Source organism: Coenobita brevimanus, chromosome 50, assembly GCF_032717465.1.
Source record: "Coenobita brevimanus isolate Jiangsu-jjx chromosome 50, ASM3271746v2, whole genome shotgun sequence".
NCBI lineage: Eukaryota > Metazoa > Arthropoda > Malacostraca > Decapoda > Coenobitidae > Coenobita > Coenobita brevimanus.
The window spans coordinates 54617881-54719463 of NC_137003.1; the positions used below are offsets into that span (position 1 = coordinate 54617881).

The 101583-nt window shown below is 42.1% G+C and overlaps 1 protein-coding gene across 1 annotated transcript; it reads right to left on the minus strand.

Moving 5' to 3' along the window:
* Positions 1-39220: 39220 nt before the first annotated feature.
* LOC145399671 (interleukin-1 receptor-associated kinase 4-like) lies at positions 39221-96400 on the minus strand. Its single transcript, XM_080272213.1, has 9 exons — positions 96169-96400; positions 86797-86966; positions 82749-83349; positions 80653-80767; positions 75038-75193; positions 67839-67994; positions 61445-61507; positions 56488-56670; positions 39221-39425 (listed from the first exon to the last, which is right to left on the minus strand). Exons 1-8 carry the CDS (start codon positions 96381-96383, stop codon positions 56488-56490), a joined length of 1659 nt encoding a protein of 552 aa, XP_080128339.1. The 5' UTR covers positions 96384-96400; the 3' UTR covers positions 39221-39425.
* Between the last annotated feature and the right edge of the window lie 5183 nt (positions 96401-101583).

Genomic DNA, 101583 nt, shown 5'->3' on the forward strand with positions numbered 1-101583 from the left:
GAAGGGAACTGGTGCGGTGCAGCATCCTTGCCGGGACGAAATATGGGGACGTAACCTGAAAAGCAGTCACCAATTTTACACCATAAAACAATACAATTTCCTGACCATTCTAACCTCTAAACAATATTAACTTGTCTAAATTTAACAAGTGCAATAATGTAGCTAACTTGGTTGAAAACGGTTGTTTGGAATCAAAGCCAAGTACGTGGGGCGCCGGCCTCTTGGGCGTCTGTTCCCTCCATCACCATTTACCATCTCAAAACACCAATAACCCTTATGATACCTAATTCAAAGGTATCTCTATTACCTTTACTAAAACTAGTAACAAGAATAAAGGGGGGAAAAACATGTGTAAGTAGTCAAAAACTTGAATTAGGACGGATACTTACGAAGCCAACTCTTCGGCGTCCCCAGCTCCAATCTCATCAATCATCTAAAAGCATCACCATTTCCCTACCATACCCACCTCCAAGTGATCACCAATAGCCTACCTAAAATCAGTAAATAAAGTAATGCTTGCAAATTAACTGTGACTAATAAAAGAAGATAAATTAAAGTCGGATGCTTACCACGCTGTCCTGTCCTCTCAAAATGGCGTCGGGATACAACTTCCTGTCCGAGATTGCTTGGCATTCATAAAACGTCCATTAGCAACTTACTATTAACCGAAAAAGACTTGTTTGGTCAAATTTTTTCCAGTTTAATATTTCCCTTCCTTGGTTGCAGTGAAAGATAAAACATAAAAAAATAAAACATTCTGAAAAACGTGTACAATTTTGGCGCCAACCCGCCGATTTCAAAAGCTCAAAGTTTGCTTTACTCATTTCACTTTAAACAGCCCAAAACTGCCATCTGTATATCTTGACCGATGAGTCTCAGTTTTCTGGTGAAGACCCTCTGTATTTGTTCCACTTGCTGAATTTCACCAATTTTGTGTGGAGACCACAGCTGAGACGGGTACTCCAGTTTAGGGAGGACCAGGGACTTCCAAATTGGTAATAGATGATCATTCTTACATTTTTTTTCTTTTCTTTAATCTAACGTAATTCTCAGGATGATAATTCTTGCATTTTTCTTATCTAATGTAACAATCTACGCTAATCTACCATTAACAACCCACACTAATCTAACGTAACTGAACCTACACTAATCTGACATAACCCTTTCGCTGCGCTTTATGACTATAGTCCTATGAATTATTCCCTTTCACTTCGGAATACGAGTGTAGTCGACGGGCATCAGGAAACGATTTGAACTGACCGCGGTTTACTGCAACGGCGTCCTGTACGTGCGCCCTCTGACGGGTGGTGTTTAGTACTACTGGCGATGATGGGGTTGCAAAGCAATGCTCGTGGCTATACTTGTATTTTCAGTGCCGACTCAAGCTGCATGCAAGAAGATAATGAGTAATCGAGGAAAAAGAGACACAGGACCAAATAGGACGGAGGAAGGAAATGAAGAAAATATGGAACCCACACAATGTAGGAGGGACAACGCGGATCAGATGACTCCGAGAAAGACGTGGATGTGTGTGGAAAGCTGCAACAAAAAGGTGAGAGGTGGCCAGTATGGCTTAAAATGTGATAATTGCAGGACATGGATCCATAATGGAAGTCAAGGTGTCTGTTGACGAATATAGGATGCTGGACCGGCTTGGTGACAAAGCCATATGGTATTGCATGAGATGTAATACCAAGGTAAAAGACATGACAAAAGAAAAAGGAGACTCGGGGAGGAAAATCAAGCATTAAAGGAGGAAATGGAAGTTTTGAAGGAGAGGTTTAGTGCATTAGAACATATAGTGGATGAAATATATGGAAATGCAAAAGAAAGTCTAAAACAGGTTACAGAAACAGTACTCGAGATTGTTAGAGAGGAAGAACACAGAAAAAACTAGGATAAATAACCTGGTACTGTATGGATTAATAGAATCAGACAAGGAACAGGGGCATGAAAGAAGAGACGATGACATAGAGAGGTTGTTGTTGTTGTTGGCGCCTACTCCCATCCGGGAGTTCTTGTCTTTAAACAAGATGGCTTATTTATTTATTTATTTATTTATTTATTTTTTTATTTATTTTTTTTCTGTCTCTATTGTTCATTTCTATGTTGCTCCTTATATTCATAATTACTTCTCTTCGTTTCATTATTCTGCCCACTGTATTTGCTACAACCTGTAATTCATTTTGTTTTAGTATTTCTGTTATTGATTCTTTTCCTTTAATGTCGCTTGTTAAATCTTCGTATGCTTCACATATGAATAAATGATGCTGATTTTCATTCTCTTCTTGGCACATGTCACATATAAGGTTAGGCTCATACTTTTTCTTATAATTTTCCTTCATTTCTAGCATTCTGGTTCGAATAAAAAATATAATCTTTGCGCTTTCAAACTCTATTTCCTCTAGGTATCTCTGTTGGCCTATTTCTTGTTCCACTGATTCCTTTGTCTTACTCCCTTTTCTCATGTCTTCACAAATTTCTTCTTTATTTTTTGTCATTATTTTTTCTTTTATTACCCTCTTTGCCACTCTTTCTTCTAATGTTTCTAAGTCTTCAGGTATGCTGTACTTTTCTTTAATGTCTTTTATTTCTCTCACGTACTCTCTTTCAAAATCTTCGCAATGTTTTCTCATCTTTACTTCAACAACGTCTTCTTCCCTATTCTTGAGTTCAATGTAATATTCAAGTTTTCTTTGATTAATTTTGTGTTCTATTTTTACTTCCTGTGTTTCATATAATAAAGCACATTTCGGTGTTGTCCTTGGTACCATGATTAATTTTGTTAAGTACTGAGTCTGAACATTATTTAGAGCTTTCTTTTCTTTTTCTCTTAATGTTTTCCCACTTTCCCCTCCAAACAACATTATCGGTAATACACAAGTATTAAATAATTTTAGCCCTATTTTAATTCTACTTTTTTTCAGTTCTTTTCTATTTATGATGTTAATACATTCATTTGCAGCTACCCTTGCTTTATTTATCATATTTTCCACTTTAATATTCTGTTTCCCTTTTTCTTGTATAATTATTCCCAGGTACTTATGACTTTGTGTTCTTACAATTTCTTTACCATTTATTTTTACTCTTTTTCCCTTGCCTACTAATGCTGATTGCTTTGTTTTATGTTCATTAATTTCTAGTCTTTTTAATTTTAGAAATACTTCAATTGTGTTTATTGTATCCTGTATTTTGTAATTTTCCTCTATTGCCATGATATCATCTTGAAATATTAATGGGCTTATCCTTACATTTCCTATTTTCCAATTACTTTCTTTTTCCCTCATCATTCTGCTTAGTGAATCCATAGTTATTGAACTTATTTTGGCCCCTAGCACTGATCCCTGTCTTATTATCTCCTGTACATACACTCCTTTACATTCCCCAATTTCTGTCATAGGTACCAATTCATTTTTCATATTAATTTCATATATCATTCTCCAGTTTTTACCCTTTATTCCCTTTAGCCATAACTCCTTCATTACTTCCTTTAATACCATTTTGTCAAAACACTTTGATACATCAAAATATACTGCTGTTATTTCTTTCTTTTTCTGTTGTGCTTCTTCAATAATATTTCTTATAAAAAAATGATGTTCCCTTACTGATTTTCCTTTCCTTGCCCCACACTGGTAATCACTCATATTCTCCAGCTTTTCTGTCTCCTTCATTTCTATTATTTTCTCCATCATTTTCATCAGGTGTGAGTTCAGTATCAGTCCTCTATAATTGTTTAAATCTTTCTTGTTACCTTTTCCCTTATATATATCTTTTATGTATGCCTTGTGCCACTCATTTGGTATTATTTCTCTATCATATATTTTCATCATCATTCTTATTATTGAATCCTTCATACTTTTCCCACATCTTTTAATCATTTCATTGCTAATTTTATCTGGGCCAGTTGCTTTACCAGTCTTTAACTTTGTTATTACCATTTTCACCTCTTCCTCACTTAATTTTTCCTCTTCCTTGTTTTCATACATCCAACATTCTCTGATCATACTCTCTAAGCAGTCTGTGTATTCCTCATATCCTTTTGTTAAGTCATTTGTTTTGTATATCTCTTTATAGTATTCTGTAACTCTTTCTTTTATCTTTTCTGGGTTTCTTATATCACTTCCATCTTTATCTCCTACTGCATACTGCCACTGGGGTTTCTTGTTAAGTCTTCTCCTTAACTTCCACAGCGTATCACTATTATTTCTTTTATCATTAAGCTGATTACTAATTTCTTCTATTCTTCTTTCCTCATTTTCATTTATATATTTTGCTATATTTTGCTCAATCTCTTTTCTTTCTGTTATAAAGTTTGCTTTTCTGGTTTTATCATTCTCTTTTCTTATTTGTTTCCTTATCTTCCTTTTTCTTTCCATTAATATCTTCACCCTTTTATCTATTCCTGGTTTAACCCTTTTTGACATTCTTATTTTCCCAAATGCTTTATCCAGTATATTATACACTACTTTCTTCCACTTATTCCACTCAATTTCAATACTTTGTTCTTGGTAGTTTACTTTTTTCCACATCCTCTCAAAAATTTCATTTTTCTCTGTCATTTCTTTAAACTTTTCCCATCCTCCTTCTTTTTTAAAGTACCACTGTTTTACATAGTCATTCCTTACTTCTTTCATTTTATCATCCATTGCTATTAATATTGTATTATGATCTGTTTCCTTAACTTCTTTGTTTTTGTATTTCGTTAGCTTATACATTCCTTCCTCATCTATATTCATATCTATTATGTCCTCGTATACACTCCTATTCGTTATCACATAATCTAATATAGATTTTTCCTCATTATTTCTTGTGTTTACTCTTGTCCATTTACCTTTACATTTTTCTGTTCCATTTACAATTACACGTGTTCATAACAGGGACTGGTGTGACAGATATAGGGATAGAAGCAGCAGTAAGAATAGGGTATTTTCGATTGACGTCACAAACATTTGTGACGTCATCATCCTGGTGCATTGTGGGTTAGCGTGCGGAAGTGTGAGACCACCTGGCTCCTGTGTATTTGTTTTGGTTTGGTACGGGGGTGAATATTTTCAGATTCTGGAGACTTATACGTGGTGTGTGTACTTGTCTCGTAACGAATAACAATGCCACACTTTTGCTACATTGTCGGCTGTGGAAATAAGTCCAATAAACACCCCAGTCTCTCCTTTTATGGTATACCGAAGATCCCAAGTCAGGGAGAAGCACGAAAGAAATTAACTGCAGAAAGGAGAAAATTATGGTTAGCAAGGATTTGCTCGTGCCAAGACCTCAAACCCTGACATCTGGAAGGTCTGCAGGAAGCACTTTATAACAGGTAATTAAATCTTTATACATAGTATGATCCATCAGTGAAGAAAGTAACACGGACGTCAAAGTTTTCCTTGTCTGCTTTGCCACAGGCCCTGATAATACAGTCCAGTATTAGTATCTCTGTGCAAGATAGATTTTGACTGTAGTCAAAAAAGTGGGAGTTAAGGGGAGGGAGCTTCTGGGGTTGGTGATAATTGAGGAAAAAAAAAAAAGTATAGAGCAGGGTAACGTGTTAATAAGTAGTAGTGTGAGTGTGAAGGTGGGGAAGTAAGAAAAGGTGGTGTAAAGTTAATTTTTGGGAGTAGTGAGGGAGGACAAGTGCCATCAGACTGCTGTTTCAGGTTTGTCAAAAGACTAAAGTTGTAATGGAGTGAAGAGGAGGCATCTGTGAATTAATGTGGGTGGATGGGGGTGAGGTGGTGTGGTATAATGTGTAACCAATAAGGTGGGAGTTTGGGAGAAAAAACTTGTGGGGGAAGTGAGAATTGAAATGGAGTGTGGGGGTGGTACGTTAGAAATGCACTTTTGGCTGACTGTGAGCTGATGACATGGGTGCATGTAGTGAGAGGGAATTGTGTTAAAAAGTGATAAATAGGGATAAAAAGAGGATATGAATAGGTGGATGTAAGAAGACAGGTGAGAAAGTGAGGTGGTTGGATGAGTGCCATGTGAGAACTCCAGGTTTGGGTCTATCAAGAAAAGTAAAGTTGTGATGGGGTGAAGCGAAGGCATCTGTAGATTGAAGTAGGTGGATTGGGGTGGAATGGTGGAAGGTACACTCAATAAAGTGGAAGTTGTGGAGAGAAAGCTTGTGGGAATAATGGGTGCCTATAGTGAGAGAGGAATGTGTTAAAAAATGATGAATGGGGGTAAAAGGAGGAACTGAATGGGTGAATGCAGTAGGATAAGTGAAATAGTGGGAGCTATGTGTGGATATTCGGGTTCGGGTTTCCTATTAAACTGGAGTGTTGGTGGGGGAAAGTACAGACACCTGTAAGTTAAAGGAGGTGGGTATTGGGGTAGAGTGGACATGTGAAAAGTGATAACAGGGATGAAAAAGAGGAAATAAGTGGGTGGTAGGTGTAAAATGTGAAAAAAAGTGAGATGGCAGGTGGATGCTGTTTAAGGTAATTTGGTTTGGATTTGCAAGAACTAAAATTGTATTTGGAGGAAGTGGAAGCATCTATGAATTAATGTGGGTGGATAGGAGGGTAGTGGGGTAAAAGGTGTAGTCAATAAGGTGGAAGTTTAGGGGAGCGAGCTTGTGGAAGTAGTGGAAATTGAGCTGGGAAGTAGGGTGGTGAGTTGGAAATGCATTTTTTGGCTGGCTGTGAGCTGGAGAAATGGGTGCATGTAGAGGTAGGGAAATGTGCTAAAAGGTGATGAATGGGAATAAAAGGGAGAAATGAATGGGTGGATAAGGTAATTGGAAAAGTGAGGTGGCTGGCTTGGTGTTATGTGTGGTGATTTTGGGTTCGGGTTTTTCAAGATCTGGATTTATGGTGGGTGGAAGGTGCTGTAGGATTAATGAATAGGAGTGTAGTGCAGAAAAAAGTGTACCAGGAAAGGAAAAGAATGGTAGATGAAGAGAAGGTTATGTTGCGGTTACAGGGGATTGTGTGTGTGTTGTGGGAGTGGTGAGCTTGAAAAAGCATTTTTTATTTTTTAGACCTGTGGCAGGGTGTTGGCTGCTTGTAGTGGTGGGAGAATAGGTAGAATGGGTACTAATAAAGGTAAAAAAGATTAGAAAAGGTGGAAGAGTGCAGTAGGATGAGTATTTGGCTGAAATGGGGTAGAATGGGTACTGTCGATTCATGGGTTCGGGTTATTGGCAGGAAACTAAAGTTGTTGTGGTGGGGGACAGAAGCATTTGTAAATATTGTTGAATGAATGGAGGGGTGGGACAGGTGGTGGTGCACCCAAAAAGGTGATAGTTGAGGGGAAGGATGTGTAACTGTTATGGAGAACTGGATTTTGTGTTCAGAAATGCCAACTACTGTAAGATATGAATCATGAATATAAAAACAAATACTGAACTACTATCTAATAACTGTAGAAACCACATAATACAGTAGAAGTCCTATTTTTCGGCATCTATGGGACCAGGCTAGTGCCGAAAAATCAAAATTGCCGAATTATCAAAAACCTTACCCACTCAATACCTTATATGTTTCGGTGAACACTATCATCACTACTCATATCATTACAAATGTGCTTGGAGAGAGTACTGTATACTGTTTGATACTGTACAATACTGAAATGAATACAGTACTATACATGAATATGAAAAATAAAGAAATTAGTGAACATACTGTATATAAATGTAATGGTACAGTAGGCCTACAAGTTCACATGCACTTACCTAAACTTATAGTAGGTTCCTTATTTACATATGTACAATAGAAGGGGTTGATTGGACTCTGCTACTGCTGGAAGAAGTCCCCAGCAGTAGAGGGTCCTCAGGGAGAATTTCAAGACTGACGAAAAAAATCGGAAAATCTGCCGAACGATGGAGGGTGAAAGACTGACGAAGAGAGTGTATGTGAGTGAGGTGGAGGGGGGAAGAGGGAGGGGGAGGCCGAGGATGAGATGGAGGGATGGGGTGGAGAGGTATATGAGAGAGGGGGGTGTGAGTTGGGAGCAGGGCAGTGAAATGGCAGGGGACAGGGCGACTTGGAGGCGATTTGTTTGTGGCCACCCCAAACGGGATTGAGGCGTCTGGCAATAGATAGATAGATTAATTAAACCTTACTGGTATGGACAATGTAAGCATGACAGAGAAATATAATGGTAAGAAGATGATAGGGAGTCTCGTAAACCTTTGTGTGACCCTTCTCATTTTTGTATCATCTCACTTCATTGTGGCATCTTTTTATTTTGTGAAATCTCTTTATATTGTGACATCTCCCTCCCCAGTCTGACTGCACCTTTTCCCTCCACTCCCATTACACCTCCTCTCACCTCATCTCCTCCCCAGTTTAACCCCACCCAGTCTCGCTTCTTTCACCTCCTGCTGTCTTCCAGAAAAAAAAAAAAAAAAAAAAAAAGCAATTAAGGAAGCTTTTCCTATGGTGAAGTCATCTGGACTTCAACTCATTATCTCTAGATGATGATGTTCTTGCTGCCATCAGATATTTTTATTCAGCTAAATCAAGGGTCTATAACTGAAATGATTTTTTCAGGAGCTGTTTTGACTGTCATTCATGGACTTTGTCATAGAGGAGAAGAGGAGGTGAGAAAAAAAGTGGAACAAAACTCCACCTTCCGCCTTCATTCTCTAGTAAGTGTCCAAATGTGTCTGCATTGTTATGTTTTGGCTCTAGGCCCATCTGGACATGAATTTGGTGGTCCAGTTTTTTTTTTTTTTTTTTTTTTTATTAGCCAGAAAGATTGTTGGGAAGGACTGTTGCTATAAGTTGTTTTGGCAAGGGGGGACAGACGGATATGGAGGTGTTGGTGTGATGGTTGCGGAGAAATGGGTGGAATATGTTATGAATGTTATGAGAGTAAGCGATAGGATATTGGTAGTGAAAATTCTGTTCGGTAGAAGGATAGGTGTGATTATATCGGCATATGCTCAAAGCCAGGATTGGATGAAGCAGAGAAAGATAGATTTTGGGATGATTTAATACGTGTAGTGGGTGGTATGCAGGATGATGAGATAGTGGTTCTGGGAGGGGACTTTAATGGTCATGTAGGTGAAGCAGCACAAGGTTATGAAGGAGTGCATGGGGGATGTGCGTATGGTATAAGGAATGCAGAAGGGGAAAGGATACTCGAGTTTGGGGAGGCAACGGACATGATTGTGTGCAACACATATTTTAGGAAAAGAGACAGTAGGTTAATTACGTATGAGTCTGGGGGAAATAGCAGTCAGATAGATTATTTTCTGGTTAGGAGGGCCGATAGGAGGTTAGTGAGGGATGTTAAAGTTATAGGAAGTGAGGAGTGTATGCAGCAGCACAAACTACTGATTTGTGATATGGTGCTTAAGGAATGATTGATGAAAAAGGGGACTTATGTACCTAGGAGGAAAATATGGAAGCTGAAAAACCAAGTAGTAAGGGATGCCTTCTATAGCAAGTTGAGGAGAGTGGTGGCTGAACAGGGAGCTGTAAACAGTGGCGTTAATGAACAGTACAGAGCCCTCAAGAACAATCTCTTGAGAGTTACTGATGTAACATGCGGTTGGGCAAGAGGACCACCAAGACATAAAGTAACTTGGTGGTGGGACGAGGGTGTAGAAGCTTCAGTTAAGGAGAAAAGAAGGCTTTTCCGGGAATGGAAGAAGGGTGGTAGCAAAGAGGAATTTTTGGCTGCCAAGCAAAGGGCTAGAAGAGAGGTATACCGGGTACAGGGCAAAGTCTGAGTCACAGAGACTTTTAATTGATAACCTAAATCATGAGGAAAGGAAAAATATGATATTTAGGGTGGCAGGTCAGGTGAAGAGGGATAATCGGGATATTATAGGTGAGCAGTGTGTGAAGAATGATGAAGTAAGGGTACTGCTGAACAGTGAGGATATTAAAGATGCATGGAGAGAGCATTATAACCGATTGTTGAATGAGGAGTTTGACTGGGACAGAGAAGGTTTGGAGCCAGCAGATCCAGTGTCTGGCCCTTGGCCTTTGATTGATGCTGCTACTGTGAGTGAGGCAATAGGCAGGATGAAGGTGGGGAAGGCAGCAGGTGTGTCTGGGTTGACTGCCGAAATGTTGAAGGCCTCAGGCGATATAGGGGTGAGTTTAGTCCCTGACCTGATAAATAGGATTATTTATGAGTGTGTTGTCCCAGATGATTGGCTGAAGAGTGTAATTGTAAATGTGTATAAAGGGAAGGGTGATGCCCTGGAATGAGGAAATTATAGAGGTATAAAGCTTTTAGATCAGATAATGAAGGTAATGGAGAGAGTTTTAGAAGGTATGATTAGAGAGAGAGTGAATATTGATGAGATGCAGTTTGGGTTTATGCCAGTTAGGGGGACCACTGATGCCATATTCATTGTTTGACAGCTTCAGGAAAAATATATTGGTAGGAGAAGGGATCTGTATTTTGTTTTTGTTGATTTGGAAAAGGCCTTTGACAGCGTTCCTAGAGAGGTGGTGAAGTGGGCAATGAGAAAGCTTGGCTTGGAGGAGTGGCTGGTTAGGGTGGTTATGGCTATGTATGTGGATGCATACAACCAGGTAAGAGTGAGTGGAGATTTGAGTGATGGGTTTTCCGTGAATGTTGGTGTGCATCAGGGGTCAGTTTTGAGTCCCATGTTGTTTATCATGGTACTTGAAGCCCTCTCACGTGACTTTAGAAACGGACTCCCATGGGAGATGTTGTATGCCGATGATTTGGTGTTGATTGCAGAGAACGTGAGGGAGGCGGAGGAAAGGTTTAGGAGGTGGAGAGATGATATGGGGCACAAGGGCTTAAGGGTAAATGCAGATAAAACAAAAGTGATGATATCTAGGGTTGGTGGCGGTACTGTCTGAGACGAGGGAGAGTGGCCATGTGCAGTTTGCCACAAGGGCGTGGGAAGTAATTCCACCTTGTGTGGTGTTTGTGATAAATGGGTGCATAAGAGATGTAGTGGTATCAGAGGTAGACTGCGAGATAATGCTGATTTTATGTGTACGGCGTGTCGGGGAGAGCAGGTGGAGATTGTCAGACGTGAAAGAATTGAACTTGCTGGTGAATCTCTTGAGTGTGTGGAAGAGTTTTGTTATTTGGGAGACATGTTGTGTGCTGGAGGTGGGGCTGGAGCTAGCTCTGTGGCTAGGGTGAGAAGTGGTTGGAAGAAGTTCAGGGAGCTCTTGCCTCTCTTGACATTGAGAGGACTCTCCCTACATGCTAAGAGGTCTTTGTATGCAGCATGTGTTAGGAGTGTAATGCTGTATGGTAGTGAGACCTGGGCAGTGAAGGAAGAGGATATTCGCCGTCTCAGACGTACAGAAATGACAATGATCAGGTGGATGTGTAGTGCGTCCCTGCGTCCAAGGTCTTGGGGGGCCTGGGTTTACGATGGAACAGTTGAGAGGTAGGATGGGACTGGAGTGTATTGGTGTTGTGATGAGGAGAGGTAGATTGAGATGGTTTGGACATGTGGAGAGGATGGGGGGTGATAATTGGGTGAGGAAGGTGAGAAGTGTTAATATTGGGGGTGGGGTTACGAGGAGTAGACTGAGAAAGACATGGGACGAGGTCATTAAGTGTGACCTCAGGGTGAAGGGACTGAACAGGGAGGCTGCAATGGATCGTGCAGCATGGAGAACCGCCATGAGGTGACCAAGGCCGATGCATGCAAGCATGTTGGAGCCTTTAAAAACAAAACGAAACGAAACGATCATCATCATCAGCCGGACCTTCTTTCCCACCCAAGGGCAGGGTGAGGAGTAGCAATGTCCAGACAGCCCAAATTTGCCCAGTCCAATGGGCCATGCTTCCATTCACTCATCATTCATGCCTCTGGAATCTTGGCTCTATTGGATATGCCAAAAACCTTCACCACGTTCTGTAGCTTCATATAAACGCATCCGATTGAGTCAATACGGATGCTGCCACGTTAGAAAGGGGTGCCAGATTTCCTGATCATGCACTTCTCCTCACAACATTCATCCAGCCAGCTCGATCTCTCATCAGTTCCCTAGCCTCACTGACTTCCAAACCTCTCTTCCTCACACACTCATCCACCATATCTCTCCACCTTCTCCTTTGCCTACCTCGCCTCCTCCCTCCTTCAAATTCACTCAGATTTACCTTTTTCACCACTCTGTTGTTATCCATTCTCTCCACATGACCATACCTTCTCAGTACACTCTCTTCGATTCTGGTGTCCATCAGCTTCATCACTCCATGCCTTTCACGAATCACATTATTTCGTATCCTGTCCACCCTCTGTACTCCACATACATTCCTCAGCAGTCCCATCTCCTCTGCTCCTACTCTTGACTTTTCATTTCCATGCCACACCATAGTCTCACATCCGTATGTTAAAGTTGACACTAACAGTCCCTCATGTAAGCCTCGTGCAGCACCAACACTCAAGCCTCTGTTTCTTATCAAGGACTTCGTTGCACCAGCTACTTTTCTTCCTTATGTCACACTACTTTCAACTTCTTTTGCACATTTTCCTCTCTTTTCTATCACTGTACCCAGGTATTTGAACTCTCTCACCAATTCCAGTCTCCCCCCAACTCAACCCCCCCCTCCCTCATATACCTCTCAACTCCATCCCTCCACCTCATCCTCGATCTACCCCTCCCTTTCCCTCCCTCCACCTCACCTACATACACCCTCTTAGTCAGTCGTTCATTCTCCATTCTCTCCACATGTCCAAACTACCTCAGTGTATTTCTCCTAATCTTCTCAACCACATCCACATCCATCCCACAATGTTCCTTCACTTCTTCATTCGTCAACCTGTTCCTCCACGTCACTCCACATGCTCCTCTCAAGTAACTCATTTCCAATGCTCTCACTCTTGACTTGTTCCCCTCTTGCAAGGTCCACGCCTCGCTTCCATACGTTAGGGTAGGGATCACAATACTGTACTATCATGCAGTGACTTCTTAACTTCCATACTCACCTCCCTATTTCTCATCACTGCTTTCAGTGAACCAACAACCTTCCTTCCCTGCTGTACCCTTTCATGCACTTCATCTCCCAAAGTTCCATCCTTACTCATCACACTACCCAAGTACTTGAATGCACTCACATTCTCCATATCCTCACCATCCAACCTCACTGTACATTCTGTGACTTCATTCCTCTCAAACACCATAACTTTACATTTGTTTACATCAACTTTCAGCTTCCTCCTCCTACACACTGTCCCAAATTCATTCACCAAACCTTGCAACTGCCATTCATCTTCACTCAATACTGTATCATCAGCAAACAGCAACACCGGAATCTTCCAAATCTCACCCTCATTCATTAGAGCCACCCCCACATCCACTGCCCTACCTTGCACCTCCTTTACAACCCCATCCATGTATATATTAAACAGCCATGGAGACATCACACAACCCTGTTTCAGTCCCATATTGAGATCAAAGAACTCACTCAGCTCATCATCCACTCTCACCGTAGCCCTAGCTCCTTCGTACATACTCTTCACAGCACTCAACAATTTCCCCTCCACTCCATATATTCTTAATACCTTCCACATACCTTGCCTATCTATATATATATATATATATATATACTGTATATAATTATACAGGTATACCTCGATACACGATACCCTTAGATGCCATACGCCAGCTTAGTGATGGGGTAGAAATACCACCATATCCCGCCTAATGATGGCCAAACCCTGGTTTAGCGATAGGTTTTGATTATCTTTACTGATTTTGATGATATCTTAGACTAAAGTTGTGTGTTTAGGTTGATTTATAAACTGTTTTTAGACTTAGATTAATGTGTTTTACCCATAGGTGGGGTGAACATTGTCATTTTGGGGTACAGTTTACTAAGCTTGATTTTTTCCAGACTTATTATTTATGATTTTCATACTTCATTTTTTGTTTTTAGTGAGTTGTTACAGATTTTAAGCTTGGGTTAGCTTCTTTTACAGCTGTTAGGCCATTTAGATTGGCCTTAAACTTGTTTTTGGACTCATTTGTGTTGGTTTAGGACTTGGTTAGGGGGGAAACCGAAGACTCAAAAATGCATCCCAATACTTTGCATGTCAAACCTACCCCAAGATACAATACCTCGCCTAACGATGGGTTTTTACTTTACCAATTGCATCGTTAAACTGGGTATACCTGTACCCTTTTCATATGGTATGTAAAATAAAGAAGAATGTTAATGTAAGGTAGGTTCATGTTAAATATAAACTGTACCATAAAAAAGCTACAGGAACACATTCTCAGGTGCTGCTTAGTCTTGTAGGATGGAAGTTAAAACTGAATAAAATTAATAGGGATTTATTAACAGGACAAGTAACTTATCAGGAAAAGATTTATAATCCAATCTGCAAGGTATGTCAGCTATGTATGTGCTAAGATACACTTGCACTATGCATGAGAAAGGTCTGATGCAAGCATTTTTGGCAAGCCTGTTAGTCAACATGAGTTAAATACTGTATGTATGAAAGCTTTACCTAATTCTGATAGGAGGAGGCTTGATGCAGAGGCAATTGAGGAGCATGCAGAGGATGGAGCAGCACACAGCAATGGAACATATGTTGGAGTGATGGGTGAGGCTGTAGCAGAAGAGGGGAATGGTGTGGTAGAGGATGGTGAGCTGGCGGAGAGGGATTTAATGGCTGGTGGCAATGGGGTTGCGGATGATGTGACGTCACCGAATGGGGCGACTGCTCACCTTGAGTTTCTCAGTGACGTCCTAGGTAGGGAGTAGCAACATCATTGTATAGGCCATTGATCTAGTGTACTGTTGCAAACATTAAAATTGCTCCACTTTTTAGTCAGACACATATGGAACCTGTACAGATATTTTGAAAAGTTTACTGGGCTCCAGAATTCACATCGCTGGGTTGTGAAAGTTATCACTTACACTTTTGTTACAAAGTGTATCAGTATTTATGTTCACAGCTGTACATGTACAGCTTTATGGGTACTGAATCTGTATTTTACATAATTTTGAAAACTGTAAGGAAAGCAGAATTCTCAAATGTTATTAGTTCTATAACAGTGTCCAGATTTAAATATGATTATGATACTTTGGTATGGTGTGATTTTTAAAAATTGATTGGGAGTAGTAGAAAGTAACTATCCAGGAATGTATGTGGGTTACGTAGGTGGGCGAGATAGTAGGAATAGATTCTTGAAGGGTGTAGCATAACAGTCTGTTGATCAGAAGAGAGAAGAAAGTGTATTTAGATGGTATAGTCATTCAGAGAGAATGGATGTGTTCTTATTAGTGAAAAGGCACAGTATATCTCAGTGAGTTTTAAGGTGGAATGGGATGTGGAAAGCCAAGAGGATGGCATGACATGATAATAAATGAATGTGTTGAGTAAATGAGGTATGGAAATTGAAACAAAAAAACTAACAAAGGCTAGAAGAGTGTACCATACTGTATAAGAATGCAGACAAAGGTTTCATTTATATACAGTGTACCATATTTAACTTGATGTTTGATAGAATGACTTATCCATAGGTTTTATGCAATGCATTCATCCATCCATCCATCCATCAGCCAATCCTACGTTGCCCCATGAGGAGTGTAGGAGCCCGGGCTAGGCAGTTGGTCCTGAGATTCAAAAAAAGGGGAAAAAAGCACACATACTCTGTAAAAAAAATGTTTGCATTGCCTTTTTCATGAGACAGAACCAAGTTTTCTGAAGCTTTATCGATGACTTGATTGTTGTGTTGCATGACTCTAATGATAGTTCTCCTACTGTTGCCTTTTATATTAGCTGCAATGGTATCTAGAGCTTACACACCTCATTTTCATTTTGTTGGAAAATAGGGTTGAGATGATAATGAGAATGTGATTACTTCCAATCCATAGGTATAAAAAAAAAAGTAAGATGATGGTGATGATGATGACAACTAAATTTTTGTGTATCTTTTAAATACTGTAGGTAATGATGATGAAGGAACCACAGAAAGCATTTAGGCGAGGACTCCACATAATAAAAGCACCAACAACACTCCAAGTAGAAGTCTGGAATCCTCGGTAGTCATGGAGAACCCCCCCTGGGAGTGAGTCAACTCCAGAGTCCCTCGGAGAGCCACCCTCAGCCCCTATCACCATCACCATCACCCCCAGAGAGCACCTGATCCTAAACCCACAGGCTGTCAGTGACACAAGCTTTAAGGACACCCAGGATTCAGTTACGGAATCTTCACTCAGGTAGATGGTGATCAGAATTAGTAGTGGGTATCTTTTTGTATGTTACAGTTTTAATCCCTTCAATCTTGGTGACTTTCCTTTTATTTTAGTCTTGCTGCTCCCAGATGATTTGATTCAACTTAGGAAAGGCTTCTGTTATTGAAGGGGTTTATTAAAGCTACTTCTAAACCCTCCAGTTCAAAACATCTCTCCTTAACTGAATGGAATCATCAAGAATTGACAATAATAAATTGAAATTTGACATCTCAGACTCAGTGGGTTAGGATACTCATTGTGCAGTTACAGAATTTTCTCATAGGTAGACAGTGATAAAGTATAGTAGTGATCACACAGTATATTCATCTGTTGCCAAATGCTGTATTGTGTCATATATCCGGGCTAGACCTCCTTACAGTTCTGCTCAGTAAATGACCCTGTCATTCAGTTGCTGTCATTCATCAGTTGATGTGCCTGCTTTGACAGTATCAAGATATATCTGTAAAGCATAATATTTATTCACAGAAGTAAGACTTCACGTACAGTTCCCTCTCCCATGTTATGTAAGGATTCCCTTCCTGAGAGCTTTGCAAAAGTCAGAATTTTACAACTCTTGTTTCAGCACAGTATGTACACATACCATAACCAGTGATCACATGTACTATAAACTATCTATCTGTCTATCTATTGCCAGACGCCTCAATCCCGTTTGGGGTGGCCACAAACAAATCGCCTCCAAGTCGCCCTGTCCCCCGCCATTTCACTGCCCTGCTGCCAACTCACACCCCCCTCTCTCATATACCTCTCCACCCCATCCCTCCATCTCATCCTCGGCCTCCCCCTCCCTCTTCCCCCCTCCACCTCACTCACATACACTCTCTTCGTCAGTCTTTCACCCTCCATCCTCTCCACATGGCCAAACCACCTCAGTGTGTTCCTCATAACGCTCCCTATCACATCCACATCAACACCACAACGTTCCTTTATATCCTCATTCGTCAGCCTATCTCTCCATGTGACTCCACAGGCTCCTCTTAAATAACTCATTTCCACTGCTCTCACTCTTGACTTGTGTCCTTCCAACAACGTCCAAGCTTCACTTCCGTACGTTAGAGTTGGTATCACAATACTGTCATGTAGTAACTTTTTCACTTCCATGCTCACTTCCCTGTTTCTTATCACTGCTTTCAAAGAACCAGCAACCTTTCTTCCCTGCTTTACCCTTTCAAGCACTTCACCCTCCAAACCTCCATCCTTACTCATCACACTACCCAAGTACTTAAACGTACTCACATTTTCCAATTCCTCACCATCCAACCTCGCTGTACATTCACTGACTTCACCTCTCTCAAAGACCATCACTTTACTCTTCCCTACATTCACCTTCAGATTCCGTTTCTTACACACTCTCCCAAACTCATCCACCAAGCCTTGCAGCTCCCCTTCGTCTTCACTCAGCAACACAGTATCATCTGCAACAACAGTACAGGGAGTTTCCAAACACTATCCTCTCTCACCAGGGCCACTCCAACATCCACTACCCTACCTTGTACCTCTTTTATTACCCCATCCATGTACAGATTGAACAACCATGGAGACATGACACATCCCTGTTTCAACCCAACCTTCAAAGCGTGGACTCATTAGACTGCTCAGATTCTGCTGGGAATGGCACACAGTTAGGGAATTATATCACCAATATTTTATCCAAATTTCCCATACAGGGTGTTGCATGAAATGTTTGACAAACTTCAGAAAGTTGTTCTCGGGGCAATTTTGAGTTAAGAGTTGCTGCATCAACTTGGGCTAGTTTCTCGTCTATTATGCTCAGGTTCTGTAGGGAATGGCAGCAGATTAGAGACTGGTATCTGCAAAATTTTATCCCCTGCCACCACCACCGGGCCGTTTATTTTTAAATCCCCTTGTAAAACTGTAGAGATATATCGGCAGGACAGTAAATAGTGATCCTACTCTGGTACTCTGTATGGAATTTTAGAGAGAGAGATGATGATGCTACTGATTCATGGGGTTACCTTTAATTTAACAAGAAACACTTTACTTACCTCTGTATTCAGTTTGCACGAAAATTAATGTTTAAAAGCCTGATAATATATTCACGAAATTCTCTTCTTAAAATTTAATAAGTAAATGTTTAATTTGAAGTGTGACGTCACTGGTGCATTGTGGGAGCAACGTTGAGAGATGCTGGAGGTGAGTGAAGAATTTATTCTTTACGGTGTTAGTCTACTTCTATAATATTATGGTAATTCTTATGCCCATGTGTTTATCAGTGTTTGCTGTCATTATCGAGAGGTGTAGTCGGCTGATGTAAGTTGTAATTATTAGCTATAAGGATGATATATGGCGGTGTGTATCTCCAGGTGACCAAGATGTCCCTTTAAACTCGAGTAAGCAGTGCTACTTAAATCCCCCGATATTCACACCATCTGTTTAGGTTTTAAGGTCGAATGTGACCCTGTACATGGGCAGGCATAGTAGGTTAATTAGCTGGAAAAAATGAGGGGATGTGTGTAAAAACTAATGGGTAGTTTGTTTACATCGGGGATGTTGGTGTGCATCAGGGGTCAGTCTTGAGTCCCGTGTTGTTTATCATGGTACTTGAAGCCCTTTCACGTGACTTTAGAAACGGACTCCCGTGGGAGTTGTTGTATGCTGATGATTTGGTGTTGATTGCAGAGAATGAAAGGGAGGCGGAGGAAAGGTTTAGGAAGTGGAGAGATGGTATGGGGCAAAAGGGTTTAAGGGTAAATGCAGATAAAACAAAATTGATGATATCTAGGGTTGGTGGCGGTACTGTCAAAGACGAGGGAGAGTGGCCATGTGCAGTTTGCCACAAGGGCGTGGGAAGTAATTCCATCTTGTGCAGTGTGTGTGATAAATGGGTGCATAAGAGATGTAGTGGTATCAGAGGTAGACTGCGAGATAATGCTGATTTTATGTGTACGGCGTGCCGGGGTGAGCAGGTGGAGATCGTCAGACGTGAAAGGATTGAACTTGCTGGTGAATCTCTTGAGTGTGTGGAAGAGCTTTGTTATTTGGGAGACATGTTGTGTGCTGGAGGTGGGGCTGGAGCTAGCTCTGTGGCTAGGGTGAGAAGTGGTTGGAAGAAGTTCAGGGAGCTCTTGCCTCTCCTGACATTGAGAGGGCTCTTCCTACGTGCTAAGGGGTCTTTGTATGCAGCATGTGTTAGGAGTGTAATGCTGTATGGTAGTGAGACCTGGGCAGTGAAGGAGGAAGACATTAGCCGGCTCAGACGTACTGAAATGACAATGATTAGGTGGATGTGCAGTGCGTCCCTGCGTCCAAGGCCTGGAGGTGTTGGGTTTACAATGGAAGAGTTGAGAGGTAGGATGGAACTGGAGTGTATTGGTGTTGTGATGAGGAGAGGTAGATTGAGGTGGTTTGGACATGTGGAGAGGATGGGGGATGATAATTGGGTGAGGAAGGTGAGAAGTGTTAATATTGGGGGTGGGGTTGTGAGGGGTAGACCGAGAAAGACATGGGACGAGGTCATTAAGTGTGACCTTAGGGTTAAGGGACAGAACAGGGAGGCTGCAATGGATCGTGCAGCGTGGAGAGCCGCCATTAGGTGACCAAGGCCGACACATGCAAGCATGTTGGAGCCTTTAAAAACGAAACGAAACGAAACGATATAAACTCCGTGAGTCCCTTTAACTCTTGCAATCCCGGTGATGCCCTTTTCAGTTTATTCATAGTGCCAGAAGGCAATTTTATTCAACTAATGCAAAGTCTCTGCTATTGCAGGAGTTCTGTGAGGCTGTCCCTAACCTCTACACTTCCAGAAGTCTATACAAAGCTGAATATAATCATGAGATGGCATGAAAAAAAAAAAAAATCCCTGCTCTGTGAGTTAGACTAGTGAAGACTGAAGGTATTAAAAAGAAAATATTCATTCCAATGCCTGATAGCAGAGGAGACGGTGACATGGAGGTGAATTGCATGTGGTCACCCTGGTGGGATCATGATATCTAGCTGTTGAGGGGTACGTTTCCAGGTCAGCAGCTGCCCCAGTCCGAACAGTAAATATGAGTATTTAGCAGAAACCACGTCTGGAATTCAAGCACTGTATTTTGAGGTATTTGCTGTTTATATCTCGCCATTTGTTGATTTTTTTTCTACTATGAGATTTCAGTTGCAATTAACTCCTTCCTTCCTTGGATTATTTAATCCTCAAGGGGAGTCATTGATGCCCCCAGGGGGATTCATCGATGTCCCCAGGGGGCATTTGTGACAGAAATGGCTTATACTGTAAGAAAAATGTCAGCAAATGATGAGACAAACAGTGCTTCAGAATACAGAGTACTGTAATTGCAGTTGTGGTTTCAGCTATATACTATACTGTATTAACCCTTGCCTGCTGGTAGGTAGGTAGATAGAAATTAACAAATCTAGTGAGGAAATACACTCCATTTGCATATACAGCGAGCACTCACATAATGCGGATATACAGTACTGTACCCTGAAACTCCCGCTTTATGAGAATTCCACCTTATTGGGCCATATGCTTACATGTTAAAGGGTTTCATGTTACCTAAGCCAGCCCCAAGTTCTCCATTTGGGGCGATTTTCATTCTTTTTTTTTTTCCCAAGACATTTACATACCTAATAAAGACATCACTACAGTAATCCCTCGATTATCTGATGTAATAGAGCCAACGGCATGTCTGGATAATGGACTTCTCCCCTGGCCCCCCTTCATACATACCCTAACTTTGAGAGCTATTGGAAAAGGCCACAACAGTACCCTCCTGTTGTTCTCAAGAACTGTGCTTCTGTGCTTACACCCTGCCTAGGCAAACTCTTTCGCCTTTGTCTGTCAACTTGTTCCTTTCCTTCTTGCTGGAAGGTTGCTCTCATTCAGCCAGTCCCAAAGAAGGGTGACCACTCCCAACCCTCCAACTATCGTCCAATTGTTTTAACGTCCTGTATTTCAAAAGTTTTCGAGTCAATTCTCAATAGAAAAATTTTAAGGCATCTTTCCTATCACAACCTTCTTTCCGATCGTCAGTACGGGTTCCGTCAGGGACGCTCCACTGGCGATCTTCTCACCTACCTTTCAGACCCCTGGTCATCCTCCTTTCGGGACTTTGGCGAAAGCTTTGCCATTGCACTTGACATCTCAAAGGCTTTCGATCGAGTCTGGCATAAATCTTTAATTTCCAAACTGCCCTCGTACGGTTTCTATCCTTCTATCTGTTTCTTCATCGCTAGCTTCCTTTCTGGTCGTTCTATAGCCGCTGTTGTAGACGGCCATCGTTCTTCTCCTAGATCTATCAACAGTGGTGTTCCTCAGGGCTCTGTCCTATCACCAACTCTCTTCCTTTTATTCATCAATGATCTTCTAAGCTGTACATCTAACCCTATCCACTCATACGCTGATGACTCCACCCTTCACCTTTCCATTCAGTTCCTGCAACGCCCATCTCAACAGTTACTTCAACAAACAAGGGATGAGGCTATGGCACACCTAATGTCAGACTTGGCTCGTATCTCTGACTGGGGTAAAAATAATATGGTTGTTTTTAATGAATCTAAGACTCAGTTCTTACACCTATCAACCCGACAAAATCTTCCACAGGTATACCCACTAATGTTTAATAATATTCAGCTTAATCCTGCATCATCCTTGAACATGCTTGGGGTTTCATTTACTCGGGACTTATCTTGGAAAGATCATATTACATCTCTTGTAAAATCTGCTTCCAAGAGATTAGGTGTGCTAAGTCGACTCCGCTCTTTCTTTACCCCTGCACAATTGTTGACTCTATACAGGGGTTTTATCCGCCCCTGTGTGGAGTACAACTCTCATGTGTGGGGAGGCTTCCCACATACAGCTCTTCTCAATAGGGTGGAGTCAAAGACTTTTCGTCTCATTAACTCTCCTCCTCTTACTGACTCCCTTCAACCTCTGTCTCTTCGCCGCACTGTTGCATCTTTATCTCTTTTCTATCGCTACTTTAATGGTCACTGCTCCTCTGAACTGTCTGCTTGCATTCCTCCACTTCTATGACGGGCGCGTAGCACCCGTCTGGCAGCAAACTCTCATCCCTTTTCTGTCCAACTCTCTAATGCAAAAGTTAACCGTTACTCCCAGTCTTTCATTTATGCAACAGGTCAACTCTGGAACTGTCTCCCTCTGTCTGTATTTCCTGCTGCCTATGATCTCCAGTCTTTCAAACGCAGTGTGTCCAGGCATCTCAAAATTATCAGATCTTGAATTTGGCTCTCTATTGTATTTTGTTTTTCTCTTGGAGGGAACTGTTACTGCGGGCTCATGGCCTTTGGTTCCTTGTTCCTCGCATTAAAAAAAAAAAAAAAAAAAAAAAAAAAAAAAAAAAAAAAATTGTACAGCACTAATTTCTGTTTTTTTACATTACTTTGTCTGGTAAAGGAGACCTATAAACCACAGTCAAGCAGTTACCGTGGTCAAACAGACTCATCAAGCAGACAAGCAATCACCACTGCAGGGACATACCTTGCAGTTACATGAAAAAGAAATGGCTCTGCCAGGGGAAAATGTTTGCTCAGCCATAATTTCCACCTGGATGCAAGCATTTTGTCCGAATAAAATGGAAAATGTACGATTATTGGTTTTGAATAGCCAGATCACAGGGTCTGGATAATGGACATCAAGCTAATTGAGGGATTACTGAACATATAAACACTGGAGGATTCCTTACCTTGAATGGAAGAGGTTGTGGGCTTGCTAGAGGGGTCCTGAGGCAGGGCAGGACTCTTACTGGTCATAATGATCACACAGAGCATGAGTGCAGCCAGAGTGCGGGGAGAGGGTAGGCTCAACTGGGGTAGGAATGCTCAGTCGGCTGTGACGACACCCCACGCAGACACATGACAGCTATACGTCGTAGGCTGATGCAACCTGTGCTGTGACGATCACTGGCCGCGTTGTATCTGTTCCCACCATGTCATGACCCAAGTTTTCCGTGTTATGACCATATGAACGATAATTTGGGGCCTCTTGCCGCAACATGTCAGTCCTCACCACATAGTAAGGTGTTAGAATAAATGGGCAGCTTCCTCTGCCTGCATAATGTCTATCATTTTCATGTTGTGACTAAATTTGGAAATAAAATTTTGCCTCCTGTGTTATGTGAGTTTCATGCTAGAGGATTGGGTATTATGTAGGCACTGACTGTACTGTAATGCATGAATTTCATCCCTAACACCTGCCACATTTTGTTTTTCATGTAATATGGTATAAAAGAAAAACTTGAGGAAGTAATGTATTTAATTTCTTTCAGCCTGCAGAGTACCAACTGGTCAATTAAACACCTCTATGAGTGAGGCCTCGTAGCCACCTTGCTGCTGCGGGTCTAAAAGGTGGGTTTCCTTTTGGATTACCACACCCTGATCAATTGCAGTGGGTATGACAGTGAATTTAAGTTAATATAGCCATAATGTTTGACAAATATATGCAGAATGGCAGTTCACAATATACCATCTGGTCGATTAAACAAAACTCTTCAATCTTAAACCTAGTCCCCCCATGCCTCATATTCAGTGATGCATTACACATCCATCTAATCATTGCCCTCTTCCTTTACTGCTCGGGGAGCGCGGTAGCTCGGTGGTAGGGTGTTGGTCTCGTAATCGTGAGGCTGCGAGTTGCGCCCCGCCTAGTGGCTGCTGTGCTGGGAGGGGTAGCGCTCTCCTGTAACCCTAGCAGGGCTATATGATCTGATGAGGTCTAGCTTGGGGATTAATCCCCTTTTTTCCTTTACTGCTTAGGTCTTGCTCCCATATAGCATTATGTTTCTAATTCATGCTGCATGCAGAGATCCATTAGTGTGGAGGGAGAACCCTCTCAATGGCAGGAGAGGTAACAACTCCCTGAACTTCCTCCAGCCACTCCTTGCCTTAGCTCTCCAGCCCCATGTTCAGCACATGACATGTCCCCCAAATGACAAAACTCTTCCACACACTCAAAAATCCTCAGCAAGATCAATCGTTTCATACCTGACAATTTACATGCTCTCCCTTACACACCAAACACACAAAATCAGCATTATCTCGCAGTCGACCTCAAATACGACCACATCTATTCATCCACTTATTACAAATACTGCACAAGATGAAGTTACTTCCCATACCCTTGTGGTGAGCCGAACCTGGCCACTCTCTCTCCGATTTGACGGTGCCACCAGTAGCCCTAGACATCATCACTTTTGTTTCATCCGTATTTACTCTCAAACCCTTGTATCCCATTCGATCTCAACTTTTCATAAATCTTTCCCCTGATTATTTTCCTTATAGTTGTGATCTTCAGAGGCAAAGCCTGAGGATTAGAGAGCTTGAGAAGTATGTCAAGGTGCTATTGAGTGATGGTATTATTGGAAGGTTATAATACTCATTCAAGCAGAGTATATCATTTTGAATTAATCAGTGTGGTGGAGTAGAATGTGTTAAGTTTTATTGCTTTACTACTGGTCTGATCTTAGGAGGTAATGCCTTGAGGAATTAGAGGTAAAAAGACTTAACCAGTGTTCTGTGAGAGACTGTAGGCTATTGTCGAAGGTTATATCAGTCTCTCACATTGAATAAAGTAATCTTGAATTAAAAGATGTAATGGAGTTGATAGGGTTAAATTTGAATGATTTTTCTACGTTTGTGAAGCTTCAGAGGTAAAGTCTTAGGATTAGAGGGTTAGAGGATTGAATAAGAAGCTGTTCAGAGACTGCATTGTTGATGGGTATACGAATCAAGCTGAATAAAAAATTTCTGAATCAAAAGATGTGTTGGAGCTGATAGGGTTAGGTTTGATTTGCTGTCTTTTGTTTACTGATCTGAGGGTAAATGTAAAAGCTTGAGAAGAGGGTTAGAGGATTGTATTAGTGCCCTGTGGGAGACTATTGTGCAGGGTTGTACCAGTCTCTCAAGACAAATTTAAATATTTGGTAGAACAGAAAGAGTTAAAGTTTGTTACCTTTCCATGTTGACATCATATCAGAAGCTAACACCTGAGGATTACAGGACTATGCTGAGGTGGTATGAGGGACTGTATTGATGAAGGCTATATTAATCGTGCTGAAAAAAATAATCTCAAATTGAAATATGTCATAGAGGTGAAAGGGTTTAAGTACCATATGGTATTTTTCCTTACAGATCTGTACTTGGATGTTAAAGCTTGAGGATAAGAGGGTTAGAGGACTGTACCAGTGTGCTGTGCGAGACTAGTGTTGGTTTCCAAAGTGCAACCCAGTAAATTGGAGAGGTCCATCCCTTCACTGGAATACAAAGACATGCACATTATTCATCTTCTCTTCAAGCATCAGATCAGGAAGGTATTGTGGTCTTTATAAATTGCCTTTCAAAATGTATTGACCTGTATTAAAGGCAGTCCTTTTACCATAGCTTGGCCCAGATTTTTGTCCTTTTGCAGCTTACTTCACGTAACATACTGCCACAGTAAGACAATGTTACAGCTTTGCATCCTTTCCATAGCACTTTGTGACTAGCATCATCGTTTAGTATTGATATCTTGTTACAGGTCAGTGCTTAAGATGGAATGATGGAAATTTTAGACTGAGTTAGAGTAAAAGGGTATAGTATAATTAACCCATGGATTGCGAGCCACAGCTCAGGCTGTGCTAACCTTCCAGTGGCCGTGCATCAATGCTAACCACTCCACCCCCATGCAGACTTGCGCATGGCGCTATGCAAAGACGAAGAGAGAGAGAGTTTTTCTTTTTCACCGGATGATGGCGTGGATGTTTCTCTTCAAGTTTATAATAAACAAAAACTAACAATTTTTTTTTTAATTTTTTCACTGCACTCCCCCTATGCAGACTTATGCATGGTGCTATGCAGAAATGGAAAGAGAGAGAGAGAGATTTTTTTTTCACCAGGTGATGCCCTGGATGTTCATCTCCAAGTTTATAATAAACAATTTTTTTTTTTGTTTTCTTCCACACCATGGGTGGGATAAAGAAAGGTAAATGCGTAATCAACGGGTTAAGCATGGTTTATTTGTAGTTATGGTATGTGGTGGGTTAGAGGTTAGAATGCCCCATATGGAGTGACAGAATTGCATAAGTTCTATCCCCAAGTGGTGACTGGAGGCTTTTCAATCATGTAATGCCACCAAGGGAAGCTAGCTGGTTATCTACCCTTAAATGTACTGGACTACAGTAGCCTAGCCCTGGGCCTGTTTTGTAAAGCTAAGTGGCAAAGTAGGACATTGCTACAGCTCCACACACTCTCTCACAGCATTTCTTCATGACTAGTGTAATTTTGTAGTTTCCTCTTATTGTTAAAACAACATTGAGAGTGGGGAGAGGGCAATTTTGGGTCAAGTTAAAGTGAGCATAGTGCAGTGCTAGAGAAATCATCAGTAGGCTGTGGGATGGGTGGGGGAGAGGGCACCAAATGTACATAGTTTAGGTGAGGTAAGCAAGACTATGAATCTGTATGCCTGTCAGTCTGTCTCTCTGTTTATTTATCAGTCTAGCTGTTTATCTATTTGTCTGTCTGGAGATATCTTAATACTGTAAATGATCACCACAAATGGATCACCTCTGTGTTACCATGTCCTCTGCCATTTTGTTGCCCTTCATCCAGTTTACACCTTTTCTGAAATCTCTCTCCATTCCCTCCTTCCATCTCATCATCAGTCTCCCCTTTCCTCTCCCACACATGCACATTTCCAGCCAGTCTCTTACTTTCTGCTCCTCCAAATGGCCAGACCATCTCAAGAGTATTCCTCCTAATGCTTTCATGCACATCATCATTAGCACCACAACTTCCTTTTGCTTTATCATTTGTTGTTGCTTATGAATTTGCTTGTAATTTTAGCAAACCTTATTACAAGGATGTCAATACCTCATAGTTATTATTATTGTTGCTGTGGCACATTAGGTGTACCTGTTATTCCAAAACCTTAAGCAGATGAATCCCAATTGGTGATGATGGTATTAATGATATTTTTTTTCACAGGTTGAGTGAAATGGCACATTGGAGCAGGTGGTGTACCAGAGCCATGTGCCAGTGGATCCCAGATGACGATGTAGGGAATTGTAGCTTTGGCCAGGCAACTGAGTTGGTAGGGTGTGCTTTGGGTAACCCTGGGATTCAGGTTCAGACAGGCCCAAAATGGGCAAAAAACAGGAGGGTTTGGCTCTTCTGTCAGTGTTCAGGTTTGGAATTTTCATCATTTTGTTCCCTCTCCAAATAATTGCAGCCAAACCTAGATCTAGGTATAGCATGGTTAAGGATAGCATAAAATTTCTGAGTGCTAGTGATATCCATGCTGCTAGATCTTTGGCAACTTCCCTATGCAGACCCCTATCCCTGAGGTCACACTATTTGACCTCATCCCAGCTATTCTTTGGTCTGCCTCTCGCAACCCTACCCCCAACGTTTACACATCCCTTTCTGCGCCGTTGTCAGCTCCTATCCTTTCCACATGTCCAGACAATCTCAGTCAGCACCTCCTCATCACAACAACACACTCCAGTCCCATCTTTGCTCTCAACTCTTCAGTCATAAACCTAGCCCCCCAAGGCCTCGCGTTCAAGGACGCACTGCACATCCACCCACTCATTGTCATTTCTGTATGTTTAAGCCTGCAAATATCCTTTTCCTTTGCTGCCAAAGTGTCACTGCCATACAGTATTGCACTCCTAGCACATGACACATATAGAGGTCTTTAGCACAGAGGGAAAGCTCTCTCAGTGTCAGGAGAGGCAGCAGCTCACTGAATTTCTTCCAACAACTCCTCACTCTAGCCACAGAGCTAGCTTCAGCCCCACCTCCAGCACACGACATGTCTTCCAAATAACAAAACTCTTCCACATACGCGAGAGACTCGCCAACAAGGTCAGTCCTTCCATGCCTGACAATCTTCACCTGCTCTCCCCGACACACGGCACACATGAAATCAGCATTGTCTTGCAGTCTACCTCTAGTACCGCTACATATCTTATGCACTCACTTATCACAGACTGCACAAGATGGAATTACTTTCCACGCCCTTGTGGCAGATCTCACATGGCCACTCTCCCTCTTCTGTGACAGTACTGCCACCATCCCTATACACCATCACTTTAGTAATATCTGCATTTACTTTGAGCCCTTGTGTTTCATACCATCTCTGCACTTCCCAAATCTTTCCTCCGCCTTCCTTTCATTCTCTGTAATCAACATAAGATCATTAGCATACATCATCTCCCACGGGAGTTCATTTCTGAAGTCACATGAGAGGGTTTCAAGTACCACGATAAACAACAAGGGGCTCAAAATTGACCTCTGGTGCCCATCAGCATTCTTGGAAAACTTGTCACTCAAATTTCCATTCACACTTACCTGGGTGTGAGCACCCACATAAATGGCTATAACCACCCTAACCAGCCACTCCTTGATCCCAAACTTTCTTATTGCCCACTTCACCACCTCTCTAGGGACTCTGTCAAAGGTCCTCTCCAAATCAACAAAAACAGAGTACAATTCCCTTTTCTTTCCTATATATTTTTTCCTGAAACTGTCGAACAATGAATATGGCATCTGTGGTCCCTTTGCCTGACATAAACCCAAACTGTATCTCATCAATATTCACATTTTCTCTAAACATACCTTCTAGAACTCTTTCCATTACCTTCATTTTCTGGTCTAAAACTTTATGCCTCTATAATTTCTTCTTTCCAGGGCATCACCCTTCCCCTTGTAGACATTTACAATTACTGTACACTCTTCAGCTAATAATCTGGGACAACACACTCAGTTATAATCGTATATATCAGGTCAGTTCCTAACCTTGCTTCTGTATCTCCTGAGGCTTTCAGTGTTTCAACAGTCAACCCAGACACACCTGGTGCCTTCCCCACCTGCATTATTATTATTATTATTAGTATTATTATTATAATTACTGTATTATTATTAAATAATTGTTATCGGGAGCAGGCTGTAGTATGGTACCAGCCTGTGAGAGCAGTACTGTACTCTCAAGGAAGGTGGAAAAGCTGGTGATAGGGAGAGCTGGAGATCCCCCTTGACATTTTTCAGTGTCACTAACATAGAGGGTAGGCCAGCATACCCTGCCAAACATTTTTATAACTACCTGCTCTTCACTGCTATACATGCACTTTAAGCATCATACCCCATACCCTACAATGACACAGGTTGGTGCCAGTAAGGGCATGCGGCCGGAAAAGGACATCTAGGGGTTAGAACGCCCAGTCAGAATGACATCCATGCATGGCTTTGTCCCCGAGAAGCAATTGGATTTTTTTTTTTTTTTTTTTTTTTAAACATCAAGGGATGTAGACAGGTCATCTACCCTTACATGTATTGGACTAGGTTAGCCTAGCCACAGGATCCTACATTGTGAAAGAAGTATGATGAGATTGTATTTTTTATGATAATGATAATAGATATGTAAACTATTGTATCCATCTAAGAAGAACAGTAGTAGTAGGTGTACAGTACAACCTTTCAGATCCAAAATGCCTAGGTCCAAAGGCTTTATGCAAAATGGAACATTTTGGAAAGTGGAATCATAATGGCAGCTGTGAGAAATGACTTGTGAAACAAATAATGTAGTCAAGGCAATTGAGAACAATAAGTAATCTGAAGCACTTGCATTAGTAACTTATCATCTGCTCTTAAACATGTCCACAAAAGAACTCAGTCTTCAGTTATACCCTGAATGTGTGAGGACATGATATCAACACCCCTCTATATCATGAAAAAATATTTTGGAAATTGGATGTTCGGATTTGCCAGGTTGTACTGAACCAGCAGTAGTAACCGTAGGCTCATCTGAATGTGAATTTGGTGGACTGCTGGCGCCAAAACTGGTCTGGGGGAAAAAGAGGGTGGTGAGGGACATAATTTTGTATTACCTTGTACTGTAGTTAAGCCACATGATTATATCAGTCCCACCACACGAAGGAGTCCCTCTTAGCATCATGTGTACAGTACGAAAGACTCCTTAGGCAGACTTGTGTTAAAGCGAACAAGTAATGATCAGAATACATTTGCAGAGTTACTAAACAGTGGACACCAAACATAGCCCAAAGTCCTTTCATCCATCCATCTATCATCCAATCCTACATTGCCCAATAAGGAGCATAGGAGCCCGGGGCTAGGCAGTTGGTCCCGACATTTAAGATGAGAGTGACCAGCCTCACTCATCCCTGAGTGGCATTACATGAGCAATCAACCCCAACCACCCCTAGGATATAAACCTTAACTGGCTCAATCCGACTGGAGCACAATAATTACCCACTAAACCACCAGGCGCCTGGTCCTTTCATATCATATATTAAGGCTACAACATGCTTGCATGCATTGTCCTTGGCCAATTAATGGTGGCTCTCCACACTTCTCAATGTCTGGAAGCCTCCCTATTCAGTCTCTTATCCCTGGAAGGAAACCATTTGGCTTGTCACTCAATGTAAAGCCACCTGTAAAGGAAAGAAAAGCAATAAGAAGTGACAGGAAAGATGGGAGAAATAGGAAGAGAGGAGGGGAGGCACAGAAAAAGAATGATAAAGGCTAAGGAAGAAGTAGGCAGCACTACATCAAGTGAGTGGATGATGGTACAGTACATATAAACATTCTTATGTATATTTTATATTTTTTTTTCCACATAAAATTTATCAACTAATTTAAGAGGGTGTTAAGGTGTATAGAATAAATTGCTAAAGAAGAGGTGTTAGGAAATCTCCACAACCTTTATACTGTACTTGAAAGGTATATTCATTTGTAAAATTTACTATTTTATTTTTTCTTACTGCTTCCAAACTATTTAATTCAGCTTAGAAGAATAGCCTGATGGTGAAGGGGTTAGGTTGAGTTATAGGTTTTTGCATTGTATGGTGAAGTTAGGAGTTTGGATGCTTGAATGATTGTCCCATTGTACTGGGCATGATGTTGATAGTTAATAAGTGTTGTTCAGTTAGGTCTTAGTTATAGGTTTTTGTACTGTAAGGTGACGCTAAGATTTTGAATGCTTGAATAATAGTTCCATTCCACTAGACATCCACTTGGTAGTTCGTTAGGTGGTATATGGTTGGAAACATTATCCCTGGTAGGTGCTACCATGTGAGTGGTGTGGGAACAGAATCCTGGTACCTGGCCTTGCACAACAATCCCAGATGGAGACCTCAGCCACAGTTACGCAGTTGTCAGAGTACTTGATAAGACTGCTATACATGTATATCTCTTGTAGAAAACTAAAATCTTTTCATTAGGGATAGGCTGGATTTGTTAATTGAACACGACACTCAGGCAGGAAACTCCACCAAATGTACGCAGTTGTCGTAGTTTAGGCAGAGACAACAGTTAGGCATCAACTGAGCTGAAAAGGTTGAGAGATCTTTGTTAGGCTAGAGTAAACACACTATAGGAACTCAACCAAATTTATGCAGTTGTCATAGTTTGGGGAGAGACAACATTCAAGCATCAACTGAGCTGAAAAGGTTTAGGGATCTTTGTTAGGTTAAACACATTACAGTACATGTATACTGTAGATGCCATCAACAGGTTATTAAAGGCTTGCATGTGGATGCATAGCCAAGTCCCTCAAAATGATAAAAGCAAATGTAATACTGTTGATAGTTCTAGTTTTGTACTTTTATGATTATTTTTATTATTAATGCAGCCCACCTTATCTATTAGGTGGAAATTATAGTGAGGATGAATATGGTGATGATGATGATGATGATGATGACAACAGCTCACATACTTGTGTGATAGTTTCAATTTCCTTGGTTCTAGATCCTACCTTGCTTCTGTGTGGGAATTAGGGTTGGGATGATGATTATGAATATTTTGTGCTGGTCTTTTGCCAAATCTTTTTTAATGCCATAGGGAAAATGGCCTAAGGTTCACATTAATCATCAGGAGTTAACTAGAAAGCAGTACTAGGTTCAGCCATTGAAATATAAGAATTACAGTATTCACTAATTGTTAACCTTATGTACATTTTCTGCACAGATGTCAGATATTTATTGGGAACCATATATGCTGTGAGGGGTTGGGGGTCAGGAAGAGTGAGCCTAGATGTGGTTTTATTAAAATTTTACACCACATGACATATGTACTAATGTTTAAGTAATATCAAAGCAATGTTGATGCAGTCAGAGCCATATTATTAAAACTGAAAGTACAGAAGCATCAGAAAACCCAAAATTTGTATGAGTGATGGGGTATCTGCTGGAGAAAGGGCAGCCTGATGGCAGAGGACAGGGTGATATGAAGGCAGTTCATTTGTGGCCACCCCTTCTGGGATTAAGGTATCTGGCCATAAATAGACATGTACAGTATAGAACACCTGTACTTGTTAGATTAATCAACTTGCAGCCCACATTACAGAGTGTAGTCAGCATTAGTACAGAAGGATCGGATATGTTATGTCACCATGACATGGCTTGGAAATTATCATTTGATGATCCTTATCCATAACATTGCACTCTTAGTTTTAATAATATGGCCATAAATCCTCTTTATAAGTCTGGGATGCATGCAGGCAAATTTCTGCTTTAAGTGAAGTACCTTAGAGATGTGTTAGATTCATGAGGAGGGCTAAAAAGCCAAAGGCAAATCTAAAACAACAGAACAAAGCAACTTTATGAAGAATGACAAGCAATTTTAACAGGAAAAAAGGTGTTATTTATCAGCAGTGTATTTTGAAAGTTTTCAAGGAAACAAAATTGGTACATCAGTCTGTTTCATGACAGTAAAAAAAAAAAAAAAATCTTATGCAGTCCTTTAGTACCCCTTGAGAAGCGTAGGAGTACGAGGCTAGTGTTTTCAGTCCAGACATTTAATGGCCGAGTGACCATTGGTTCATGTATATCTGATCTGATCTTGTTTCTCCTGATTTACATTATGAGTTGAATGGAAAAGTTTGTAATATTTTCAAACATTGCTGCCTGATATGGGAAAAGTTCTGATAATTTAGCGTGATCCCTGACTTATGAGAGGACTGGCTAAATGTATGATACAGTATAAAAAAATTGTACGGTATACACTTTCAGATGGATTTATGATCAGTTTTCTGCCATAGCTGTGATTTCTTTTTTTCAAGTTGGACGAGGAGAAGAGAGAACTGAATTTAACCTGTCTCTTAGTTATGAGATGAAATTGATCCTAAGGCTGTTGTGAATCCCTCATAAGATTTATAGCCCTTAACCCCATGTACCCCATAAGAATTAAAGTAAGTTGGAATTGGTTAAACTGAGGTAATATTGAGCTGGTTAAATTAAATGTTATTTGTAGTAAGTTAAGTCTAGTAGGTTAAACTAAGTACAGTAAGTTGAGTGTTGTAGGTTAAAGCAAATAAGTTAGAATGAGTATATTAATTCTATTATGTTAAATCAAGTAGAGTTCATTAAACCACTGTGATTCAGAAGATCAGATCTGCCAGGCATTGGCTTTGAGACTTGACCCATCAGAGTGAGGGTCCCATCATACTGAAGGAGTTAAATAAATAAAAAAATCATGGACCCTGTTCCCTGTGGCCACAAGAGACTTTTCTCATAAGCCCTTCAGAATTACTGTATTATGTAGCTATATCAATTTTCAGAAGTTTTGACATTTTTGAGGCAATCATTCTACCTCCTGACTGTATTTCACTTAGTGTTCAATTTTAAGGTCTTTTAGTAATGTCTTTTATATAACATTTCTTCATGCTGCTGTTTCCTTTTTACTGCCATTTCTTCTTGATGCCATTTCATTATATAATTCAGTGTCATGGCCTGTATTACTTGGCGATTGGAGTTTGTTATGTAGTTCATTTTGGGGGGGCCGTGGCATAATTTAATAATGGTAGATTAAATATGATATTGGCCATCATTTTTCCTGAAAATCTTGCACCTCAAAATTTGCCAATGAACCCCTGCATAAAACTTCCAGCATTTAATAAGATAATCATAGTACTGTCTGAGTTACTAATATTCATGAAATTCACCCTGTTTTACCTCAAAGCGTATGTGTGGTTGATATGACCCTTCTGCCTCAATAGTCGAGATGGAGAGAAGACAGTTTTATTGTCCCTCTCCAGCATCAACCAGAACCTAATTCTCAATACAAAGAAGTGTGAGGTATGATTCAGCAACAGGTAAGAAAAAATAAATAAATGAAAATGAAAAAATATAAAGGACTATCAACAGTACATCATGGTTAGTGAAATGGCCCACACATATACATTCAGACGGTTGTAATTACATAACTTGTTTTAATATGAGGGACCTGGGTCACTCATACAATTCAAATACCAGTTTGTGGTTGCTTAGAATGAGTCATAGTTGTAAGGAAGGAGTAAGTGTTCTGGGTTACCATTCATACTGACACCCAGTCTAACAACAATTGGCCATCAGCTCAGTTACAAGAGATTAGGAATTTATGTTAGGATAGAATTAATGCTCTGTAGGCAATTTTGATCACCTTAGGAGTTCCCTTCACACTGTCTCTCTTCATTTGATATCTCCTTGGTTACTAGTCTTATCATCTGTGCAGTCTTGCCACACTTGCCATCAACTAATCTGAAAGGGTTGGAGATCTCTCAGGCTAGAAAAATAACTTGTAGACAGTTTTAATAATCTTCAGAGACCCCATTAGCCATTGTTTCATCTGGTAGAACTAGGCCAGTAAGCAAGTTTAATCTCCTTTGGAAGAGTCTCCAAGTAGTAAAGAAGTTGATCAAGGCTTTAGCAACACCAGTTCATGTACTCTTTCCTAAGCGGAATGATATTACTTAGAATTAACGGGATTAAAATACAATACCAGATGCAAAGACCCATGGATTAAGTATTTTATTTCAGTTTTTTCCCCTTCATTCTTTCCTCGTCTTTCTGCCTACGGGTGACTTTACACTCCCAATTATGTCTTGCATTCCTTCATTCTTTCCTCATCCTTCTGCCTGTGGGTGACTTTACACTGAGTGACAAGCCAAGTGGTTTCCTGTACACCAGGAAACCATAAGCCGGTGAAGGTTCATATCCAAGGGATGATTGGGGTTTATTGCTCACTTAATGCCTCTCGGGGATGAGTGAGGTTGGTCTCTCTCATCTTAATTGTCAGGACCAACTGCCTAGCCCCGGGCTCCTACGCGCCTCATGGGGCAACGTAGGATTGGGTGATGGATGGATGGATGGATTTCAGTTTTAACCACACACTTGAAAGATGAACTGATTTTATTCATGCTTCCTTCAGATGATAATTCAGCATGGGAAAGACTTTGAACTGGAGGGGTTATATCGTATCATTTATGAAGGTTCCAACATGCTTGCACGCATTGGCTTTGGTCACCTAATGGCGACTTTCCATGCTGCTCGATTGCAGTAGCTCAGTAGTAGCGCTTGCTCTTCACAACCATAAAGTTGACAGTTCGAGCCCCCACCAGGGTAGCGTATACGAGGTCTCTCCTTGCCCTTCAGAGCTATGTGGTCCATTGGTCCTAGCTGGTTGGGATTAGTCCTTTGGCAACCTCTGTGATCAGCCTCCTATCCCTGATGTCACACTCTATGACCTTGTTCCAAGCCATTTTCTGTGTCCAGTTGCCATCCTCCATCCTTTCAACATGCCCCGTCATTCAATCTACCCCTTCTTATTACAGAACCGATACAATACTCTTCAGTCCTGTTCTTCCTCCATTAGTCCCTTTAATACAGTACTATATGTCTGTCTCAAGTTAGATATGATGGTCTGGTGGTAGAAATAGATAGTAAAATGAGAATATAACTACATTCTGGATTACAGGGCACAAACTGCTCCAATGATTAGCCTTTATTCTTGCTAATTTAAGACTGTTATTCAGCTTGGGTAAGACTTTTCAAACTGGAAGGGTCACATTACAACCTTCAGGAACCTGTTCAGTAGGAATGTAATTAAAGGTTGATAGGAGAGCTTTTGGACTGAAGGGGTTAGGGACAGGCTTCATTAAGCCATTCTTGTTACCTTTAAACTATGTTAATCAGCATAGGAGAGACTTTTCAAACTTAGAGTCCCATATGACATTCTTTAACATGTGTAGGAGAGACACTGGATAAAGCCTGATTGGAGATATATTGAACTGGAAGGACTGCATACCTTACATCCTTCATTAACCATTACTGCTACCTTTAAATAAGAATTATCATGCTGAAGGTAATTACTAGCAGCCTTCATTAACATATTACTGTACTGTAATTAGGAGAGAGGTTTCATAAGTTGATTGGAAGTCAGGAGACAGCAGGAATATACCATTACTGTTGAGGGGGATGAATTTGTGTGTAGGCTATGATGGAGAAAGCATATCTCAGAATATGGATGTACAAGGTTAATCATATCTTGTATAGTACTTACACTTTCAGATTTGATAGCTTTTCCTTTTGTAATCTTTACTGAATGATGCAATCAGTTCATGATTACACATTATATAATCTCAGACTTCATCTGTGTCATTGTAGTTGGCTCACCTTGACAAATTTTAGTCCTGCTGCTTAGTTTCTGTATCTAAGTGGCAGAATAAGACAGTATTATGGTTTTGCATCCTCCCCATAGATCTTCATTGTGATTTGCATGATAATGTAGTCTTTATCTCTAGAAACAACTCAGCATTCAAGGTGGAGAGATGCCAGGTTTTTGTCAGTTTAGGGTGGACATGTAGTCTGTATGGTTTGTCTTTATTGTTTTATGTATTCATTATTATTATTATTATTATTTTTTACTGTGGATCAAATTTAGCGATTCATCTCTTCCGTTTATAAATCGGTACAACAGGTAGGCTTTCATTCTCCGAGTTCTAACAGAAGGTATAACCACTGAGTACTGTACTGTCTTCCTGTGCAGTGTATATTTTGTCATTTGTACTCTCATTATAAGTTTCATTAAAGAATTTGTATCATATATTTAGTTTCTGTGTCACTCAGTGTGTTAAGTTTATGTAATATATGGTTAATTGTTTAAGTCCTGCCGTTCGATAGCAGACTAAGTTGCAGTTTTTACTTTCTCCCTTTATATAAGTAGCAACTGCTCTATATTCTTTCCATAGCACTTGTTCATGATTAGCATTAAACTGCAGGCTTAGGTATTCCAAGTAGCTCAGGAAATTTCGAGATATCTCTTCCTAAAGCGACATTAATAGGTACATGAAAATTTAGTTTAGTCTATGCATGTTGTTCAATTTCCCATTTTTTGTAACATGTAAAGAAATAAAATTCAGTAGAAGTTTTAGCCGCTACCCTTATGGGGGCGCGGTAGCATGGTCAGCATAGTGCTGGCTTGCTAATCAGGAGGACCCGGGTTCAAGTCCCGGTGTGATAGAGGTTTCTTTAAAATGTGGCTGAGGGAAGTTTGCGTAGCAGGCTTTCCTTAAAACCACAAGGCCCCACACTTCAGCTCACACACACCAAGACACTTAAACACACTACCACACACACACTACTACATACATACACACATCAAGATGCACACACACACTACTACATACATACACACATCAAGATGCACACACACACTACTACTACACACATCACACACACACACGACACGTACACAGCCACCTTCACACAGTAGACACACCACACACACAAGACACGTACATAGCCACAGCCACCTTCACACAGTAGACACACCACATACACAAGACACGTACATAGCCACAGCCACCTTCACACAGTAGGCATACCACACACACACAGAGAGGGTGGGACAGACACACCCCAGGCAGACAGAGAGGGATATATACAAAACACAGGGAGTGAGAGAGGAGGGGGTTTTATTAAAAAGTCCAATTTTGGTATAGCTCCTGTGGCACACTTGATATAGCCCTCCCTTTAATATTTTTTGGATATTTTCATTTAGTGCCCCCCAGGCCCCAGACCCACTCGGCTGAACCAAATTGTCTGGCGTCAGCTGGAACATGATATACCAGAGTTATGCTGGTCATGCGGGGGTTAATGGTGACAGTGTAGTAACTGCCAGGCTCCTATGACTCACTCAGCCGAATAAAATCGTCTGTCAGCTGGAATGGAATACTAGAGTTGTCCCAAGCACCAAAGGGTTAAGAATCTTAACCCCCTGAGTGATGCTCGGGACAACTCTAGTACCCCATTTCAGCTGACTCAGACGATTTTATTCGACTGAGTGAGTCATAGGAGCCTGACAGTGTCAATACCGTCACCATTAACCCCCTCACGACCGACATAACTCTAGCATCATGTTCCAGCTGACGCCAGACAATTTGGTTCAGCCGAGAGAGGATCCTAGGATCCTGAGAGACACTATAACATCACAAACAAAATACAAAATGCCTTCCCTCCATCTTGAACGTACTATAATTCATTTACATTAAGTAAGCTCGTATTTTCGTATTTTTGCAGCTTATTTCATGTACCTCAGTTAAAAGAAAAAAATACTACGAGCCGGTGAATAAAACCAACACTTGTAGACGAAGAATATAATTACCAAACAGTTTCGGTGGACACTGCCACCATCTTCAGTGGTCAAGATAGTGAGAGGGAGTGACATACTGACCATGCAAAGGTTCCTTTTTATGCGTGTGTGTGTGTGAAAGGGTGGGGTAAAGGTGAGGTGGGGTGGGGTAGATTGTAAGCGGGGATTAACCCAAGGGGGATTTTGGGGGGGACATTACCGGACAGGTCAGGTGTAATTCCTATCTGACCTTACCTGTGTCGTAGCAGGAAGGGACATGTCTCTTCCTGCTACAACACAGGTAAGGTCAGATAGGAATTACACCTGACCTGTCCGGTAATGTCCCCCCCAAAATCCCCCTTGGGTTAATCCCCGCTTACAATCTACCCCACCCCACCTCACCTTTACCCCACCCTTTCACACACACACACGCATAAAGAGGAACCCTTGTATAGTCAGTAAGTCACTCCCTCTCACTATCTTGACCACTGAAGATGGTGGCAGTGTCCACCGAAACGGTTTGGTAATTATATTCTTCGTCTACAAGTGTGGGTTTTATTCACCGTCTTTGATTATCACGAAAGAGTGATTCATCCAGCCAATACTACGAGCTCTGTATCTTTTCATAGCCCTTCTTCGTGACTAGCATCGTATTCTAGTTATCTATAGTTACAACTGAGCATTGAAGTTGGAGGGATCACAACTTTAAGCAATTACAGTAAACAAACAAACAAAAAGCAAGTGTCGTCCTCTTGACCTCTCGTCTTCGCAGGAATGCAGCGGTGGCGCCATCTTGTGCGTGGAATGCGTGAAGTGCAGGCTCTTGAGTGGAAGGAGCACGGAGCCACGGGAGACTTAATAATATTCGCTAGTCAGCCAGTCTAGAAGCCTGGGACATTTGCCTGAAATAATAATAATAATAGAAATAACAACAAAACCAGTCATATACATAATTCAATATCTTAGTCACTCGATCTGTCCATTCCGCCTCTTCAGTACGAGACGCATTTCTGTAAGCTATTTTTTCTAACATGGGAGGTTCGATACGTTTGATTAAGCCTATCCATAAGACTTCTAAAGCAGAGTAAATGCCTCTGAAAGTTGCAAAATATAAAATATAAAACGTCTATATGATATAAAAACCTTTGTTCACCTCCGGGACTCGATCTGTGGCGCCTAGACCAAGTGCTGACGTCATGTTTACACTTCGCTACCTTTAGACGATTTCCTGGAGCTTAAAGAAACCCTCTCGGGATAATGGGACAGACACAATAACCCCTTCAGACAGAGAATGACTTAGTTACTTTGTTCTAGGTAACCGGACGATTTTATTCAGCTTAGGAGATCCCCTCGTAGTGATGGGGTTGATGGTGACTGTATCTAACCCCTCCAGTACGAAATTTCTCTCCAGAGTTGAAGAAAATCGTCTGGAGGAAGAAAGATGAATATGGAAAAAAGTGTTAATGTGGACAATGAGTTAGATAAGACTGGTTTGGTTAAGGTAGGGTAGGGATGGGACGGTTGTGGCAGGGTGGGGTAGCATTGGGTCGGTTATGGCCGGGTGGGGTAAGGTTGGGTTAGTTTTGGCAGGGCGGCGTAGGATTGGGCCGGTTTTGGCAGGGTGGGGTTGGACTGGGTCGGTTATGGCAGGGTGTGGTAGGAATGGTTCGGTTTTGGCAGGGTGGGGTAGCGTTGGGTCTGTTTTGGCCGGGTGGGGTAGGACTGAGTTTTTTTGGGCAGGGTGAGGTAAGGTTGGGTCGGTTTTGGCAGGGTGGGGTAGGGTTGGATCGGCTTTGGCAGGGTGGGGGTAGGGTTGGGTCGGTTTTGGCAGGGTGGGGTAGGGTTGGGTCGGTTTTGGCAGGGTGAGGTAGGATTGTGTCGGTTATGTTTTGGTTTGGCAGCGTGGGTTAGGATTTGGTCGGTTTTGGCAGAGTGGGATTTGACTGGGTCGGTTTTTGCAGGGTGGGGTAGGATTGGGTCGGTTTTTGCAGGGTGAGGTAGGATTGGGTCGGTTTGGACAGGGTGTTGGGACTCCATATTATAATTACAAATCATAATAGTTCCGTCATATCCAACGCCTATTTCACTCAGTTATACTACAGTGTCTCATCAGATTTGGGGGTTCTTCTCTACGATTTTTGTTCTTCCCCGCTTAGTTCAGTCCTTCAGTTCATTCATGACCCTTGGCTTTCCTTTTTATTTTTATTTTTTTTTATGTGGTGGAGCGCAGGTGCACGAGGCTTGACCACCATTAGTGCGGAATATTTAAGGGTAGGCCACCAAACTACGCCCTGGTAACGTCTACACGTCAAAACATGTCCACCTCTGGGACTTACAACTGCGGAGCGCTGGACGCAGAGCTCCCGGTCTGCGGATGTCACTTTTACACTTTGCTAGCTTCTGACGATATCCTACAGCTTCAGAAAACCCTCTTAAGATGACGGGACAGAATCATTTAATGCTTCTGACCAAGAACGATTTATTTACTTTGTCCTAGCTGACCGCACGATTTTATTCAACTTAGGAGATCCCCTGACAGAGAAGGGGTTGATGCTGGCTGTATCTAACCCCTCAAATTCAAAATTCCTCTCCAGAGCTGAAGAAAATCGTCTGGAGAAAGAATGAAGAAAACAGAAGAAAGTGTTAGAGTGAAAAATGAGTTAGATAAGATTGGTTTGGTTAGGGCACGGTAGGGTTGGGTCGGTTATGCCAGGGTGGGGTAGGGTTGGGTCGGTTTTGGCAGGGTGAGGTAGGACTGGGATAGTTTTGGCAGGGTGGGGTAGGACTTGGATGGTTTTTGCGGGGTGGGGTAGGATTGGGTCGGTTATGGCAGGGTGGGGGAAGGGACGGGTCGGTCTTGGCAGGGTGGGGAAGGGACGGGTCGGTCTTGGCAGGGTGGGGTAGGGACGGGTCGGTCTTGGCAGGGTGGGGTAGGATTGGGTCGGATATGGCAGGGTGGGGTAAGATCGGGTCGGTTTTGGCAGGGTGGGGTAGGATTGGGTCGGTTATGGCAGGGTGGGGTAGGATTGGGTCGGTTATGGCAGGGTAGGGTAGGATTGGGTCGGTTTTGGCAGGGTGGGGTAGGGTTGGGTCGGTCTTGGCAGGGTGGGGTAGGATTGGGTCAGAGTTGGCAGGGTGGGATAGGAATGGCTCAGTTTTGGCTGGGTGGGATATGTATGGGTCGGTTTTGGCAGAGTATAGGTTAGGTTTCGGTTGGTTTTGGCAGGGTGGGGCAGGATTGGGTCGGTTTTGGCAGGGTGGGGCAGGATTGGGTCGGTTTTGGCAGGGTGGGGCAGGATTGGGTCGGTTTTGGCAGGGTGGGGCAGGATTGGGTCGGTTTTGGCAGGGTGGGGCAGGATTGGGTCGGTTTTGGCAGGGTGGGGTAGGATTGGGTCGGTTTTGAAAGGGTGAGGTAGGATTGGGTCGGTTTGGACAGGGTAGGGTCGGTGTGGGACGGTTTTGGCAGGGTGGGCAAAGATTGGGTCACATTTGGCAAGGTGGGGTAGAATTGGGTTGGTTTTGGCAAAGTAGGGTAGGGATGGGTCGGTTATGGCAGGGTAGGGTAGGATTGGGTCGGTTTTGGCCGGGTGAAGTAGGATGGGGTCGGTTTTGGCAGGGTGGGGTAAGATTGGGTCGGTTTTTGGCAGGGTGGGAAAGGATTGGTCGGGTTTGGCAGGGTGGAGTAGGACTGGGTTGGTTTTGGCAGGGTGGGGTAGGATTGTGTCGGTCTTGACAGGGTGGGGTAAGGTTGGGTTGGTTTTGGCAGTATGGGGTAGGGATGGGTCGAGTTGCGTTTGGGAGGGTAGGATAGGTTATGGCAGGGTAAGATAGGGCTGGGTGGTGGTGGACTGGGTAGGGTAGGGCTGGGTAGGGTAGGGTAGGCTGAATCAGGGTAGTGTAGGGTACAGAAGAGAGGTGGGTATAACTGCCGTTTAGTTCCGTCATATCCAACGCCTATTTCACTCAGTTATACTACACCGTCTCATCAAACCTGGGGCGATCTTCTCTACGATTTTTGTTCTTCTCCGCTTAGTTCAGTCCTTTAGTTCATTCATGACCCTTGGCTTTCCTTTTTTTTTTTTTTTTTTTATGAGGTGTAGCGCAGGGGCACGAGGCTAGACCACCATTAGTCCAGAATATTAAAAGGTAGGCCACCAAGCTACGCCCTGGTAACGTCTACACGTCAAAACATCTGTCCACCTCTGGGACTTGAACCGCGGAGAGCTGGACGCAGAGCTCTTGGTTTGCGGATGTCACTTTTACTCTTTGCTAGCTTCTGACGATATCCTACAGCTTCAGAAAACCTTCTTAGGATGACGGGACAGAATCATTTAATCTTTCAAGCCGAGAACAACTTATTTACATTGTCCTAGCTGACCGCATGATTTTATTCAGCTTAGGAGATCCCTGATAGAGATGGGGTTGATGATGGCAGTATTTAACCCTTCCAGTTCGAAATTTCTCTCTACTGCAGAGGTGAAGAAAATCATCCGAAGGTAGAGAGAAGAAAACAGGAAAAGTAATGTAATGGTGAAAAGGCTGTACAGGGGAGGGTAGGTTAAAGTAGGGTAGAATTGGGTCGGCAATGGCAGGGTAGGGTAGGGTAGGCTGAGGTAGGCTAGTGTAGGGTTGAGAAGAGTAGGGTAGGGTAAACTGAACTGAATAAGTATATACAATAAAATCTGGCGATACAACAACCTGGGTCATATGCCGCCGGACGACAACGAGAATAAAAGCACTCGAAAAGATGAAATACACACACACACACACACACAATACAATTCATAATTAAAACAAGAAAAACACTAAAACACTAAAACCACTATATACTAAATTTTACACGGTAGTGCAGCTGCCTACACCAAGCAAAGGTTTCCCCCTCCACCACAACAAGCATCCTCTCCAAGTACCAACAGAAGACTACAATCCCTCTCCTGCCCGGTGCTCAGAGAGGTAACGATGGCGCAATTCCCCAACAGTGGACACCATCAACAAAAGCCGAAGAGTCAGGGAAACGAAGCATTCCACACAGAAAGTAGGGAGAAGAGTCCTCCATTAAAAATCAATGAGAGAACCAGGAATGGCCCATTCGAGCCAGCATAAAGCCGTCTCCCACCTGCATTCAGACCTCGGCAAATGAAGGGGCCCGTTTACCCACAAATATCACACATTTTGTTGGCCCCCACCGCATCCTACCTACTCTGCCAGTGGGAGCAAACAGTGAGTGGTTAGATGAATATCACTGAACGAGGCAGGGGAGAGGTGAGGATGGGCGAGAGGCAGCAGCCTTTGCCAGAGCGTCAGCCTGCTCATTGCCCACAATGGTACAAAACCACAAAGCAGTCCCTAGCAAGCACAGCCATTCTAAAACACTGTAGACAACAAAAGAGGATTGGACGGGAAAACACAAAATGGAGATCGGCAGAGTCGCTAAAAACTGTATAACAAACAGGAGGGAAGCTAAATATCAATTTGACTGTGAGTAAAATAGCAGTAAGTTCTGCGATAAAAGTAGATACGATGGGGGGAAGACTCCTACCACGAATGAAATCGGGAAACATAACACCCAAGCCTGTCCCCTCACGGGATTTCAATCCATCAGTACATACGAGAATCAAGACACTGTGAGAGGAAGTATGTTCTAAAAAAAATAGCAAAGAGCCGCCTGTGTGGAAAGAAAGGCCCCTCTCTCAGGAAAGTAAACACACGGTTGCACCCCTGAGAGGAGCCAGGGAGCCATCCTTGGTACACACACAGGACAAACAAGAAAGGTTGGAACATCCACATCCCCCATGGCAGCCTTCACCCTGTACCCAAACGGATGTGGATAGCGAGGATACGGCGAGGCAGACACTCCCTCCGGAACAGAGCCAACAAAATCTTCCTGAACTTTAGCAAAGACGGTGACACTAAGGACACTATTCTGAGGCACTCCCTCCTCTTGAGGATATGAGGGAAACAAGGTGGCACCAATACGGAAAAATTCCATAATCAGTAAAGACAACCTACCACGCAAACCAAGATGGTGACCTGCAATACCTGGCTTGTGAAACGGTAGGACAACAGCCCCCCGCCAAGAAGCAGGAGTGGACGAATCTCTCCAAATTCTATTTAGAAGACTCAGGAGGAAGGACACTGCTTCATCATCCAGGTACCTCAGCACTGCATGGGGAATATTATCGACTCCGGAGAAGTGACATGACAGGGAAAGGGTAGACCAAAGTTTACAACAAGACAAAGGGATGTTGTAAGTCTCTCCGCCCCCAGAAAGGATGTCCAACACCTTAATCTCCTCCACCTCCCTAAGCCTGGCAAAAACCGAAGAACGAGTATCCCTACAGGAGACCTCAGCGGTAGGATAGGGTAGGGAACGCTAGGGCAGGGTAGGCTGGGGTAGGGTAGTGTAGGGCAGAGAAAAGTAGGTTAGGATGGGTTGGTTTAGGCTAAAGTAGGGCAGAATAGGAGAGGGGTAAAATATGCCTAGTCCAGGAACGAAAAATATATCAGTTATCCATGTAACTAGCGTTTTCTATTTCAGTAGATTATTTTCTTCTCTGCCTAAAGTATCGTGATGTACGAACAATGAGATTAGATATCGAAACTGTAAGATGCGAATTAGTTACAAAGACGGTATTTTGTTTTGGCTAACGTTACATCGATACGTTCAGCTAAGAGCAACTCGGCAGAACTGAACAGTATATGACGTGCTAGATGAACGCTGTGACCGGAAAATAAATATATATGTATATATACTTCAGCATACAGTAAGCAATTTTATGTTAACTGAAGAGAAGCCACCACAGCTAATGGGTTAAGTTTACACACACACACACACACACACACACACACACACACACACACGTTGCGAAAAGTTTCACTGATGAAGGGAAAGGCACTAGGGAAGGAGTAGGAAGAGGAAGGTGCTGGGGAAGGAAAAGGAAGAAGGTGCTGGGGAAGGAATTGAAAGGGGAAAGTGCTGGGGAAGGAGTAGGAAGGGGAAGGTACTGCGGAAGGAGAAGGAAGGGGAAGGCACTAGGGAAGGAGTAGGAAGGGGAAGGTGATGATACAGAGTAGGAAGGGGATCGTGCTGGGGAAGGAGTAGGAAGGGGAAGGTGCTGGGGAAGGAGTAGGAAGGGGAAGGTGCTGGAGAAGGAGTAGGAAGGGGAAGGTGCTGGGGAAGGAGTAGGAAGGGGAAGGTGCTGGGGAAGGAATTGAAAGAGGAAAATGCTGGGGAAGGAGTAGGAAGGGGAAGGCACTGCGGAAGGAATAGGAAGGAGAAGATATTGCGGGAAGGAGTAGGAAGGGAAAGGGACTGGGGAAGGAGTAGGAAAGGGAAGGCACTTGGGAAGAGTAGGAAGGGGAAGGCACTGGGGAAGAGTCGGAAGGGGAAGGTGCTGGGGAAGGAGTAGGAAGGGGAAGGTGCTGGGGAAGGAGTAGGAAGGGGAAGGTGCTGGGGAAGGAGTAGGAAGGGGAAGGTGCTGGGGAAGGAGTAGGAAGGGGAAGGCACTGGGGAAGGAGTAGGAAGGGGAAGGTGCTGGGGAAGGAGTAGGAAGGGGAAGGCACTGGGGAAGGAGTAGGAAGGGGAAGGTGCTGGGGAAGGAGTAGGAAGGGGAAGGCACTGGGGAAGGCGTAGGAAGGGGAAGATGCTGGGGAAGGAGTAGGAAGGGGAAGGCACTGGGGAAGGTGTAGGAAGGGGAAGGCACTGGGGAAGAGTCGGAAGGGGAAGGTGCTGGGGAAGGAGTAACGGGAAGGTGCTGGAGAAGGAGTAGGAAGGGGAAGGCACTGGGGAAGGTGTAGGAAGGGAAAGGTGCTGGGGATGGAGTAGGAAGGGGAAGAAGCTGGGGAAGGAGTAGGAAGGGGAAGGCACTGGGGAAGGATTTGGAATGGGAAAGGGGAAGATTAGGAAACGGGAAGGAACTGGGGAAGAGTAGGAAGGGGAAGGTGCTGGGGAAGGAGTAGGAAGGGGAAGGCACTGGGGATCATTAGGAAGGGGAAGGTGCTCGGGAAGGAGTGGGAAGGGGAAGGTGCTGGGGAAGGAGTAGGAAGGGGAAGGTACTGGGGAAATATTAGGAAGGGAAAGGCACTGGGGAAGGATTAGGAAAGGGAAAGCACTAGAGAAGGAGTAGGAAGGGGAAGGTGCTGGGGATGGAGTAGGAAGGGGAAGGTGCTGGGGAAGGAGTAGGATCGGGAAGGTGCTGGGGAAGGAGTAGGATCGGGAAGGTGCTGGGGAAGGAGTAGGATCGGGAAGGTGCTGGGGATGGAGTAGGAAGGGGAGGGTCCTGGGCAAGTAGGATAGGGAAGGTGCTGGGGAAAGACCAGGATGGGGAAGGTGCAGGAAGGGAAAGGCACTGAGTAGGGATTAGGATGGGGAAGATGCTGGGAAAGAAGCAGGAAAAGGAAAGTGCTGGGAAGGTGTAGGAATGGGAAGGCACTGGGGAAGGAGTAGGAAGGGAAGGCACTGGGGAATAAGTAGGAAGGGAAGGCACTGGGGAAGGAGTAGGAATGGGAAGGCACTGGGGAAGGAGTAGGAAGGGAAGGCACTGGGGAATGAGTAGGAAGGGGAAGGCACTGGGGATGGAGTAGGAAGGGGAAGGCACTGGGGATGGAGTAGGAAGGGGAAGGCACTGGGGATGGAGTAGGAAGGGGAAGGCACTGGGGAAGGAGTAGGAAGGGGAAGGCACTGGGGATGGAGTAGGAAGGGGATGATGCTGGGGAAGGAGTGGGAAGGGGAAGATGCTGGGGAAGGAGCAGGAAGGGGAAGATGCTCAGGAAGGAGCAGGAAGGGGAAAGTGCTGGGGAAAAGTAGGAAGGGGAAGGTGCTGGGGAAGGAGTAGGAAGGGGAAAGTGCTGGGGAAGGAGTAGGAAGGGAAAGGTGCTGGGGAAGGAGTAGGAAGGGGAAAGTGCTGGGGAAGGAGTAGGAAGGGGAAGGCACTGGGGAAGGAGTAGGAAGGGGAAGGTGCTGGGGAAGGAGTAGGAAGGGGAAGGTGCTGGGAAAGGAGTAGGAAGGGGAAGGTGCTGGGGAAGGAGTAGGAAGGGGAAAGTGCTGGGAAAGGAGTAGGAAGGGAAAGGTGCTGGGGAAGGAGTAGGAAGGGGAAAGTGCTGGGGAAGGAGTAGGAAGGGAAAGGTGCTGGGGAAGGAGTAGGAAGGGGAAGGTGCTGGGGAAGGAACCAGAAAGGGAAGGTGCTGTGGAAGAGTAGGAAGGGGAAGGTGTTGGGGAAGGATTAGGATAGGGAAGGTGCTGGGGATGAGTAGGAAGGGGAAGGTGTTGGGGAAGGAGTAGGAGGAGGAAAGCACTGGGGAAGGAGTAGGAAGGGGAAGGCACTGGGGAAGGAGTAGGAAGGGGAAGGCACTGGGGAAGGAGTAGGAGGGGGAAAGCACTGGGGAAGGAGTAGGAGGGGGAAGGCACTGGGGAAGGAGTAGGAAGGGGAAGGCACTGGGGAAGGAGTAGGTAATGGTAGACACTGGGGAAGAAGTAGGAAGGGGAAGGCACTGGGGAAGGAAGAGGAAGGGGAAGGCACTGGGGAAGGTGTAGGAAAGGGAAGGTGCTGGGGAAGGTGTAGTAAGGGGAAGGCACTGGGGAAGGAGTATGAAGGGGAAGGCACTGCGGAAGGAGCGGGAGGGGGAAGACACTGGAAAGGGAGTTGGAAGAGGAAGACACTGGAAAGGGAGTTGGAAGAGGAAGGCACTGGGGAAGGTGTAGGAAGGGAAAGGCACTGGGGAAGGTGTGGGAAAGGGAATCCACTGGGGAAGGTGTGGGAAGGGGAATGCACTAGGGAAGGTGTAGGAAGGGAAAGGTGCTGGAGAAAGAGCAGGAAGAACCTGGCAATGAGGACCAAGGAGGAGGAAGAGGAAGACACTGTGGAAGGAGGAAGAGGAACAGAGAAAGGAAGAGGAACAGAGAAAGGAAGAAGAAGGAGAAAGGAAAAGTATACATCTTAATTTCAAAAAAAAGTTTTTATAATACCAAGATAATAATATTAAAAATAAATTACACACACTGAAAAACTTATCGTGATGAGGGCACATTTATAATCTTGTTATGTATAAATTCCTTGCATACTGCTATAAAACATTTTACAATTGTATTAACATATGTTAAAATATGAAAAATATTATTTGTTGTATAATCTTGTTTTAATTCATGATGCTACTAAAAACTTTAGTTAATGAGCTTTAGTTTAAAAAATGTAAAACCAAAGAATTCTTGATGTTAATTAGGCCAACTGTTACTTATAATCCTGCCGACTTGGTAAGATCCTTTGTAAATAATACCAAAATTTAAATAATTAAAATGCATAATGATGTGCTTAGTATGCACAATAAGAATGACTCAACAGCTCATCTATTAAAGATGCTGCATAAACCCTCTCGTAACACCCATATATGTACTGTATTTATGACAATATATGGATATTTAAAAGATTATGCACAAAAGAATATTAAGGTAAAATGGACAAAATCAATAGTTTAACCCTAGAACACAAACCCCGGGTGAATTCCACCTGACCAACATGACGTCATTGCCATTGTGTATGGTTCCCCTGCTCCCAGGGTTACCAGTCCTCCAGTAGCTTCATTTGGCAGCCAGTTATGGTAGAGGAAGGATACATCATCACTGTCTGCACGTGGGTCTCTTCTGTTGGCCTTGTTTCGTATGTGCAAAGGCTGAAAACCAAAGTGAACATCGGGTTTCTACCACAGCAGTAGGCGTATGGCAACCCCTTCAGTGGTGTCCGTAAGAACCTGGGAGGACGTGGGAGGTTTTCCAAAGGCATATGCTGAATTTTTGGAGGGTGTGATTTTTTCCAAGAAACAAGCCAAAATATCCCAACTTTTAGTGGCTATTTTTATTACTCAGTTTCCATAACAAAGTGATGTGATTTTCAATCCTTTCTAATGTTAACTTAAAGTAAAATGCCTAAAGTTCCTTGCACATTTATTTTATCAAAGGTCTGTATTAGGTATTTTTTTCCAATTTTAAAATTTAGGGTGAAAAACAACCGTTTTGTGATAGTGTTAACAGAAAGAAGAGTTTGTGTTTAGGGTTAAAAAGATATGGAAGCACATTTCCTCAACATAAATGATCAAAATTCTACAAATGCAGCCAAGAATAACAACAACGCAGTATCAAGTAATCAAGTTAAAATAATAATAATACATATACGTAATCAAGTTAAAATAATAATAATACATATTATGGTCAATCATAAAATATATATGTTCCATAGTTCGGACCTCTTCTCCCACCCCTCACAATTATCGTGTTGCTTAATTTTTGAAATACGGATCCAGTGCTGATACATATAACTACTCCTGTGATGAGAGTGACTTTTCTTGCAATGTGTACTCTTACAATATATAACACAGCACAATAAAGTTATCAATCAGCACAGTCTGGGTTATCTACGTAACAGATCCACCTGTGTATAAGGAATTAGCTCCTTCCTTGACCATCTAACCCCGTGGCTAAATACTGTACTTGTTCTGAAGGGTGTACAACCATGACCAAATGTACACCAACAATCTGCCTGTAAAGGTGTTACACAAACTTGTTTTAGGTGACGAGAGAGAGAGAGAGAGAGAGATTAAAAAACAATATAGACAGACAGCACAGATATCTATCTATCTATATATATAAGATATATGGTATAAGAAGAATTAAAAGGTGTTTATGGCATTCATCGATCTGAAAAAAGTATACAACAAACTAGACAGAGAAGGAGTGTGGAAGGTTTTGTGCATGGACGGTGTACATGGTAAGCTGCTAGGTGCCGTCAAGAGTTTTTACGCTGGTAGTGATGCCAGTGTAAGGGTAAATGGGCATCTAAAGGAATGATTCATGATCAGTGTGGGCATGTGACAAGGTCGTGTGATGTCCCCATGGTTGTTAAATATATATATGGATGGGGTGATGAGTAAAATACAAGTAATGGAGAGAGGGATAGCATTGGTAATGAATGGTGAAGGATGAAGTATCTCAAATTTGTTGTATGCTGATGATGCAGTACTACTTTCAAATACCGGACAAGAACTTGATAGACTAGCGCAGAGTTTTGCTGATGTCTGTAAGCATTGTGCCTTGAGAGTAAATGTAGAAGAGTAAAGTGATGGTTACTGAGAGAGGAGGTGACTCCCAGCGTGATGTTACAGTGAATGGGGAGAGACTGGCATTGGTGGGAGTTCAAATACCTGAGTACAGTGATACAGAAGAGGGGAATATGTGCAGAAGAAGTGGTAAGTCGAGTGACACAAGGAAGGAAAGCAGCTGGTACTATGAAGGCCGTGATAAGAAACAGGGGCTTGAGTGATGCAGCTGCATGAGGCTTACATGAAGAAGTGTTAGTGCCAACTTTAACATATGGATGTTAGACTACGGTGTGGCATGAAACTGACATGTCAAGAGTGAGAGCAGTGGAGATGGGACTGCTGAGGAATGTATGTGTAGTACAGAGAGTGGATAGGATATGAAATAATGTGATTTGTGAAAGATGTGGAGTGAGGAAGTCTGTGGATAGCAGAATCAAAGAGAGTGTACTGAGATAGTATGGCCATGTGGAGAGAATGGATAACAATACTGTGGTGGAAATGGTATATCTGAGCAAATTTGAAGGAGGGGGGAGGTGAGTTGGGCCAAGGAGAAGGTAGAGGGATTGGTTGGATGAGTGTGTGAGGAAGAGAGGTACAGAAGTTGGTGAGGCTAGGGGACTGACAAGAGATGGAGCTGGCTGGATGAATGTTGTGAGAAGATATGCATAATCAAGGATTCGGCACCCCTTTTTAAAATGACAGCGTCCGGACTAACTTTATCGGATACATTTATGTGATGCTACAGAATGTGGATAATGTTCTTGGCATTTCAGATAAAGCCAGGATTCCAGGGGCTTGAATGATGAGTGAAAGGAAGCATGGCCCATTGGACTAGGCAAACTTGGGCTGTCTGGAAGATGCTACTCCTTACCCTGCCCCAAGCTGGGAAAGGAGGTCCGACAGTCAATCTGACCGCTGTCACGTTAAAAAGGGGTGCTAAATCCCACATCATACACTTCATCTCACAACAACCAGCCAGCCAGCTCGATCTCTTGTCAGTCCCCTAGCCTCAAATCACTCACATACCTCTCTTCCTCACACACTCATCCACCATATCCCTCCACCTTCACCTTGGCATACCTCCCCTCCTCCCTCCTTCAAATTTGCTCAGATATACCTATTTCAACACTATTTTTATCCATTCTCTCCACATGACCATACCATCTCAGTACATTCTTCAATTCTGGTGTCCACAGCCTTCCTCACTCCATATCTTTCACAAATCACATTACTGTATTTCATATCCTATCCACTCTCTGTACTCCACATACATTCCATGGCAGTCCCATCTCTACTGCTCTCACTCCTGACTTGTCATTTCCATGCCACACCATAGTCTCACATCCATATGTTAAAGTTGGCACTAACACTCCTTCATGTAAGCCTCATGCAGCTGTATCACTCAAGCCTCTATTTCTTATCACAGCCCTCATAACACCAAGTACTTTCCTTCCTTGTGTCACTCTACTTTCCACTTCTTTTGCACACTGCTTGTCCTTTCTATCACTTTACTCAGGTATTTGAACTCTCTCTCCAATTCCAGTCTCTCACCATTCACTGTAACAATACATAGGAAGCCATCTTCTCTCTCAATTACCATTACTTTACTCTTTTCTACATTTACTCTGAAGGCATGATGCTCACTGACATCAGCAAAACTCTGAATTAGTCTCCCAAGTTCTGGTTTGGTATTTGCAACTGGCACTGCATCATCAGCATACTACAAATTTGAGATATTCTATCCATCAGCATTCATTACCAATGCCATCACTTTCTCCATTACTCATGTTTTTACTTCTCTCATCACCCCTTAAATATATTTACTGAATAACCATGGGGACATCACACAACCCTGTCACATACTCACATGATCGTAAATCGTTCACTCTGATGCCCATTTACCCTTACACATGCCTCACTACCATCATAAAAACTACTGACAGCACCTAGCAGCTTACCATCTACACCATACATGTGCAAACCTTCCACATTCCTTCTTTGTCTACTTTGTCAAATGCTTTTCCAGATCCACAAATGTCATAAACACCTTACAGTCCTTCTCATAAGCCTTCTCCACTATCTATCTCACTGCAAATATTTGTTAATATAAAATAACAATAAACAGGTAAAATATAATTAACATTCATTAAAACATTATCAAATACACATAAAATTATATCTTAAATAATCAAAATAACATCAATTCAATGTAACTGATAATGCTGTCATATTTAGAACTACAACACCTGAAAATCCAAATAAAGAGGACACTCCATGAAGGAGTGGGTGGATGGGGCTGACCCAGTACAGAATACTGTATACAAATTTATTCATTTGGACTGTACTGTATTAATGTGTTATATGCTGTGCAGTAGATGTCTTTGTTCAGTATCTAAGGGAAAAAAAAAAAAAAAAAGTAGTGTGACAATGTTACTGGTTTAATTACAGGTATACCCCCATTTAACAATGTACTCGGTTAGGTAAAAGCCCATCATTATGCGGGGTATCGTATATTGGGGAAGACTTAACATGTAATGGGATGTGTTTTTCAGCCTTGGGTTTACCCCCCAACCAAGTCCAAAACCCACCCAAATGGGCCCAAAAACAAGTTTAAAGCCAATCTAAATGACCTAACAGCTGTAAAAGAAGCTAACCTAAGCCTAACACCTGTCAATAACTCACTAAAACTAATAAATAAAATCTGAAAATCGTCAAATATAAGCCTGGAAAAAATCAAGCTTAGTAAAACTATACCCCAAAATGGCAGTGTTCACCCCACCTATGGCTAAAGCACATTAATCTATGTCTAAAAACAGTTTGTAAATCAACCTAAACACACAATTTTAGTCTTAAATATCAAAATCGTTAAAATTAAAACCCACTGTTAAACCAGGGTTTGACCATCGTTAGGTGGGGCATGGTGGTATTTCTACCCCCATCGTTAAGCTGGGGTATCGCATATAGAGGTTTTACTGTACTTGAATATTACTCTGATGGCAGCAGGGAAGTAGCTACACAAAAGTACTAGTCCCCAGACTAAAACTGAACTGTACAGGTGGAAGCAGGGAAGTGGCAAGAGAAAAGTACTAACCTCAGACTAAAATTGAAATGCACATGATCCACTGTCCATGATTAGACCCCTGCAAACCTGAAATATATATTATATATATATATATATATATATATATATATATATATATATATATATATATATAATATATATATATATATATATATATATATATATATATATATATATATATATATATATATATATATATATATATATATATATATATATATATATATCTACAGAAGCAATCATCATCATCATCATCATCATCCAGACCTCCTTTCCCATGCTAAGGCAGGGTTAGGAGTAGCAATGTCCAGACAGCCTAAGTCTGCCCAGTCCAATGGGCCACACTTCCATTCACTCATCATTCAAGCCCCCAGAATCCTAGCTCTATCTGATACACCCAAAACTTTCACCACATTCTGTAGCTTCACATAAACACATCCGACAGAGCCAAACCGGATGCTGTCACATTAAAAAAAGGTGCCAAATCCCTGATCATGCACTTCTTATCACAACATCCACCCATCGAGCTCAATCTATTGTCAGTCTCCTAGCCTCACCAACTTCCATACCTCTCTTCCTCACACACACACTCATCTACCATATCCCTCCACCTTCTTGACCTACCTCGCCTCATCCCTCCTTCAAATTCGCTCAGAAATACCTTTTTCACCACTCTATTGTTATCCAATGTCTCCAAATGACCATACCATAGAAGTACACTTTTCAGCTCTTGTGTCCACAGACTTCCTCACTCCACATCTTTCACAAATCGCATTATTATGTATCCTATCCACTCTCTGTACTTCACATACACTCCTCAGCAGTCCCATCTCCACTGTTCTCACTCTTGACTTGTCATTTTCATGCCACACCATAGTCTCACATCCATAAGCAAAAGTTGGTACTAACACTCCTTCATGTAAACCTCGTGCAGCTGCAACATTCAAGCCTCTGTTTCTTATCAAGGCCTTCGTAGCGCCAGCTACTTTCCTTCCTTGTGTCATTCTACTTTCCACTTCTTCTGCACATTTGCAATGCATATCATATTTTTAACTGATTTCATCCTCCAGTGTTACCAATATCACATGGAAATCTGTGGAAATGTAACAAGTGCAAAATTTTGCACATTTCAAATGGCTGAGATCAAGAGGCTTTTGGAACACCGACTTTTTTTTTTTTTTTTTTTTTTTTTTTTTTTTTTTTTTACTGGAACCCACCTAATTTCATTTATTGTACCTGTATTATCTACTGTATCCATACTCAAATTTATTTTCCCACAAGCATATTTTTGATAGTTCATGTGTGAAAAATCAGCAGTAAACATGGATGACTTTTTTGTTCAAGGTGGAGAATGAGAGAACAGAAAATTATGAAACCATTCTCATGGTCTAAGTCTAGCTTGAGATATGTTGGATGACTGTAAACTACTATAACACTTTTTCAATAAAACAGCAATCTTGGAAACCAGGAGTGCTTTGGTAGTAAACATATTTATTTGGTTTTTATTTCTTCCAGTAAAATGAATCTTTCAAAATTCTTTTGGAAAACTGGTCAGTAATCCCTGTACTGTCCGGACGCCCACTATCCGGACTCCCCACTTACCAGACATTGTGGGCCTGGACCTTCAGAATCCAAAAATGGCCAAAAAAATAAAAAATTCCCCCCCCCCCAATATCCAAATTTTTTCCCACCCGCAAATTGAAATTGGTGCGCAGCGCCGGACAGCTGTGTTTATGCAGGGCCCCTTCACCCCTTCCTTCCTCCCATCTCACCAGTTACAGCCTAACCACCGTCGTGAGTAGATGTTCATCACAATGGATGCTGCACGTGCTCGTTTTTGTGAATAAACAGTGAATAAACTGCAATACCTCGCCACTAGACCACATGGGAATTTACATTGTTGTACAACATTAAGAAATCAGAATTTAGAGTGCAAAGGATTAAGTGTAGAGTGCAAAGTGGCAGTTGAAACTGGCGTGGCACAATTAAGAACAGAATGTGTAATGTTAAACAATTATAACTCACAGTGCAAAGGATTAAGTGTAGCACAACAGTGGATTACTGTATGTGCTTCAAGAGCATTTTCACCACTGCCAGAGCCTTAGAGCAGGCGCCCACAGACGTGCCGTAAGTACCCTGTACACTGCTAAATATTTTCCATACTCACTTCTAATTCCTAATTCTCTGGTTCCTTTTCATTTATTTCATGCTTTATGTCCATTATTGGTATGAACAGGGTCTTAAACAGGTGCTATGCATGTCCGGTAGGGAGTTATTTAGGTGGCTTTCAAAGTTAGGCTGGGCTAGGGTCCATAAGTACCAGTCCAGGAGGCAGGGGCCCACTAACCAGACAAACCCACTTCCTGGACATGCTTTTGGCTCTATTACATCGGATAGTGGAGGGATTCCTGTACTTGGAGATCTGAAATTTAGATTTTGGGGACTACAATGTAATTTACTTTGGTCCTCTTGAATTTATGGAATAAGTAAATAATGTGTCAGTATGGATCAAGAAAAATTAAAAGAATACGGTACAATTCAGTATATGGAAAAATATGGCTATCTTCCAATCATTCTAAGTCATTACCTCATTTCAAGAAAGGATCTGTTAGGTTTGCAATGCTTGCAAAGCAAGTATTGTGTACTTCTATAAGATTCTGATACCTAAGCAGTTCCAAGAGTGGGGTACTTAGCCATCATCTGCATCATGGTAGGACGATTCTTCTTGGCCAAGGATTTGTTAGGTTTGAATGCTTGCAAAGCAAGTACTGTGTACGTCTACAAGATTTTGATACCTAAGCAGTTCCAAGAGCAGGGTACTCAGCCATCACTTGCACCATGGTGGGACGATTCTTCTTGGCCAGGGTGCAGCGATCTGCCAGAGTGAAGAGTGCCTCAGCAATGTCCTTGTCCCATGTACCTGCACTCCCATCAAGCAGTTCATCCACCGATGCTTCACTTTCCTGAACGTGAGACAGCTGTAATAACCAGGGCTTGGGTCAATTATGAATCGAATTTGAACTGATTTTTAAAAAATTGTGAACTGGAATTGAATTGGAATTGAGAAAAGTATAAAAATAAAATTAACTGAACTGAACTGGAATTGATATCAAAGAACTGATATGAATTGATGACTGAAATGATAAAAAAATATTTTATACAGTACTATGTGAATTCATTATTGTACAATAGCTAATTAACTTACAGTATACTTAGATAAACGGTAATATATACAGTTTGCTATCACAAAAAAAAGTTTAAAATACTTTGAAACCTCAATTTCATTTCTTTCCATTAGATTAATGGTACTGGGTAGATTAAAACTGATTTTAAAATGAAAACATTTCAACTGAATGAAATATCAACCATAATGAACTGACCTGAATTGGAACTGACGATTTCTTTTTTTACGAATGAACTGAATTGAACTGGAATTGAACTGAAATGACAAAGCACTGACACTTCTGTGTTTATATAATACCACTGCATCACATCTATCACTAATCCTGTACTGTACTGTATTTAATTAAATATGATCCCGAAAACCGACTTTAAATAATGTTGTAGGCAGTGGAAAGAACACTGGGCTATGTGTGTCAAGTCAGAAGGGGTCTACTTTGAGGAGGATTAGTGTCCTGGCTCAACAGCCTAGCAAGTTACTTTTTTAAGAGCTAATGTCGGATATTTCCTGCACAGACCTCGTATACTGAGTGGATGATGGTTGCCACCACCTAACACCATCACTAAATTTGTATTTACAAATATATCACTAAACCCACTTCTGTTTTAATACTCATCTCTGCACCCTATACATAAGTACCTAAACTATAAATGATTGCATCACGCTTGTCCTCATACTCATCACCTAAATGTTTCTACACCACGTTCACCACTATATATGTCACTGAAAACAATTTCCTACTATTTATTACATATTGTTTCATTCCTTCGTTTCATTTTTAAAGGCTCCAACATGCTTGCATGCGTCGGCCTTGGTCACCTAATGGCGGCTCTCCAGGCTGCACAATCCATTGCAGCCTCCCTGTTCAGTCCCTTAACCCTGAGGTCACACTTAATGACCTCGTCCCATGTCTTTCTCGGTCTACCCCTCACAACCCCACCCCCAATATTAACACTTCTCACCTTCCTCACCCAATTATCATCCCCCATCCTCTCCACATGTCCAAACCATCTCAATCTACCTCTCATCACAACAACAATACACTCCAGTCCCATCCTACCTCTCAACTCTTCCATCGTAAACCCAGCCCCCCCAGACTTTGCACACAGGGACGCACTACACATCCACCTAATCATTGTCATTTCTGTATGTCTGAACCGGCGAATATCCTCCTCCTTTACTGCCCAGGTCTCACTACCATTCAGTATTACACTCCTAACACATGCTGCATACAAAGACCCCCTTAGCATGTAGGGAGAGCCTTCTCAATGTCAGAAGAGGCAACAGCTCCCTGAACTTCTTCCAACCACTTCTCACCCTAGCCACAGAGCTAGCTCCAGCCCCACCTCCAGCACACAACATGTCTCTCAAATAACAAAACTATTCCACACACTCAAGAGATTCACCAGAAAGTTCAATCCTTTCACGCCCGACAATCTCCACCTGCTCTCCCCGACATGCTGTACACATAAAATCAGCATTATCTCGAAGTCTACCTCTGATACCACTACATCTCTTGTGCACCCATTTATCACAAACACCGCACAAAATGGAATTACTTCCCACGCCCTTGTGGCAACCTGCACATGGCCAATCTCCCTTGTCTTTGACAGTATCGCCACCAACCCTAGATATCATCACTTTTGTTTTATCTGCATTTACCCATAAGCCCTTGTGCCCCATACCATCTCTCCACTTCCTGAACCTTTCCTCCGCCTCTCTTTCGTTCTCTGCAATCAACACCAAATCATCAGCATACATCTCCCATGGGTGTCCGTTTCTAAAGTCACGTGAGAGAGCTTCAAGTACCATGATAAACAACGTGGGACTCAAAACTGACCCCTGATGCACACCAACATTCACGGAAAACTCATCACTCAAATCTCCATTCACTCTTACCTGGGTGCGAGCACCCACATACATAGCCATAACCACCCTAACCAGCCACTCCTCCAAGCCAAGCTTTCTCATTGCCCACTTCACCACCTCTCTAGGGACTCTGTCAAAGGCCTTTTCCAGATCAACAAAAACAAAATACAGATCCTTTCTCCTACCAATATATTTTTCCTGAAGCTGTCGAACAATGAATATGGCATCAGTGGTCCCCCTAACTGGCATAAACCCAAACTGCATCTCATCAATATTCATTCTTTCTCTAATCATACCTTCTAAAACTCTCTCCATTACCTTCATTATCTGATCTAAAAGCTTTATATCTCTATAATTTCCTCTTTCCAGGGCATCACCCTTCCCTTTATACACATTTACAATAACACTCTTCAGCCGATCATCTGGGATAACACACTCATAAATAATCATATTTATCAGATCAGTGACTAACCTCACCCCTATGTCTCCTGAGGCCTTCAACATTTCGGCAGCCAACCCAGACACACCTGCTGCCTTCCCCACCTTCATCCTGCCTATTGCCTCACTCACAGTAGCAGCATCAATAACTCTAAAGAGTTAGGGAATTTTGAGAAAAATGCATCTGAAGCTTTAGTTATGCATCACATTAAAATTAAGCAAAAACCGGCACAAAACTTCTTCCATCCTGGCTTACCTTACTATAAAAGAAAACCATCATCTGTATGCCCTTCAGCATTCATTATTCACCCCACCTCACAACCTTGAAATACTGTAGTTGAAGTTTTGATCCAAATTTTACAAATATTTTCATAGATGAATTAATGATATATGGTGGATGTGACAGAAAGTGCTGAGAGAAATACACTGAGGTGGTTCAGCCATGTGGAGAGGATGGAGAGCGAGAGACAAACAAGGAGTGCATGTGAATGTGGTGGAGGGGGGGGGGGAGCAGGAGGGGAGGCTGAGGATGAGACAGAGAGATGGAGAAGAGAGATAAAAAGAGGTGTGTGTGAGCTGGGAGGAGGGCGGTGAAATGGTGGGAGACAGGGAGGCAATTTGTGGCCACCCCTCATGGGATTAAGGAGTCTGGCAATACATAGATAGACAGGTAGGTGGGGGCGCTCACCATCCACTCACTCGATGTAGTGCTACTCTTGAGTGTCTGCCCTATCCTTTCCCCCACCCTTCTTTCCTTCCATCCTCTTCTGTCTTTCTTTACTTCATTCTTTTCTTGTCCTTCTGCCTACGGGTGACTTTACACTCCCTCTTCTGTCTTTCTTTCCATCATTCTTTCCTTCCTTCTGCCTGTGGGTGACTCTACTCTGAGTGAAAAGCCAAATGGTTGCCTGTATACCAGGAAACTATTTACTATGCTGGGTGGTAACCATATAACCAAATTTTGGCACCTGGTGGTTTAGTGGGTAATTATTGTACTCCAATCAGATTAAGCTGGTGAAAGTTTATATCCAAGGGGTGGTTGGGGTTGATTGTTCATGTGATGCCACTCAGGGATGAGTGAGGTTGATCACTCTCATCTTAAATGTCGGGACCAATTGCCTAACCCCAGGCTCCTATGCTCCTCATGGAGCAATGTAGGATTGGATGATGAATGAATGAATGATGATAGATACAGTACTGCATGGCCGACTGGCTGTGCAAAATCTCACTGAAACCAGCCAGTACTAAAGGATAGTACCGCAGGTCAAGGGTGGTAGGTGGCGGCGAACATCATCCACTCACCTGATGTAATGTTGCCTACTTCTCCCTTCATCTTTATCATTCTGTCCCTGTGTCTGCCCTTTCTTTCTGTTCTCTTATTCCTTCCTGTTATCTTTTATTATTCTTCTTTCCACTTCTGAGCCAGAAGTGAGAAGCATGGGACTGCAGGAGATGGAAAATACATGAGCACTACCTGAACTGCAGGGTAGCAGAAATGTGGTGATGAGTCTTTTTAATTAAAAAAAAAAAAATAGTAGTAGCCATTAATGATTACTGGTACATTCTTCCAATACAAGAGGATTCATAGCAGCCTCCTGGAGCATTGGTCCAAGTTTGGATCCCTCATTAACAAACAAATGCGACAGCCTGAGAACAGCAGTGTTCTGTGGCCTGTAGCACAGATCTGAGTCCCATCCCCATCCCAGACCAAAGCTGTGCCAACAGAACCTGCCTTACATAAATGTGCCACAAGGTAGTGGGAGTAGCTTTCCCATCCCATGCACTTGGTGGCACCAACCACTGTGATGTAGCAGGATGCAATGTGTGGTGTAAAATGTGGAATTAGTGTAGTGAACTGTTGAGAGTTACAAAGTTATACAGCGATCAAATTACAATAACTGTTTATTTAAAGTCAGAAGTGAGAGTGAAGGAGTCAGAGTATGGGGCCCCAAAGAAGGGTCCAAGTAAAAGGCAGGAGAAGAGTCAGAAAAGGGAGGTATAAAAGTAAATGGCAAGAATGAGAGGTCCAACTGTACAGAACACCAAGAAAGGAGTTAGTGGTTTACGGGTAGGAGAGAAGTGGTTTATACATTTAGAGGAGAAAGAAGGGAAGGTTACTGACAAGTGTAAAGACACAAATCATGAGTACATGAAGAGGATCAAGGCTTAAGTAAATGGGAACGGTGGTAGTCAAGGAATAACTAAGCCTTGGAGGAATGAGGGCAAGTAAGGGCTCAGTGAGTGAATAACAAAGGCTTACTCACCAGATCACAACCCTCCCGGTTTTCATCATATGAGGGGAGTCCTGTAAGAAGCTCCAGCAGTACCTAATGTGTAAAGAAGAAAAGCAAGTATGAGTGCATTTCTGGATCAGTGAGTAGGAGTGTGATGATAATTTGATAAAGAATGAAAACTGGCTGAAAATGACAGGTGAACTGAATAAAAAAGTGGGGAGCATGCATGGTTGTTATGATTTAAATAAAATGATTTAAACTGACTTAAATCAGAGTGAAAAAATGACGATTTATATCAAAAATGATTTTTTTATATAAATACAGTAAAAATGAAGAAGACAGAGAATGTGATGGATGTGTATTGTACAGATGCATCAAGTCTGCCTGGCCTGTACTCTTCCTGTACTGATCCTGATCAAGTTAAGCACCAGTGACTGCCTTTTGTTACAAGGCAAATATTAAAAAACAGAGGAAAAAAGGCTCTTCGATAATAACAATAAATGCTCCGGTTAGGAATGCCTTTAATGCATCAGGTCTTTTCAAGCTGTATAGCAACTTTTGGGTAATAAATGTATGATACCAAAATATGATTTCATTTAACATTGATAAAGACCTTAGGGGGGTTCAAGAATACTCCCCCAGTATCCCTGCTTGTCGTACGAGGCGACTAAAAGGGTTGGTGGTGGGTTAGTGCCCCACCCCGTTAAAAGAACTAACTAAAAAAGCGAACAAAGCGCCTCGGACCCGGACGGACCATACGTTGACGACTAAGGAACGGACGAAGGACATTCTTAGGGTGGGAACGTGGAATGTGAGAGGAGCGAGTGATGAAGTGAAAGAGAGAGAGATTGTTCAGGTGCTTGAGGATGCAAAAGTGGATATATGTGGATTGACTGAAACTAAATGGAAAGGTGAAAGGGTGAGAGAATGGGAATATGGTTCAGGTATACAGTATGTGCGGGAGTCAGTGAGAATGAGAGGGCAAGAGAGGGAGTATGTCTGATGATAAGCAAGAAGTGGAAGGAGAATATAAGAGAGTATGGAACAGTGGGTGCAAGGATTGAATGGGTGAGGATGAAAGTAGGTATACAAGCGTGGGCGATTCTATGTGTGTATGCCCCGACAGAGGATCGAGTGGCAAGAGTGAAAGATGAGTTTTGGGCGAGTGTAGAAGCGTGTATGGAAAAGTTTGAGAGGAGCGAGAGAGTGCTGTTGATTGGAGACATGAATGGCAAAGTTGGGAATGTACAAGTGGATGGAGTGGTTGGTCAGTGGGGTGTGCCAGCTGATGTAGATGGGAATGGAAGTGCTTTGGTGGACATCTGTGCTTGTAAGGGATTGGCAATAGCCAACACCTACTTTCGGCATAAGATGATCCACCGGTATACATGGAGAGTAATGAGGAGGATGGATGGTGAACTTGTTGAACGAAAGGCAATGATAGACTACGTGTGTGTGGATGAGCGAATGAGAAGACAAGTGTTGGATGCGAGAGTGTGGAGAGGGTGGGGGAATGGAGTCTCGGACCATCACTTAGTGATGGCCAAGGTAGAGCTGCAAAGAAAGTGGCTGAGGAGACGAAGGGGAAGACAGGAGGAAGCAACTCCTGTGAGAAGAGTGAAGAAATTGCAAGATAGTGAGAAAATGACAGAGTATAAGAGCATAGTGGAAGAAAGACTGGGAAGGTATGAGCTAGAGCAGATGGAAGGGGTGGAAAACATATGTAAGATATTCACGGAGGAGATAGGCGCAGCGTGGGAGGCGGTTTGTGGAGTGAGGAGGAGATGCAAGGGTGTGCAAGGGACAGCATGGTGGAATGATGAGGTGAAACGAGCTGTGGAACAAAAGAAGAAGGCATATTGTGAATGGTTAGCGAGTAGAGGTAGGGGAGAAGATGAGAGAGAGAAGAGAGAGGTATATGTGAGCAGGAGAAGGGAGATTAAGAGACTGGTGAAGGAGAGTAAGAAGAAAGTGGATGAAGAGTTTGGGAGGAATCTGAGTGTGAAATGGAGGGAAAGTAAGAAATTGTTTTGGAAGGAGGTAAAGAAAGTAAGGCAGTGTGAAAGGGGAAATAGTAGGGGAGTGAAAGATAGGAATAATAGATTGTTGGCGGAGAAGAGAGAGAAACTGAAGAGATGGAAGGAGCACTTTGAGGATTTGTTGAATGTGGGGAGTGAGAACAGTGCGAGTATAAGTGGTTGGGGAATGGCTGGGAGAAGAAGAGATGAGAGGAGGGAGGAAGAGATCAGTAGGGCGGAGGTCGTGGAAGCGATGAAGAATATTAAGTTGGGAAAGGCCCCAGGTATTGATGGAGTGTGTGGTGAAATGCTTAGGTATGGGGGTGAGATTGTTGTGGAGTGGATATGGAAGTTGTGTAGATTGGCTTGGGAAGAGGGAAGGGTTCCAGAGGACTGGAAATCAGGTATAACTGTTCCTTTATACAAAGGAAAAGGAGAGAGAGAAGTATGTGGTAACCATAGGGGTATTTGCCTACTTAGTGTGACTGGTAAAATATATGGTAGAATACTCATTGATAGGGTTAGGCATATGACAGAGGAGCTAGTTGGAGAAGAACAAGGGGGATTTAGGAAGGGAAAAGGGTGTGTAGATCAGATATTTGTTCTAAGATGTTTAGTGGAGAAATATCTAGAGAAGGGAAGGAAAGTGTATGCTGCCTTCATGGACTTGGAGAAAGCTTATGACAGAATAGATAGGCAAGGTATGTGGAAGGTATTAAGAATATATGGAGTGGGGGGGAAATTGTTGAGTGCTGTGAAGAGTATGTATGAGGGAGCTAGGGCTACGGTGCGAATGGATGGTGAGCTGAGTGAGTTCTTTGATCTCAAGGTGGGACTGAAACAGGGTTGTGTGATGTCTCCATGGCTGTTTAATATATACATGGATGGGGTTGTAAAGGAGGTGCAGGGTAGGGCAGTGGATGTGGGGGTGGCTCTAATTAATGAGGGTGAGATTTGGAAGATTCCGGTGTTGCTGTTTGCTGATGATACAGTGCTGTTCAGTGAAGATGAATGGGAGTTGCAAGGTTTGGTGAATGAATTTGGGACAGTGTGTAGGAGGAGGAATCTAAAAGTTAATGTAAACAAAAGTAAAGTTATGGTGTTTGAGAGGAATGAAGTCACAGAGTGTGCAGTGAGGGTGGATGGTGAGGATATGGAGAATGTGAGTGCATTCAAGTACTTGGGTAGTGTGATGAGTAAGGATGGAACTTTGGGGGATGAAGTGCATGAAAGGGTACAGCAGGGAAGGAAGGTTGTTGGTACACTGAGAGCAGTGATGAGAAATAGGGAGGTGAGTATGGAAGTTAAGAAGTCACTGCATGATAGTATTGTGATCCCTACCCTGACGTATGGAAGCGAGGCATGGACCTTACAAGAGGGGAACAAGTCAAGAGTGAGAGCAGTGGAAATGAGTTACTTGAGAGGAGCATGTGGAGTGACGTGGAGGGACAGGTTGACGAATGAAGAAGTGAAGGAACGCTGTGGGGTGGATGTGGATGTGCTTGAGAAGATTAGGAGAAATACACTGAGGTGGTTTGGACATGTGGAGAGAAAGGAGAATGAAAGACTGACTGTATGTGGGTGAGGTGGGAGGAGGGAGAGGGAGAGGTAGACCAAGGATGAGGTGGAGGGATGGAGTTGAGAGGTATATGAGGGAGGGGGGGGTGAGTTGGGGGGAGGGTAGTCAAATGGTGGGTGACAGAGCGACTTGGAGGCGTTTTGTCTGCGGCCACCCTTTGCGGGATTAGGGCGTCAGGCTATAGATAGATAGATAGAAATATATATATATATATACTTGGTGGTAGGTGGGGGAGCCCATCACGCACTCATTCAATGTAGAGTGATGCCATATGAGCGCTACACTTAGTGACAAGCCAAATGGTTTCCTGTACCCAGGAAACCACTTACTACGTTGGGTGGTAACCATATAACCGGGGTTTCTAGCAGGGTTAAGTGTCCCCCAGATTCCCCTACCTAAAATCACTTAATCATGGCAGTCGTTTCAGAGTGCCTTGGAGGGCCCAATACCTGCCCAGGGCCCCAACCAAATAGGCAGACTCGTGTGGCCATGTGGAAGGTGAGAGGTGTGAATGAGGAGAGCAAGAGGGTGGAAGTGGTGAATGTGTTCAAGAGTGCGAGATATGCTGTGATGGCACTGTGTGAAACAAAGATGAAAGGGTGCGAAGTGGAGGAGTGGGAGGATGTGAAATGTGTAATACTGGGAATGAATGGAAGAGGAAGATGTAAGGAAGGAGTTGCCTTGTTGATGAATGAGGTGTGGCAGAGTGGAATGAGAGACTACAAATGCGTCAGCTCGAGGTGTAGGTATGTCAAGTTCAAGTTTGAGAAGGTGAACATGGCAGTGAATGTAGCTTATGCACTGTGTGAGGACAGGAGTGCGAGACAGAAAGACAGGTTTTGGGATGAGCTGGGTGAAGTAGTGGGAGAAATGCCCAAGAGCTATAAAGTGATTGTGATGGGGGATATGTGGGGTGATAGAGTGAGAGATAGTGTGGGGTGAGATAGTGGGTGATGGTGTGGAGTGATAGAGTGAGAGATAGTGTGGGGTGAGAGAGTGGGTGATGGTGTGGAGTGATAGAGTGAGAGATAGTGTGGGGTGAGAGAGTGGGTGATGGTGTGGAGTGATAGAGTGAGAGATAGTGTGGGGTGATGGTGTGGGGTGAGAGAGTGGATGATGGTGTGGGGTGAGAGAGTGGGTGATGGTATGGGGTGATGGACTGGGTGATGGTATGGGATGATAGAGTGAGAGATGGTGTGGGGTGAGAGAGTGGGTGATGGTGTGGAGTGACGATGTGGGATGATGGCAAGGTATGGGTGATGATGTGGTTTGGGATGGCAAGAGTTGGTGATGGTGTGGGTGATAGTGTGGGATGGTGATGTGAAGTGACAGTGTGGGGTGATGGTGTGGGTGACAGTCCTGGGTGATGATGTGGGTGAGAGTGGGGTGACAGTGGTGTGATTGGTGGTTGTCTGGGTGATGGTGTGGGTTGATGGTGTAAGGTCACACAGTGACCACATTGAGAGGTTGATTTGGAAATAAAAAAATGATGATGGCATAGATGGTATTTTATTGAAATGGGTGAGTTACCTCACCAGCAGACAGATGCGGGCTATGATTAGAAACAAGCTTTCAACATACAAGGAAGTGATAAGTGCAGGGTTCCAAAGAGCAGTTTTAGCCCCTATTATATTCCAGGTATATGTAAATGATATGCCCAATGAAGCTCGATCATATAAAAATATGTTTGCTGATGATGGAAAAATAATGAAGAAACTGTAGATGAAAATAGCTGTTGACTGTTGCAGGATTATTTAGATCAGCTACATAAACAGAGTCAGAGTGATACTCCTGAGGGGGATGGGAATGTTGGTGATATGGAAAGCTGGAACTCCTGGTACGTATATAAACCCACACAGACATCATTTACCAGTACACACTGCCAATAAAGTAGGCCCAGTATATCTCACTCTCAACTCACTGCTTTTGGCCTTGAGTTTCTCTCTCTCTCTCTCTTACTTCTCCTTTCCCACTTACCCAATTATTATTCTGAACCCGCAACAGTTTTCAGTACGACTATTCTTCATTGGGCTGCAAAATAATGTCAAGGTAACAACACTCACACAGAATCAGGCTACACAATGAACAAAACCTTGAAAAAATGGCAGAGTAATGTTTCGTCTTCTCATATCTGATGTGCCAATATCAACATGAAAAACCGGTATCAGTTCGGCATAGAAAAAAAGGCAAAAATCGGCAAAATATTGGTTTGCCAAGTCATACTGGTTACAGTACAGTCACAACTTCCTATGGGATGGGGTTACATCAAGTGAAAACCCATCGCATAATGAACTATCATTAAGGTTGACATAACATGGGTTCAATGGAGATATGGAAGGGGGCCCTTGATCACAAAACCTAAAATCTTAAAAAACCTTGCCCATTTAAGCTGCATTTCACACACACCAAGTTATCATTCACTTAAAATTGCACACTGCACTATCTGTTAAGCACCTGCACTGTTATTTCAAAATAGCAATGGTGTATCAACGGTCTTTCATGAACAAAATGGAACAAATGGCAGATGATCAGAGCTTTTAATATAAACACTGGGCCTAATCATCTGATTGGGAGATATCATTCTAGCAAATCCATGATCGTTTCGTCACTGTTATTCCAAAAATACGTCTAACTTTTTGTTCATCGTTATTGTGATTGATCAAACAGCAAACACTCGTATAAGGAGACCTGACTGTAGTGTGCTAGTCTTCCCAATTTACAATGCCCACTGTACAGGAAAGCTGTAAATTTTTGGAATGTCCCTGAACTATCATGAAGACAACCTGTACCAGAAATAACATAAAATACTGTATTACTACTGACTTACTATGCCATAACTAAATGTGTCCATCTTGACGGATATATCCCCTCGGAAAGCCTCAGGAGCCATGTACGCAGATGTACCAAAGACGGTGGTTGTCCGTATCAAGGTCCGGGTATGTGTCCCACCACCACCCAGTCGAACCAACCCAAAGTCACCAACCTTGTAAATACATACACAATAACCTGTCAGAATGATAAATGCTTGGAAATATGTCTTTAATACAATATTACAATACAAGCTGGCCTCAGGGTATTTACCAATATTATATCATAATTAATGCTACTTTTTGCACGGTGGACTTCATACAACTACAAGAAAAATCTGTTCGTTCTTTTCAATGCCACAAAATGAAATTCATGAACACAAATTTATTAGTTAGTGAAAATTATCAGTCAAAAATTCTGCATTAATATTTCAGCCATGAGACCACAGGTACAATGCTGAGCAAGAGACTGAGTAACAGCAGTAATATGATCTATTTACTTACTCAAACATGACACCAGCAATTACCCTTATACTGTACATGATGCACAAGATGTTTCAAAAAGTACTTTTGCTGTAAATCTACTCAGTCAGCAAATCAAATTATAAAATGGTTCAAACTTTTGTCATGAGCATCTCATCATGAAAGTCATCTATTAATTATCTCAGTTTTTAAAGTCTTTTCTTTCCTTGAATTCCATTCCTCCATCCATCGTCCAATCCTACATTGCCCCATGAGGAGCGTAGCAGCCTGGGGCTAGGCAAGTTGGTCCCGACATTTAAGATAAGAGTGAATTTATTTTTAAAATATTTATGACTGTGTCATTTCATTTCTCATCCAGCTAAGTTTTTCCTACCATAACATCCACACAATATTTGTTTAACACTGACTGTGGGACAATGATCATTAACCCATACCCACTGGCTGTTGGCCGGGACCGACGCAAAATAGGTTGAGAGAGCCCACTGAATGTCAGTGAGAACCGCAAACGTATTCCTGCAACAGCTTGATGTGGCCTCCACTTGATCTCGTCACCAAAGGGTAGGGAGAGACTTCCACCACCTCATGCAAGCATATCATAGTCTTCTTTGTGACTTAGCCAGATGCTGAATGATGTTTTCTGAAACTTCTTGTCCAATTCCATTCTCCCCTCACACAGACCTCTTTGCCTCATCCACCCCTGCCGAACCTCTTTCCAAGGATACTACAAAAGGGCTCAGCAATAGTGCCATAAGGCATGCCTTGGATGCCAATGTTTCCAGTTTATCTAGTAGTGGAGAAGTCATCACACTGATAGCAAAGCCAAAGTCTGGGCCACACGCAGACGCATGAAGACATCCTGCTTCGAGCACCAAAAGTTACTCATCTTCTTCACCTCCTTAATCATTGACGTGACCACCTGCAGACCTGGGGATGCTTTCACTTGGAAGAAGAGTGGTGGGTAATGTGGTCTTTAATTTGTTTCCCTAACTGCTATACTTTCCCAGATATCAAAGTTTGAAATAGGGCTATTTTGAGAAATAATGCCGTACTGAGGAGGCAGCCACGCCAAAAAGAATGCTGGCACATAGGGGTTCAACTAACGAAAACATACCATTATCTGATGGGGTTACATTACAGAATGTGGAATGGACAACAATTTGTCAGATGCAGGGATGATTATAACATGAGTTCAATGGGGTTATGTTTGAGGCTTTGGACCCCCCCAAAAAAAAATCCCTATCCTCAGACTGGCTTCTAAAACTCCTATCATGTCTTATTTGACTGCTGTACTTTCCTTCACTGTATCACTGGTGGGGTATGAGAGAAAGTAAAAAGAAAGCTGGAGTATAAGTAAGACAAAACTGTCCCCATACGAGTGTAAAGCTGGTTCTAGTTGCAGCCGTTTTTTTTGCCGATTTCCTGCCAATCATTTCATAGCATATAAATTAGCAGCTGTCACCATGCTGTCATTGTCAACCCTTCACTGCCCCTAGGCCACAGCATTCAGTTTACTGCCGTCTTTCAACGTGAAACCACGTCGGATTCGCGCCTGTCCAATTCCGCCACTTTTTAGCCCCATGCAAAGGGCCCTGTGACCTCTACCTCTATAAAAACTTGTGTGGGAAGGGGTAAAGGACTAAGTGACTCTGCTGTGGAATGTGAACTGGCTAATTTATCAATGATAATGATGGACAGTGACTACGATCTTTCTGGTGACTCTAAAACAGTGCAAGTGGAAATGTAAATAATGTGTAAACAGCAAGTGAAAGCAATGAATGTAAATATAACAGAACAGTGGAAAACAGTTTTATAAGTTACTGCAAGTGACAGTGCATAACATAGTGTAAATAAAATAGAAATGTAAATAATGTAAATAAAAGAGAATGTAAACAGAAATGTAAATAAGTAGTAAAATAAGAATACAAGTATAAATACTAGGAGTAATGAATGTGAAAGTGAAAGTTTCGCTCTAGCATGTATAAATACTGGAAGTAATGAAAGTGAAAGTGACAGCTTCGCTCTCTACGCTAGTTTACAGAATGAGAAAGTGAATGCCTGGAGTGAAAATAAACTACAGTACTAGTACTGAAAGAAACTTATAGATAAATATTGTATATATAAGTGTAATAAGGTACTAGGAATATAAAGTGTGAGTGTGTTTATAAATAATAAATGACAGCTCCGCCTCAAAATACCATCAGGGAATGAGCACGGGAGGAAAGCTCATATGCGCTCATAATTTACATTGCTTTCACAGTAGTTTTTTTTTTTTTTTTTTTTTTTTTTTTTTTTTTGAATATGGATTCCAAACTACTTGAAATTCATAGAATAGTGTTTGTAGTTATAATATCAGGCAGTGGTAACCATATTACAGGGTACTGGGAAGTGTAAAGAGGAGACTTCGTTACCCAACTTCAGAAGTCTCCACAAGTCCTACGGTAGAAGACGAAGGCTCAACAAACATCCCAGAAGAAAGTTGATGGTATGTGCCAAAGGGTTATAAAATTATAATAATCTAGGACTAATAACTGATTTTTGGCAAATATTTTTAAAAAGTTAGTTGGAGCGTGAATATCCCTGCGGAACACGCCTGGCACACTCCCAACAACCTCGCAGTTAAGGGGTTAAAGTATAATAAATATGTATCAGTATACAGAGATGAGTATTATTCTTCATGAAATGAACTTAACAAAACTTAATAAAACCCGTTCTTTCGTTCATTTTTGAAAATATATAGGCCATTAAAAGTAGGAATACACTTTATCTCCAAATCAAATGACTGCACGTACTGTATATTACAATCACAGACAACACAAACAGATTTTCAAAAATCAATTACAAGGAACGTTTACAGCATTTTATTTACCCTAAAAGTACCCCGTACTAGTCAGATTCGTGCCCCATACCTCCAGTATTAAGGTATATTCCCACATTCGATCTAGACTCAGACTGATGTGAGACTACTGTAACTTGCCCCTGATGTCTCATTACCTACAGACAACACATTCACTTCCTCCATCCATCTATCCATCATCCAATCCTACATTGCCCCTTAGGAGCTTAGGAGCCTCACTCATCCCTGTGGTAATACGTGACCAAGAAACCCCAACCACCCCTTGGATATCAACCTTCACCGGCTTAATCCAACTGGAGAGCCGTAATACCCACTAAACCACCAAGTGCCATAATTTGGTAATGTGGTTACCAATCAGCGTAGTCAACAGTTTCCTGGTGTACAGGAAACCATATGGCTTGTCATTCAGTGTAGAGTCACCCACAGGCAGAAGGAAGAGGAAAGAATGAAGGAAAGAAAGACAGAAGAGGGAGTGTAAAGCCACTTGTAGGCAGAAGGATTCACTTCCTAACCTGAAAAAATATCCTTAAACAAACCAAATGAAATACGAAACGAGTCTTTTCTGCTCAGCAAACATGCTCCTGAACACTACTTCAATCCCATCACTAATTATGTAAACTCACTAACATCTGAATACCTCCACAATAATAATAATAATAATAATAAATGTAGCACTTGTATATACACACTAAACAAAAACCATTTCAAAATGTTTTACGACTGTAGTTCAGTATGGCGAGGTTGTTGGGAACAAGGCGTACAACAGTACAGTTGTCTCTACCCTCTCCTCTCAATAACAATAACACTCCCTCACTGACAGTGCCGTTTGCCTTGTAACATCAAAAATTAATGAAGCATTCTTAAATGTTCACAATTTACTAAAAAGTCATTCACCTCAAAACATATCGAATATACTGAAAACATTTAAACATCCATTCTTACGCCTCTGCTATACCTGCTCCAAGGATAGTGCAAGAGAAAAGCAGCCCCATTTTCAAATATCAGAACATAATTCTGCACTGGAAATGCTAAGGTGAATATCAGATAAATGAAATTATAGACAGACAGTTAGATAGATAAATAAATAAAATCACAGATAGACAGGTACCAAGTGGTGGCACAGCAGGGGGGAGGGGGACAATGCCATTCCCCTCCCTTGACTCCAAGGTCGAAACTCCGAAAAGCAACCACCATCATGGGCAACCATCACTGTTTCTGCCCATTTGTGGAAATAACATGGAAATATCAGTGATATTATTTCATACAGTTCTATGTTTCAATGGTGAATTAAGCTTGTATTTGGGCATTATCAATTACATTTACATTCATTACATTATCCTGCTCAGTGATGAACAGAGTGAGTTTAGGAGTGGCTGAGGATGTGTGGATTTAATATCTGCAGTGAAACAGAGAGTGGAAAAGGCTTGTGAGATGGACTACGAGGTGTTCATGGAATTCATGGATCTGGAAAAAGTATAAGACAAAGTAGACGAGAAGGATTGTGGAAGGTTATGTGCAAGGATGGTGTAGATGGTAAGCTGCTAGGTGCCGTCAAGAGTTTTTATGATGGTAGTGAAGCATGTGTAAGGGTAACTGGGCATCAAAGTGAATGGTTGACGAACGGTGTGGGTGTGCGACAATGTTGTGATGTTCTCATTGTTCAATACATATATGGATGGGATGATGAAAGAAGTAAAAATACGAGTAATGGAGAGAGGGATGGCATTGGTACTGAATGATGATGAATGGAATACAGTATCTCAGATCTGCTGTATGCTGATGATGCAGTATTACTGTACTTGCAAATACTGAACAAGAAACTGGTAGACCAGTACAGAGTTTTGCTGATGTCTGTGAGCATCATGCCTTGACAGTAACTGTGGAAAGGGTTGAGTGATGGTTACTGATAGAGATGGTGACTCCCAGTGTGATGTTACAGTGAATGGAGAGAGACTGGAATGGGTGAGAGAGTTCAAATACCTGGGTACAGTGATAGGAAAGAGAGGAAAATGTGCAAAAGAAATGGAAAGTAGAGTGACACAAGGAAAGAAAGTACCTGGTGCAATGAAGGCCTTGATAAGAAACAGATGCTTGAGTGTTGCAGCTGCATGAGGCTTACATGATGGAGTGTTAGTGCCATCTCTAACATATGAATGTGAGACTATGGTGTGGAATGAAAATGAAAAGTCAGGAGTGACAGCTGTGGAGATGGGACTGCTGAGGAATCTACAGGTATGTCGAGTACAGAGAGTGGATAGGATACAAAATAATGTGATTTGTGAAAGATGTGGAATGAGGAAGTCTGTGGACACCAGAAAAGAAGAGGGTGTACTGAGATGGTATGGTCATGTGGAGAGAGTGGATAACAATGGAGTGGTGAAAAAGGTAAATCTGGGCAAATCTGAAGGAAGGAGAAGGCAAGGTAGGCCAAGGAGAAAATGGACAGATACGGTGGATTAGTGTGTGAGGAAAAGAGGTTTGGAAGTCGACGAGGCTAGGGGACTACAAGAGATCAAATTGGCTGGATGAATATTGTGAGGAGAAGCACATGATCAGGCATTTGACATCCCTTTCTAATGTGACAGCATCCGGATTGACTCTATCGGATATGTGTATGTGAAGCTACAGAATGTGGTGAATGTTTTTGGCATATCAGATGGAGCCAGGATTACAGAGACTTGCATGGTGAGTGAATGGCAGCATGGCTCATTGGACTGGGCAAATTTGGGCTGTCTGGACGTTGCTACTCCTCGCCTTGCCCTAGGGTGGGAAAGGAGGTCCAGATGATGATAACAATGATGATAAAGAATGTAAGAACTAATGGTTGCAGGCAGTTCGTGCTTATGTCGACAGCGTGTGTACACAATTTACATACATAAAACCACAGTCACCACACTTACACACCACCAGTACAAGGTAGGCCTCACTCAACTCACTGGCTTCAGCCTTTTTTTTTTCTCTCTCTCTTTCCCCACTCACCCACTTATTACTCTGAACCTTTAACGGTTTTCAGTAAGACTCTTCTTTATTAGGCTACAAAACTGGGTCAAGGTAAACAACACTCTTTTGCACAGAATCTGGCAAACCAACGAACTAAATCTTTCATAAATGGCATTATAATATTCTTCCTTCCATATCCGATATCCTGATATTGAGAGTAAATACTGGAATTGGTTCAGTATCAGAAAAAATGCACATATTAGCAACATATCGATTCGGCAAATTATATCAGGTTATTTAGGTGGACGAACTCCAGGTTGCTGTTGCCTCTCCTGGCACTGAGAGAGCTCTCCCTCCATGCTAAGGGATCCTTGAATGCAGCATGTGTTAAGAGTGATATGCTGTACAGCAGTGAGACCTGAGAAGCAAAGGAGGATATTTGTAGGCTCACACATATAGAGATGACAATGATTGGTTGGATGTGCAGTGTATCTTTGAATGCGAGGTCTGGGGGGACTTGGATTGTGGCTGAAGAGTTGAGAGGAAGGATGACATTTGAATGTACTGGTGTTGTGATATGGAGGGGTAGACTGAGATGGTTCGCGCATGTTGAGAAAACGGAAGACGGCAACTGGGTGCAGAAGGTAAGAGGTGGGCAGGGCAGCGAAAGGTAGGCCAAAAGGCCTGAGAAGAGGCCACAGATTGAGACCTTAGGAATAAGGACTTAATAAGGATGCTGCCAGAGATTGAGCAATGTGGACAGCTGTCATTAGGTAGCCAGGGCTAAAACATACATGTATGTTGGAGCATTTATATGCAAAACAATGTGATACAATAAGCATCCCTGTTATGTAAAAGTAATTATACATAATTAATATGCAAACACACTGATAAATCTAACATAAATATTAGCAAGCCTGTCAAGACAGCCACATGTGGTACCTTTGGTGTGAGATCATGGTCAAGAAGGATGTTTGCACTCTTGATATCCCTATGGACCAGAGGGGTGTCCTGATGGGTGTGGAGGTAAGCAATACCCCGAGCTGCTCCTTCCCCTATTTTTAATCTCGTCTCCCATAACAGTGGTCGGCTTCCGCCCTGAGAATTGTCTTGGAATTACCACATCATTCTGTAATACACTTAGATAAATATGAATACACCACAGCACACAACCTCTAAAACACCAAGTGATATCATCACTATTAGTTTTCAGCGGCATCTCTGCCACAACACACACAGTATAGCACAACCTGAAATATCTATTAAAAAAAAAAAAAAAAAAAAAAAAAAATCGTGATTACCTAAATTTCCTAAGCTCTGAGTTCAGCAAATGTATGAGGTCTGTCCAAAGAGAAACCAAACTTTATTAATACCACATCAAGTAGTGTTGCATGATTGCGACAGGAGTTATGTGTACTGGCAACTTTGATCTTAATCTAACACTAGCCACACCATGCCACGTCACTTAGTCACAGAGATACATGCACCTGAGTGAACGTGTATTTAGTGCACTTAGCAAATTTTCTTCTATCTCTTTTATCACCTGAAATTAGTGACCTTTCAGAGTGGATTTCAACTCTGGGAACGAAAAAAAGTCCACAGGGGCCAAATCTGGTGAGTACGGTTGCTGGGGGATGAAGGTCATTTCATGCTTTACCAAAAAGTCAGGGACAAAAAGTGATACGTGAGCAAGTGCATTGTCATGGTGCAGCATCCAGGTATTGTTTGTCCATGCCTCAGGCCTCTGCCTTCATAATGCCTTGCTCAATCGCTTCAGGACATCCAAGTTAACTCTTTACTGACTTTCTGACCATGTGGAACAAACTCATGATGAAAAACATCCTTCCAAATAAAAAAAGACAGTCAACATCATCTTCACATTTGAGTGACTCTGACATGCTTTTTTCAGTCATGGTGGTGATGTTTCAACCCACTGCGACAACTGCCACTTTGTCTGACATAATAGCCGTTACACTCATGTTTCATCAACTGTCATGACATTTCCAATTTGAAACAGAGTTTCATGCAAACATGTTGCTCTTCAAGATCTTTCAATATTCAACCTGAAACAAATTGCCAAATGCACTAAACACATGTTCACTCAAGCATATGTATCTCAATAAGTAAGTGATGTGGTGTGACGCAGCTAGTGTTTGACCAATGTTCAAAGTCGCTGCTACACAGTACTCCCATCGTGATGACTAAGTGACATGGTGTGGTGCAGCTAATGTTAGACTAAAGCTCAGAGTTGTCACAACACAGCGCTCCTATCACAATCACACTTTGTCAGCAAGTTCATGGGCTATATAAAAAGTTTGGTTTCTTTTTGCACAGACCTCACAATATTCAACAAAGTACAGTCGCACCTCAGTATGCAACAGGGTTACACCAAGTGAATACTCGTCACATAACAATGTACGGTATACAGTGCAGCCTCATTATACAATGCCCTGCTATGTGATAAATCATTACAATGATAATTTAAAAAGTTTTACCCCGTCTTGGTCTATCTATCTATCTATCTATTGCCAGACGCCTTAATCCTGTACGGGGTGGCCCCAAACAAATCGCCTCCACGTCGCCCTGTCCCCCGCCATTTCACTGCCCCACTCCCGACTCACACCCCCCTCTCTCATATACCTCTCCACTCCATCCCTCCCTCTCATCCTCAGCCTCCCCCTCCCCCCCTCCACCTCACTCACATACACTCTCAACATCAGTCTATCACCCTCCATCCTCTCCACATGGCCAAACCACCTCAGTGTGTTCCTCATAACGCTTCCTATCACATCCACATCCACACCACAACGCTCCTTTATAACATCATTTGTCAGCCTGTCTCTCCATGTGACTCCACAGGCTCCCCTTAAATAACTCATTTCCACTGCCCTCACTCTTGACTTGTTAAGCTTCACTTCCATACGTTAGAGTTGGTATCACAATACTTGTACCATCATGTAGTAACTTTTTCACTTCCATGCTCACTTCCCTGTTTCGTATCACTGCTTTCAAGGAACCAGCAACCTTTCTTCCTTGTTGTACCCTTTCATATACTTCACCCCCCAAACTTCTGTCCTTACTCATCACACTCCCCAAATACTTAAACTTACTCACATTTTCCATTTCCTCACCATCCAACCTCACTGTACATTCACTGACTTCACCTCTCTCAAGGACCATCACTTTACTCTACCCTACATTCACCTTTAGATTCTGTTTCTTACACACTCTCCCAAACTCATCCACCAAGCCTTGCAACTCCCTTTCGTCTTCACTTAACAACACCGTATCATCTGCAAACAACAGTAAAGGGAGTTTCCAAACACTACCCTCTCTCACTATGGCCACTCCAACATCCACTGCCCTACTTTGTACCTCTTTTATTACCCCATCCATGTACAGATTGAACAACCATGGACACATGACACATCCCTGTTTCAACCCAACCTGTAATGAGAAAAATTCACTCAGTTCACCATCCACACGCACTGCAGCTTTAGCACCATCATACATACTCTTCACAGCATTCAACAACTTCCCATCTACTCTATATATTCTTAATACTTTCGACAATCCTTGGCTATTCACCCTGTCACATGCATTCTCCAAATCCATGAAGGCCGCATACAACTTCTTTCCATTCTCTAGAAACTTTTCCACTAAAGATCTAAGAATGAATATCTGATCTACACAACCTCTTCCCTTCCTAAAGCCTCCCTGTTCTTCTCCAACTGATTCCTCTGTTACTTCCCTAACTCTGTCAATAAGTATCCTACCATACACTTTTCCTATTATACTAAGAAGACAAATGTCTCGATGATTACCACACACTACTTTTTCCCCTTCTCCTTTGTACAAGGGAATAATTATACCTGACTTCCAATCCTCCGGGACTCTACCTTCCTCCCAGGCCAATTTGCACATCTTCCACATCCATGCTACTACTATCTCTCACCCATGCTTCAGCATTTCACCACACACTCCATCAATTCCTGGGGCTTTCCCCAATTTGACTTTCTTCATTGCTTCCACAACTTCTATCCTACTGATTTCTTCCTGTCTTCTCACCTCCCTCCTTCTTCCAGCCATTCCCCAGCCACTTATACTCGCATTACTTCCATCCTCCACGTTCAACAATTCCTTAAAGTGTTTTCTCCATCTGCTCACTTTTTCTCCCTTCTCCACTAGTAATCTACCATTTTTTTCTTTCACTCCCCTGCTAACTTCACTTCCACCCTGTCTTACTCTTTTCACCTCTTTCCAGAACATTTTCTTACAGTCCCTCCACTTTACACTCAAATTCCTTCCAAATTCCTCATCCACTCTCTTCTTACTCTCTCTTACTAATCTTTTCACCTCTCTCTTTCTTTCTACATATAACTCTCTCTTCCGCCTCTCAACTTCTTCCACGCCCCTATTTCTCATCCATTCATTGTATGCTTTCTTCTTTTGTGCCACAGCCCGTTTCACCTCTTCAGTCCACCACGCTGTTCCTTGCACCCCCTCCGTCTTCTCTTCCTTCCACACACCACATCACATGCTGCACATATTTCTTCTGTAAATATTCTACACACACCTTCCACATCCCCCATCTGCTCCAACTCATATTTGCCCAATCGTTCCTCCACTTCTCTCTTATACTCTGCCTTTTTCTCATCCTCTTGTAACCTTTCCACTCTCCTTGCAACTACTCCTTCCTCTCGTCTTTCCCTTCTTCTATTCTTCCATCTTACTTGAACTTTAACTCTGGCCACCACCAAGTAGTGGTCAGAAAGTCCACTCCCCCAACCTCTATAAACTCTTGCATCCAATATACATCTTCGCATCCTTTCATCCACACACACATAATCAATCATTGCCTTCCTTTCACTCAATTCACCACCCACCCTTCTCATCACTCGCCATGTATACCTGTGGATCATTTTATGCCTGAAGAGGGTATTGGCTATCACCAACCCCCTCCCAGCATAAATGTCCACTAACGCACTCCCATTCTCATCTATCTCAGCAGGCACACCCCACTCACCAACTATTCCATCCACCTTCACATTCCCAACTTTACCATTCATATCACCAATCAAAAACACTCTATCATTCCTTCCAAACTTTTCCATGCACAGTTCTACATTTGTCCAGAACTCTTCTCTCACTCTTCTAGCACGATCTTGCGTTGGCGCATACACACACACAATCGCCCACATTTGTATTCCAACTTTCAACTTTACCCACACAATCCTTGATCCAACTGATCCATACTGTCTTATGCTCCTCTTCCATCTTTTACTCACAACTATACATACTCCTTCCTTTGCCCTCTCATTCTCACCTACTCCTGCACATATACCCCATCCATACTCCCATTCTCTCACACTTTCTCCTCTCCATTTTGTTTCAGTTATTCCGCATACATCCACTTTCGCATCCTCAAGCACCTGGACAATCTCTCTCTCTTTCACCTCATCATTTGCTCCCCTTACATTCCACGTTCCAATTGCAATGTCCTTTGTCTGGTCCTTGGTCGTCAACGTTTGGTCAGTCCTTGTCCGAGGCTTATTGTTTGTTTTTTTAGTTAGTTGTTTTCCGGGGAGGGGCACTAACCCTCCGCCAACCCTTTTAGTTGCCTTTTACGACAAGCAGGGATGTGTGTGTGTCTTTACACACACACACACATACACAAACACACACACACACAAAAGTGGGTGAAGTCATGTCAGGCCAGGTGGCGAGATGTGAGCGGCGAGCTCTAACGGTGTCAGGTCAGCCACTAGCCAATTAGAGTATAGGAAACAAGGCAACGCTGTACGCTGGGAAATCCCCGGTTGGACTCCACCCAAACCTTGGTTTTAGATTGGTGAGACTATAGGGCCCGTGTCTCTGGGTCTGACACCTCTGGCTTTCACATTTACACATTCTGAAATTGCTGACTTAATCCATCCATGCATCATCTGATATTATTTCGTGGAACATGGATACAAAATAATTATTACGGTGTTGGTGCCGATACTACTTCTAAAATGGAATTACAGTAATTACAGAAATATAACACTGGACCTTTACAGGCATCAACTACTAAACAACAAATAATGCTTAACCTGTGGATTGCGCAATTAACTTTTTTTATCCCACCCCATGGTGTGCAAAAAATGTAGGATTTTTTTTTTTAAGTTTTTGTTTTTTATAAACTTGAGGATAAACATCCAGGGCATAAAAAAAAAAAAAAAATCCATCTTTGTGTAGGGCCATGCGTAAGTTTATGTAGGGGAGCAGTGAAAAAAAAAAAAAAAAAAAAGTTTTCATTACAAACTTGAAGATAAACATCCAGGGCATCATCTGGTGAAAAGAAAAAAAATCCCTTCCTCTCTGTCTTTGCGCAGCGCCATGCGTAAGTTTGCATAGGGGTGGAGTAGTCAGAGGTGATGCACGGCCAGCACAGGCAGAGCTGTGGCTCACAACGCGATGCTACCCAGCCTGAGCTGTGGCTCACAATTCACAGGTTAACTATAAAGGTGATAAAATGACTGCGCATTACTGGTGTCAGAACCCAGCAGGTACAGTACCGTGCATGCGAGGCGGTCCTGCAGACTACCATTGGCCATATAGTCATAAATGAGGCACCAGGCAGGTCCATCACAGGAGTACCCAACCAAACTCAACAGATTTTCATGCACACATCTGCAAACAAAATCATTATCATCATCATCATTCCCTGATTTTTTGCATTCCTATGACTCACATGGAGCACAAGTTCAAAGCACAGCTCTTTGGTCATAACATTGGCACAATTAGGCGGAAGAGCATTTCACTTAAATTACGGTACCTCCCCAACTACTGCTACTGAGATAAGAACTTTTTTTGCAACACAGATACTAACTAGCAAGCAAAACAAAAATCATCATCATCATCCAGACCTCTTTTCCCATCCTAGGGCACAGTGAGGAGTAGCAATGTCCAGACAGCCCAAATGTGCCCAATCCAATGGGCCATGCTTCCATTCACTCATCATTCAAGCCCCCGGAATCCTGGCTCAATCAGATATGCCAAAAACATTCACCACGTTTTGTAGCTTCACGTAAATGTATCCTATACAGTCACTCCAGACGCTGCCACGTTAAAAAGGCGTGCCAAATCCCTAACCATGCACTTCTTATCACAACATTCATCCATTTAGCTCGATCCCTTGTCAGTCCCCAAGCCTCACTAACTTCCATACCTCTCTTCCTCACACACTTATCCACCATATCCCTCCACCTTCTTGGCCTATCTTGCCTCCTCCCTCAGACAGTGACCTGTTAATATTGGAGTCCCTTCTGTCATACATAAACAAACCTACTATCTGCAGTAATGAGGTATCTACAGAATTACTGTGTTTTTAATTCTATGCCTTGGACTCCATATTTATTTATTTATTTTTTTTTAACGAAACAGTTTTGCTAACTAGTGTGTCGTCTAATGCATTCATTTTTTGTTTTAACTTTTAGTATTTTTATAGTAGTATTTCTATAAGTTTTTGATACATTACTAAATTCTTGCCACACTTTGTAAGGGCCTGTGATTTTATTTATTTACTCTGTTATAATAGTAATTTTACTTACCAAACCCGACTTCAGATTATTTTTTTTATTATTTGACCTGGAATGATTTTTTAAATTCATTATTTTCATGCATGTTAGTTTCACCATATACATTATTACAGTACCTTGTAAATTCATTAATTTCACGTAGGTTAATTTCACCTAAAAGTATTCATATTGCACTTCTCACCTTAAGGCTTTCATGCATAAATTAATGCAATTTTATTTTATTATTTATGACTAAAATACTGTAAGGAAGAATATTACATGTACAGTCCTTTATTTCTTTTTAAGGTTCTGATGATGGTAAAAGTACTGTACCAAAACGTTACCCAATAAAGATGAAGATGTATATACAAGCCCTGGTGATTCTCTTCCAATTAAGTCTGCACTTTCCATGCAACAAGCCTGTGGCTGATTTCTATATCTATACCTATCTATCTATCTATATGTGTGTGTGTATAAATATATATATATATATATATATATATATATATATATATATATATATATATATATATATATATATATATTATACATACACATATCCTTCTGCCTATGGGTGACTTTACACTCCCTCTTCTGTCTTTCTTTCCTTCTTTCTTTCCACTTCCTTCAGCCTGTGGGTGACTCTGCACTGAGTGACAAGCCAAATGGTTTCCTGTGCACCAGGAAACCATTTACTATGCTGGGTGGTAACCATATAACCAAATTTTAGCACCTGGTGGTATAGTGTGTAATTATTATGCTCCAATCGGATTGAGCCTGTGAAGGTTTATATCCAAAGGATGGTTGGGGTTTATTGCTCACGTAATGCCACTCAGGGATGAGTGAGACTGGTCACTCTCATCTTAAATGTCAGGACCAACTGCCTAGCCCCGGGCTCCTACGCTTCTCATGAGGCAATGTAGGACTGGATGATGGATGGATGGATGGATGGATGGAGATATATATATATATATATGTGTATATATATATATATACTGTATATATACATATAATACACACACACACACACACCTCTATCTTGCTGTCATAAATAGTTTTATAAATCATGCCAAAACTAAGAATACTGTACTTGCCTTGACAGAACTTCAATCTCAGTCTTGAACTGTTCCTCCACCTTAAGTTCCCCAGCATTGAGTTTCTTGATAGCAACCTTCCTCTCCCTGCCACCCTGGATAACCTTGGCCAAGAAGACCACTCCAAATGCACCCTCTCCTAGTTTGTTACCCCCCATATCAACAGGGAAACCACTGAAGTTGTCAGTGATATCCCGCATAATGGAGAACGGGAAGTGTGTGAAACCTGAGGCATCCAGGTTCTCTAGCACTGTAGTATCCATTGTGGCTTGAGGTATATCCTGAGATGAGTGATCAAGGCTTGGAGAAATTACTTCAGGGTCAGGAGGCAACTGGCCAAGGATCATGTTGGTACTCTGCGACACAGATGAACACTGCTGTGCACTGTTTGAACCCAAAATTGCATGATATTGGTTCCAGGATGAGCTAGGAGTGTTTGAGAGGACATTACTGTCAGTGTGAGAGCTGGGGTGGTGCTGCACTAAACCAGCTGTTGGTTGTTCATACACCAGCTGCTGGTGAGACCGGCAGTCCTCCTCCAGGGCACGATTCAGCTGACTCTCAGGGTCATCCTTACTCTCACCTCGTGTCACTGCCTCTCCTGGATGTAAATGAGAAAGTGTCAGCCACTGCTAAAGCAATATATCAGAATTGTGGTGTGCTGGGATAACAAACTGTAACTTCTAGAGAAAACAATTCCTCACCTAAACAATCATGATAGCATGGCCTACTCCTACTGCAACCCCAGGTTCAAATAAGTATGAATCCAGTGGACTGCAGGCTGAATATACCCTTCTGCAGTCCACCATTCTCCTTTGGTGGGATAGATAGGGAACTGAGAGATGTTTGTATGAGCAAGCAGTGGACCCACCTGGTCATATAGGTGACACCATTTGAAAGCATCCCTCTCCAAACCTAAATCTAAACTATATACTATATATTAAAACTAGAAGGGTAATGCTCACCAGTGAGCACACCTCTACAGTGCTCAGCAGTCACATGTGCTGTTGCAAATAGATCCTATACGGAACTTAATAAAAGCCAATATCCATATTCCTCAGGTTGACCTGAACACTCTGCATGCACTTTCATCACCATCATCATTATCATATTCCCTGACACCTTGCTCCTTCAACCCCACAAAAGGGGATGGTAGTGATGGAACCACCTCCATGTTACTTTATTCTTAAATGTGTAATGTTTTTTTTTTTCTCTCTCTCTCAAATACTAATCCACTCTTTTCATCCCCACCACAAACAGCTTCTCTCTTCCAAATACAGTATCCTGTCTCACTTTAGTAAATTTTTCATGGCACTCTATCTCTATTGTATATCCACTCTTCTAAACATGTCTATATCAGTCCAGTGTTTACTATTTCTCTTTATTCATTCAGTGATGCCACACTTCATTCCTGTATCCCTCTCTTTCATCCCAAATTCATCATAAAGTCCCCTACTACATACTGGTAACCCATCATGCTTAGGTCTACACTTATTCTGACAAAACTTAGGTCTACAGCCTGAAGTCTACAAAATTCTTATTATTCACTGCCTGGGATTCATTCCCATAAATGTGTGTCAGAAGTAACTGTGGTACTGCACTCAGTTACTCAAAGATCTTTTCACCTCCAGACCAATCATCCTTTCCTTCAAAATACTGCCAAGCTCACCAACTACTCTTCTGCCCTGAAGTACACTGATTCCTTGGTTATTGTGCATAACTGGCACTGAGCTTAATGCGTGATAACAAAAACACAGAGCCTACAAGATTTATCGTAATTGGTACTGGGCACCCCATTTGTAAACCCAAATTTTCTCTTTTACAACAATTTATACCAGCTAAACTAGGGTAGGTGGGGGCACTCACCATCCACTCACTTGATGTAGTGCCACTCTCGGGTGTCTGCCCTTTTTCTCTCCTCCTTCCTTATTTACTTCCTTCCTCTTCTGTCGTTCTTCACTTCATTCTTTCCTCATCCTTCTGCCTACAGGTGACTTTACACTCCCTCTTCCGCCTTTCTTTCCTTCATTCTTTCCTCTTCCTTCTGCCTATGGGTGACTCTACACTGAATGATAAGCCAAATGGTTTCCTGTACACCAGGAAAACCATTTACTACGCTTTGTGGTAATAATATAACCAAACTATGGTGCCTGGTGGTTTTGTGGGTAATTACAGTGCTCCAGTTGGATTGAGCCAGTGCAGGTTTATATCCAAAGGAAGGTTGAGGTTTATTGCCACTCTAAGATGAGTGAGGCTGGTCACCCTCATCTTAAATGTCAGGACCAACTTGCCTAGCCCCAGGCTCCTACACTCCTCATGGGGCAACATAGGATTGGATGATGGATGGATGGATGGATCTACTGTATCTGTCTATCTATATCTATTGCCAGACACCTTAATCCCAGAAGGCATGGCCAAAAAATATATCATCTCCATGTCGCTCCCCGTCATTTCATTGCCCTGCTCCCAGCTCACACCCCCCTCTCTCATATAACTCTCCACTCCATCCCTCCATTTCATCCTTGGCCTCCCCCTCCCTCTCTCCCCCTCCACCTCACTCACATACACTCTCCTCATCAGTCTCTCACTCTCCATCCTCTCCACATGGCCAAACCACCTCAATGGACATACCTGCCAAATACATACATACATATTGGTTTGGCAGTTATCAGAAACATACATTGGCATGCTTGGGTTAACAGAATGAGATGAAATGCTCATGATAAGGAGGAAACGTTCCACAGGGACCTGAAATGGGCTTGAGGTAAGTGGTTTTGAGGATAGGGGGGGAAGAGTTTGTGGTCACCACAACCTGGGATTAACTCCTCAAGTAGGGCCTCATTTCTGAATCCCTCAGAGCCATCAAAAACCACAAATGCTGATCATCACTGTCAGCAAAAGCCAGCTCAGGTGCAGAATAACAATGTTTTTCATCCAAAAAATGTGTGATAAAGGCAGGAGCGCAGATTTTCATCTTGCAATGCCGATGAAAACGACTGTATCCAACAGTTCGATAACAAAAGGATCACTGTAATCTCTCATATACATCACACTCCATTTTACTAGCAAACCTGAAAATCAACTGACTGTCTTTTCCATAGGCATATTGTTTAAACGTTGCACAACCAGGTGTGGTTTGATTGCCGAGAAATGGCAACTTCAAGCTATAACGTGCAGCCCCAGAACCTTGAAAGAGGGTATTCGCAAGCTGTGATGTGTGAGTAGCATATGTGGGGTGGGAAGTGGGGGGGTTTGCTGGTGGGGAGGAACAGATTTATAACCTTGAAAATCAACTGACTTGGCCTTTACCATACAACAACTATATGTGTGAAGATGCACAACCAAAGGTGGCTCAGTTCCGGAGAAACAATATCCAAACAAGCTGTGAAGCACCAGGGGGTGCCAGAGAGGAGCAAATTTAAAACCCTGAATATCAATAGGCTTAACCTTTACCATACCACACGCCTCATGTGTGTCCGTAATGTACAATGCTGCACACCCAAAGAACCAAGTTACTGAGATGGTATCCACAAACTGACAGAAAACAAAATGAAACAACTGGGCAAACATCTCCAGCCTCACATGACACTCCATGACAATGACTAATTTTTACTTCCTGATTTATTTAGAGTAAAATTGTAGATGCCTGGTGGCCTAGTAGTTGAACACTTAGTTAGATGTAAGTCAAGAGTAAAATACATGTTTACACTAGAATGGTTCAAACCCCCTAGGGGTGTTCTTTACCACGAACTGTAAATGCTGCCTCGGAAGTACTACTTCTCAACAATCCAGACTATGAAAGCCTAGTTTTGGAGTCCCATGAAACTGGCTGTTACTGTTTACTGTAGTTACAACATGACTTCACAAAGTGTTTGACCCATGCTGTAGACCAACAATTCATCAGATTCATGTCTTGATCTTGAATATGAGGTTAAAGCACCAATACATATTATCTCATTATCTAAAATATCTAAAGTAGCTCACGTTACAGTGCTATTGTAGCTATGTGCTATGCTGCACACTTCAATGCAAAACTGCTGTTTCATACCATGCAAGACATTAACTGTAAGGTAGTCCATGGCACGGTATAGCTTGGCTAGTTGAAGGAGAGCTAGTAAATCTGCTACAGTAGGACGTTTGCGCCCACTGGTGCCCCATTCCTCCACAAGTACCTGGAATCCTTCACGGCGGTCACGAGCACACTCCTCTTTTACCAGTCTGTTCCCTCATGCAAAGAACAGTGCAGTATATTCAATAATGTTAATGAAAGGATTCATTTTTTTAATACTCTGACAATTCATATATATTGATATAAGTTCAAATAGTACACAACAGATGTAGCTGTACAACAGTAACAGAAAACCAAGATACCATTAAGTACCTCACTTAACCTTAAGCTACTGTAATGAATGGCTTATACTGTAGGTGGAGGGAAAAAATCCAAACAGATCAGTTACTACTTGGTATAAAAAATTAAAAACAAAATGAACAGCTACTGACAGAGGGAATCAATCAGCTGTCTAATCTTCTTCTTCTACTGTTTAGCTACCGAACTTTTATTTTTACTAACAAAGCATACCCGAAACATATTGTTTTATTTCAGTGAGGAGGATTAACTTACTGAAATGAGGTCCAATGTACTGAGATAAAGGATGCTGTCATCTAACACGAATTATGTACCATGGAGAATGGATTGCATTCAAGTACTTAGGTAATGTGATGAGTAAGGATGAAAGTTTAGAGGATGGAGTGCTTGAAAGGGAGTAGTAGGGAAGAAAGGATGCTGGTTAACTGAAAGTAGTGATAAGGAACAGGGAAGTGGGCAGAGAAGGTGGGACAGGAAGTCACTGCATGACAATTACTGTGATCACAGTTCTTACTTATGGAAGTGAAGCTTGGACTCTGTTGGAAGAACAAGTCAAGAGAGGGAACAGTGGAAATGAGTTATCTGAGAGGGGCACACGGTTACAGGAGAAACAGCCAGACAAATATGAATTACGGAAGCGGTACAGATATGAATGTGATTTAAAGTTAGGAGAGAGACTCTGCAAGACTGTTTGGCCATGTGGAAAGGGTGGAAGATGAGAGACTCACTAGGACAATGTATGTGAGTGAGGTTGAGGAGGAGAGGAAAGTAAAAACATGGATGAAATGGAAGGATGAAGTGGGGAGAGATAATTATGAAAGATGGGGAGTATGAGATGGATGGAGGTTAAGCCAAATGGCTGAGAACAAGCTGATATGGATGCATTTTTGTCTGTGACCACCCATTACATGATTAAGGCATCTGGCTACAGACACATATAGATAATATACCACTAAATTCTGTGTTCACATCTGGCTTCCTTTATATTTTTGAACCAGTACATTCATAACATACACAATACTGTATTATGGTGATATTTTTCAGTGGATGATTGTAAAAGTACACAACAACTCTAAAAACTAAAATTTGGTTGACTGTGATGATCTACACGACCAACATCAGTTAAGAACTTTAAAAAGCTATGGAACCGGAACTGTTAGAGAACAAATGAGTTTGTACACAGTCAGTCTACGTATCTATCTATTTATAGCCAGACAACATAATCCTGGCCATTTGTCTTTGAGTTAGTCCATGGCCTTCTATAATTCAGTTTGGTATGCGATAAATTGTTGGAACGCTGAACTAGAAGATATTATACAGTACTTTGCTTTACAAAAAGGGACTTTCAGAGTGCTGGGTCATTTCGAACTTGGTCCTACACCAGTCTTTTGCTGGTTGCTGTGCTTGTAATAGCTGTGGATTATTTTTACTCGTGTTGAATTGTGAGATACAGTAATGGCATGTGCCGCTGAAATAACTAATATATTACTTTGAAAAATCATAACCAATAGGAATGATCACTTTTATTTTCATAATTTTACAACTTACTGAAGTGTCAGGCCTTCACACCTACTCCTTGCATAAATTCTATTGGGTTTATTGGACACTGTAGCCGGTCTCTTATGTGCATTCAGGGATGCCTGTTATTTATTATTAGCATCAACTTTCGTACTGACAGTCCTCACATTATCTGCAATTTAATATTTTGTAATTTGAGCATTTAACATATCACCAAGAGACTCATACATGCACAGTAAAGGGGCAGTCCTGAATAGGAGAACAGCTCATGCTTGTTTACCAAAGACCAGTGCTTGTTTCGTCCATCCTGTGTTAATGTTTGAGAATGAACAATACTGAATTAAAGGGATTAAATGGGATAACTCAAATTCAAAGGCTGCCAAATTTATTTAAGAACTGCTTATAAGCCTTCTTTATTATCACTATCCTATCCTAATAACATCAACAGATTTAAATCTCTCTCTCTCTCTCTCTAAAGCTTTACCTTTTCTAACAGTTGATGACAAAAGGGTATTGATGGCTTGCACTGGTGTGCCAGAAAGAAAAGTAAAATGCCTAGTTACTTTTATTGCTGCTGTCATAACCCTGTCACCACCCTTTGGTTTGTATTTATGACGAAATTACATTACCTGGCCAAGTTCTGCAAATAGCTGCCACCTTAATGTTTATTTAAAATATGAAAACTGAAGAAACAAAATGTACTGTATGTACATTTTAATATTGACAGTTAGCATCAATTAACATACAAGAGGATATTAATGCGTAATATAGACAGAAATTGTACCACATCTCCAGTGCCACTTAGAATCATGTATGTTTCTTCAGTTTTTGGAAGGGATAGTAAAATGAATTATAAAACATGTACCAAATGATGATCAGGTAAGCCTCTATTTGAGCCTCTGAACGAGAAAGTGATGTTAGAAGCCTAACTTTTTCTGTTCAATGATATAACTAGTTTTATTCTTGCTACCAGGTGATTTTACCATTTAGAACACTCATACTGAAGGAGGTTAATGAAGACTATCATCATACAGTTCAGTCTCCCCTGAGCAGAACAAAATTGTCAGAATAAAGAATCAAACAATTAACGTCCTCAGAGTGAGGGAAATAGTTTAATCAAGCTCATCATACAGCACAAGCTCTAGGCTACTGTACCCTATAATTGTCTTTTTTTTATCTCACTGTATAAATCAAGGTACATCATACAAATCAAACAAATACTGGACTTCAAAACCTTGGTTAATTGCCACAACGGTCCTGTAAATGAACAGTAATCACATCCACCTACACCAAGAGCTAGCGAAAAGTGAGCTACGTTTTATCCCGAGATAGGGACGGTCGTCTTTTGTCTGTGACATATGGAATCAAATGTCATGTGGCCGTATTTGGCAAATATTAAATTTCAGAAAATGATGGCAATGACAAGCTTCAAGAAAGCACTATTCTTACTCAAAAAGGCAATACAAATGTATATATGAAAGCCAATTCCACTAAACTCATTAGTAACATAACAAAATGACTGTGTGTAAGGGACTGCCAGATGGAAGCCCAATGTACACATATGCAAAAAAGCCAAACAAAAGTATCCATTCATGGATGTGATATTTTTTATCAACAAGTATTTTAGTGACTTTACTGGTCTATAGTTTTGCTAACTCTCGTAAGTTTATCCAGACATATACAATAGTCACAGTAGTTATTTTATTTTTCCGATCTAGAACAGAGTTAGGGCTCACCAGCTAGGTAGCAGACGACACCTGAAAGTCCCTCATAACGATGGTGAAATTTGCGGTGTGATGATATACCGACTCAACGGTCACTTACCAAATCAGTTTATTAAACAAGAAATTGTTATCATTTTTATCACCATATACTGTAGGTTCATACACACCTAATTATGGTAACTGAAATCAGACCAAGAAAATTATGCTTAATTTAAGTGTTCATAAAAAAATCAGGATTCAGAACAAAAACATGCTAAAGTTAGCAGGTATTTCCCCTTCAGAGTCCCATCAAGCTTGACAGTTTTCCATTTTGCGGAAATATTGATTTACAGTGCAAATAAAATGTATTTGCATGTTAAATCAATATTTACACAAACTAGAATTCTGTGAAGGCAAGTTGTCAAGCTAAAGGCCAAACACTTTTGCTGCAGTAGGTCTGTAGCAAAAAGTGCACAAGCACTGAAGTGCAGCTACTGCAGTGAGTGGGTTCATAAAGCTTGTGAATATTTGGAAGCAGGCAACTATCCATTTATGAAGAAGAGCCACCAGCTGGACTTTCGCTGGCTGTGTAGCCAATGTGTTGCAACGGCAAACGAGGTCTTGGCTGGTGGAGGAAGTAGTACCAAGAAGGAGTTTGAAGATAAAGTTACTGGGCCAATCTTTCAGGCAATCAGAGACATTTCAAATAGACTGGAGGCACTAGAGACCAAGGTCTCATCACCCATGGCAGTCACGCAAGATCAGGCCAAGTCATTTACAGATGCTGTTCACGGGACTCTCGTAGGGGGGGGGGGGAAGGATTTGCCTGGGGGCGTGATTGAGATCAGTGTTCATGGCCAGAAAAAAGCCATTCATAGGCAGCATGTACTGATTGTGAAACCAAAGAGTGGTACTGATGCCCTGACAAATCAGATGGGACCAGAAGACATCAGAGGTGTACTTAACACGGTACCGGTTGATAGCTGCCTTAAGACCAAGGCTGGTGGGTTGGTAATGAAGTTTCCGTCAGCTGAGGCCAAAGGTGAGGCAACTGGGGTGCTGAGTGATCATTTTGGCTCTGAGGGCACTTTTTGCATATCAGAGCCAAAGAAAATGTTGCCTAACATGACCATGACAGGCCTTTCCTCTTCCTTGGGTGACTCTGACATCATCCCAAACATTCTGAGAAAAAACAATAAAATTAAGATGCTCGTTGATCGGGGTTGTACCCTCAACCTTCTCTTCACAAGAACAAGGAATGACACCAAAACTGCTGTCTCGAAGATGTCGCCAGAGGTGAGATCCTCCATTGCAGAACAGGGTAATTACATCTATGTGGATCTTACAAGATGCCGTGCATTCGATAGATTCTGGGTTACAGTGTCATCACTGTCAAGGCTTTGGTCATACACTTGAGAGATGTTCTAGGAAAAATGATGAACCTAAATGCGTCTTTTGTACTGGAATCCATAAATCTAAGGATAGTAGCAACGAAATTCTCCCAAATGCATCAATTGCACTTCTTTAAGACATCAAGATGCTAATTCAAATTCACAGTCGGTTGCCCATTTTGCATCAAGTAGAGATTGTCCAATTATGATTTCTCACAGGAACAGATTGAAAACACCAATTTTGACCATTCAAAAAACTGTCTACATCCCTCTTGAACCAGTTAAGGATGGGTCTTTTAAATATTCGTTCTATCTGTAATAAGACAGACTATATTAATGAAACTAAATTAGCACGAGCTTGACATTTTGTGCTTGACTGAAACCTGGTTGTATGAGTCTGATATCGATATTATTCGTAATGCTTTGCCCAAGACACATTCTATTATTAGCACTCCCAAGCCTGCTGCTGACTATCCGGAAGGAGGCGTAGCACTCATCTACTCGGCAGCACTTGCAAACGTTTCTCTCATTGACTCAGACCTGACCCCATCTTCATTTGAATTTATGGAAGTATTAATAAATTTCCATCAGAATACCATTAGAATTGCAATTGTCTATCGACCAGGTCATCCGGGCAGAGATTGAGGTTTTATGGGGGAGTTTGGGCAGTTTCTTGAAGGGTTTTCTCTTAAACCTGGAGGATTTCTTGTTTGTGGTGATTTCAATTATTGGGTTGACAGTCCAGAGTCAAAACCATTTTCTTCAGAATTCCTAGAGTTGATCACCCAGAACAATTTTTTCAATCATGTGAGTAATCCAACTCATGTCTCAGGACATGTCCTTGACTTAATCTTGTCCCCTGTTGGTTGCAGGTGCATATCAGATGTGGAGGTTGACTCATTTGACCCCCTCATCTCTGATCACTCTTAGTTTTGATGTCCCGAAATCCCCTTCATATAAAAAGGTCATCAGGTTCAGAAATTACAGGAATGTTGACCACCAGTTGACATGTCTTGAAACTGATCAACGTTTAAACTCCAATGATTCTTCCAGTCTTTCTTCCGATGAGTTGGTTGATATTTACAACAACGAGCTTAGGTCAATTTTTGACCATTATAGTCCTGAGGTAGTAAAAACAATCACTGTACGTGATGATTCTCCGTGGTATGGTCCATCCATTAATTCATTGCGTAGACAACGTAGAAGGGCAGAACATGAGTGGCACTTGCGGTGGAGTAACTCGTTTCCGTTATGTTTTTGCAAGAGCAGTCGCTCACACTGTAAAAGCCCAAAAGGCTAAGTATTATCAAAATAAAGTTGATTCATGTGGTGGTGGTAAAAAAAAAAAAAAAAAACTGTCTGCAGTTGTGAACAATTTGGTTGGTCAGAGGAATGTAATTGTTAAACCAACTTCTGCATCTGATACCCAATTGGCTTCTGATTTTGCTTTAAGATATCTCGCATAAGAAGTGATTTAGACAGCAGTTCTCCTATTGAAGCGTACTCAGTTGACTTCCAGTCACAGTGCACCGGAGATCATTTGCTTTCAACATTTCATCTGCTAGATGTGAACAAAGTCAAGTGTTACATCAGAGAACTTAATAATACATTTTGCTCACTCGATCCATGTAACATGTCACAACTACCTGATGTGTATGAGCATGCTGCAGACTTTATCTGCAACATAATAAATAGATGCTTCTTAGAAAGTAATTTTGTGCAGTCTGAGAAACGTGCCTTGCTTAGGCCCCTAATTAAGAAACCTGGCCTTGATGTCGAGAGCATAACAAATTATCGTCCCATCTCTAACCTTTATTTTTTATCCAAGATTATTGAGCGGGCCATAATCGATCAACTCGTACCACTACTGGAACACAACAGAGTTGTTCCTGTTGTTTATCAGCATACAGAAAATACCATTCAACTGAAACTGCACTAACAAGGATTCAGAGTGACTTGGTGGCAAACACCTGTAGTGGGATGTCCTCTCTCCTAGTTCTGTTGGATCTGTATGCAGCTTTTGATACAGTAGATCATAAACTGTTCTTGGAGTAACTGTATTTTTATGGCGTTTGTGATATTGCCCATTTGCTCCTTAAGTCGTACCTGTCGGACAGATCTCTGAGAGTGGTTGTTGATTACGCTAGCTCTGATCATGCTCCCCTTCTATTTGGAGTCCCTCAAGGATGTTTTGGGTCCAATTCTATTTACACTCTACACAAGTAGTTTACTGTCTCTACTTGATGCTCATGAAGCTATATCGGAAAAAGTTCGATAAAGCCAGAAGCAGTCCGGACTGCCTGACCACTTCAACTATGTTCACCACAATAAGGTAAATAAAAGACATGTTTATCAGTGAACAGTACAGTATTATTACACCATTTGATTAACGTAGTGAAGTTATAACACAGTACAGTACTGCAGTGGCAGCCATACAGTTTAAAAACTGTTCATGCAAACCAAACTAATGTCTGATATTTCGGAAAAAGTCCGGATTAGCAGAGGGAACTCCAGATGTCACTTTTATCGGAATTTCACATTTTTCGGAATGGTTTGGGCCCCAAATAGTCCGTTATAGTGAGGTCTTACTGTACATACAATAGTACACTAGGCTATGTACAGTGCTGCATTACTGTTTCATTTTTATGAGCTTAGTTTTCATCTTTTACTCATGATCAAGTTTTTAGGATAGAGGGTCGAGACAGATAGAATCACAATATCCGGCTCAAAGCCGAATGTTGAGCCTGATATGCACTAACCAGCATTTCACTTTATTCGGCGTAGGGCTTGGCTAAATTACAACAGATAGTTGAAAGTTTACCACTGTATCATGTGAAAGACCATTTCAAGAGATCTGGAAAGTGCACACTCCCTGTAGAAAAATACCCAGTAATAAATTATTTGTGGCCAACCCTTCCAGGGTTAAGCCATCAGTTCTATTATCGTTTCAACCCCTAACGTAATTCATTATTTTTCTGTTCACCAATGGACAGTTCTCTCAATGGCAAGAGCTTTGAGTAGCAACACTTACCACCGCAACTCAGTAATAATGGCAATTTCTTTTTTTTGTTTTCTGAAATTTTGGTCGGAAGCTGGTCTTGTCACGGCCAGATCTGGTGAGTTATGAGTGCGTGTGTATGTTGGTTTCCGTTGCAGTTTACCGGCCTTGAGCAGCGGCCAATAAGCAACCTGATGTCATGGGTGGTCATTTTGAACGAATCATGAACTACGGTCAATAAGTGGCCTCCTTACATTTCCTTTGTTTTAGGCCAATCGTTTCAAGCCTAATTTCCCTAAACAGGAAAGGGAGGCCCTTCAAATGAGTTTGAATTTAGTCTTGCTATGGCGACTGTCCAGTGCAGCCGAGTTGTGACTATGCGTTTTACAAATTCATTGTAAATTTTATAAAAAACCACCAAGCTTCTATTAAATTCCTGGATGAAGCATCCAGGAATGAAAATGGAATACTCCTGTCAGTATTTGTCAAGATACTTATTCCTAAAGGAACATATACTGCTACACTCCTCCACTTAGTCACTGAAGTGTCTCTACCAGCTACAAGGGCAAGCCAACAGCCAGTGACTTAAGGCTGGTTCAGTTAATACAGCACGGCCTTATACAAGGTTAGGTTTGATTGGTTAGGTTATGTTTAGAAAAAAATAATAATCATAAAAACTTGGTTACTACAGTATAGCCTTATAAGTTTACGTTAATGAAAAAAGTTAATAATTCTTTTTTAACCTATCTTAAGTAATATTTGTACAATTTTTACTGCCGTGTATATTGTAAAATGCCTGTTTCGGGGGGCTGAAGCGGGGAGGGGGGGGGAACTTGAAAAAGGGTACCGATAATTTGCAATAAAATCGACAATCACAATCCTACAGAAAACACTAAAATCAATAGGTTTCTGAAAAAATGAAATTAAAGGGGGACTGGGGGCTTAAACAATAATTTTACCCAGGCATCTGGCTACAAGATAAATTGAGTAATCTTGACGGTATTTATTTCCTTTATTGTCATTTCTTTAGCCTGCAATCTTCCCATACACAGTGGATTTGTGCTAACATACAGTGTATGCCTGTATGTGTTTTTTTGTGTGCAAATGAATATTACCGAATCTTACTCAACATACTGAAAGGTGGATTTCGTTTCCCATTTTCCCAACTGGATGCTGGTTTAGGTTAGGTTAGGCTGGCTTGGGTTGGGTTAGGTTAGATTAAATTATTAGGTACAGTTAAGCTAGGTTAGGTTAGGGTTAATTAAACACTTAGATTAGGCCCAAGATTATCATACTCACAGTATGGTTATTATTCATTTGCACGACAAATTAGGCCTCAAAACACTCAAATGAACTAAAAAAAACTGTCAAATGGAAGAAAGAACACACACACACAAAAAAATAAGAAACAACAATAAAGGAAATATTTACCATCTTGACTTACATGATATCATCAGATGAATACTTCCTAGGATAGTGTTCACTTTCTGGCAGGGGTTGTCCTGGGATCCATGGTGGTGCAGGAACCCGTCCCATCACCTCCTCCCAGCCAGGTGTCACTTCAAGGATATGTGCCAGTTGTGACTTTGCCCAGGAGGGTAAAAACCTTATCTCATCCTCTGCAGTGATCCTGGAATAACTGCTCTCCATAGCCTGCATGTTTCCCTTGAGGAAAGCACACAACTGCCACCAAAAGTAATATAATAAAAAAGTGATTTACTTCCAGCACTTAATTTCCTGAATGTGGCCTTTCTTTGTTCTTCTTGTATGGCTGAATACTGACACGCAATTCAACAGGCAGGAAATAACGATGATCCTACGAATACCGCTCTTCTTCTTCTTGCTCTTGGAGTTGGTCATTCCTTTGCACTCTTTCGGTGTGACCCACGTGGCACCTCCGATTGTTTGTTGTTGTTGCTGGCGTTGGTGTTAATTGCAAAGAATCAGGCAGAGTGAAGATTTAGGAGGTAGAGAGATGGTATGGGGCACAAGGGCTTGAGAGTAAATGCAGATGACACAAAGGTGATGGAATCTAGGTTGGTTGTGATACTGTCAGAGAAGAGAGGGGGTGGCCAAGTGAAATTTTCCACAAGGGCATGGGAAGTAATTTCATCTTGTTCAGTTTGTGAGAGTGGGTGCATAAGAGATGTAGTGGTATTAAAGTTAGACGTCAAAATAATGCTCTTTTCATGCGTGCGGCGTGTCAAGGAGAGTATGGAGATCGTCAGGTGAGAAAGGATTGATTTTGCTGGTTAGTCTTTGGAGTGCGCAGAAGAGTTATGTTACTTGGGAGACATATGTGCTGGTGGAGATTGTGGTCATTCCTTTGCACTCTTTCGGTGTGACCCACGTGGCACCTCCGATTGTTTGTTGTTGTTGCTGGCGTTGGTGTTAATTGCAAAGAATCAGGCAGAGTGAAGATTTAGGAGGTAGAGAGATGGTATGGGGCACAAGGGCTTGAGAGTAAATGCAGATGACACAAAGGTGATGGAATCTAGGTTGGTTGTGATACTGTCAGAGAAGAGAGGGGGTGGCCAAGTGAAATTTTCCACAAGGGCATGGGAAGTAATTTCATCTTGTTCAGTTTGTGAGAGTGGGTGCATAAGAGATGTAGTGGTATTAAAGTTAGACGTCAAAATAATGCTCTTTTCATGCGTGCGGCGTGTCAAGGAGAGTATGGAGATCGTCAGGTGAGAAAGGATTGATTTTGCTGGTTAGTCTTTGGAGTGCGCAGAAGAGTTATGTTACTTGGGAGACATATGTGCTGGTGGAGATTGTGCTACACCTAGCACTGTGACTGGAGTGAGGAGTGGCTGGAAGAAGTTCAGGGAGCTTTTGCCTCTCCTGACATATGAGGGCTCTCCCTCTGTGCTATGGGATCTTTGTATGCGGCATGTTAGGAATGTAATGCTGTATTGTAGTGAGACCTTGGCAGTTAAGGAAGAGGATATTCGCGAGCTTAAACGTACAGAAATGACAATGATTATGCGGATGTGCTGTGTCCCTGAATGCGAGGCGAGGGGGGGGGGGGCTTGGTTTACAATGTATGAATTAAAAGGAAGTATGTGATGAGGAGAGGTAGACGGAGATGGTTTGGGCACGTGGTGAGGAAGGAGATGACAGTTGGGTGCAGAAAGTGAGAAGTATTAACACAGGGGGTAGGGTTGCTAGAGGCAGACTGAAAAAGACCTGGGATGAGGTCGCAAAGTGTGACCTCAAGGATAAGGGACTGAATAGGGACGCTGCCACACATCGAGCAACATGGACAGCCACCATTAGGTGACCAATGCATGCATGTTTGAGCCTATATATATCAAAACAAAATGTATTTATACCACCTATCCTTTAGAATACGTAGGATACTGTACTTCTTAACTTCCCTTTTTGCAGTGGGTTTTCCCTGACTGCCTCTGTACAGTAGTTTATGGCTTTCATTACCCACCCTTCTGTGACTCAATGCAGGTTTTAATAACTGGATGGACATTTACATTTTAATTTGGTTAAAAGAAAAATAGTTTAGTCTATCCTCTGGGTTAATAAACCACTTGAGGAATATTTCCCTATTATTCAAATTAAGTACATTTTTATGGCCTTGGATAGGTTGAAGGTCATTTGACCTTTCTCTCTGGGCTTTTAAACCATGTGCCCTCTCATGGCTTGGACTACAGAGAACAGATCTCTCTTATGCTCCACACAGTTCACAAACTTGCGCAATACATTCATTCTGCCTCTTCTGTTCCAATGAATTCCATCAGTGTTGCAATTGGCATGGAATGGCTGAGCATTAAAGTGGATGAAATCTCTTCCTCTACAGATGCATTGTAGTTTCCCATTAACTGCCTGGCTCACCAATTTATAGGTCCCAAAGCACACTGATGCACCATATGGCAAATTCCTCAGTTCAGTGAGGGTGATTGCGGTGGTCTCAGTGATGGCCACCATGGACAGACACAATAGTACGATAATGCAATTGTCTCAAACACAATGTTCCTCACGACCTTGTTCACCCCCACTTAGTTACAATAACATTCAAGCTAGCAGTCCATATGTTTTGCTTCAGTCTACAACCAGATGGCAACTGTTACCACTGTCACACCCAAGATGGTTCAACACCTTTTACTTTATAGTCCCTGCTACCATGGTGCTCAAGTATCACTTCAGGAAACTGCAAATGGATAAATATGCAAGGAGGCAAATTTGATATCTGTCACATTCTAGGTGGGGGGGGAGAGCTTCCAACCTGCAATCTCAGCATTACAGCTTCAAACTTTGCAACTTTTATCTGTGCTACAGGGCAGCTAACTGGCCTTTAATATCTCCTTGAATCCACAAAACCATCAGTTTTCTGAAAACCTAAAAACTATTTACAAACTTAATGACCCTCTTAAGCATAACCATACACAGTATTTACAAAACCACCAATGTTATTTGGAAACTTAAAACTTATTTACAAACCCCCTGACCCTCCTGCATGTGACCACATACAAGCACTCATATGCAATGTTCTGGGATCCCTAAGCTCTTGTAAACTACATGGTGTGGGAAAAAAAAGAAAAAGACTTCCTGATCTATGCAAGGGGATCCAAACTATGCTGCAAAGTAACAAACTCACCTATACTAGGAGCAGCCTTGGGACCATCAGACCTCCAGGTTGACAACTTTTCTGTCTGCTTTTCCACCTCTCAGTGGCCAGCACACCTAAGTGTCAATCCATTTCAGGACATTGGACAGGGCTTTTCTAACCTTGTTCTGCCACACATCAGTGTCAATCCATCTCAGGACAACAGACATGATCCTGAAGCTTGTTATGCCACAACTCAGTAACAGGCAAAAGTTAGTGCTGGTATGCCTCAGGATGTGACCACTCCACCAGCTACCCCTGTTTCAGGAGCCTCAAGCCTTAGTATGTTGCCACTGTTGTATCTAGGTACAGTATTTACTTCACTGGAGCTGGTAGTTAAAGAACTCCCCTTAGGATACCCTGCTGTTCTAGGAGGATAAAATCAATACCATGGACACATAATGCCCGTGTTCCAACACACACACACACACACACACACACACACACACACTGGATTCCCCATTTTATTGTGATAGGAGAAACCCTCTCCCCCTCCCTCCCCCTCTTCCACCAGCTCTCCACATCCTACATCACACCACATACCTACATCATACCCTTGCATCATACAGTACTTGTAAACCTCATACCCACCTTGTTGTTTGACCCATCTTGTTCCTGTGTCTCTGTCAATACTGTGTGAATAAAACTTATCTATGCTTCTCCAGTGTTTCGATAACTTGCAAAACCAACCTATAATACAATCATCATCATCATTATCCTTCATATCAAGCTTTTTCCAGACTAACTCAGAGTCTACACTTTGCATATGTTTATAAGTCTTTATAAGTTAATTAAGAACAACTATCTTTCTGATGGATATCTTCCACTTGATATTCGTTACTGATTTCACCTGGCACATCAAAATAACCAACTGCATCATTCACAAGACCCTATAAACTCTTCCATTAGAACCACACATATCTTCATATCTATGTAATACCAAACAAAGTCCACATGCAGTAATCAAAACCACTTTCATCACCTCACACTAAAATATGACATACCTGTACATTCACTCCTAAAGTCATGTAAATTATTCCTCTCCACTGTTCATACTTAAATAAATACATAAATAAACAAGTGAATGAAATATTTCCATGCAAAACAAAGTCCCCTACCGAATGATAACTACACATATGAACTGTGTATACAATGTGGGTATGGTAGTAATATGTGTGTACTGTGTGGACAATACAGGTATGTAAAGCATGTGGCTAACAATCTGTCCGTGCATGTGGAAGTTACAAAGCAGACACGAATGTACAGTAGGTAAGGCTGTTAATTATGACAGTACCCAACCTTGTCTGACCCCCACTTGTGACCTTGACCTTGGAAGTAGATGGCTGGTTGTTGCACGCAACACACCGGCATGGTATGGGGAACAATTGTGCGAAGTCATATCAAAATCTGTCCATGCATGTGGAAGTTACAGACTGGACACGAAGGTATGGCTAATAAGTATGACAGCACCTGACCTTGTTTAAGCCCCAAGTGTGGCCTTGACCTTGGGAATAGATGGCTGGTTGTTGCATGTGACACACCATCATGGTATGGAGAACAACTGTAGGAAGTTATATCAAAATTTGTCCATGCATGTGGAAGTCACACAGTGGACACAAAGTTGCAGACGTGCTGACGAAACCACACAAACCTATATTCCCCGATTGGTTCAACCGGTTGGAGACTAACAAACACCTCACCTATGGGAGACCAATCTTACCCATATACGTGTCCTACCATTCCAGTCAGTCACTTCACTCTTACTGATCTTCACCGTGCATTATGCCACTTCACCATACCCTCTTCCATGGACACCCTTACTATCCTTCTTATCTTCTGTCTAATTTTATTGGGCCCAGGGCAGGCATAAGACCCTGCCCCAAGTCTTTGCAATCTTCTTATGGCCAGATCATTCAAGAGCACTGGCTTACACCACCATTTCTTTTGTTCCACAGGCAACTCAATTGTGATAATTATTTCATAATATAGTCTTGCCAGAGAATGAACAAGTCAAAAATTTCATGCCAGAAGAGACTTCTGCTGTGGGTGCAGCAGCATTAACTCACTGACAGCATACTCTTTTATAACTCATGTCTCTTTATACCTTTCACTTCCTCAACCATTTATCTTTCCTCTCCTGCATTCTCTGCCTTCTCAAAATGCTCACTTCAAAGGTTCAGAGTTTGCAGGTACTGTATGTTGTTTCTGGCACATCATTTGTCAGCCCACAGGTACAGT

Bases quoted from the DNA above. Each gene is read 5' to 3' on its own strand.
- LOC145399671 (XM_080272213.1), bottom strand. From the start codon at position 96,383: ATGCAGGCTATGGAGAGCAGTTATTCCAGGATCACTGCAGAGGATGAG. The intron at 75,194-80,652 runs GTACTGTACCTG...GACAATTCTCAG, and splicing joins AGGACCGCCTCGCATGCACG to GGCGGAAGCCGACCACTGTT. The intron at 61,508-67,838 runs GTAAGTCAGTAG...TTTACACATTAG, and splicing joins ACACATTTAGTTATGGCATA to GTACTGCTGGAGCTTCTTAC.